Source organism: Ochotona curzoniae, unplaced genomic scaffold (assembly GCF_017591425.1).
Source record: "Ochotona curzoniae isolate NIBS_2020 unplaced genomic scaffold, NIBS_Ocur_1.0 contig_1014, whole genome shotgun sequence".
Lineage (NCBI taxonomy): Eukaryota > Metazoa > Chordata > Mammalia > Lagomorpha > Ochotonidae > Ochotona > Ochotona curzoniae.
Window position 1 is genome coordinate 50,400,501 of NW_024464920.1, and position 138,993 is coordinate 50,539,493.

A 138,993-nucleotide genomic window follows, 5' to 3' on the forward strand; every position below is an offset into this window, starting at 1 on the left:
GAGCTGATCAAAAGCCAGGAGCTAGGAGCTTCTTCCAGGTCTGCCACTTGGGTATAGCTGCTGTCCCAGGTCCCTCAACAGGGAGCTGGATCGGAAGTCCGGCAGCCAGGACTTGAACCGGACCCACAGGGGATGCTGGCACCCCAGGTGAAGGCTTAGCTTATTGCCATGGCATCAACCTTTGCTTTTTCCTTCTGGGGTGTTCATTCTGGTTTCTAGTTCAGTCATTGTCATTATATTTTGAATATCTTTTGAAATACCTTTCATCTCTCATTGCACGCTGGCTTTCTGCTTCCATCTTGAGAACACAGGGTGATCCGTGGTGTCCCGGCAGCCTCAGCACCGGTTCTGGCTGTGTTTCATGTCCTCCTAATGCTAATTAGATGCTGGGCACTGTGAACATTTACACTATTGAGCACTAGACTGTTTTTTTAAAGATTCATTCCAGTTTTACTTGGAAGAGAAACAGAGAGCCCTTCCACCTGCTGGCTCCTTCCCCAGAGGGCCGCAGTTTGTGGAGCTGGGATCCTCTTCGGAGTCACGCACGTGGGTGTAGGAGCCCAGACCCTAGGAGCCATCCTCCACCGCTTTCCCAGGCGCCTTAGCAGGGAGAGCTGGATTGGAACTGCGGGGACTTGAACTGGCGTCCGTATGGGCTGCTGATGCGGATGGAAGCTTAGACTGATGTGCCACAGCACCAGCCCCGGACAAAAGATGTTAAAGAGCCATCCTGTTGCAAGCTTCGAATGTTCTCTGAGATGCGGCAGGGGTCAAGTTGGATCCTGTCACACTCCATGGGGGCAGGTCCAGAGCAGACGTTAGGATTTCCGGGGCCACGTGCGACTGTGGCAGCCTCCCTTTGCCTTCCGGGTAAGGAGCTCTTCCTCGGGGGCTGGTGGGATCATAAGCCACGCCCCCTCGAGCCCCAGGGACTGGGTTTCAGTTGGGAAGTTCACACACGTGTGGGCGGATGGGCCTCAGACCTTGAGGCTATTGCTGGCCAGTGTCTGCATCTTCCCCTGCATGGCTGCTGCTTCCCTGGTGGCGGGCAGCCTTGTTTGTCCCACAGCCCAAGTCCACTAAGGCCGCGCTGCGTCCTGCTTCCCTTCCTCGCAGGGCAGCCTGGGTGCCCTGTCCAGCACCCCGCCCCTCTCTCAGGGCTGCTGGCCCTGTTGTCCCGCGCCTGAGAAACGCTGTGTACGCAGGGAGAGTCAGACCCTGCCCTCCCATGGTGGCCCGAAGCCAGAGCCCTGCCCTGCCAGGGCCATGCCCATCCTCCCCCAGCATCTCGGACACTGCCTTCTGTTTTCTCCATGGCCTCCCTGGACGGCGCTGGGTCAGGTCTGATCTGCCAGCACTACCTGCCACCTGATGGTGTCTCCACCTGCTTCTATACTTCCTGTGTCTCCTCTGTGTAGGTCACCGCCTCCCCTGCAGCTCCTGCTCCTTTCAGGAGCGTACTGATGGCTGTAGCAAAGCACAGACACCAGAGGAGGCAGTGTCCTGGCTGCTCCCCAGGGCTCAGTCCAGTAGCCGTCAGGACATGGTGGCTATTGTGCAACCACGGCCGCTCTTGCAAACAGCCCCTCCCCTTCCCAGCAACCACCGTGGTGCTCTCTGGCAAGGCACCGGGCACCACTGCCCTGGGCGTGGCCGCTTCCCCTGCTCACCTGGCCCTGCCTCTGCTACGGGATCTTGCAGGGCGGGGGTTCCTGGCCTCCCGCTTGGAATCCGGTCCTCCCCTGCTCACGCCCAGGCCTGTATGCTCTGCCTCAGCGTCTTCCACTCCTTCTGCTGCCCTGCCCCCTCTGCTTCCACTGCACCTGCAGCCAGGTGTCGGCCTGTGTCTGCTCTGGGCCTGCCCGGGCCCACCCTTGGGCAGCACCCACAGTGTCCTCTCCCCACGGAGCTCTTTCCAGGTTTTTCTTATTATCCAGGATGCCTCATCCTCACAGACGAGCAGTGACGGGGAAGGGCTGCGTGGGCGTGTGGAGGGAGGAGGAGGGGGTGTTCAGCACTGGGGGTGGGGCTGGGGGAGGAAGCGGCTGCAGGGGCGTGGGGGAGGGAGCCCTATCTCTCTCGCGTCCCTATCTGTGAACCCCCTCCTCACTTCATCTGACTCCCGACTGGAGCCGACCTGAGATGCAGCGGAAGCTGGAAATGGGATAATTGGAGTGGGCTGTCCTGGAAGGCTGCCAGGCCAGAGGCAGCTCCGGCAGCCTCCGCTGGGTGTGCAAACAGGCTCGCCGTGACGGGAAATGCCTCGAAGGCCGGGTACCTCCCAGTTGAGCCGCTTCCCAAAATACTCCAGGGGGCAGCTGTCTGGCGTTCTGAAAGTGGCTCTGGCTGCCTGAGCCACAGGAAGCCCCAGGCCCCACACTGGCCTCGCCGCCGCTGCTGGTATACCCAACAGATGGTGCTGAAGGGTTTTCTTTCTTTTTCCCAAGTCAGCTGGAACGCGAACAGCTTGTCTGCGGGGAAGTGGGTCCTCCCTCCCCTGCCGGCTGCCCATCAAAGCCCTCCACCCCCGCTTGCCTGCTTACTCTGCTCAGGGTCCTGGCAGACTGTGCGCCGTCTTCATGGGGGCTGGGCTGTGGGGAGCAGCGACAGCAGGTGACAGGGAGGGCCTGGAACTGATCTTGCAGGGAGCGGCCGGTGACCCGGGGTGGGTGGCAGTTGCCATTGGAGGGGGATCGTTTGGACAGCTGCACAGATGACATCACCCAGCCCACCCCTGCTGTGTTCCTGCCCGGGGGCTCAGCGCAGGGAAAGCAGAGTGTCCAGGCTGTGCCCGAGGGAGCTGGCCGCCCGGGCACAGGCCTCTGGGCACTGCAATGGAGAGGGCACACTGAGGGAGGCGCCCTCTGCCTCAGTTTCCTCCTCTGTCAAATGGAAGTGAAGAGGGCTGGAGTCCTCTCAGGCCATCGTGGAGGGGAGAGAGTCCTAAGGGGTCTTCAGGGAGCTGGATGGGAAGTGGAGCAGCTAGGATACAAGCCAGCGCCCATGTGGGATGCTGGCGCTTGCAAGGTGGGAGGATTTAGGCAATTGAGCCATTGTGCTAGCCCCTTTTAAATTCTCAAAGCGGGGCCCTTGCAGCTGGCACTGGACCTCCTGGGTTGGGCCTTAGGGCCCTTGCAGCTGGCACCTGGCAACCGCCTTAGGGTTGTTGTTATAACCCCCCAGCTAGATCTGGTCCGGGTCTATGATATGACAGGGTCACAGCAGTGTCCAGTGACCTGGTGAGCTGGCAGTGGTTTCTGGAACAAGCAGGAGGGACGTTGGGGAGCCAGAGTGGGTTTGCTGAGTTCCTTGGCACACCCGCCTCCCCGGGACAGCAGCTTGCAAGGGACTCACGGTCACGGCTGTGTTTGTATTCACTGGTCAAGAGGGAAATGTTTTGTGTCTTTTTGCTAAAGCATCAAGCTTCCCGCCGCTGCCTACCTTCACCCTCTGACTTCCCTGAGAGAAAACACGTGAGTGTGGGGCCCTGGAACTCCTGGACCTGGGGCAGTGCAACGCTGGGCACAAAATACTCGCCCTCCAGGCAGGGGCAAGACCCCTGTGTCTCTGGCAGGACAGTGCAAGTGTGGATCCTAACACACTTGGCAGAAGGTCCCCAGAGCTGCCATGTGTGTAAGAATAAAACTGCATGGGAGAGACGGTAGCACCAGGCAGGCACCCACGATGTGCTGCTGCCAGCTGGGCTGCTGGCAGATGCTTCGCCAAGTCCTGCTTGGCACTCGCGACTTGGAATCCTGTGGGAACCACGGATGGGATGAGGCCTCGCAGAGCCCCAGCCTGTGCAGCTGCGGGCCTGCCCCACCAGGGCAGCTGAGGGGGCATGCTGGCTCCCTCAGGGAGCAGAAGCTGAGAGTGGGCAGGAGGGAGGCCCCATCGGAGGGCTGCTCGGCCCGTGCCCACATTCACCAGGCACTCCTGCTGCAGGCCACGGGTCTTGGGTGAGTGGGGTGAAGCCAGTGAGCTCGGCGTGTGTTTGCAGAAGTGCAGGAGGGCCCTGACTTGCCAGGAGAGCAGGTGTGAGAGCCCCAGGGGGCAGGGGGCAGGGGGCAGGGCAAGGCCAGGGGGTGAGAGGGAGGCGGGTGGACTTGGGCTTTGTGAGCAGGTGCTTCACTGAGTATGTGGTAAAAACGGAATTGGAAGCCGAGTTTGCCTCCGGTGCATTTTTCATGAATTTTCGTTTCAGTTATTGAAGAGAGAAGGCACCCGATTGTTCACTCCCAAATGCGTGAAACGGCCCGGGTCTGGGACCTGAGACTTGGATGCAGGTTTCCCTGCATGGCTGGTGGCGATCCAGTTGCTTGAACCATCCTGCCTGCCTCCTGGGAGCTCCTTAATAGGGCGCTGGGCTGGAAGTGGAGTGCCCAGGCCTTGAACCAGGCACTAATTGCAGTATGAGTGTCCAGAGCAGTGACTGAGTTGGCCCCGCTCCCGCTCAGACTGCATATGGCCCAGCCCGCTGCTGTCTGGCATGGGGCAGGTGCTGGGCCCAGCCTTTCTTGCCTCCCACTCAGCAGCCACAAAGGCACCCACAGGGCTCTCCCATCCTTAGAAATGGTCCTGCTCCTCGGCCCGCCCTGCTGGTTCTCTCCCCTTCTGTACAGAAAAGCGCCCTGTCCTTCCCAAGCTCCCTCCCCAGTCATCTCCTGGAGATGCCTGCTGCTGGGCATCAGCAAGGAGCTCTGCCCCAGGACCCAGGGCTCGGCCGTGGACTCCTCACTGCTGCCTCCTCCTCAGCCCGTTGCAGGGTATCCTGGTCTCCTGGGCATTGGGCAGGCTGAGGTGCATGAGAGCTGGCATCTTGGGCATGGCTCTTCCTTCGGCATCCCTTGCAGCTTTACGCGCAGTGAGATGCCAACGTTGCCGCACTTGGCCTCCAGCCAGGACCTCCCACGTGAGCCCTGGTGGAGCTGCCACAGTCTCTGTAACATTCTTATCCTCCGGCTGTCAGAGGCACCTCCTCCACAGCGCCGCCTGTGGGTTCCTTTCCCTGCTGGGCGGCCGCCTGCTCTGCGCTGTTGGTGAAGGAGGCCCTCCCCCAGGCAGTGCAGCCAGCTGGGGCAGTGGGGGATGTGGCCTCCTGGGAGTTGATCTGGAAGGCCTGGCTGGCATCAACCCTGGATGACCAGGGCCCAGGGGGAGGAGCTTATGGGGACTGAGCAGTAATGGGGAGATGGCGGGCAGTCAGAGGAGCTGCTGCATGGCACAAGTGGGATCAGCCGTACCCGCTTGTCACTGCTCCGCTTTCCTCGCTGGGCCATCGTTTGTGATGGTCCCTCCGGGTGCCCCATGGAGCTCCAGTTTGTCCTCTCAGATCACCACGAGCAGCCCCAGAGCGTGGCCATCCCACAGCTCCGGCCCTTCCCAGCCGCGGGTGGGTTGGCGGCAGTGCGCAGACTTCTGTGCTTCTACTGTTGAGTTTTTCAGGAATCCGGTGAGTCAGTCGGTGGAAACGGCCAGGAAATGCTGACTACATGGGCTTGAGCGAAATGCCTCCTGTGAAAGCAGAAAGGCCATGGCACCCTGGAGGGTCCCCACTGGCTGCTTTCTCCTCTCACGCCCCCGCAGGTGCTCGGCACTGGCCAGCATCTCCTGTGAGCTGCGGCGTGACCGCTGACTGCTGGCTCTCCCCATGCTGTGGTCAGGGGTGTTCAACACTGGCCTTGGGCGAAGCACTTCCAGGGCTGTGGTACAGCGGGTTAAGTACGATGCGGGCATCTCCTGTTGGGCCATAGGTTCAAGTCCTGGCTGCTTTGCTTCCAACCCAGCTCCCTCCCAATGCTCATGGGAAAAAAGACGGCCCAAGCGCCTGAGTTCCTATGCACATGGGGAGACTCAGATGAAGCTCCTGGTTTCATGCCAGCCCAGCTCTGGCCATGGAGGTCGTTTGGGGAGTGAAGATTTCTGTCTCTCTCTATCTCCCTGTAAATTTACCTTTCAAATACATAAATCTTAAGTGCATGGAAAAATGGACCTTTTTTGCTTTTAGAATCCTTGCAAAATCTATTCCTAGTACCTATTGTCCGTGAGTCGGGGGAAGGTCCTTCCTACCACGCAGGGCCTGGGGGGTAGATCTGCTGGGACGTGAGCCTCAGACAGTCACAGGGGAAATGAGGAAACGACCGTGCGAATTCAGCCTCAATTGCCTCACCTCTTGGAGCTGCCACCAGGAGCTGGCCTGGTGAGTGGCACAGCTGTGGATCGTCTCCCCACCACACACGGTGTGAAGAGACTCCTGCCAATCCACAGAGGCCACCGCGTGTCAGTGAGCCAGTGGAGTCCCGTGTTGCCGTCTCTCCCACCCTGTACATCAGTGACAGTGACTCGGTGCACATTGCCATGCAACCACAATGGGCTGCAGCTATGAGGCTGGCGGGCATCCGCCGAGGAGACGGGTGACGTGGGGGGAAAGCAGTGTGTCATGCCTGAGTCCTGTTTGCAGGTGATGTGCCACGCAGCAGCGGGCGGTTGACAGATTTCCCAGGAAGTGCAGCTATACTGTATGTTCAACGGACATACCCAGGAGGGTATGCCAGGCCTTGTCACACAAAGGCAGGGTGGGAGTTGGCACGATGGCCAATCCCTTGTTGGGGTGTCTGGTCTGACAGCTCCCAGAACCCTCGCCGGGAGGCAACACCTAACAGCTAGGGACCCCTGAGACCTAACCTGGGAGAGCAAGCTGGGGGTCTTACCCCTGGCTTTGGCCCTGCCCAGCCCCAGCTGCTGTGGGCATTTGGGAATGAAACCAGCAGATGGAAGATCTCTCTCCACCCGTCTCCCTGGCGCTCTCAGCTTTTCAAATCAAATGAACAGAGACAAGTTAAAATTAGTTCATGGGAAAACAGAATGAAAAGGTTAACTTCGAGCACAAGTGCTGCTGAGCAGCGAGGGCCTGTGTGTCTCCTATGAGAGCTGCAGCTCTCCTCCCATGAGGCGGTGGGTGGGGACTGGCTCCAGCCGCTGGCCCCCTCCTGCCCACGTGGGAGACAGGACGGGTCCCCCGTTCCGGCCTTGGCCCCAGCCGTGCTTTTACACATGGGTGTGTGTCTAGGCATGCCTCAGCTCTCTGGGCTGGCCTCACGCACCACAGGTCAGCCTGCTGTGGAAAGGCCACGCGCTGTTTCATGTCTGACGCAGTGCTCCATCCTGGGCACGCTGGGGCAAGGGGTGTGTGTGCGTTTAATCTGAGTGGAGGATTTCAGGTGGCTTTTGGCAGAGGTGGTGACAACTCTCATTTCCGCCAGCATGGTCTGGGAGCCCCTGTTCTATGTGGCTGCTAATGACAGGCTGATGGTGGTAAAGTTAGCTCTCGTCTCAATTCGCTCCCTTGCCTGTGCACCTGTGTCTAAAGGTTTCGTTCTCTCTCTCTCTCTCTCAAGACTTATTTATTTTTATTTGAAAAGCAAGTTTAGAGAGAGAAGGAGAGACAGAGAAAAAGGAACTTTTCTATCCATTGGCTTACTCCCCAAATGGCCACAATGGCTGAGCTGATTTGAAGCCAGGAGCCAGGGGGCTTTCTTCAGGTCTCCCGTGTGGGTGCAGGGGCCCAAGCACTGGGCCATCCTTCACTGCCTGCCCAGGCTGTTAGCAGTGAGCTGGTTGGAAGTGAAGCAGCTAGGACTCAAGCTCGTGCCCACATGGGATGAAGGTGCTATAGAATCATGTCCAACAGGTTAGCTGGGATGGCAGAGGGCTGTGGGAACCTGCTGAGCAGGTGCTCCGGGAAGGAGGGCGTGCAGGGTGTCCTTGCCCCCTAGGAACCTGCTGGGCGGAGGCTCCAGTGCTGGAAGGAGGGCGTGCAGGGTGTCCTTGCCCCCTAGGAACCTGGTGGGCGGAGGCTCCAGTGCTGGGCAGATGCTCCGGGAAGGAAGGCATGCAGGGTCTCCTGATGCAGAGCGCACTTACACCTTTGAACTCTGGGCGTGTCTTCCCCGTGGGCATCGGTGCTCTGGATGATAGACTAGCCAAGGACAAAGCTCCACCCCAGATCAGAACAGCTTTGTAACGTCCCCGGAACTCTCCGCCCATATGAGAGCTGGAAATCGATAACCAAGTCTGGTGACAGGATCCTGAGTGTGAATTAGTTCATCCTGGTGACACAGCCTAAGTTTGAGCTGATGTTATTGTACCTTGGGATGGTAACTAACATTTTGCTGAAGTTGAACCTGCTGAAGTTGGAACTGTTCAATGCTTAAAAAATTGAAGCCCTGGAAATAAACTTGTCAGTTGCCCATGAGAGCAGGGTCCGCCTCCTTGAGGTCACTCCCCTCCCCAGCACTGCATGTCAGAGGCTTAGCTTGCTATGCCACAGCATCAGCCCCTAAATGTTTCCTATGATTGTGGCTCTCTGTGGGTCGCCTGTTGGGGTCCCTCTCCTTCTCTGTGGTGCTGTTTTTTTCTCTCCCGTCTGTCCTTGCGTGTTCTTTGTGGGTTAAGTAAAAGCCTGGCCGGCTTCTGGGTTCTAAAGTTTCTCATTCACATGTTGCTGGACACAATTCCAGATTTGCGTTAGAGTTTAAAATGTTTTCATCCTTTCAAAAGATGGAGAGACAGTGGCAGGGGGCAGGGGAGCAAGCTTTCCCAAATATGTGTGACAGTCAGGGCTGGGCCAGGCTGAAGCCAGAAGCCAGGCATGCCATCCGGGCCTCCCCTGTAACGTGACAGGGGCCAAAGCCAGGAGCCAACAGATAGATCAGACAGTGGCGGGTACGGGAGTCCCTGCCCTCCACCCCCTTGGTGGTCTGCCTGGCAGGTGGGCGTGGAGGAATCTGTCCCAGCTCCACCATGTTGACCCATGGGAAACTGGGGCTTGGAGGCTTGTCTTAAATCACGCAGTCTTTCAGCCCTGGGCTTCTTGTGCAATACAAGCGCTCAGAACGGCAGGCAGCATGGGACAGATTCTTCCCGGGGAGGCCCAAGTGCCTTCTGAAGCCCACATCTCCCTTGTAGGCCTCCAGGCATGAGACCTGCTCTCTCAGGCCAGAGGAGTGTGGCCTCAGGTCTGCCCGTGTCTGCTTCGGGGTCGTTCTGCCCTCCTCAGCTGCGGTTCTCAGGACTGGGTCAGGTTCATGGGCATCTGAGTCCGTCTGCTTGGTGCTTTAGCCAAGCCCCTGGCGTCTGGGATGCCTCGATCCCTTCCCACCTTCAGGTGATTCCTGCAATGTCTCGTCCATTGTTCAAGAAACAGTTCTCACCTCCTGCTCTTCTACCTTGTTTATTTGGAAAGCACACACACACACACACACACACACACACACACCTGCACCATCCATTTGCTGGTCCACGTCCCAGGTGCCTGCAGCAGCCTCCTCTTGACCAGGTGAAAGCAGCAGCACAGAACTCCATCTGGGTCCCCTATGTGGGGAACGAAGCCAAGTGCTTGAGCCGTGGTGCCACATCCCAGGTCACACGCGAGCAGGAAGCTGGTGGCGGAGGTGGAGCACCAAGGACCCAGCGCATGCACCCTGATGTGAGTCGTGGGCGCCGTAAGCAGCATCCTCACCTCTGCCACCCGACGCCCACACCACCTGATGTCCATGTCAGATGCGTTGTGAGTGAAGTGGGCTGTTGCACCAAACCCGGCAGCCTTCACGCGAGGACGTCTGTCCCGTCCTGCTGGGCGCTCACCCCAGCCCTAGGGCTTGCCCTGGCAGCACGTGTTCCCAACCAGGACTTGCCAGGCTCGGCTGGGGGCTGCCTGTCTTTGTGCCAAGCTCCAGCACAGTGTATGCCCTGGGGCTGGGTGGTGGGGTGCGCTGAGGGCAGGAACGTGCCCCCGGCATCCAGGTCCCCAGCAGCAGGCAGGTGCAGCTCACTGGTCACCTTGCACTGGAAGCTGGGGTTCAAGGCCGTTAGCAGTGACTCACTTACTCACTCAAGATTGATTTTCCTTCTTTGAAAAACAGAGTGACCAAGAGGGATGGAAAGATGTTCAGCATTCTGGTTTTCGACGCCGCAAGCAGCCCCAACAGCTGGGGCTGGGCCTGCCTGAAGCCGGAAGTTCTTGCAGGTCTGTCATGTGGGCGCAGGGGCCCAAGCACTTGAGCCATCTCTCGAACTGGTACCCCGATGGGATGCCAGTGCCACAGGCAGAGTCAGCCGTCCGGCTGCCGTCTCTTGAGGAAAACAGACGGGAGGGACATGGGGGATGTGTACATGGGGGACGGGTGCTGAGGTGAGGCCACGTGATGTGGTCTGATCCAGAGGTGTGAGTGGGGGTGTCCCTGGGGGATGCACAGCAGTAGGGCCCTGAGTAGCGTGTGTGGGTAGGGGTCCTTGACACCCATGGTAGAGTGTGTATGAATGACATGCATTTTAAAAAAATTATTTTTGTTTTGGAAAATCAGAGCTGCAGAGAGACAAGGACACACAGACTCTCCCATTTATAGTTCAATTTCCAAATGGCTGCAATGGCCGGAGCTGGACCAGGCAGAAGCCAGCAGCCAGGAGCGTCTTCCGGGTTTCCCATGCGAGGGCAGGGGCCCAGCACAGGCCACGGCAGGGATCTGGATGGGAAGTGGAGCAGCTGGGACTTGAACTGGTTGTCTGGTGTAGGCTCCCGGTTCTGTGCTTGGCTGTGTGAGCAGCCCCTGGGCTGGTATCTGACTGTCTGGCCCAGGGTTCTGAGGTGTGCTGCTGACTCGGAGTCTCCAGATGGCTCTGCCAGCTCTTGTTTCGTTTTGAACGTTGGGTGTCGTTGGGCACACACGGATTTAAGATTCATGCAGCGCATGACGTTCTGCACTCTGCTCAGTTGCAGTCAGTGTGGCTGTTAAATCGTTTGGGTTTTCGGGAGCCTCAACCTTCTGGTGACACCTAATTGTGCATCTTCAAGCTGTGTGGTGTGACAGTCCACACTGACCAGGATAACCGGACAGATCGCTGGCTTGGAACAGCCTAGTGGCTTTTAACATCCTGCCTGTGTCATGTCCTTTTGTCCTTTTTCCTCTCATGCTTCGGGCTTCATTTGCTCCTCTGGGTAAGAAGGCCTGGCCTGCTCGACTGCCCCCGACGGGAGCTTGACGTGTCCCTCTGGCTGGTCCACACAGCCGGCTGCAGGCTGCGGCTCCTGGGCCCTGGGTATGCCCCTCCGTGCTCTCGGTGGTTTGATCCCGTGCAGCCTGGAGCCCTCAGGTCAAGGCTGTGCCCTCTGCTCTGCCCACGTGTTTAACCCTCCTGTCACTTCCTGCTCCCACTGGTCCCTGAACAAGACAATTCAGTATTTCTTTTTTTAAAAAAAAACTTAGAGGACGTTGATGGACCATTCTTTCAATTTGCACTTTTCTAAAACTCTTTTTCTTCTTCTTTTTAAAAAAGGTTTTGTATAGGGCTGCCATGGTGGCATTTCTGGCTGGTTTTCTGCTGTAGTGCCGGCATCCCACAGGTGCCTGGTTGTGTCTGCTGCTCCACTTTTGACGCTGTTTGTGCCCTGAGGAAGCAGTGGAGGACCCCAGGCCCTGGGCCCCTGCACCCATGTGGGGGACTGAAAGGTGCTCCTGGCTTCGGATCAGCCTAGCTCCAGCCATTGTGGCCATCTGGGGAGTGAACTAGCGCATGGAAGATATCTCTCTCTGTGTCTTTGTAAAATACACTTTTCAAGTAAATAAATTAAAAAAAATAAGTATTTGTTTGAAGGGCTGAGTTACAAAGAGATCTTTTGCATACTGGACTATTCCTTACCCGGCTGGGTGGGGCCAAAGCCAGGAGCTTCTTCTAGGTCTCTCGTATGGGTTCATGGGCCCAAAGCCTTGGTTCCTCCTCTGCTGTTTTTCCAGGAACATCAACAGGAAATTGAACTGGAAATGGAGCATCCGGGACTTGAGCTGGTGTCCATGTGGGTGGAAGATTAGCTTGCTACTCCAGGCAGGATCTGTCTCTGTAAATCTGACTTTCCAATAGCAATAAATCTTAAAAAGAGATTTATTAATTTATTTGAAGATCAGAGTTAGAGGTCTTCCATCTGCTGTTTTACTTCCCAGATGGCTGCAAAGGCCACGGCTAGGCCTGGCAGAAGTCAGGAGCTTCTTCCGGGTCTCCCACATGGGTGCAGGGTCCCAAGGCTTTGGGCCGTCCTTGACTGCTTTCCACAAGCAGGGAGCTGGATGGGAAGTGGGACAGCCAGGACACAAACCAGCACCCATATGGTGCTTGCAAGGAGAGAATTTAACCATTGAGCCATCGCACCAGGCCCAACACACCCAGTTGCAAGAAGCACCAGGGAGCAGCCCAATTATGCAGCTCCTTCCGAGGGTCACCTGTCGCTTAGCCATGAGGGCGTCACACACAGGACACCGACACGGGAAAGACCAAGAGCAGAACACCTGGGAACTCCTCCTGCGGTCCGCCTCTAGCCGCTATCCCCTCGACCTGTGATCATGAACCCAGAACTGTGGTGTCCCATGAGGCTTGGCCAGAGTCTGCAGTGCCCTGGCCAGCCGTGGCCCCTCTGGCAGTTCCTCACGAGGGTTGGCTGTGTGGTCCCTGAGCCGGCGTGCCCTCACTGTGCTTCACCGTCCACCAGCAGGACAGCTTGGCGGCTTCAGGGCGAGGCTCCTGGGTGTCGGGCTGTGGAACGGTCACGTCCAGGGTCTCGTTCAGTTTGTGCAGGATGAATGTCCCAGAGTCGGCTGGGTGTGTGAGACGTCACGGATTCTGTGTTTGGTGACAGCAGCACTCTGGTGGCCACCCCGTCTGCAGGGTTCTCGGGTCCAGTGTGTCCGTACCCATAGTAACAGAGAGCCCTGGTGCCGGAGGCCAGCTGCAGCCGAGTTCGGAGCTCGGGAAGGGTGCGTGGAGTCGGCGATAAGACACGGACACCGTCACTCGGTGCCCCTCGCTCCAGCTCAAGGAGAAGCTGTCCTTATTTACTCAGGCACCATAGGCCTCTGCGCAGTCTTTGATTGTTCTATTTTTACTTCATGACTAAGTGGGTGTACACAGATGTTTGATTTGTTTTTTATTTCATGATCAACCAGGTGCTCTTATAGACAATTCTGTAAGTTACTATAATCAGTTTCTTTAAAGCAAGCCGTCATTCATTCTTCAGAAGTGACCACTAGGTGACAGCCAGATCTCCAAGGCCAAGGCACAGATGGTTGCCTACTAATCAGTAAAACATTCCTACTGCATTTTATTTTCACAACTTTATCTATCACTTAGTGGGAGAAATACAACAAAAGAGAAAAAAAAAATAAAGATCCAAGGCAAAAAGTTTCAAACACTAAATTCCCCTACAACTACAGGCTCTACAACCTCATAAACAGTCAAACAATAATCCAAAGTCTATATCTATGATGTTAATAAAATCTCCCCATATTTCCTCTAGTTAAGAAATTATGAAAGCAGCTAAAACAACTACATTTTCTATGCTCTAAAGAGTCGCAAGGACAGGCTAACCTTTAAGGTTGCTGTAACTATATTTTTTTGCCATAGCAGTTTCCGCTCATTCTTCCATCACTTCCATTAGTTTGTAAAATTCTTTTCAAGCCATTTCCCAGAAGGCGTGCTGCACGTCTGGGCCAGACTTCAGGGCAATGGGCAGGCACACAGTAAGGTGCCTGGAAACAGCACGGGCTTAGTTGTACTCCTGTGCGCAGTTAAAGGCCCACTCACAAGACAGATCAATAAATTAACTCCCAAGCTCATGTTGGTTCCAAAAGCCATCCCACAGGGGCAGACAAGCCTCGGCAGGTTACAGAATTCTTAGTGGGGTGCTTGAGTGTCCGTGCAACTGGGGGTGAGACTGCGTCAAGGGGCTGGATATTACATTGTCACTTTAATTGGCATTTCCGTAACGGCAAATGATATTACAGGTGGTGTTGGTGTGCTGTCTGCTTTTAACAAAAGATGTCCAAAACACTCTGGAAGCTAAAATTGTTGAAAGACATTTTTGAAAAGCTCTAACTAGATGCAAAGATGCCCCACGTCTGTGGACGGGAAGACTTCGTGTTGTGAACGCATGTGCTGAGTGTGGGTAGATAGATTCAGCAAAATTCCCAACAACATCCCTACAGGGCTCCGGCAAAAACAGACACACCGATCCTAAAATGCGGGCAGAAGCACAGGGCCCCGGAGGAACCCAAACAACCTGGAACGAAGTAGAGCAAAGCCAGGAGGACTGGCGCGTCTCGACTGCGAAACACGCTGCGGAGTTGGGCTAATCAGGATGGTGCGACAGAAGGGCAGACATGAGGCTGTGGAGCCTGAGTCTGGCCTGATGGGGGTGGAGGTGATGAAGGGAGCACATCCGGCCCGAGAGGACTGGAGGCTGGGTGGGACGAGGCGGGGTGCAGTCCTCAGGCACACAGCCCCGGTTCCACTGTGGGGCTGGCTGCTCTGGCCCTGCGCCTTCCCGTGAGGCTGCTGGCCGGGTTGGCGGGGTCAGCAGATGCCTGATGGGGGACAAACCCCACCCAAGGGGGAAGCAATGCCCTGCAGCATTGGCAGCAGGGTCCCTGCTCCAGCTGGCACCCTGTGAGCTGCTGTTTCTTTCTTTGCTCTCCCTCTTGCCCTCTGCAGTTGAGGGCGCCCTCTGTATTCTTGAACAGGCAGGCCCCTCTCTGGGGCCCTCTCTATTCTTGAATTGGAGCTCCCAGAGGGCTTCCGACCATGCCACCTCCACTCTAGGCTGAGGCTCTGGGCCCCAGCAGAGGGCCACATCTGGCACAGGCACAGCTCGAGCACAGTTCCCTGCTGGGGACACCTGGCACACCTGGCAGGATGCTCCTTTATTAAAACCCAGGGGCATCTGCATCAACCCCGGCATGCACAGACAGAAGCAGCGGGCAGCACCGCTTAAAACACACAGGTGTTTCATCGGTTAACATTGTCAGTAACAAGACTGGTTCTCGGTTTGCCTATCGGTGAGACCCACCTGCACTGGGGCGTCCTTCTAGGCTGGCCTGCAGCGGGGCCACGTACAGGCGTCTGGGGTAGGAGACCTGGCCTGCTGGGGTGGCCGAGTCCCTTGCCATGGCCATGTGCTCCCCCACCCCTACCCCTGGCTATTGCACACAGCCCAGACTGGCTGGCTGTGACACATTCCACCTGCTTGACGATGTAAGTGGGGAGGAAATAGGAAGAACCAGTGGGAAAGAGGAGGTGCAGCTGTGCCAGGCTGCCAGCTGGGCACCCGTGGTGGCCACATCTCAGATCTCAGGTGGCTTATGCCCAGGTGTCCCCAGGAGCCCGTCCTTGGGTGGACACTGTGACAGTCCTGTTTCAGTCCATCAGGGGTAAATGTATTAGGGTTCTGGCATGAAGATAAGAGCCGTGGCTGTCAAACCTGTCCGCCCCCCTCCTCAAGCCACTGGGGCTGCCGCGTTCCCAGCTGGGCCCTGGGAGTGGAAGGCATATAGCTGGTGTCTGCACGCATGGTGAGTGAGTGCGTGGGTTTTCTGGGACGACCCAACCCCTGGCTGCCCGACGACCATGCGGGAGACTCTCCAGCCCCCACAGCTGTCAGCCATGGACACAGGGATGCTGCGAGAGGAGCCAGCGAGCCTGGGCTGGTGTCTGAGTCACAGGGGAGTGTGCACGAGCAGCCCAGGAATGAGGGGGCAGTGGCCAGGCCAGCTCCCCTCCCCGCCCGCCCAGATACCACCTGGCCCTTGCCAGCTGGGTGGGCACCACTGGGAACCCCTGAGGTCAAGTCCAACCCTGGGCTTTCCCAGCAGATGAGTGTCCACCAATGAACAGATGGCTGGGGGACCTGGGAATTCACCTCTGGTTGGGGGCTGGAGGCAGCAGCCATGTGAACAGGCAGCATGAGCTGCTGGCATCTTGGCTTTGAAGCTGAAGGCTTCAAAGAGCTGAAGGCTCTTCTGCTGATTGGGTCTCCTTCCCCAGGGCTGGGGGGCCCCAGGGCTGGGGGGTGGGTCCTGTGCCAGAGAGGAAGGTGTCGGGGTGCGGGGGAGCAGGCCCCGTGGCCCCGGGGTGCGGGGGTCCTGTGCCAGAGAGGAAGGTGTTGTCACCTCACGCACAGGACCTGCCTCCCACCTGGTCCTGAGGCGTTGGAGCTGCAGGAGGGGCCACGAGTGTGCAGGGTGTGCCTGCACAGTGCTTGTGCACACGAGCACATGGGCACCTGTATGCGTGCACACACAAGCTCACTGCACACGAGTGCCTGCCCATGCAGGCACATTTACACGAATGTGCATGTGTGTGGAGGGTGTACATGTACGCATGACTGCAGTAAGGACCAGGGCAGGTGCCAGCTGGGCAGCAGGAAGCTCCCGTGTTGGTGGGAGGGTTGTGAGCCGGTGAGTATGGCTGCTCCTGGCTCTGTGCAGATTCCGAGCCGCCTGGCACTCACACCAGCCCAGGAGGGTGTGAGGGCATAAAGCTGCTTGTTAGGAACACTGTTCCCAGTGGGAAGGAGGCCTGGCACCCCCAGAGCTGGTTACACACCTGGTGCTCCGTGGAGGCACCGCCCCCTCTGCCTGTCATTGTCACAGCCTTGGTGCCAGCCAGAAGCTCCCAGGAGAAAGTGAGAGTGGGCGGCCTGCGGAGCCAGCTCCCATGCCTGCTCTTGGACCTGCTGCTGCCTGCACCTGGAACGCTGGTGGGCATGGGCACGGGTGCAGCAGAAAGGGGCAGGGTGGTCCTGCCGGGGTTCAAGGAGCCCTGCTTCTGCCAAGGGTCAGGGCCACATGCACTTGCCTTAAATTGCCCTTGAAGGGGGCAGCCACATGGACACAGCCCTGGAGCTGGCTGTGTTGGAGTAAGCATGCCGCCTGGTCCTCACCGAGACTGTCCAAGCATGGGCTCTGCTGCTAGGCCTGTGCGAGGCTTGCTGCTGGCACTGCTGGCACCAGTGGGGCACCTGGGCAGGCCCCAAGCCAGCAGAGCCTAAGCTTCTGAGCCCAAGAAATGAGAGCCTATTTGGGGGGATGGAGACGATAAAGAGCCAGGTGGGACGTACAGTACTCTACCTTCTGGAATTTTCTGTATCCCTATAGGGTGGGGCGGCACAGCTTGGGTCCTTGTACCCTTGGTGCCTGCCAAGCTCCCCCCAGCTCTCTGCAGGTGGCTTGGGCCTGGGATGTCTCATCTGGGTTCACCCCCAACCCAAGCTGCGCGAGGCACTGCGTCGAGTGACCCTCTCTGTCCTTCTGTCTCTCTCCCAGCTCGACGCTGGCCCTGGCCCCCGCCCGGTGGGGACTGGAGGACTGGTGTGCGCGCGCGTGCCGGCGGGCTGGGTCTGATGAGGCAGGAACACAGAGCCAGAGTGGATACGTGTTTATTGAGCCGGGCAGACCCGGGTGTGACTAACACTGTGGCAGGACTTGTGTCTACACTGGCAGCATGGGGACCCATGTGGTCACCTCCCGGGCGTATGCTGCTGCGTGAGTACCCCGGGGCAGCAGAGTGGGTGACCACAGCAGGTGGGCAGATGTCATGGGCACCCAGGTTCTGTGGAAGTCCCACCTCGAAGGGGACAGATTTCTAGAACCTTCTGCTCAGGGTGCCCAGCACCCTCAAATCCCTGTCCACAAGTACCCACGCATTTGTTTCTCTCTTGCCCGACGGGGAAGCTCCGTCGACCCCAAGGAGGGCCCTGGAGCGTCGTTCACTCCCTCCTCTGGCCAAAGTGGGGCCTGCACCAGGCAGGTGCTGAGTAGAGAAGAGCTCTGGGCAGTGCCAGTGGAGAGCTCAGGGGGATGGTCCCCGCCGAAAGGCATCAGAGAGAGGCTCCGGGGATGGAGCCAGGGCCCCGGGCAGGGCAGCAAGTCCTACCCGGAGTCAGGGTCTTCATCCCCCTCCCCTAGCAGGGGGCCTCTCCCTGGGTGCCTGTTCCCCACTGTACACCACTTCCCCAGGAGCTCGGCACATTGCCCCCTGCCCCCCCCGGGCACGACAGAGCTACCCCGGGGTTACTGTCATTACAGCAACAAATGCCACAGGGACCAAGCTGGCCGTGCTCGCAAGGCTCCAGCATCCCCGAAGGAGGAGAGTGCCAGCAAGACCCACCCACCCAATCAAGAGCACAGAAGGAACACGGTGAATCACACGTGCGCACGCACACGGACGGGCAGTGGACCGAGGCCTACTGGCTCGGGGCTCCGGGTGCGTCGTCTGCGACCAGCGAGCGGCCCTGTCGGGAGCCCCCAGCCCAGAAGGGACTGACTATTGCTTGCGGCTGGGGGGCTCTGCCTCCTTCCCTGCCCCCTCCCAGCTCGGGAGTCCGAGGAGGAGTCTCTGGGCCGCCAGGGGCCCCCCCGCCGTCCACCGCCACCGCCTTGGGCCTCCCTGGAGATGTCGCTCTTCCTGGAGGCTGCACCAGCTGCTGTGGGTCTCACCTCCCCCATCCAGAGGCAAAAGGATTTTCTGAGGGGAGAAGCAGAGAGAGTGTGTCACAGGGGGTCTGCCCGGTCATCCCAGGGTCTCCTCGCAGTGCCAGGCTGCGGAGACCCTGAGCTCAGCCACAGACCCTGGGGCAGCAGCTGCCATCTGGGGCAGCACGGCAGGAAGACACGGAGAGATGCCATGTGCGTGCTGTAACTGCGGGTAGTTACACAGACAACCCAACAGAGATGACAGGCTCGTCTCCCCCTAGGCTCCTGTCCCCTGGGCACTAGGTGCCACCTCTGGGGCCATGTGTCCACCCCTGCCCTTGGAATGGGGCGACAACCTAATTGGGTGTAGGATAGAGTTTATGTTTCTGATTGTCCTCGCCTTGCTGACGGGTGCCTGTGGGGACACGGAATGGCCTCCCAGCTGTCATCGTAGGGGAGACGGGCATTTTTCAGTAGAAACAAAGCATTAAGTCTCCTCTCCTGCGATAATCGTGCAGAGAACTTCCGGGTCAGCAATAGAATCTCCCCGGCGGCTGGAAGACCTACAGCCCAGCAACGAGACAGACAGCAGGGACGCCAGGAGAGCTACGCAAGCAGAGCCGAGCGCATCACGCGGGCAGAAGGCCCAGGCTGCCTGCACGATCAGCAGACATTAAAGGGTGCCTCCACTCCCACTGGAGCCATTCAGACAGCCTCGTGCAAAAGGACACGCAGGTGATTAAAAAAAAAAGTCGTGCGGGGCCAGTGCAGGACGGAACACGTTAAGCCTCTGCCTGCAGTGCCAGCATCCCACACAAGTGCCAGTTTGAGTCCCGGCAACTCCACTTCCGCTCCAGTTCCCTGTTCAGGACTTGGGAAAACACTGGAGGACAGTCCAAGTGCTTGGGCCCCTGCATCCACGTGGGAGACCCAGAAGAAGCTGCTGGCTCCGGGTCAGCTCAGTTCCAATCTTGGCAGCCGTCTGGGGAAGTAAAGCAACGCAGGGAGGCCTGTCTCTCCTCACTGTAATTCAGTCTTTCACATTAAATAACAACAACAACAAAAGTGAGCAAGTCTGTGTAAGTTCGAAGTCAGCTGACAGCAGGTTAACTGGTGGATGGAGCAAGCAGCTCCCTTTGGAGTGAACACAGCGACATTGCGCTGTGAAGGGTTAGCGCAAAGCATGAGCGTCGACCGGAAAACCTACACACCCACGGGAGAACGCGGCTGCACTGAGAAGGTGCCATGGGTTCCGGGAATACACCAGGGTCGGGAGAGCCCGTGCCCAGTTTGTGCCAGGTGGACGATGCCATGGCCCCTGGAGGGCTGTCCACACTGCTGCCTTGGTTAACCATTTCTAACACGAACTCATCCACACCGCCCACTCCCTGTGGCTCCCTGTCCCACCGTGTCTGATTCTGCCCAAAACAAGATCTTATTGGCACAAAGCTGCACATTTTCTGTGATAGATCCTTCATCACTACAGACAATAAAACACTTCTTGGAGAACCCAGTCTCGAGGCACATCCTGGTGGCTTCTGGACCGAGATGGAGGGCCTCCTTGTTTGCCAGTCTGCAAACATCACCCTGAACTTGCTGCTCTGTGTCTCAGGTCCTCCTTCAGGCTGAGCTGGTACAGCAAAAAGTATGGGCGGAAATAAACCACGAGAGACTGGTCTGGGGCTGGCAGTGTGGTGCAGTGTATTAAGCCGCCACCTGCCACGCCACCATCCCATATGGGCGCTGGTTTGTGTCCCAGCCATTTTACTTCCAATCCAGCTCCTGCTCAAGATCTGGAGAAGCAATGAAAGACGGCCCATGTGCTTGGGTCCCTGCACCGTGGGGGCGACCTGGATGGAGTTCCTGGCTCCTGGCTTTGGACGTTAGGACCACTTGGGGGAACAGCCAAAGGACACCATATGACATAGGGACAAGAGTCATCGTGGAGATTTAACCATAGCTAATGCCAAGATACCAAATAACCTCTCTATCCACCGAGCAAGATGAGCCAGCCGATCGGCAACCTGAGGACGCTGGCGGCAGTGTGCTGGAGTTCCTCGCCCCCCATCCTTCACAGACCAAGCAGGCAGACACACAAACAGGAAGCGAGAGAGCCAAGTGAGCCACGCGGATACTATGCAGTCACCTCCAAAGGCTTTCGAGAACATACAAACACAAAATGACTCCCAGGCCACCAAATCCCGTTCCAAAACATGCAAGTCATGCGGCTAACCTCGGGGGCCAATGCCCAGCCCCCCTCACCTCTGGCCTGCTCAGCAGCAATGGCTCAAGTCATCCCTCCCCCAACACCTGACACAGTCCAGCCGTCTTCGCTGGCGGTCAGCCTGTTGCCTGTGCTGCCCGGGTCTCCTGCCGGTCCCCGCCCGCCTCCCCAGCCGCCTGTCCTGCCCGCCTCCCCAGCCGCCTCTCCGCTCCTGCCGAGGACCGAACCAGCATCCCAGACTCTCCCTCCCATTTGGCCTCCTGTGCTAGAGATTGAGTGATTCAAACTTTACGTTCCCTAAGCTCAAATCCCAATCTTCTCAAACCAGCTTTTCCCGGTGCTTCCGCCACTTTCCTGCCTTCACTATGTACAATCGCTACCCAGCCAGTTGGAACCTGGGAGTCCTCTTTGGCCGACCCCCACCCCAACTCCCCACCTCACATCCCATATCCGATGTATCTGCGAACCCCGTTGGCCTCACTTTGGGGTATACCATACATCATGCCCATCCCACGAGCTCCACTGTTCCCACCACGGCCCAGGCTGGCGGACTCATGAGTGGCAGTGCAGAACGAGGCTCTGGGTGGCTTCGCACAGTGGGAGAGACCGCCAGCGCCGTGACCCAGCCCCCGGATCCCTAGCTCCAGGCTTGGGTGGCTTCGCACAGCGGGAGAGACCGCCAGTGCTGTGACCCAGCCCCCGGACCCCTTGCTCTCCTTCCTGAGGCAGGGGTGGGGAGGCTGCTGCTGGGATTTGTGGCTTCAATGTCGTCCACCTCTGAGGTCCTTGGAGACTTGAACTTGTACCTGCCTCCAGACCCCACCCAGGGCAGGCTCTGAGCTTCCCCGGGAACCCGTCCCTCCCTCTGTCCCAGAGCGTCCCCCTCAAGTCTGGGTCCTCCTGACAGCCAACCTCACCCCTTCCGGGTACCTGTTTTCTTCTGTTCTCAGGCTCACAACAGTTACTCCCGCTCCCACTTCCCTGTGGTGGACGCTTGGTCCCATCGCGGCTGTTGTTGAGTCGACACCCGCCACCACCCCCCCCGCCCCCCTGGCCGGCCACTCAGCAACTCACACCCCACCTGGAGGTGCTGTGGGCCTGCAGGTCTGAGCTCCTCAAGTGGACCCTTCCTGGATGGGCAAACTCCCTGCCCCGTGGCCCCGCTGCAGCCTAGGAGCCTTGGGCTTGCTCCGCGGATTCTTAGAATCGGCCGATGAAGATGATGTCTGCTCTGCTTCGGGGACAGCCACAGCGCAGCCATGCAGGGAGCCCGTGGACGCAGGCGGCTCTCCCTGCGGATGAAAGGTGGCATATCTTCTCTAACCAGGCTGGGGCGGGGCGGACAGCTCAAGCCAGCTGCACGCGGGTCCTACTCGGAGAGCCCCACCAGGAGCAGTGGCCCCTGCTGGGTCAGTGCCCAGTGTCTGGGATGGGCTTGGCTCCTGCAAGTTACCAAAGGGGACCTCGAGGCCCAGCAGAGCCAGGTCAGCTGGCGGTGGAGCTGGGGCCCAGCCCATGTTGCTGCCCAGGCCACATGGGCACCTTTCTCATACAGGCCGTGGGCATGGCAGGTGGGGATGGGGAGGCTGGCTGGGCACTGCCAGGTGGCCTTGGCAGTGAGAGAGTTGCTGAGGCTGGCATCCGGCAGCAGCAAGGTCCACAGCTGGCCCTGTGGGCGCAGGCAGACGTGTGTGCCTAATTGGGAAGATAAGAGAGCATGTGGCAATTTGAACCATAATGAAGCTTCCAGAAGTGTCAGCCTGGGGACAGGCTTGCTGGGGACGACACAACATGACTAATGACCTGCTGAGCCACCGCACAGCAGTTCCCAGCTCTGCACTGGACGCCAGGCGATTTCCCATCTAAGCCCCGTGGGCAGGCGCAGGTGGGCGGCTCCAGAGCAGCAGTGGGGAAGGTCCTGAGGCCAGAGAGCATTCTGCTACCCTGAGGCCCAATCACGGAAAAAACAGCTGTTGGCGGGTGAGGTGCATGGGAAGGGCAGCGCCAGGCTCCCGTGGCACCCCAGGCACAGAGCCGCCCCTCCCCCAGCCTGGCAGGGCGGAGCGGAAAAGCCCACATGTGACCCAGAGGGAAACCCCAGCCCTGCAGGTGCAGGCTGCAGGTGTCTGGTGGGAACACCCATCTCTGCAAACATTCTCAAACCTTGTGGAATGTCCAGGGCATTCCGGAAGAGGACAACTCACTCTGAAGGGAGTGGGAAATGGTGCCAGACCCTCGCCACCCTTCCTGGTGAGAGAAAGGGGACGAGGGACACTTGCTCTGTTGAAAAACAAAAATGTTTCTGTGCACTCTTTGGAGCCTCTCATGTCTGACACCCCAATTGACACCTGTGCCCACAGAGGCCGTGAGGGCCTCGGGGACAAGGGACTCGCCTGTGCAAGGAGGTCATGGAGAAGCGAGGTCACCACGGCCTGGGCCAGCACAGGAAAGGACCGGGCCAAGGGCCTCTGGAGGAACCGGGCAAGGGCGCACCGTCACCCTGGGAGGAGCCGGCACTGCTGTGTGCAGTGAGGTATTCCTGAGACCCAGAGCAGAATGCTGGAGCAAGGATTCCTGCCTTTCCCAGCACTGGGGCTGGCACACCTGTCCCTGTAGCCACAGGACACTAACAAGGCACCGGCCAGCACCAGGCCCAGGTGGTCACTGCAGGACTTGCGTGCGAACATGCAAGGGGGCTTCATCACAACCCCAAAGGGGGCACAATCCAGGGGACTGCATGGAAGCCCAGCGCGGCATCCACACAGTGGAGTACTACACACCCATTCAAAAGGAGAAGGCCCTGATCCCTGAAGAAAGCGGAGCTATGACTCCATTGTACAGCTGTGTAGAATGAGGTTCCAGGTCTCAGAGCCACAGAGCGCAGCCAGAAGCTGCCAAAGAGCCAGTCTCTGGCAGACGCTCCAATACCCAGCACAGTAAGTTGGGGGCGGCAGGTGTGTGCGTATCAGCTGGCCAGACACAACTTCCTGTCCCTGCTGACTTGTCCTAGGGGGAGGACTCAGCGAGTGGGGGCTCAGCTGGCCGAACACGGTCATTCATGGGACGTCACCCTGGGTGCACCCCATACCCGCCTTTGCCAGGGTGCCGGGCACCTTGAACCTGGAGTCACAGGCCTTCCATGTGACCTGAGGTAGCTGATGGGGACTTCATGGGTCCAAGTCTGTACTGGACTTGTCTGGTCATTTGCAGTGTGTCTTGGACAGGTCACAGGCCTGCTCTGCTCTGTTTTCCAATCTGTAAAATGGAACAGCAGGACCGATGTGCTGGGTGGGAGGAATGTCCCTCCCCAGACCAATGACAGATCGGCAACTTCTGTCTGCCCATCCCCTCGCAGACCTGGGGTCACCAGCTGTAGCCTGTGAGTGCCCCACAAAGAGGCTCACATGGTGACATCAGTGTCCCCCACCAGGAGCCCTCCTGTGCCCTGACCCTCCCTGGGATGCTTTGCTGGCAGTCTGGGGGTGTTGTCCTGCTGAGCCCCAAAGCCATGCCTGCTCTAACGCACCACAGCATCTCCCCAGCCAGTGGGCCCGGCTCCCTGGATTTGCCACATGCTCCCACTCCCTCTTCTGCTTCCCCTGCTCGCTGCCACCTCTGCCACCCCCTCCTCAAGCGCAGACCGCCCTGCGTGCCAGGCTGTGGTGGTCTGTGGAGCAAGCTCCTGGCTCTCCACCCCACTCCGCCGAGGGAACTGTTAGAAATGGGAGGTGGGGTCAAGGCTCTCTCTTCAGGAGTTCCCCCGTCCCTGAGGAGAGCAGCCCACCCCTCACCATGGCCCCACCCCACCAGCCCCTCCTGTGTCACTCACTCCTCCCTCCCGCTGCCCCTGTCACTCACTCCGCTCCCCCCCCCCCCGACCCTCCTGCTGAGGATAAACGCCCAAGATCGCTCTGCTCATGTGTCTTTGCTCACGCTGGTCCTGGGGCCTGGAGTATGTTCCCCTGACGAAGGGGCTCCTGAACCCAGGAAGCTCGCTCGTCCCCCTGCGAACCAGCTCAGCTGCCTGGAGAGGCAGGGGTGAGAGCAGGAGGCCATGAGTGTCGGGCCAAGGCCTGTCCTTCTGCCACAGGCGGGACGCGTGAGCAGGGACTGCCCGATGCAGAGCCAGAGGCTGCTACACCTTGGACGTGGGGCCGTGGGGAGCCTCAGGGAGCCGCGGGGCTCCTTCCCTCCACTGCCTTCCGGAAGGCCTTGGCATTTCAACACATTTGAAAGGTTAATTTTTAATGCCATTTTGGTAAATATTTGATGTCGGTGCTTGCATTGGAGATCCATGTCCTCCATTAAATGCCAGAGTGCTCCACACGCCGTCCGCACCCCTGGCCTCCCGCATGAATCTTTCACAGCATTTCCCACATCCGCCTGTGCTCCCAGGCAGCGTCTCGGTCACAGGGAAGGTCAGGAAGGTTCTAGATGCCTTGGCCCCTTCCCTGCGTTGCTCACGAAGCAGGGCTAGAGGGGGCACTGCCCAATGTCAAGCAGCAGAGTTGTGGTGGAGGGCATTGGGCTAGGGCTCTGCTGTGGCACTGGACCCCGGCAAGGATTCTACCAGCCACACCCCTCCTCCAGCTCAGTGCTGGCTGTGCCAGAAGGAGGCGGAGGTGAGGGAGCGAGGGAAGGAGGCCCAGGAAAGGAGAGGAGCCTTGGCTGGGTTTTCAGGGATGTGTAGGAGCTCACCCTAAGTCGGGTGTCAGCTCTCACTCCGTGAGCCCGTGTGAAATGAGGCAGGTGCCCTGCCCCCATCTCCCGTGCTGCCCTCCACCGTCCCCTCTCCTGGGCTGCTGGCCCCGGCAGCCTTGCCCCTCCAGTCTGTGCTTCTGCCCCAACTGTGTTTGCTACTCCCTGGCCTGGCCCCGTGCGGTGAACTCGCAGGCAGGGCCACCCCGCTTCCTAAAAGGGTGGGAGTGAACCCCCCACCCCAACTCCAACTCCCTGGCATCTGATACTGCCAACTGCTTGGGACGCCTTGGTGCAGGTTCCCAACCGAGACTGTCTGAGGAGCAGCCGCGGCTCCAGCGCTGGCCACCTGCTGCTCTCAGTGAGCGACCCCATCCTCTCCCACCCCCACTCTCACAGGGAAGGCACTTGCAGAGTTGACCCCAGACCCCACAGCCTTCCCAAGTCCAGCCTGGAACCCTCCATTGGTAATGCTGGTATGCAAGAGCCCCGAGACACGCGACAGACACCCCTGGTTCAGCCCGCTTGCAGCAAGACACACCTAGGCCCAGTGGCTGAGGTCACCAGCTTTGCAGGCAGAGTAGGTGGCACCCAAGGGTGCTGGTCACCTCCTTGGTGTCTGCATTCACAGCTCTCTACTGGCGAGGCCTCGGGCAGATGGTGGCTGAGCCAGTGAGTGATTCTAGGCTCTGTCTACACAGCACCTATGGAAAGTTCCAGAAAACAGAGCACAGGAAGGAACTCCCTCTAGATGCGAAGGCCCAGACGTGTAGCTAGTGACTTCCTGTCTTCTCGCCACCCTGCCTCCTTTTGAAGGGCCAAAAAGGACTGGTGGATGGAACCTTCCAGAACCACCTCCCCCTTGGCCACCACTGGCAACATTCACGGCCAACCCAGGGTTTGGTAAATGGAGCCCAGCGCTGCCACTGAGGGCAGGGGTGGGAAGCACAGCACAGCGGCCACAGCGGTTCCACTGCGCACGCAGGCACAGACATCCCAGCAGCCTCGAGGCCACGGGGCGGCCCATGTGGAGGCAGAGGGTGGCGGCCTCCGTCCGCAGCGCCTCTGCGCTGAGGGCGGCTCGTAGCCCCTTCTCTGGCCTAGGCGGATGCTTAATCCCAGGCTCCCCCGTCCCTGCGGCAGCGGTGGCACTGCCGTGCGTGCCCCACTCCCGGGGGAGGTGATGGCTGGGCGGCGATGTGCGGCAGGGACCTCGCCAGCCAGCCGTGAGTCAGAGATCGCGGTGCAGAGACAAGTCTGAGCTTAAAAAGAAATAAAACAGCGCCTTGATTGAAAGTCAATTAAAAACGTATTAAGTAAACAGAGCCCAGGCAAGGCCAGAGCCAAGGAATGGAAATTGGGAAAATGCATGTTGTTTTATGGAAATGGTTTCAATTACCAACTGTCTTGGGGGCACAGTAAAATAAACAGGCGACGCGCAAATGAGGAGACGGAATTAATTCACAAAGGCGCTGCGCGGCGGTGGCGTCCCCAACGAGCCCAGAGGCCGGGCGGGGTGAGAACCACCACGCCAGGGCTGACCTCCGGGACCCCGGGCCCTGCCACACCAGATCCCATATGGACAAAGGTTCAAGTCCCAGCTGCTCCTCTTCTCTCCCAGCTCCCTGTGGATGCGTCTGGGAAAGCAGCAGACGCGGGATGGTCCAACCGCTTGGGCCCCGCGCCCACACAGGAGACCCGGACGGAGTATGAAAAGAAACCAAGATGCCACGCAGGGGACACGCTGGCACCACCAGGTCAGCGCCGACGACAGGAAGCGGTCACCGGGATGAGCAGACTCTCCCACCCAGGGTCTCTCAGCCCTCCCCCCCCCCCGCATGCTGTAGCCCTGCTGCCAGGGAATGACTCGGTCACGCTGGGCCGTGGGCTGCTGACCGTGGGCAGCGCTCGGACGAGATCTGGGGAGATGACCCGAGCTCCGGAGGTCAGGGCAAGGTCATGGGAAGTGCACATGGTTATTAGAGAAACATGAACGCACACGCGTGGGAAGGCAGAAGAATAGATGCAGCCAAGTGCGAGGCCGTGTGCTGCTGCTTTTGTGTTTGCTCCTAAAATAACCAGCGCGGCTAATCATCCCCACAGGAGCGCTTACCAAGTGCTGCCACCTCACACGCCTCCTTCAGGACAGGGCTGCCTGTGCCCATTTCACTGGTGGCAACACTGAGGCTCAGAGCCCGTGGCTCTCCACAGAATCTGGAGCGAAACTGCCCCCAAGAAGGAACTGGGCTGCACTGCTCAGGGAGCAGCTTGCCAAGGAAGGTGACAGGTGATGAGCCCCCGGCCAGGTGGACACAACGACACACCTGGCTGCCCCAGCCCCGCCCGAACAAAACCAGGCAGTAAGCCAACCCAGACAGCACCCTCACCCAGCCCCACCCCAGTCCCCCAGAGGCCTGGGCCAGGATCCCCATCCATCCTGAGTGGGCTTATGGTTCAGACACTGAGAACACCACATCTCCCAGGCCCTAGGGGACCCCGGGTTCCACCCGCCCAGCCTGGCAGCAAGCGAGGCGCCCCAGTCCCAGGACTGCCTTGCGAAGGGCAGCAGTGTGTGCTTTGCGCCCAGCTTTTCACAGCGGAGGTATCTGATGCCACAGCCCTGCACCCAGCAAGACCAGGCCACGCCAGCCGAGCGCTGCTCCCCACGGGGCATCTCCCGTTCACCTGCTCTGCTGGGTGCCTCCCAAGTGCCATGGCTCCGACACACGTTCCCTGAGTGTTGGTCACACAGGGACAAGGAGCCTCACCCCCAAGTTCAAGCAACGAGGCAGACATTGGGGCTGCAGTGGCAGCAGCCGCGGGGAAGGAACTCGAGGCCGTGGGAGTTTAGTGGCAGCCGTCGGGGCTGCTGTGGATGGGGGGGGCACGGTCCACATGCATAGGCCCTGGCGTGGCTGAGCTCAGGCCAGCACAGCTGGAGTGACTTGGGGCTCAGCTCCCGTGCCAGCCAAGGACTGGAGGGTTTGGGTCTCGCCTAGGGAGAGGGCAGCCCTCTCCCTGCTTCCGGCCATCTCGTGTCTCCACTGAAGCCCCAAGCAGTGCTGGCTTCCCTTCCCTCCTCCGGCACCCACTGGGGCTGAGCCCATGGGGGGGTGAGGGCTTGGGGTCACTGGGGTGTTGTCCACACGGCCCTGGGAGGTGACTTGCTGGGGTACATAAGCTGCACTGCAAAGCAACTGTCCAGCCTGGGCTTGTCATGTCTCTCACCAGACGGCACCTGGCAAGGTCGGACTTGGCACCACCTGCCTGGCCCTTCTACCACCCACATCCACTCCTCTCCCCAGTCCCTGCCTGGCTGCCCCCCCCCCCGGCTGCCCCTCCCCCCCCCTGCCTGGCTGCCCCTCCCCCCCCCCCCCCCCCCCCGCCTGGCTGCCCCTTGCCTGGGCGGGGTCTGGGAGGGGCTGTGACCTGCCTTGCCTTCTCTTTGTGGACTCTCAGCTGGAGACTTGGGGCTTGAAGGCCTAGATCCAAATGCTGGCCACTGACCTGGTACTTGGCGCCTCTGTTTTTCCTCTGTAAAGTGGGAATGCAGGGTGTGCGTGCCTGACCACTGGGAATGCAACAGCGGACCATGCTGACCACGCCCTCACCGTCCACTCCAGCTGGGAGGGTGGAGGCAGGGTCGTGGATTCCAGCGGAGCCACGGCTAGCAGCCCCCTAAACTCCATCGAGGGAGCAGCCGCGAGCCTCAACTGTGGCTGAGCTCTCCCACCCTGGGGAGTCTGCAGGCTGGGCACCGGGCTGAGTGCCGTGTGCTCGCCGGGGGGACAGACGGGCTGAGAGAGAGCCAGCAAGTCATCCGAGGACACACAGCAGGTATGGCCATGGCTCCGGGCCTTTCTGTCACTGTCTCCCCACTCCTGGAGAATCAGCACCCCCTTAGAGGGGAGCGGTGAATGGACAGGAAGGGAACTGTACGGGCAAGAAGCGGAACTAGCAAATGCGGGTGGTAGACGGGAGCCTGGGGCGGGGGGCAGGTGCAGGGTGGCCAGCCCGCCTGGGGCAGTGGCTGTCCTTGGGGTGGGAGTCCCGGAGCCTCCCAGGGACTTGATGAGACGCCAAGGAAATCAGAAGCTCACTCTTCTCCCTTTTTGGTCTTCACATTTTCTGGAATTTTCCTAGGCGCTGGTTGGCCTCCTCCTGGCAGAGGCCACACCCCAACGACTTGGCCCCCAAGGCTGTGGAGCTGGGAGAAAGTGGTGCCTGTGCTTTGGTGGGGTGAGGGATTTTGGGGGGAGAAGGAGTGGCATCGGGCTGTGCTGGGATGCAGGGGCTGCCAGACAGAAGGGGTCCCCGGAGCCAGGCCCCTGGGCACCCATCCATCATAGAGGGAGGGGGTGGGGTGGTACCAGTGTAACAGCGCCCGCACTGCGGATGCCCCTTTAGCTAGTGGCCACTCTGCCCTGACTTGCAGCCCTCCGGCATGCATTATAAATGCACAGCCCCAAGCCCACCTCCTCCACTATCTGTAAACTCAGCAAGACCCCGGGGGGTTTGAACTCCCACCAATGTTCATGACACATGGACATCCCCGCCAGGTCCACCTGGACTTGTCCCCTGAGCTGTGAAAGGTTGATTCCTTTTCCCTGCCAGCTGCTGCCTCATCCTTCCTTCCCCCTTCATCCCAGTGGCCTCCCAGAGCCTTGGCCCCAGGGCAGGCTTTGAAGGGTGAATAGGAGCTCGCCAGGGTATGGCAGGAGAGGAAGATGCAGTCAGGGCAATGTGAATCAGGAAGGGATCCGGCCAGGGCAGGAGCAGTGGGTGAGGGGCATCCCGCCAGGGCAGGAGCAGTGGGCGAGGGGCATCCCGCCAGGGCAGGAGGCCTGGGGAGCGGGGAGAGTGGGAGGGAAAATGATTTGAAATAGACAAGGATCAGCTCCCATGTGGGGCCTGGGGAGCCTGGCTCAGGACCAGCGACTTCCTGGGTGGCCCTGGGCCTATGGCCCACCCTCTCTGGCTGCGTCTGCTCCTCTGAGCAGTTCTCGGCTGGAGTCCCAGGGTCCACAGAGCTCAGGGCCAGCCCCAGTTCCCAGCTCTACCCACCTGCACATCTTAGGGATGCTGAGCGGCTTTGAGGGACAGTGGGTGTGCAGGGCAGGGAGGCCCTGTGGGGGTGCAAGCTGAACAGGAGTGGGGGTGGTGGGAGAGCAGTCCCTGGTGGGCATGTGATTCCTCACTTACTCCAGGCCCACAATCCAACCCACTTTACAGATGAACAAGCTGAGGCTCTGACAGCAGATGCAGAGGTCAGGCAGCAAGGGGAAGGAGGAGGGGCGGAGCTGGGGTTCACAGCCAGGCACTGCATCTGGGCTCCCCTGCACCTGCGCAAGGGGGCCCACCCAGCACCCACCATGTGCCAGGACTTGAACCCTAGAGACATGCAGTCCTGCCACAGGTTTTAGCTCTGAGCAGCGACAGGCACCCCAGGGCCCATGACACACACGTCTGACAGGCAGGAAGTGCTGAGACAAAGCAAAGCAGGCAGTGGGCTTGAGGAGGGGTTGCCCACTGCGAGCTGAGCATGCCCCCACCCCAGCAGGGAAACCTCAGCCCTTCGTGCACTCAGGATACCCATGGCACCGTGTCGCCAGGGCATGGGACACTGCAGGCTGCACCCCAAGCCCGGGGCTCCCCGCCTGCAGCTGCTGCTCAGGGGAGTCCAGGGCAGCGGGGAGGCTGAACTGGGAAATCGGCAGGGAAGTTCCCAGGCTGAGTTCACTCGTCACTAGATAAGGCAGAAAAGGCAGCACAAGTGAGACCCCCAGAGGAGACCCCCACTGGGCTCCGGGAGAGCCTGGGCAGGGGTCTCAGAGCACGTCCGTGTGGCTGAGCAACTGTGCGCCAGCTGGCAGAGAAATCAGATTCCTGGTGACAGAGAATGATGGAGCGTGCGCCTGGGAGACACGAGGCCTGGGCTGCTGGGTTCATGCCAGCCCCCACCCTCCCGGGGCCTTCAGCTCTGCCGTGGCCTGCGCCCACCCAGCCCCTGTGCTGTGTGGCTCAGGGGCTGCCCAGTGTTCAGCCCAGCCCCCTGGCACGGCTCCCCTCCTTCCCCACCGACCCCACCTGGATGTTGCAGGACCTCCTGCCTCAGTCTCCCCTGGGCCGGCCCAGGTTCTCACAATCTCCCCAGAACTGGCGAACCTGATGTGGCCTGTCGGGAGAAGCTGGGATCACCCCGTGACAGAGGGCAGGCCTGAGGAGGGCAGACAGGCCACGGGGTGGGCTGCCACGAGCCGACAGACGGCCACGTATGAGAGCAGCGGCGGCCAGCAGAGGGGCCACGTGCCCCTGGGTGACCCGAGTGTCCCCTTGCTGTGCAGCTCGTCCCACAGGCTCACTGTAGCCAGCCCCGTGGCTGAGGGAGCCGCCCAGGCCCCGTGCTGAGTCAGAAGCAGCCCCCCGCCTGTGCAGCTCTCCTCCCTGACACAGGCCGGTGGGCCAGGCCGGTGGGCCAAGCCGCTGCCCCTGCACAGCCCGGTCCCCCGGCTCTGCGCCCCGACAGTGCGGAGCTGGTACACACCACGTGCTTGCTGGTGAAGGGAGGGAAGCAAAGTGCTTTGTGGCCAGGGAGACCCCGGAGGCCTCTGGGACGAGGAGACGCTGATGACGCAGGCCCTGGAGCCCCTGGAGCCACTCGGGGTTGGGGGACAGGTGAGTGGCCTGTGGGCTTACCCACCATCCCCTCATTGAGTGTGCAAGACCTGTCCCCGTTGCACGGCAGGTGCGGAAGCGGGCCGGGCTCGGCCCTCACGGGCTCGGCCCTCACGGGTTCTTCTGCGGCAATGCCTGTAGCTCTGATGCCAGCAGCTCGGGGGAGGGGGCAGGGTCAGTCGGACCAGGGCCCCAGAACTCAGGACACCTGACCACGGGGCAGGGCCAGCAGACACATTGCTGCCTGTAGCTCTGTGTGCTGGGGCAGCCCCTCCCCAGCCCTCCCTGGGGCCCAGCACGAGATTGCTGCCGCTCAAGTTGGCATTTGCCAAATAGAGCCCGGCAGGGCCGCGGCTTTGTCTGCCGCGTGATGGATGGGGCCAGGATTCGATCGATCAGCGCGGCCGGTTTAAGTGCATCTTAGTAACGATCTGAGTCGCTCATTACGGAGAAGGTCAGCACCTGCCAGCTACTGAAACGGCCATCAGCCGGCACGCAGGCCCTGCCGGGGACGCAGCCTCAAAGGCCCCCGCGCACCTGCTCCTGGCTAGACGAGCCCGGGAGGGGGCACCTCTCGCCCTCAGAGCTAAGAGGCAAGCAGGAAGGTGCAGGAAGCCAGGGCACGGGCAATGCCAGGGGCTGGTGGCGCAGCCCAAGCCGGGCGGCCTGAGACGCTTGCAGAAGTGGTGGTGGTGGCTGTGTCGAGCCGGCAGGCAGCCATGGCTCTGTGCCACAATTCCCCCACACCATGACCACATGCCCCGAGCCCAGGAACCCAAGGCCGTTTACTTCCTGAGTAGTCGGCCTGGGTCACCTCTAGGGCCTCTCTCTCTCTCTCTCACGTAAGGAAGCAAGTAGCACGTTCATCTTCTGCCGCTGCACTGGCACATCGACAGTCCAGATGCACTAAGTGGTTTCTTTTGACCCGCCCACTTGAAACAACTCAAAAAGCCACCCAGTTTCCCCTTTTCCCTTGGCAGCTAGGGAACTCCAAAGTCCCACGTTAATGTCCAGGACAAGGCTTCAGGCTGAAGTGCAAGGAGCTTGCGCCCACCTGTCATCCTGATTCCCCCGCCTGGGCACAAGCTGTGTGCTAGCACAGACAGCTTCAGACCCTTCCAGCCAACGGTAACTTCAGCAGCCAGAGGGCTGGCGAGCCCAAAGCGGCAGCAGTGACCGCGGGGGACGCGAGTGGGCCTGGGGAACTCCACGGCGATCACTCACCAGGCAGACGAGCCCTGGGAGGTCATCAGCGGTGGGCTGTGGGGGTCTCCCCGCGGCGTGGGCACGGCCTGGGGGGCTTGCGGCAGGGGGCCCGGAGGAGGCTGGGGCTGTGGGGCCCGGGCAGGATTCCCCCACCGCCGGGGATCCTGCTTCATCCATGGTCCGTGGATGCCCCAGCGCGCCAGGTACACCTTGCAGATGTCGTAGTTCATGGCCGAGTAATACAAGAGGTCCAGGACCAGCAGTATCAGCACGAAAAAGCCGTAGATCCACACTCCCAGCAGGGCCGTGTAGTTGCTGTGGGAGACAGAGTTGCTGTGGGAGCAGCAGGCTGACAGAGGGGGTGGCCCGGGGCACTGGAGAGGGGAGGTGACTGTGCCCCCCAGAGCCCACTGCCCCAGGCTCCGGCCCTGCGCACAGGCCACAGGCAGCTCAGTACCGACGGGAGTTCTAAGCTGGGCACCCGGGCCCCGCGTGACAGGACAGCCTGGCCTGACCCCTGCTCCCTTCTGCTCACCAGCAGCATTCCCCAGTTCCCCTCCAGGCCTTGGCCTGTGCCCGCCGGGCGGTGGTCCCTCCAGCCGTCACTGCACTGGCTCGGCCCCTCCCACCACCCACCTGCCACTCACACCCTTCCCATCCCCTTGAGCCCTGCCTGCAGGTCACAAAGTTGCTCAGAAGAATTTGAGCTTCAGCCGGCTCCCCCTGCACCTGCTCCCAGCCCACAGCCATCACACAGGCTGCACCCTCTGCCAGGAACACCATGGCTCTCTCCATGCCTAACTCCATCACTGCTATACTGCGAACTACTTCTTCCAGGAAGCCTTCCTGACACCTGCTCCTACTCCCTAGCTGGGGTGGGTCTGCCTGGGCAGCTCCAAGGGCCCTGTTGCCCCAGACCACGCCTGGTCCCTGAGGCTGGCCAGGGTCTGAGCCTAGGGGACCCACTCACTGCTGGCATCTGTGTGATGGAGTGTGGCTGAGCCAGGAAGGTGTGCTGTCCCCTCCCCAGCTGCCACCTCACTCCGGTCCACACACAGTCCCTCCCTTGGGTACAGCAGGACCCTCGAGACCTTCTCTGCAGCCAGGACAGGAGCCAGTTGCCTTTGCCCAGCTCCACTGTGTGGCCCCCGAGAGCCCCGCAGGAGAGGACGGCGAGGCCTTGTCCAGCCCCAGCTCCCAGCTCTGGATGCCTGAGGCAGGGCTCAGTCCCAGCCCTGGCCCCTCCGAGGCTGGGGCAGCAGCTGAGGGCTGTGCAGGGGAGGACTCCTGGGTTGGAGAGTCCCACAAGTCAGAAGGCGTCTATGGCCAGGGCCCAGAGCAGCGCGGAAGTGAGGAGCATACTCAGGGGATGTGGGCTCTGCACCCTCCCTGGGCAGCCGGCTAGCTCCGTGGCCCCTGTGGCCAGCAGTGAGGCAGCCAGCCCACCCATGGCCACCTGCTCAGGGATCCCAGTGTCCTTGGCCCATGCTGGCCTGCTGTCAGCTCGCCACCTGTCCCGTGTGCTCCACCCCGGAGCTGCAGGGCTTGGGGCTCTCAGCATGCCACCGTGTCCAAGCTTCCCCCAGGCCGTAGGCAGGGCCCTGCCGAGCCGGGAGCTAAGTGTTCACAGCCCTGACCTGGGAGCCCAGGCCTTGGTCCCAGGCTGTCCAACTCTGAGGGGCTCTGTCCTCCTGCTCTCTAGTAGAGCTCGGCTGAGGGGCGTCTGCCAGCTGGGACCGAACCCCGGGGTCCTCAGAGGTATTCTTCCTCCTCAGAGGGGCAGGGGAGGTGTTGGGTTGAACTGATGGCCTGGAAACACGGACAGCCCTGGTCAGTGCACGCTGACCAAGGCGTCCACGAAGCCTTCCACACGCTGCCCCTAACAACACCGTGACAGCACAGCACACACACCGCGAGGCGGGCCCTGCCTCTGGAGCTGAGCTGCGTGGGTACAGGGTCACCTGAGCTGGCCGCAGAGGCCGGCAGGCCTGCACGCATGGCGACACACACAGGATGCCTGGAGGAGGGACAAGGGGCCCGTCCCTGGGAGCAAGCAGGCCAGGACAAGATGTGACTTTGTCGTGTCCCCCATACAGCTCAGCCTGAGGTCACGAGGACCCAGTTCAGATCCCAGTGCTGAAGTCAGTGACGTCAGAGCTGGCCCCAGTGCCCTTCCTCATGCGTGCTCAGCACTGGCACAGGTTCCCCCTGCTGGCTGCACTGAGGTACCCTGGGCACCCCAGCGGTTTGGGGGCCTGGGGAGGGATGTCCCTGACTTGGGGCAGCAAGGAAGGCCTCCTGGAGGGGTGACAGCAGGGCTGGGGCGTGGCAGCATGTCTGGCAGGTGTATGGGGGCAGGGAGGGGAGGACCTGGACGGGGGGAGGGGTCAGCAGCGCCCTCCAGCTGTGGATGCTGGGCTGGTGCGGCGGGTGGGGGAGCACCCCAGACCATGCAGGCTAGGGCCGGGCACTTGTAGGGCTTGCTGCTGCACTTTGCTGCCCCTCGAGTGTCTATCTGGGAAATGCGGGCACTGTTGCCAGTGCTAACCCCCCAGCTGCTAACGTGGGTGGAAGTAGACGAGATGGGAGTGCCGGCCCCAGCTTTGCACTCCTGTGGCTGAGGGCATCCACTTCCCCTTCTGTCCCTCTCCTCCTCCTCTTCCCTTGGCCCCAGAGGCTGCTGCCATGGGAACCACCGAGGAAAAGTGATGGGCCCACAGGAGAGAATGCCAGGAAGGAAGTGCAAGCCCCAGAGCCTGGCCTGCGGCCTCTGCGGGACATCTCAGAACTGGGTTGGCCGCTGGCCTCTCCACCCCAGCAGGGGGCTTGTGTCCAGAGACCCCCCAATGCAGAGCAGGCATCCCGTTCAATAAGGAACTTTGGCTGCCTGTCAGTCGCATGCTAGCATGAGCAAGCCCAGGAGGCTGTTACAGGTTCTGCAGAAGTGTGGCTTGGCAGCAGAACCACAGCGAGCCAGGACCCACAGGGACACAGCATCGGCCCTGCATCCAAACCCAGGAGAAGCAAGAGCTTGGCCAGGTGGGAAGTGGGAAGGGCCTCCAGGCAGAGAGTGCTCCCTGGCCAGCTGGAAGTGGGCATTCCGTGTGGCAGTGGCCGGGCCAGGCTGCTTTCTGCCTCTCCACCAGGTGGCCAGAACCGCAACTCACCCCGCGGTTCCTCGGCAAATGTGCCACTGCAGTGCCCAAGGCGCCGGGTGCTCCCGCTCCCTGCCACCAGCTCGGGGCCAATCTGCAACAGGTGCCTGAGCGGGGGGACGCCAGGAGCCTCTTCAGAAAGCCGCTTCCACAGGTGACAGCTGAGATCTAGGTCACACGGGTGACGTGCAGGTCTCCTCTCAGCTGCCTTCCTGGGTGGCCAATCCCGACCCCACTGGCTCTGGCCCTGATTCAGTTCCCATCTTGTGGCTCCCCTGGCCCTGCCCAGCACCTTCCTTCTTCCTCAGAAAGTGAGGTGACTTGAGGAGGTCCTGTGAGGGTGAGGAGGGACAGAGACTTGGGCAGGCGGTGGGCGCCCTGTGTCCCATGTCACAGAGCTGAGTCTGAGCTCCGCCCCCCACCCTGCTACTGGCTCTGCACCCCAGGAGGCAGCACATGGGAGCTCGAGGGGTCTGACACAGCTTGGACCTGGCCCACCCTGGCTGCTGGGGGCTTTGGGCACTGACCCACTTCCTCTCTGCCTTTCAAAGAAATGAATTTAAAGAAATTTAAAAAAAGAAAAAGAAAAAGGAATCTCAGGCTGATGACAAACTTTTTTTAACTTTTGTCAGCTAGAGATGCTACGGGGCAGGACAAGACCTGAGGCAGAACAGAAATAGGGAAAGAGAACCAGGGACGATCACGCACGATTATCTGGGCGAACGGCAGAGGATGACCCAAGGGAGGAGGTCCCTGCCACCCACGTGGGAGGCCCGGGTGCAGTTCCAGGGTCCCGGCTCCGGCCCAGCCCAGCTCTGGCCGCTGCAGCGGGTGGAAGGTCGCTCTCTCAGCCATGCCTTCCCTGGTCTGACGTGAACGCGGAAGGCGTAGAGCATAAGACTAGACAGTGTAGCCCCGCTGCCGCTAAGGAAGCTGCCGCAGCCAGAGCCCAAGAGCGCCTCTGTGCCTCGTCACACTCCCCAGGTGACCACAGCCCCAAGTGCTACCCACAGGAGGAACAATGGGTCATGCGTCCCCCGTGCCTGAAGCCTTGCACAGACAGGGCAGTGGGTGCCAGTTCTCAGAGGGGAAGAGCAAGGCTGCCCCCTCCTCTTCTCCCGGGTGGCCGGGCACTCACTTGTGCATGAAGCCCTCGGAGCCGGCCGTGAGGTTGGCCTGCATCACCGCCTGGAATTCGGTCTCGTTGCAGCAGTACTTGAAGACCGTGTTGTTATGGTGACAGCACAGGACCAAGGTTTTGTTGTCCGAGAGCCGGGGGCAGTGGAAGCCGAAGTGGTAGCGGCCCTTGTGGTCCGTGTAGGGCTCACAGACGCGGAAGTGCGTGGACAAGACTGCAAGACAGGGTGCCGGGCTTGCCGAGGGGAACCCTATACCCCTGTATGGGGGCCCTGTCCCCCTCTCCCCTCCCCCACCCAGCCTCTGGCTTAGCGGACCCCCTCTTCCTCCTCCCCGGGGAAGCGCCCTGGCCCCAGGGCTCCTGTCACCTTGCAGGCCTCCTCAGGACCACTCAGGCCACCCACCCGCTGGCTTCAGGATGGGGGTGCTGCAGCTCAAGCCTCACGGGTCCCCTAGGGCAGCTTGGTCTGCAGCAGACACCCAAACTAGGAAACCCATGGGAACCGACCGCCCGTCTATGCTTCTGGCAGATGGGCGTGGGGAGCCCACTTTACAGGCACGGGCTGCCGAGGCCTCTGGGGACTTGCCTGAGCTGGTAAATGATGGCAGAGCGGGACTTGAAGCCAGGTCTGCCAGGGGTCAACGTTGAGGGCACCCCTCTGGGAGCAGGGCGGGGCTTAGTGGTGCGGGTGCCTCCGTTTCCACTCCCCAGGGCACAGAGCTGTCCAGGCCTCAGCCCACCCACCCAGTTCCCACCCAGGCCGGGGCCATTGCATGGTGGATGGCAATGACATGAATAGTAGTGGGAGCCCAAGCATGACTAACAATGGGATAAACCTGCGGCGGCCGCGGCAGCGGAAGGCCTCATTAGCGCCCTCCGGAACAGGCTCGCTGCAGCTCATTTGTAGAGCTGAAAGGGGCTGAGCTGGCTCAACACCTCCCTCCCTTCGGCCACAGCTCTTTCAGCGACTGCCAGTGGTGATCACGCAGCAGCCCACACAGCTCCCTGCCTGCCCAGCCGCCCGGGGGAGTCCCAGCCGGCGGGGCCGCAGGGCCCAGGCTGCTTCGGGTGGTCCCTGGGGACTCCAGCGCCCCCTCTCCGACAGATAGCAGCAGTTGGGGGAGGGCGCACACCCTTCTCATCCCTGATGTTGCTGAGAGACAGGGGACGCCCTGTGGGGGTGCAGAGGTCAAGTGCTCCCCACGCAGCTGCATCCCCTCACCCCATTTGATCTCCACAGTTTAGGGGAATACGAGGCTTTGAGCAGCAGTTCCCAGGGTGGGACCCTCCACTCATACCCTCTGGGCTCTTCTCAAGTCACAGCTGCTAGGGCTACTCTGGGTCCAGACTCACCACCAGTGGGAAGCCCTCCTAGGATGCCCTGGCCTCCAGGACCTCCTGGCCAGCTGAACGTGAGGGCAGAGGTAGGTGCCAGCACTGCCAGGGGCACTGTGGACATGTCCAGGCACAGCTTGTGGCAGCTGGGGCCTGAGTCGCAAAGCCCAGCCCAAGGGGATGACTCAGGGAGGGGAGAGACCCTCAGAGAAAGGGCGGCTGGAGGAGGTGGCCTTTAAGCTGGGCCTGGAGGTCTGGGGGGGGGGGCTCATGCGTGCAGAAGAGGGCACGTCAGGAGAGGGCAGGGGCTGTAGAGGCTGGGAAGTCCTCAGCCCACAGCCTCGGCCATGCACAGGGGACCAGGCCACCCGGCTGCTTCCCCTGACCAGACCGGAAGTGCCCTGGCCCGGGCTGCCCAGACGCCACAGCCTCTCCCTCTGACTGATGGCCCAGCAGTGGCGCTCCAAGGCGTGTCTTGGATGAGTGGCAGGTGAGGGCAGCCAGCCTCCAGGCTCCAGGACTCCCTGGCAGACAGGAGCTTGGAGGGTTGGCACATAAAGGCTGACTGTCCACCACGGGAAGTGAGGTGCCAGAGGCCACCCCCAGACAGGAAGAACCTTGCTGGCCGCTCTGAGTGACCAGACAAAACCGCCAGGCCCGACTGATGTTGTCACTGCCTGCAGGGGTGAGGAGGGACCAAGAGGCAGTGATGAACAAGATGGAGAGAGAGGGGGTGACATGGAGGCAGAGGGAGGGTACGGAACACCTGGCTGGGGGGCCAAGCTCCCCTTGCTGTCCAGGGTAATGGGGTGGAGGGGCACAGGGGTCTCCTCGGGGGGTTGGGAGCCAGCCTGGAGGGCTCACCCAATGCCCACCTCTGTATTTTGGAGCATCCTGGCCCCAGCCCCTCCTCCACTAGATGACAAGGCCTTAGGAGACAAGCAAGCAGGGCATCCCCTAGGCTCCTCGGGGCAAGAGAGCATGGTGGGGTACATAGCAGGTCCTCACTGCCCAGGGATGACGACACTGGCCGGCCCCTACAACCCTGGGTTGGATGTCTGCACCCATGCCCCCCAGGCTGCCCCTCCACACTGGGTTCTCTGAATGTTTACCTGTGGAAACCAGCAGTGAGAAGAGGACAGTGAGCACGTGGAGGGGCTGCTGGCCACAACTGGTCATCGTTTGGCTCGCATCGGTCCGTCCGGAGCCACCTGCAGGATGGGAGCAGGAGAGGCCGGCTGTGGGCTTCGTGGCGCCAGAGGGAGGTTCCGGCCGTGGAGTCCTCCCCCACCGCTCAGCTGTCACTTCCTTCTCTTTTCAAGGCAAAAGGAGACAGTTAAAGACAGACAGCTCAGGGGATGGAAACTGCCAGCAAGCAGATTCCAGGAGGCATAGAGCGTGGATGCCCGAATGCCCGCGTCTGCTGGGCTCCCAGCGGGACTCCCCGGCACAGGGCCCCCCGCTGTACCGCCAGCACAGACTTCCATTAACCCCTCTGTGAGCAGGCATGAGCACAGAGTGGCAGACTCCCTGGAGCACGAGACGGGGCTGCTTAGTGAGACAGCTGGCGGCAGCATGCACACGGCACACGGCCAGGGGGCACTGAGCCCATGGCGCTCAGGGAGTGCAGACAGGGGCCCTAGCCCACAGCTGCACCTCACCTTGGCAGCAGAAATATCCTCAAAGGGGCCCAAGTGTCCACCGAGGATGGACAGATGACCCAGACACGGCCACCCACCCACTGCCCCGATGCCAGGGTTGGCCCTGGCGACAAGATGAGCCCGCCGTGAGGGAAAGAGGCTGTGACTGCACCACCACCAGCAAGCCACGCGGCCGCACACACAAGACAGAGAGCGGGCAGGGTCGCCGGACAGCGGTCGGGGAAGAGCTGAGTTGGGTTTGGCAGGTAGGAGATGAGGTGACCTGGCAATGATGGTGACCTCCCAGCAGACACCTGAGCAGGACAGCAGGTGTCAGCTGTGTCCCTGGTGGGTGTGAAACAGGTGCAAAGGCCCTGGGGCAGCAACAGGAGGCCAGTGGGGGCGGGGCTCTCCCTGGCCCACATCCAGAAGAGCCTGCCAATGGCTTGGCTGCCCTCCAGCTCAGCACCTCAACTTTGAGGTTGGGGTGAGCAGTGGGGGAAAGTAGCTCCATGTTTGCCGGGTACCTGGATCCAGGCCAGATGAGGCTCCTGCCCTGGGGCACCTCAGAACACCACCTTACATGCAAATAGTGCAGGCAGGTCCTGCTGCCTCCGGGTGGCTTCCCTGTCCGCTATAACTGCTATCCTGCAGAAAGGGACCGTCCGACACACGTGTGAGCAAAGCCCACCCTAGCCTTGCCCACTTCAGTCCCAGGTCTGGCAGCCTTGTGGACTGCCAGGGTGGAACTCCAGGTTGTGGGAGTGGCTGGCATTGTGGAGCCTCAGCCAATGGACACAACCCCTGCCATGCTGGGGTGTGAAGGATGCAGTGCACCTGCCAAACTGGCAGCCAGAGAGACCCCAGTGCCTGCAGAGTGGGGCCAACTCCTTGCTTCCCCCGCAACCTGGTTCCAGTGCCCCCAAGCGCTTACGGTCTGGTCAGGGAGGGCACAGAAGACCCAGCTGGGACCCTCAGTGGTCTGCCTGGTGGTGGGCAGAGCCGAGGGTGCGGGACAGGCAGAGAGAGGCCACTATGACAACCCAGAGAAGTGACAAGCTTGGCACGAGGGGAGCCGCCAGCACACACAGCTCCCTGCTGGGCTTGCCAGCAGCAAGGTCACGCCCGTGGCGCCAGAAGGAAGCGTGTTTCCTGGGGAAATCTGCTTTGCCGGAGTGAGGAAAGTGGCCGCCGTGCGTGTCCAAAGCTGGAGCTCCAGGGCTCCCCGGCTGACGTCAACTTGCGGCCCTCTGGGGACAGCCCAGCCTGCTCCCACCTGCCCTGCCTCCCCGAAGGGCTGTAAGCTGCTTAATTGCTCTGTGCCAGGGCCTCCTCCTGGCCTCCCTCAGGGCCCTCCTGGGAGCCCGAGCAGAGATTAAAGCATTTGCCGGTGCTCGGAGAGGGATTTCGTTCCGGGGAGGCCAGTGCACCAGCCCTAGAAATCACGCCGTGTGGGCAGGGAGCCTGGGGGTCCCCATCCCACTGGTCCCTAGGGACCTGCTGCTGCTCCAACTTAGGCAAGCAGGGCCAGCTCAGAGGGCTGCTGGTTTGGTGAGTGAGTTACAGACCTCCACCTGTGCTGCCAGCACGGCCCTTCCCCCGCAGCTCCCACTCCCCAGGAACCAGGTGAACTGGCAGAAGCTGGGGGCCGCTGCTCACCGGGCTGGCTTTATTTGGAAGGCAGTTAGAGGAAGACCGAGGGGAGGGGAGGGGAGAAGGGAGAGATAGAGATCGTAAGATTATATCTCCCAGTTTACTCCTCAAGTGGTCACAACAGCTGGCCCTGGCACAGGCCAAAGCCAGGAGCCAGGAACTCTGTTCTGGTCTTCCATGCGATGGGCCCGCGTGCTGGGGCCATGCCCTGCTGCCTTCTCAGGTTCATGGGCAGGGAGCTAGAACATAAGTGGGACAGCTGGGACTAACTGGCACACATGTGGGACGCTGCTATTGCAAGTAGCTGCTTTACCTACTGTGCCACCACAGGCCCAGCCCCACAGCCTTCTCTATCGGGCCCTGCCCGTTGTGTTTGCTATGCCCGCTGGGTAGGCTGCCTCTACTCATAGCCCAGGCCTGGACCTGCAGATGCATCCCACTCCCGGCCCTGCAACCCCTATGGCTAATTCTGACCTATGTGTGCCTTGGGGGTCGGCTTGGGCTGCACTGTCCAGTTTTGACCTGAGACAGGTCCCTGGGGATCCCAGGCACAAGCTCTATTGTTCAGTAAACGTTTGGGGGCCTTGGGCACGAGGGTGGCAGCTCAGAGGCCAAAAGCGAAGAGCAAGTCCTTGTGGACGAGGACAGTCCATCCCGGTTCACTGGGATCAACACGCACACCCTCCCCACCTGCAGATGGCAAAGACAGATGCCAGCCCCGCCTGGCGCTGCTCAGGGCCTCCCGGCCCCCTGCCCTCTGGCACCTCCAGGGCCCCAGCAGTTGCCATCCATGCAGGATCCTCACGACATGGCCTCCAGGTGGCCAGCTTTGGAGTCACCGTTTCATTGCACAAGGCCAAAGGCATAAACCCGAGCCTGCCTGTGGGGGCCTGGACTCAAGGACTGCGAGCTCTGCTGAAGATGGCAGGCCACGGGGTCAGGTGCCACCCTGGGAGCTGCCGCAGGGGACGTGGCAGGGGTAGGGACAGAGCTTGTGCCTGGCTCCCCCAGCCCTGCTGAGCGCTGGCTCCGACTGAGGCTGGAGGCATGGTCCCAGGGGCACCTGGGGTGTCCCAAGGCAGCCCGGAGAGGCCCACCACCTCGGAGACCAACACCCAGAGAGGCCAAAGGACCACCCAGGGGTCCCCAAACTGACTCTACCACAAGCCACCAGTGACAGTCCTCCATCATATTTCTCTAACAACTGGTAAACCACCCCAAGCTGTGACTCTAGGACACTGAAGGAATGGGGCATCCACCCTCACCATGGCTGGCCAGGGGCTGGGATCACGCACCAGACCCCTGGCTCCACAGCCCTCGCTCGGCTCAGCCGGGCACTGCCACTCCGGGTTTGAGCATTATTGTTAAACACCAAATTTGGTGAGGCCGGGAAAAGAGTGAGCCGAGTATCTGAAGACAAACAGAGCCTGGGAGATGGACTGGACCCCCCAGGGAGTGGCGACATGGCCTGCTAGGCTGTCCTCTAGGGGAGCAAGGGGAGTGGGGGGCACCCTAGTGGCAGGGGTGGCCTGCAGCTCCTCCTCAGCCTGCCACCCTCTCCCCCTGGGCGTGGTCAAGTGCATCATCTATTACTGGCCATAGTCAAGGGCAGCCCGGCTTGGAGCTGCGGACACTCTGCCTGGCCGCGTCTTCTGTAAGCGCAGCTGTGTGCCGTGGGCTGAGTCAATGAGCTTCAGTCAGACTTGCTGAGCTTAGAATGGGGTCAAAAGCTTTATCTGGCTTGTAGGCAGCTGGGTGAGCGCCCCTGGCCACCGGCTGTGTCCACCTCAGCCCTGCCTGCCCAGCTGGGAGCTGGGTGCCTCGGAGTAGGCTTTCTGGCCCACCTCAGCCTCCCTGGGGGCCTAGTTACTCCCTCAGCCCCCCGCTCCAGGCCTCTGCACATCCTGCAGCTGGCAGCTGGGGGCTCAGCTGGGGTGTCCACCTCGCTGAGAGGCCTTCCTGCCCAGGTGGGTGCTGAACTCTGCCACCCACCCTCAGGTGGTCACAGTGCTTGTAGCCTGGGAGATGGGAAGCTGGTCGGCAGCCTGGCTAGTGAGAACCAGCTCATTGCCCCACCAGGCCATGGGAATAGAGACAGGTTATCTACCTGGCTTCCAGATATGGCCCCGCCATGCCACTGCCACAGCAGGTGGAGGCCTGACGCAGGGCAGGGACTGCCCTTTCCTGGGCAGCCCTTACCCACCCCACAAGTCCACATCAGCCCTACTTGTGTGGTCAGCTCAAGTAGCACCTCCTCCATGGGGGAGCCCCGTGACCCCCAGTGCACAGGGGGCAGGCAGCAGCTCTCTCCAAACATGCCTCCCCTTGAGTTCCACTGTGGCCCGAGCATAGAGCCCGACTCGGCGGGGCACGAAGAAGCTGCCCAGGCCAGCAGCCATGAGTCGGCAGGGCTAGTCTTTAGGTTACTAATGACAAAACAGAGGGAACGCTATTAGTATGAATTAGGATTTAAAGAGGACAGGGTTCTCTAGGGCTTGCCTAACAGGACCTGGGGCAGCAAGTGCCACACTGTGGGCAAGACCCACATCAAGGAGACAGAGGCCAGTGGTGTGTGTGCCCGGAGGCACACTCCTGTTGGCCATCCCTTCCTCTGCCCCCACGCCCCAGGCTGAGCTACGAGTCTCCCCACTAGTCACACGGAAAGTGGGAGTGTGAGTGAGAGCTTGAGCCTGGGCCTGCCACCGTGCCCTCCACATGGACGGACAGGCCCCCACGCAGCTGCCCCCAGCACACCTTGCCGTGTGTGAGTACACACGCACAGGCAGCACCCGCAGGGCTGAGCTCAGGACACAGGGACACGCACACGGTGCCCCGAGCTCAGGACACAGGGACACGCACACGCTGTAGATCTGGGGCAGTTTCTGATCCTGTGAACATTTGCTCTCGGGACAGCATCCACCACGGTTACGAAACGCTGAGAACAAGCTCCTCTCAGAGCCCGCGTCCTCACACTGACATCAAAGCTTGTCCTGTGACCCCTTCGCGCTGCGGGAGTGAGCCGTGGGAGGGAACTGGGGCACCTTCCTGGGCCATGTGGGCCAGGGCTGAGGCCGCCAGAGCGCATGCATGGAGGACGGACGGGGAACACCTGCACCTCATGGGGGACACGCCAGCAGCATGAGGGACAGGCCAGCACCTGGCACCCCAGCATGGTCACTGTGAACAGGAAGCCTTGGCAATGCACAGCCCTGGCCCAAGCAGGTGGAGAATCTCACAAATGGCTGAGCAAGCACAGAATCGATCACCTCCTTGTCTCAGCAGAAGCCAGTCCCAGCTCCGACAAAGGGTCCGGCCAGAGCCGCGGGGCACCAGGAAGCAGGCCGGGCCCAGCTCCGAACGGGGGCTCGAGGGTGAGGATGCAAGCTTTGCGTCTGCCCAGCCACTGATGGGGCCACTGGTGTCTCATCAGGGTCCAGCTGGGTGGCTTCACCTGGCAATGGAAACCCTGCCCTCCACCTGCTTGGGATGTCAAGGACAGAAAGGACCGGAAGCCCACAGGGTACCTGGTATACCCCGCACCTGCTCCGCAGACGGCTGTGCTCAGGGCTGATGGCTTGGGCACCAGAGAGGGTCCCGGGTGCCCCTTGGCAAGTAAACGTGTGTCGGAGCACCACACCTCCGCCAGGATCCCCGCGGCTCTCCCTCTTCCACTCAGGCCCTCGGTGAGCCCCGATCCCCTCGCTCTTGGCCTACGCATCAGCTGCTGCTTCGTTCGTTAAGCTCTCCGAGCCCTACACCCCCAGCCTGCACTCCCAGCCACGCCTGCACACAGTAGGTGCTGAATAACCGTTCACTGCTTGGGACTTGGTCAGGACCCACTGCACACACACAGCCAGGCAGCAGAAGCGGCCCTGGCCCCGGATGTTCACCCCCCGACAGTCACCACCACGGTGACCCTGGAGTGTCAGCCTCAGGTGGAGAACGGGCTGCTCCGACTTGGGGCTCTGGGGGGACAGCTCCAAGTTCTGGATCTGTATCCCAGCACCCCTCTGTCCCCAGCATGTGGATGGGGCTGTTGGGGCCAACAGGACAGGGAGGCCAGCTGTAGGAGGTGGGGCAGGAACGTTGTGACTGGGGAGACACCGGGATCCCACAGCTGCCTTTCCAGTCCCTCCCCCAGAGAAGGTTCTAGCTTAACCACTACGGGGCTCTTTTTCAGAGCCAGCTCCACCGCTCCCCGAGGTGTCTGCCAATGCTACTTCTTCCTCCCACACTGGACACAGCCCTGCTAGCCCATTTCACAGGTAGGTAATCTGAGGCCCAAGGACAGAAGGTTCTGCCCCCAGCCCTGGTGGGGCACACCAGGCTCTAGGCCAGCTGAGGGGGCTCCGTGGCAGCCAACCCAGGCCCCTGTTGCCCACCAACCTCGGCTGTCCCCTCTTCCAAAGGCTTCAGCTGCACCATGGAGACCAAACAGCCCCAGAAATCCCCAATAATAAACAGAAACAACCAGGGGGAGGTCAGGCCCAGGGTCAGGGACCTGGCCCACGGAGGGCTGGCCTGGGGATCTCGCCCACGTCCTCAGCCTCTCCCCGGCCTCCCTCAGTGTCGGGGAGCTGGCTCCCAGAGCCCCTTCCCCACTGAAGCCCTCAGCCTGAGTGGGAAGGGGTGCTGGCAGGGCCCGGGAGATGAGAGGGCATCGGTAGGTTCACGCCTCCACTCCAGGCTGAACTGTGGACTATGGACACTACAGCTGCCTTCCATGCCGGTTCCACCCCAGGGATGCCCCGCCTGCATGCTGGTGGCACAGCCGGCGTGGCCTGCACACACAGTGCTTCACTCCCATGGCAGACAGGGCCTACAGCTGACACAGCGCTTCTGCAGGGCGGGGCGCCCAGGCTTTGCTCCTGATGGGGTGAACACGCGCCGGCCTGCAGTGCCGGTCTGGAAACTTCCACAGCACTCTCCTCAACCAAGGAGGTGAGGGTGGAGCTCTGGGACTCGGACATCAGAACCGGCCCTTGCAGCACAACCCCTGCCCCCATGGCCGGCCTGCACGTGTCTCCAAGCGCTCAGCTTGGGCCCTCCGGACTGAGGAGGGCGGGGCAACTGTCTCGCAGGCCAAGACGAGAGAGGACAGCTCACCCCACGCCCCATGAGGGTCCCAGCAGACAGGTTGACACACTGGGGATGGCCCCCACGCAATCAGAGCTGGGGCCCACATTTCACCTGCTGCGGGCTGTAACGGACACAGTACCGGCCACCCCGTTGGGCAGATGGCACTCACTACCAGCCCCGTGCCAGCAGCCCGCGTCCGGTACAGGAGGGAACAGGCTACTCCAAGGCTTGTTCCCTGAGCCTTTCTCATTCCATGCCACACTGGCCTTGGCTGCCATCTCTGCTTCATGCCCACTCAGGTAATTTTGGCTGAGGCAGGGCCACTCACTCCAGCTTATTTCAGACCCAACAACCCCCAATGTGTGGATGCAGTGCCCTGGACTCCCTGCCCGTGGCCGCTGGGCCTCCAGCTCCCATGGGAGCACCTATGGCTGGCATCTCTGGCATGGCACCTTCTGGGTGGCCCAGGAGCCGGACCTTGCAGGAGGTGGCTCCTCCTGCTCCCGCCCACCCCTGGAATCCGGCCCGCCCCAGCCCTGCCTCAGAGAAGCCTCCTTTTTTGTCCCTTCAGCTCAGACCAGCCATGACGCACACGGGCAGCAGCAGCCCACGGCTCGGGACTTGGGGCTGGGAGGTTCACTCAGACCCCATGATTGGCATTCCTCCCCACACCGCAATTTACAGATAAGGAAACTGAGGCAGAGAGAACTTAAAGAACCTGTCCCCAGCTGCCCAGTCAGCTTGCGGGGAACTGGAACCGGGGGAGCCTGGGAGGACGAGGACAGAGAGGGGAGGGGTCTCCAGAGGCACTCACTGCGGTCAGGGCTCCCCGACAGAATGAACACGTGACAAGCAAACACAGCATCCCTCCACCTCTGATCTGAGACATTCCAGCAGCCAAGGACCAGCAGGGTACTGAACGCAGGGTGCCAACTCTGTTGCTGCCAGGCTGTGTGGCCCCACCTGAGCCCCGGGGCCTCTCGGAGAAGGTTCTGCCCTGGGTCACTGTTTCAAGCACACTTCCCAGGGCCAGGACATGGGCATCCGGGACACAGCCAGTGTGCACACCTGAGCTGCGCTTCCTGCAGGAGCCCCTTCCTTCCTGCTGCCAGGGGCTGGGGCCCATGTGCCTCCACCTCCTGCACAACAGCGGGTCCTCAGCCTGGGTATGCGGCACAGTGAGCACCCAGCTGGACCGAGTGCCAGGTACTAGAACACGGTGACACAGCTGTTTATGAGCGAGGACCCCAGGGCTGGCCCAAGGATGGAGAGACACGGCCTGGCCCGCCCTCAAGGCACCGTCCCCAACTTCCCAACTCTAGGGATGCCTGCTGGACTCGCGCAGTCCATGGGACCAGTCGGAAAACAGGAAGCCCTCACTGGCTCTAACTGGTTGGACTTGGTCAACTCCCCTGCCTCTGAGGGAAAGACAGCAGGAACAGGCAGTGCCATGCGCCAATAAAACTTTATTAGCACAATCAGGCAGTCCCAGCGTGCCAGCCTTGTCCTGTACAGTCCAGCAGGGTCAACATGTCTTGAGAGCCGGCCACCCATGTCTGCTGCAGCTCCTGTGTGGTCCCTGCAAATCTGAGAAGGCCAGGCCACCCCAGGAAGCCCGCAGGGCCCTGGGGCGGTGAGGGTGGGCCCAAGGGCGCCTGGGGGAGGGGTGCTGCCAAGCGACTGATGCTAACACGCTGATGCGGTGGTTAATTGGCAGCAGCTGCTGTTCCAACCAGAGACTTGTCAGCTGTGATTAAGCCGCACTGCCTTCAGGCCAATCAACTTCAAAATTATGCAAATAGAGCCGCAGCCCAGACCACAGGGACAGCGGTGCCCCCTCCCCCTTCCCCTCAGCCCCGCAGGACCCCCTGCATACTCACCCACAGGCGGACAGCATCCCCCACACACAACGGGTCAATGTGTCTCTTGCCCACACACCCCACGATTGGCACCAAAGCAACTGAGTTGGTAGTGACCCAGCGGCTACCCAGAGCCAGGCTGGACTCACATACTGCCGTCGGATGTGTCGGCTAGCCCAGCCATTAGCAGACCTCTCTTACCCATGGTGACAAAACAGACCCAGTCTTAGAGGACTCTAGTAGGGAGCCCTGGTCCGGGACCACACACCTGGAGCCCAGGCCAGGCTCAGCGCCTGGGTGAGAATCTGGCATCACAGCCAAGGGCTCTGAGCTGCAGCACCAGGAAGCGGAGGAGACCCAGCGACCTTGGGGAGACCCAGCGACCTTGGGGAGGCCCACTGTCCCCCAGACCTGGGTGGGGGTAACCTTAGCAGCCGGAGACCTACTCAGATGGTCTGCACTTGGGGAAACCTGTAGCTCCTGGATATGGGGGTCCACCAGAACTGCAGCTGCCCCAGGGCAGAGTACATACTCTGAGCCCCCAACCCAGCCACTGGCGAGGAGACCACTGCAGGGGTGTGGGCTGCGGGGCCAGCCTCTTTCTCACCGGTGTCTTCCACCTGCCAAACACAGCACCCGGCCAGGCCCACAAGAGCCCGTCTGCAGGCTTTTAAAACAATGAGCAACCTTTCTAATGGGGAGAAAAACGCTGAGTTCCACAGCCTGGCTTGACATCTGGGTAAACAGAACTACAGAGGTCTAATTAGTGCTCTGCTTCTGGGGACGGCCGGCTCCAACTTCTGGGGAGCAGAGAAGCAACATCAAAAGCGTGCACGAAACAGCTTCGTCGGCAGGAAAAGCCGGGACGGCCCACTCAGAGCGGGCTGGGTGCGGGGCCTGCAGCTCCAGCTCACAGTCCGTGGACAGTGTGGGCAGGGCCTGGGCCCCTGCACAGGAAACCAGGGGCAAGCCTGCCTAGACCCGGGTGTCCTCAGAGCCACCAGGCGTCGTGCTGGGCACACGGAGCAGTGATCCCAAGAGGGGCACAGTGGGCAGTGCGAACCTCGGACCGGGACAGAGGCCATTACTTTTGGGGTGTCAGACCTGGGACAGTACCCAGGACTCTGGCTGTCCAGCATGGGGCATGACCCTTCCCTCCTCCTGGATTCTGCTGGGAGGTTGTGCCCGGGACTGGAGCCCCTGGAGGCTGTGCACAGAACCAAGGCTCAGAGAGGTCGTGTGGGGAGGAGTCCAGGGCCACACAGCTGTTGGGAATTCCACCAAGCTGCCTTCTTGGCCTTGGGCCTTGGGGGAACAGGGGGCGGAGCTGGGAGCTGCCACTCTGAGACACCAGGCCACTTCTTGTCCCCTCAACTCCCTGGTGTCTCCAGAACTCCGTTTCCCACGGCACTGGCGGTCCCCTCTAGCGTCATCGGAGACTCCCCAAGGTCCCGCAGGGGTCACCTCGCTGGGGACAAGAGACCACATAGGAAGCTGGAGCTGCCGCTGCACGCAGGTCCTCCCCCTCGGCTCTGGCCTCACGCTGAACAGGCTTATTTTAAAACAATCAGCATTTGGCTCCAGTCGTGAAAGATGCCGTGTAGGAGTGGTGTTGGGAGGCGTGGGGCAGACTGTGCCCAGGAAAGAAAGGGGTCAGTGGCGTGGGAGGCCCCGAAATGTTTCAGCCCCAGAGATTGGGGCGGGGGGCGGGGAGCACACCGCGTCCAAAGCCACCTGCACCACCAGCGGATGGAGTGGCCACCGCAGGCTCTTCCTCCTCCGGTCCCTCCCTCCCTCCCCCCATTCTCGCTTCCCACCCACTCATCAGTCACTTGGGCAGGAGACTCAGCACGCACCTGCTGCATGCCAGTCAGTCCGACTCCAGGCCCGCCCTGCTCTGGGGACACCGCAGTGAGTGAACAGGCTAGCTTCACCCCTGGCCATCCCTGGCCAGGAGAGGAGCGGGAGGGAGGGGTGTTCTCTGTCCAGGAGGGTCCCTGCCCTCAGGGTGCCCGTCGGAGGCTGAGGGCCCTGCTGGGCACTGGCTGCCTCAGGCTGAAATCAGGGTGATGCCCCCTCTGAGCCCCGCCCCAGCTGCCCGGCCATGACTGGGGGGCGGGAGCAGGGACCGGGGGTGGGGGCAGTGAGGAGGCGAGGGCTTGGCCACAGCCTCGGACAGGCCACAAATGAACTCCGGTTCATCCTCTCCCGGGCTGTGCCGGAGGGAGAGAAAATAGCTTTCACACTATATTTTCTGATTTTTTTTTTCACTCCACTGCTTCTAAATCGATCCAGAACAGATTGTCCAATTGTTTGAATTTCAAGACAAGAAGTCTCCTAATCTTTCTCTCAGCCTGCCCAGAATTCTGCCAGGCCCCTGCCCTCCCCTGGCGACCTCAATGTCTCATGCTGGTCCCGCCTGTGTGGCCCAGGCTGCCCCACGGACCCACAGGTGTAGGCAAAGGGCTGGGGGCTTGTGCCCCAAGGCCTGTCCGCTGCTTTTCCAGAGGAACTGAGCTGGCCTGGCACCTTGGGGGCAGTAGAGCCCCCTGAGCCACAGGCATAGCCTGCTTCCTTCTGCCCATCAAGGACACAGGGGCCTGCCACAGCAGGTGTCATCTCAGGGCCTGGCCACAGCGCTGCCCTGGCCACCGTGGTGGCACATGGGACACCGTGGCTGGCCATGGACCCTGAAGAGCAGAGGCTCAAGCCTCGGCCTCTGTTCACTCTATTTACAGCATCCCAGGAAGGCCACACCAGGGCATGCCAACAGAGCGGCGCCCCCTGCCTCTAAGGTCCCTACACCCCTTTGCTCGTTTAACTGGTCAGCACAGGGGAACCACCTCCTCCGGGAAGGCCTCCTGGATGTCCAGCCCTTTCCATCAGGCAGATCTGCTTCTCGTCCTCTCCAACATCTGCACTTGAGCCTTCCCTCTGGGCAGGACCCAGAGAGCCAGGCCCAATAGGTGGCTGTGTCCACATCTCCGTGAAGGCTGGAGTCAACTGGGCAGGCAGCGGCAGCCATCTCGGGGGCTAGAGACCTTGAGGTGACATGTGCCCTGAGCAGATGGCCAGCTCCACCCACTGCTGCCCCCTTGGGGGTCCAGACCCTGCCTACCTCAACCTCCAGGCTCCCTATGACCCTGCTGCCCCCGGGATGGCCTGCTGGGAGCCCATTTTGTGGAAGAGAAAACTAGGGCAGATAGGAGCAATTTGGCTCAGCAGCAGGAGCAAACCTTCCACCCTCAGCCTCCCCCAGGAGAGAAGGCAGAAGCTGCCAGGCCCCTTGAATCCCTCAGTGCCACACGGCAGCCCCAGACCCCGCTTATAGAGGGCCCTGATGAGGACAGCCCAGGGCAGGGCAGGGCAGGGCAGAGCAGGAAGTCTCGCCATGACCTCAGGAGAGCTTCCTGTCGGCCGCAGGCCCATGCCTCCTGGAACCCCAGCAGGGCATAGACAGGCCCATGCTATGCCACCCCCTGCCCATGCTATGCCGTCCCCAGCACCTGCTAGACCAAGCCAGAGCAGGAATTCCGCCTCTGCTGCCTGTTCGCTGCAGTATGTGCCCACGACCACTCCAGCCCCACGTGAGGAGGCCACGACCAAGCTCGGCATCACCCCGGCTCCAGGGACACCAGGGAGCCTAGGCCCTGGTTCCACTGTGGGCATCCCAGTCAACATGCAGGCAGGGGTTCTCCGAGGTAAGGCTGGACCCCGAGTCCTTGGCTCCTTCTGAAAGGACCCAATGTCAGGCCCAGGCTGTTTCCCAGTGACACTCATTCATTCCATTCGCCGTCCATGCTAATGACATTCATTCATTCACTCGTCCCTCCATCCATGCACCCCTCCCTTTCTTCCTCCTCTCATTTGCGACAGATCCGTCCACAGTACACCCGTATGCGCCAGGTGCTGGGTGTAGAGCTAACCAAGAATCAGGCAGCCTCCACCCTCTGCGTGGCACTCAGAAAGGTGTGGCAGTGTGCCTGAAGCTGCCCGGGCAGTAGGTGTGCAGGCTGGCATCTGGTGTGCCGGTAGAGCTTGGGGGACACACAGTGGCATCAGTGCAGCTGCTGGGGCACTTGGCGGTGACAGTCCCTGCCTCGGGTCCTCACACGTCTACCCATCCCTGTCGTCAGCACCATCTCTTCCTAAAACAGCGACACTGGGGTGCCCAGTGATACATCGCTGGAGCTGGCTGCGGCTCAGCAGCAGAGCTGGATTGGCACCCAGATGCCAGAGCTGGCTCCTGCACCCCTGGCTCTGTGGTTGCCATGGCGCTGGCGCTCTCATGGTGTGATGCCTGCTGAGGAGACTCAGTCATTCCACACGTGCCCCCCAGGAGGCCCCTACCCTGGCGTCTGGGGTGAGCAGAGTCTGCTCCTGCCTGGGTTCTGGAAGGGGCCTGGGCACCCGCCAACCAGGGTGGTGCCAAGCGCGTCACATACTAAGCAAGCAGTTAAGGAAAACCGGCCACATTCGGTTCTCACGACAACCCACTTTGCAGGCAAGGAAACCAAGGCTCTGGAGTGTGTTACAGAATGTGTTCTAGGCTGGGGGTGGGGCCACACAGAGGGGAGAGGCTAGCACATTAGCTACACTGTCGACCTGCTCCCGGAAGCCGAAGCTGTGCAAACAAAGATGCGAGCACATCGCGGAGGGCGCATGCCGGCCGCTGCTGGACAGAGGGCTGGACACGGGCCAGGGCCTGCAGGGCGCCATGGTGATGCCGCCTGCCTGTCAGCGGGCAGAGGAGGCACCGCTGCCCCCGCCCCAGGTGTAGAGCCAGCAGCTACAGCACCTACGGCCAGTAGCACAGTGCTGCAGCTGAGGATGGGGGTGGGGTAGGGCCTGGGGGTCGCAGCAGCCCCACCTGCGGTTCTTTGTTTATTCTCTAGAATCGGCAAGGGATGGTCTTGCTTGCCTGCCCTCCCAGCCTCCCAGAGCATGCCTGACCCACAGCCCAGTCTGGCAGGGCCTCTGACCACCTTATCACCCATCTCAGGGGCTCAGCGATAACCAGAGAGGGCAGAAGGCAGGGACCTGCTGTGGGGAAGAAAAAATAACGGATACACCAGAGTTTTATAAAAGCACGTGTCAGGGGCCACTACCTTTGATGCTTGCATCCCATATGGGAGCTAATTTGAGTCCTGGCTGCTCCACTTCCAATCCAGCTCCCTGCTAAAGTGCTTGGGAAAGCAACAGAGGATGGTCCAAGTGCTTGAGTCCCTGCATCTGCATGGGAGACCTGGAAAAAGCTCCTGGCTTCCATCTGGTCCAGCCCTGACCACTGCAGCCATCTAGGGAGTGAGCCAGCAGGTGGAAGAGCTCCAAGTCTAAATTTCAAATAACTAAGTAAATCTCTTTTTTAAAAAAAGTTCAAAGCACCTGTCAAATCACGTTGAAACAAAGGAAGCTTAAGGTACAGAATCTGAAGATGCCCCAGGAATACCCTCTGCCTCCGCCTACTTAACACGCTCAGATCCTCAAGATCCCAGCAGGCACCTCTTCCAGGAAGCCCGCTGTGCCTCTCAATGCCCGACGCTCTTTTGCTCCCCTGCCCTGACTCTGCCCCTGTACTCAGGACCATAGGACACGGGACAGGGCAAGACAGGGCTCAAACCCAAGCTCGGTGCCCGGCTGGGCACCCGCCTGCAGAGGCACAGTCTGAAGGGAAGTGAAATGTGTTTTGCAAGGGGCCGTAAATCCTGCTGCCCGCACGCACACAGCTCTGCTGACACAGGCAAGCAGCCGGAGAGCTAGCAAATCATCGCGAGTCCCTAACACGCCCGGGGAGCCTCGCGGGAAACGTTCACTCTGGATTATGGAAGGATTTGCCTTTATTTTTAATTTGTGCCGATATCTCAGCAAACAGCACTTTATTTGGAGCCCCTCATGCGGCAAGGAACTGGAGTCTGGCGCGGGAGACAAACTTTGCCAGCCCGATGGCACGGCCGGCCCTCCCCACTCCACAGCGGCCAGTGGTCCCTGGGGTCTAGCTGGGCTGGAATAAGCAGCTTACACGGCCTGCAGCTGAAGAGCACGCTTTGTCTTATTTTTCAGGCAAGTGTGAGGTTTAAAAAATGTGCTTTCCCGTACACAGGGCTCTGCGGAGAACCACCAAGACTTCATTCAGTGTTAAATGGGTGTCAACTGGGAAACACACGCTTTATTTCTTCATTTCTCCACTACGGCGGCACCGCAGCCTGCAGGGGCTGCCAGAGGGGCTGCCCGGCCCTGGGGAGGGGGAACCCTCGGCTCATGCTGACGTAGGCAAGCCGGGAGGGCAGGCACCCACCAGACCAGCAGGGAACAGGTGCTGAGGCCAGCTGCACAGGGCGCACCTGGGGGCTGCTCGGCCTGCCTCCTGCCAGCCTCGCTGGGCCTCTGGGCGGTGTCTACCCAGTCTGGCCAATCCACACTGTGACCTGGAGCTTCTATGAGTCCCCTCCCACACCCTGCCCCCTGGCCTCAAGTCCCCCTCCTCACAGGAAGCAGATAAACCTCAACTCCCATCCAGCAGCGCCTCTGGGGGTTCCCTCCCATGTCCCTCACAGCACCCACCCCTTTCTGTCTGGAACTTTGGGTGGAACCTGGATCCTTCACCTCCAGTTGCTAAGAGAGAGAACCCACGGTTGGGGTGGTGGGGGTTGCAGAGAGCAGGCAATCCAGATGGCCAGAGCAGGGTGTCCCAGATGCTTGAGATGCAGCCCCTACCTGCTGCGCCAGGCCAGGGCACAGGCGGGGCTGGGGCACCACAGCCATTGCTGCAGGAGTCACTCACCCATCCAACCGCCCAGCCCAGTCATGCCAAGGCTGGGGCTGGGCCTGAGTGGGCTCGGGGTCTCCCCCTGCAGGCAGGTCCCATATGGCAGAGGGATCCCCGGAAGGAATTGAGGACTGTGGGTGCTTGGGGACTCCTCCCCCTGCCAGCTCCTGTGCGGAGTGAGACAGACCTTGCACGATGTCTCCGGGAGGTGTGGCTGGGGTGTGCCAAGCCTGTGTGGCCTCAGAATGCCACGCTCTGGGCTGGCCCCAGGAAGTGGGTGGGACAGGGTTGGCCCAGGAGAGGTCCGATCCTCTTTCTCTCTCTGTCTCTGAGCAGCAGTAGGTGCCCAGCTCCCAGACAGCCTGGGGCCTTTACTGCCAGCAGCAAACCCCTGCTGCGCAGACACAGCCTGTGTCCACAGATTGGGAGGAGCGAGTGGCCAGACTCCAAGTCCCTCTCTGACCTCCCCTCTCCCACAGTGTGACCAGTGAGGACACGGGGCTAGCACAGGGTGGTGGCTGCCCTGAGACCACGGCTAACTCCTTGGCCCAGACTGTCTCTTCCTCCACTCTCAGCCACAGCCTTCCCTCCCCGGGACTCGGGGAGCTGGCGCCTCCACTCAGTGTCCTCCCCAACCCCTCCACTGCAGCCCCACCTTCCAGCCCTCCGGCAGACAGGTGCCACGCTCAGGCATCTGCATTTGGCCTCCGCAGCATCTGCCTGGGGCACCTAGGCAGTACCTCTCCCTCCTCCGGGCCTCTCTGGACTAGATCTTCGCAGCCCAACCCCTGCCCAGCTCCATGCGTCACTCCCTCCCCACGGCCTGCCCCAGCCCCATTTCTTCATCTGCCTCGTGGGGAACTACCCAGGGCAGGCCCTCCAGCAGCAGCCGCAAGACCCAGGGTTCACTGAAGCTGGGGACTGGAGGATGAAGGACACCCATGTGACAGGTGACAAGGAGGTGCCTGAGGTGGCTCCCATGTTCTGTCCAACAACCCCCAGTGGTGCCTACCCCTCCCAGCCTGCCCAGCTGCCCTGATGAGCTCCAGGGCAGGCGACCCAGGGGTTGGGTGGACACACACACACACACACACACACACACACACACACACACACGGACCGCGTCCCTCCCTGCCGTGCCCCGGTGCTGGGGACTCTGTGTGACGCGTCCCTCCCTGCCGTGCCCCGGTGCTGGGGACTCTGTGTGACACGGACAGGCTTCAGCTCGAGCCACCAGCGCTGGACAACTTTCCAGGCATGCTTGGCTGCAGGCTCGGCCTTCCCAGAAACCTGCCTGGCAGGGTGGGCTTCCACGGCTGAGACGCTGGCTCGGAAGGACACCCCCAGCCAAGGCTCACTGCCTGCCCTGATCCCGGCCACAGGTGTGTGGTCAGAATCAGGCCAGGACAGGGACTACGGGCAGGGGATTGCCCGCTGGTGTGTCCCTACAGGGCTGACCTCCCCCCCCGACAGCCTCCCCACCACAGCCCAGTGCAGGTGCCACAAGAAGGCCGCCCACGGTCCCTCGGGCAGCACAGCCCTTCCTGCTGCAGAAAGACAGGCAGCTGCCCAGGGCCTCAGAGGCCCCCAGCACCCAGCTGGGCCTCTCCTGTCATGGCAGCGGTCCTGTCCACCCCATGGACCAGGACAGGAGGCCCCAAGTAGTCAGGAGCCTGGCTCAAGGTCACACAACCAGGGAAGGGGGGGCGGGCGAAGGCCATCCCTGGATTCCTGGCCCCTTCTGTTCCCCACAGCCAGAGCTGGGGTTCCCCAGGCCAGAGCAGTCGCAAAGCAGAGGGCTCGGAAGGCTGAGAGGCGGGGCAGCCTCGGAGAGGCGCTCACCCTCTCTCCCAGCAGATTATATAACTCCCTGCTCTCGACCCATGCCCCGGAGGGGCCAGCTGGCAGGTGACCCCGCCCCCTGCCAGCCTGGCCCCGCGAGCACAGGCAGGGGCTCCCCAGTTCTTCCTAAAGAGGCAACAGGACACTCTCCCTCCGTTTCCCTTCTGGCTGAGTTACAAATACTAATGCTAATAATGCTAATAATAATAATTAAAATAAATATAACCCAAAGGCGCTTGGGGTATCGTTACCATGGTAACCACTGGCGCTAATGAGGTTCCGAGGCCCCGGGCCGCCCAGCCCCGTGCGCGGGATCAATATTGATCCGGCCCTGGGAGGCGGAGGCGGAGGCGGCGGCGGCGGCTCCGCGCCAGCACGTGGTGGGCTGGGACCCAGGGGTACGCACTTGGAAGGGGGGCCTTTCCCATCCACCGCGCCGCCCATCTGGGACCCCCGGAATCTGCCGGGACGGCAGAGTGGCTCGGGAACCCTGTGCAGCGCGTTCAGAGCTTCAGGCTCGCTGCGCTCCTGACTAGGTCTTGGAAGCGCGTCCCCAATCGGACGCCGATTCTGGTCACCGCGTCCCAGCTGCTGCGCCCGGGACTGCTCCACGGGGGCCAGGTCCCCTGCTCTTCGGCGTCCAGCGCTCCCAAGCTTGGTGAGCCCTGGCATGCACCCCAAAGCCAGGGCAGGGCTGTCCCGCACGGTCCCTGCTCCCAGACCTCCTCTAGTCGGCTCTGGCCCCTTTCTAAAGCTCCCGGACACCCCTCCTCCCCAACAATGCACCTTACCCTCTTCTCCCAGTGCGCCCGCACCCCTTCTCCCGAGCCCTAGAACCGCAGACCCCGCCCCCTGACTCGCCGGGACCCTCCTTCGTCTCAAGCTTCCGGCCGGCCCCTTTTCCCGAGAGCTCGGACCCCGGCCCGGGGGCGCCCCTCCCCCGTGCAACACCCCCCCTCCGGCTCGCCCGGGGCGCAGCTCACCTGGTGCCCGCCGCTCTCTCGTTCGCTCCTGGTTCCTAGCTCCGCCGCCGGGAACCGGCGCCCGCGGGAGCCGCCTGCTGGGGCGCGGGGGCCGCCTACGCCCCCGCGGTGCCCTCGCCGCCGCAACAGTTGTCCCGGTTCCGGGGGCCGCCGGGACTCGGGGGGCTCCGGGGTTCCGGGGCCGGCGCCCGGAAGGGGCCCGCTCCTAGGCGCGCCGGGCGCGGCGCTGCGCTAGGGCTGCCGCCGCTCGGGCTCGTGGTCCCGCGGCCGGCCGCATGCCCCGCGTCGCCGCGGCTACTCGGCCGCCCGCGCCGCCCGGCCGGCCGCCAGCCCCGCGCCCCGCGCCGCGCCCCGCGCCCCCACGCTCCTGCTCGCCGGGCCCTGCGCTCGCCGGGCCCTGCGCTCGCCGCCGCCCGCTCCACTCTTTGCCGCTCGCCGCGCGCTCCGCGCCCTCTGCCGCCCCCTGTCCGCGCGCGCGGCGCCCCGCCGGCCTGGCCTCGCCGCGAGCCGGAGGGAGAGCGAGCGAGCGAGCGAGCGAGCGCCCCTCGCCTGCCTCCCTCCCCCTCGCTCTCTCCTTATCTCTCCCCGTCGCGGTCTCCCTCGGCTCGCGCGCTCGCTCTCGCTCCCTCCTCGTGCCTGCCGCGCTTAATTGTTTCCTGGGCGATCCCGCTCTGCCTCATCCTGTCCCCGCTGCCTCTTACTTTCTCTTTTCCTTCCTCTCATTCCCCTTTTCCCTCCTCCTGCCGCCTCTAAGGCTCGGGCCTCCCGGAGCCATGAGGCCGTGGCCCTGACCTTGCCCGGCTGCAGCCTCCGTGGGCTCCCTTGCACGCCAGCAGGGCCAGTCGTCCAGCCTGGGGGCAGCTGTCCTGGACGGACTGAGCGAGGGGAGAGCACGGACCCCGTGTGGCAGACAGGGAAACAAGCCCCCGGGCTGGGCAGGCTCCCGCTCTGGTCGGGCTCTGGCGTCCAGTGCCCTTCGGACTGGGCTTCCCTAAGACTCCTTCTGCTTGAGGTGAAGGGGGCGTGCCAGCGTGCGTGAGGATGGCAGGGTCGCGGCCTGGGTGGCAGCTGGAGCTAGGCTGAGGCCTGGCTCCTCAGCTGCAGTGTGACCCGAATAAGTGTTGGTACCTGTGAACCAGGTGCTGCCCAGTAAGAAGGAGAGGGGATGGGGCTGGTTCCTGGGAGATGAGCTGTAAGACACCTGGTTGCCTGGAGGTCGTGTGAGGCCGGACTCAATCTCCCTGCCCAGCTGACAGATCCCGAAGCCAGCCAACCTCGTTCTGCAGGTCAGCATGAGATGATGGGGGGGGGGTTGTAGGGTGGGGAGTCAGGCCGTGGTCCAGGAGGGTCAGGCCAGCAGAGGACAAGCCTGGTGTGAGGGCACGAGCCCCCTGGCTGGCAGGGTTTGCGTCTGTGCAGGGCGGGCTCTGAGGTGGCAAAGGCAGGGACTGGTATGGTCAGGCTGAGAGAACAGTAGGCAGGTGGGCAGGCACGTAGCCCCTGTCCCTAGCTGGCAAACAGCAGGCCCTGAGCTGGGAGTCAGGTTGCATGGGGTGCCTACCCTGGGGGGCGGGTAGCATCCCACCTACCAGGAGGCCCAGAGGGCCAGGAACAGGTGGTGGGAGGTGGGGCTGTGCTGGGAGGGGCCGTCAGCACCAGGAGGTGCAAGGGGGGAGGGGAGGTGGGCACAGAGGGAGGGGTCACAGCTGCCGTGAAGGGTGTGTGTGGCGTGTGAATGGTGGGGTGCGTGTGGTGTGTGTGGCGGAGCTGGGATGCGTGTGTCGGCATGCGTGGGTGGGTGGAAGAAGCAGGCATCTCCCTTTCCTGGGCACGAGCGTCTGGAGTCCCCCGCGGGTGTGCTGTGCTGTGCGGGCACATGTGTGTGTGCGGTGGTCGAACACATCTCGCGTGAGAGGCCTGCGTGGGGGCCGCATCAGCTGGCTCCCTTCCTGCTCTGAGATGGGGAGAGGCTGACAGCAGGGCTGTGAAACCCCTCCTCCAGGCCCCTGCCAGGCCATGCCAGTGGTGCACCTGCTGTGTGCTGGGCTGCCCTGTAGCGCATGCTCCCCCACCTCACATAAAACTGCTCTGTCTTCAGTTACCTCAGTCTTCCCCATCTGGAAAATGGGCACAGCCTCAAGGGGCCATGCAAAGATAAATGATGGCTCTGTCAACCCTGCTGTCTGCCACCTGGAAGTCAGCAAACTTCCAGCTCTTAAGGGATCCCCGGTACCAGGAGGCCCATGGCAGGTGGGAAATGTGAGGTTTTTAGAATCAGACGACTTAGGCTAGGCCTGAAACCACACTTTTCAATCTCTCTCTCTCTCTTGCTGTCACCGAGGCCAGAAATGCAGGACGCTGTCCCTCTTTGGAGCAGCATCACTGATCAACAGGACCGTGCCCCCTGCGGGTCCCCCCCCCCCACGTGGACCCAGGAGGATCCTTCCCTGCCACTCCCTGTCCCCGGGGGCTGCCAGACCCACCGGGGTCTTTCAAGTGCTGCTCTTGGTTCCGCAGCGCCCCCTGCCTCCCTCTCCCCCACCCGTGGATTACAGAGGGCTGACCCCGTCTCCACTGTCTGGCTGCAAAGCGGGCTGCAGAGTCCTCTCCCTTCTTGCCATATAAGGCAACGCGTACCGATTCCAAGGAGTAAGATGAACATGTCTTTGGGGATGGGGGAGCAGTGCAGTGCTTCTCCACACCTTGCCAGGCGTCGGCCGGAGCAGGGTGCGGTGCGGTCCGGGCACCGGGGTGCTGGAGGATCGGGTAAGTGGGAACATGTGAACTGGGCCCACCACGGGTCGCTGGGCTGAGGCCATCTCTGCAGAGGTGATGGCTTGGACCCTCAGGGCAGACTCCCACCCCCCACCGGCCTCTGAGCACCTGCGGTGTGCATGCCGCCCCGTCCTGGTCCCCAGCCCTGTTTACTATCTCTGCCTTTGGGAGGCCTGCTCCCCCGCAAAGCCGGCCTCGCCAGGACGGCCTGGCGCATGACTCATGAGCAGCCTTCTCAAAGGGCTGGCTGGGGAGGAAGCTAAATTTAAAGCCAGGCTTCCCGGGCAGATCACCTGCCACGGTAAAGCTGCTCCCATTTAATTAGAAGCTGGGCCACGAGGCCTGCCGCTCCAGCCGTGGCCCCCTCCTCCGAGAGGTGACTCCCCCCCTTCCGAGAGACACCTCCCCCGCCCCGGGGAGGAGGGTGTGGGGCGGCCCGCTGGCCCCCTGGCATCCCTTGGGGAGTGCTTCTTCGCTTCTCCCACATCAAGAGTTTAGGGGTCCACCCCTCTCTTCCCAGACCCAGGGCTCAGACGTAGGCTACCCCAAAGTCATCCTAGCCCACATGGCCGTTCAGCTCTTGGTGATGGTCAGCTGAGGCTGGGCAAAACCAGCTTCTCTGCCTCCACGGTGCTGCAGCCCTGGCCCGTGAGGTGGCACACTGGAGGGTGCTAAGCTCACCCACCTGCTTGGCCAGTGGGTGGGGACACTCACCAAAGCCCCGGAGACGGGGGAAGCGCCCCAGCCCCCACCCCCTCGGAGGGCCACAGCCACCCTGTACGTGTGTCGCTGGAAGGGGCCAGATAGTGGCAGCTATTCTCTACCTCCTCAAGAGCCCTGTGTCACAGCCCGGTGGCTCTGGGGGCAGGTGGCCTGGGAGGCAGGATTGCCCAGCGGCTTCCAGCTGGGAGCCGCACTGAGGCTGGGTTCCGTAGGGAGGAGACTGCAAGTTTGGCTCTGACCCTCTGGTTCACATGGCCTCGATACCTGATACCCGAGTTTGCTGTGGCCACTGGCAGCAGGCGTCCAGGAGGCCCCCCGAGGGGAGGCTGGGCTAGCTGGGGAGTGGATGTGCCCAGGGCCCCCGTGGGGAGGCGCTGAGGGCAGCTTAGCTGGGAGCCAGGGCCACCCTCCTTCATCCCAGCACTGCCCACCATCTGACTGTGGGAAGCCGGGTCCTCTCCTAGCCTCCAGCAAGGCCCGAGCCATGTGGCTGGGTCAAGATCGACCCCAGCTCCAACCTCTGGCCTATAGAGCCAGGAGAACTGAGCAGGCCGAGTCCCAGGCAGGGCACCCGGAAGCTGGACAGGCTGATGCGCTTTAAAGGTCCCCTCAGTGTGAGGTGGCTGGCGGCCAGGGCCCTGGGCCTGCCCAGACTGGAACTGAGATGCCCCAAGCCCAGCCCCCAGGAGGCAGCAGGGAGCCAGGAGGAGCGGGGCGGGGAAGCCCCCTTCACATCGTCCATGCACATCTTTACCTCCCCCCCAGGGCTGGCAGGCGGTTGACACAATCCACAGCTGGTGGCTCTCACGGAACTGGGCCTGTTCAGACAACTGGGATGAAGGCACTACAGATGGATGCACTGAGCCAAGCTCCCAGCAACAGGCCCAATTCCCGCCCAGCCCCGCAGCAGCCACCGCAGCAGGCCTTGGAGTAACAGCCACCAAGCTCCCTGGCACATGCAGAGGGCTCTGGCTCCCTGGTGCAGGGTGGAGGCAGGCTCTTCCTTCTTGGAGCTCATGAGGGCCAGGCGTGACCAGAGAGGTCAGGGCTGAAGCCCAAGGCCACACAGCAGCCCAGGAGGCAGGAGTCTGAGAGGACCCCTAGGCGCCTCCTCCTTGGAAACCTGGTCCTGGGAAGCAAGGTGGATCCCCCTACCCATTCCTGGGTCGGAGCCAGCCAGCCAGTCAGCCAGGACAGATCCCCTTCCCGTCCCAAGGCTGCGGCTGCTTGGGGCCAGCGTGTGCCTCCCCGCCTTTCTCTGCCCCTCCCAGGCGAGGCACTTGGAGTGTGTGTGTCTGTGTGCGAGTGAGTGCACACATGCCTGCACACACCCCCCAGCCACCCGAGGAGCCACTTCTGTGCAGTTTGACTCCAGAGCAGGCACAGAGAGGTGAGGTGATGTGCCACTTCTGGCTGGCTGGCCCAGGTTGTCCCTAGGCCCTGCCGTTGGCCTTGAAGCAGCAAGCTGGAAGCTTTGGAACAGAAGCCTGTCTGGCTTGATTTCCCCACCAGCTCCACGCGTGGGGCAGGCTGGGCTTTGCTGGCTCGGCTGGGGTCCACCCACGCGCTGGGAGGCCAGGGGGCTCAGCAGCTCAGGCCCCACAGCCCTCGCTGGAATTCCAAACCTCTTTGATTTCACTGCGTGACCTTTCTCAATACCATGAATTGTTTGGGTTGGCCTCGCCCAGCAACCTTCGTTATTGCAAAATCTCATGTTTCTGTGAAGCACAGAATGAACGGCCTTTGGCGGTGGTTTCCGGGGGCTGCTGGGGCTGCGGGGAAGCCGGCCAGGGGCAGGGCGGACAGAGGAGCCAAAGGGCCCCCCGACGGCTGCACCCCCGGCCCCAGCCTGCTCCCTGCTCACTTGCTGAGCAACTTCCACGTTGGGGCAGGGCCAAAGAGCGGCAGTGCGGAGACCTGCAGGATGGGCTGGGAGAGGCAGCTGGGCCAGGGACACAGCCCAGGCGGCCACCAGACAAGCCGAGGGAAAGCAAGCCGGGGGCCTCCAGCCAGATTTGCAGGGCTCTCTTGGGGAGCCCCTGCAGCCTGCCCGGAGCCCAGGCATGCTTGGATCTCACACCATCTTAGCTGTGGGCACGGAGGGTCAGTGAGGTTAAGCCCCTTGCCACGGTCGCACAGCCAGGAAGGGGTGTGCGTCCTGGCAGGTGTCAGTTGTACAAGTGCGGGACCTCTCTAGTCCAGCCTTCTCCCCAGGGATCCCAGCCAGGTGCGACACCAGCCCTCTGCTGTCTGTCCTACCCACATTTCACCACAGCATCTCTTCAAGCTAGCCTGTCAGGGAGGGCGGGCTGCCCTCTGCTGCAAAGCATTATGGGAGTATCTTGGCACCCCTGGATGTGACCCCAGACCATGGCCTGCTGTATGCACCAGAGCCACCAGTGCAAACCCCACCTGCAAGTGGGGAAACCAAGGACCAAGGTGGCCAGCCGCTTGCCCAAGGCCACCCAGCAAGGCACTGCTTCATTGCCCTCCTGGCCCGTTCCAAGGCCACAGGCGGAAGCTGACTACAGGCCTGCCTCTTAGCAGCAGATGGGTCCCAGGGCCTCGCTGTTCTCAGCTTTGAAATGGAGCCCACAGCTCCTCCCTGGCAGAGATCAGCTCCCTTGGGACCACAGCACAAAGCTGGGCACGTGGTAGGGACTGCTCTGGGCCTGCCGCTCAGCCCGAGGACCCTTGCTGCAGTGTGACCTGCTCGGCATCCCCGCCCGCCAAGGTTGGCATGGTCACTCTTGGCAGCCGTCTGTGGGGGACACCGTGTGCCCATGGATGCAGTCAAATCCAAACCTGCAGGTAGAAAAGGCGGGGCCGGAGGTGCCTGCCTGTGGTCATCACGGGATATCATCCGCATCAGCAGAGCCGAGGTCCTACAGGACACCTGGACATGCTGAGGCCAAGCATGGCAAGGCACAGAGGGCAGGAGACACAGTGGGCCAGTGAGAGTGGACAAGGAAGGATGCCGGCTGTGTGCGAGAACACCGGGGCCCTCCAGGAACAGGCTGTAGGGCTGAGGCTCGTCGGCTCTGACAGAGGCCGCTCTGAAGCCCAAGCAGGAACCAGGTGGTCGGAGCTCCACTTGGCAGCAGGGGCTTGCAGCAGTCTCCGGGTGGGCTGTCTCTGGGCACGGCCCCCGTGAGTCCCACAGCTCTCAGTGGTGCCTCCCACCTGGTCCTGTGCAGGAACCAGTCAGTACCCCGACTCTGTCCTCTGGCCCCGGGGAAGGGGATGCCTTCAGATGGAGCCAGAGATAACAAGGGATGCCCAAATTGGACAGTGCTGCCCTCCTGCCCCACGCCCTTCTGTGACCCCTGCACCCTGCAGGAGGGTGCATCTCTTGTAGGGTCTGTGGCGCCACCTGCTGCCACGGGCCCACCTACACCGCTGCATCTTCCACCTGTTCTGAAAATGCCGCCCTGCCGCCCACTCTGGCCCTCTCCCAGACTGACTGACCGGCTCTATCTCCTTGTTATCTCTAAGCACCCACTGCCCTGCCTCCTCCCGGAAGCCATCCTTGGACCCCAGTCTGGGGGCCACTTCCTCTGGGCTCCTGGGCACCTGTGTGGGTCTGTCACTGCCCAGAATTCCCTGAGGGCTGGGCCTGGCTCTGCGGTGGCTGCACCCTGGCTGGGCCCGGCCTGGGGCCGGCCTCCATGTGTGGGGTGGGGGGGCTCTAGCAGGCCTGGTTATGGGAAGCCATCCTGGGATGCCCAGCACAGGGCCTAGCCAGTGTGCCGCTGGGCATCACTGCTCCCCCCCAGGCACCGCCGGCTCCTGCCTACAGCTCTTCAAATGCAACCCCCACATCCCTCAACTCTGCCTCCCCCCTGGAAGAAGTCATTCCGATGCAATGACATGTGAAATCCCAGAGCAAACACAAAATAAGGCTTGTAGAGGGGACAGAGGAACAGCGGGTGGAACAGCAGTGGCCCTGGCACCTGATCCTGCAAGGAGGGCCCTGGGAAACCAGAGGCAGAAGTGCCTCTCCTCCAGGAAGCCGTGGCCCCACCCCTGGCTGGGTCCAGCCCTCCCTTTACTGTTGCCCTTTGACCTTCAGTCCTGAGCCTGTTTTAACAGCTGATGACTTTACCAACTGCACCACGAGGGCCCACATCAGGTACGAGTTTCAGCGTCTGCATCCCAGCTGACAGGTGGGCAAGGACAGGTGCGCAGATGTGTGAGCAGGGAGTGGCTGGCAGCTGGGTGAATGCATGAGGGGCGAGCTAGTTCACGGAGCCAGGAGGGCAAGCAGGGTTGACGGGCAGCTGGACAGGCTGACAGGAGCACGTGGCCGGACAAGGACACCACAGCGCCCCTGAGTTTCCCATCACCAAGGGGCATGGTGCTTTGCAGTTCCCGACGAGCCCATTTAACGCATTCCGTCCTCACTGGTGGCACGGGATGGGCTGGGAGGGGATGCCCAGGGTCTGGGCTGGGAACAGACAGGTGGCGGGCCTTGTGTTTTGTGGTGGAACAGGGGGAAGGGTGCTAGGCCAGACAGGGGCTGCAGGGAGCGCTGTATCAGAGGGCAAAGGGCGGGGTCAAAGGCTGGCATGAGGAGCCAGGAACAACCCCACCAGGGGCAAAGGTCATCCCAGAAGGCCTTACCCTTGCTCTTTCTGCATCTTGCCCACACCAAATCAATATAGTCAGAGGTTCTCACTGGAATACAGCCCTCCTCCCACTACCTCCCTGCCCCAGGCCTACGGTCCCCCACCCCGCCCTCTCCTGAGCCCAGGATCACTCCACTGGTGACCACAGTCGTCTGGCTGTGTGCCATTGCCTCCCTCCGTCCACTCCTCTGTAACCCCACTGTGGTCAGCGTGTGTTACCGAGGCCCTTCTTCTGTGCCGGGAACCCGTGGGGCCACAGATGCTCAGCCAGGCCCTTGGCACCTGCTGGGGAACGAGGATGCAATGGCGGAGTCCGCCCATGACCAGCGCGGGGCCTCGGAGCTCAGCGCCTGCCGCGCTGCCCACCCTGGCCCTCGGACTATTGTCCCGCCTCCGGGAGCAGCCCAGAGTGAGTCACTTCTCTCTCAGCGACAGGAGGGTGACCTTGCTGGCGCAGGAGCCTGGGCCGTGAAGAGCTAAGAATAGCTGGGGACACCAGCATCCTGCCACCCTCCCTGGCATGTGCGGGGGAGTGGAAGGACCCCATGCCCTGCCGTGCAGCCAGCTGCTGCCAGCATCTCGGGGCACACGACCGAGCCTCGCCAGCTGTGAGGAGAGATGCCGCCTTTGTGCATGCTGAGTCAGTGTTGCGGCCTTTGCCCATCTGTCCCCACTGTGTGACGTGCGGGTGCTGGTCTGCCGTGGGGGCAGGTGCACCTTCAGGGATACGGAGCACACAGTGGGTACTTGGTGTGGCTGTCGCTCCTCCTTGAGGAACAGGCTGCTGAGTGACCAGTGCTGGGAGCGCCCTGCAGGACCCAGCTGGGCAGGAGGGGAGGCCTCCAGGGGCAGGGCTGGTGCCAGCAGCATCACCATCTGGAGGAACAGCCCCAGCTGTGGCAGCTGGGAGAGAGTGACAGGGCAGGCACTGGGGAGAGAGTGGCCCATTCTTAGAGACGATCGGGGCCAGTCTGCTCCCTGCTTTCCAAGGATAGCACCAGTGACGGACGCACACACACAAGTCAGCATCTACACTGCGGGTTCCTGGGTGATCTAGAACCCAGGTTGGGAGGAACACAAGTTAGAGCTGACCCTGCTGGGCCCAGCCCCTCGGTTCTGGTGCCCCCATAAGCCAGGAGGAGGGCAGAGAAGGTCCCGAGGTGACGTCACTGCATCCCCAGGTTCCCAGGCTCTGAGCTGGGGGAGCGTGAAGAGATGGACTTGTAGCCACTACCAGTAGCGGCTCAGTGTGGCTGAGTAGTGGACTTGGTCCCTGGCCGTGGCTGTAGGGCCGTGGCTCCTGAAAGGGCTGGAGAGGACAAAGCTTGGATCTGCTGCCCAGAGCCCGGGGACAGTGGACTCATCACGATCCCAGGGTGTCCTGATGGCTGTGGATGGCTGTGGATGGCTGTGGATGGCTGTGGATGGGGAAGCTAGCCTTCCTACTCAGCCCCACCCCCCCAGGGAGGCTCCGACCACTACTGCCCATTATTCCTCCAGCGTAACAAGCCAGGGGTCACCAGTCAGTCCAAGCCACTGCTGGCCTCTGGCACAGACCCCTGCTGGGCCTGGGCTGGCCCTGGAGGAGCCTGGCCACAGCCAGCCTGGCCTCCTGGCTCGGCAGTCCTGGGTAGGGAATTGGCCTGCCTGGAGCAGACACCTGGCAGCCCAGGCTCCTAGCTCAGTGGCCCTGGGTAGGGAAGCAGCCTGCCTGCAGCGGACGCCTGGTCACATGGAGCTTGCCCGAGGCTGCTCTAGAAGTCCCATTGTCCCACCACAAGAAGCAGTCACCCCAACTCCAGCCTCTGCTCACCCCCAACTGCGGAGAGCAGGTACTCCCAGGAGGAGGGAGGCTTTGTATTCACTCATTCATGACTTTCCACGGCTGCCTCCGTGCCCCTCCCCAGGGGGCTGGGCTGTGGCCACAGTGATGCAACAGGCCATGCCCACTGTCCCAATGATGTCAGCCATCCAGGGTGGGCAGCCTGCACCGCTCAAGAGGCTTTTAAACGCGACAGAAAAGCACAGAAAACAATCTGTGCCCTGGGCCTCCAGTTCTGCACGTGTCTGCTGTGTGACCCAGAGCTGTCTGCTTGCCACTCTGAGCCTCTTGGTGTGAAATGAGAAACAGCAACACACAGATTGCCAAGGCCCAGCCATGCAGGTCTGCTGGGAGCCGTCACACGGGCCAGCCGGAGTCAGGGCCCTAGATGCCTGGGTGAGGTGGGCCAGCCACAATGCCAGTCCTGTGCTCGCCCCAGAGCCAAGAAGAGAAGCCAGCACAGCACTTTCAGCCTCCTTGTCCAGCTCTTCCAGCTGGGGAGAGAATAAAGCGCAGAGCCGTTCATCGCCCGCTGTGGCTGAGCCCTCACCATCTCTTGGCTCCCTCTGGGCAGTCTCACCTCTGCGGCCGGCCACCTGCCTGTCCTTTTGAGCTCAGAAATGGAGGGGTAAATGAGGAAGCCAGAGCCGGCCAGGGGATGCCATCACTTTCCTGGCTGGAAGGTGGACGCTCTCAGCCTCTGCCATCAAGATCAGGCACTGTCACAGGAGACTGCGGGCAGGGCCCGAGACAGCCCACCACACCGGGCCAGGCCAGGGCCGAGAGGTGTGGTCACCTCTGAGGACTACGTCACTGCAGGCAGTCACGGCCTGGGTGTCAGAGGTGAGCAGCCTGGCCAGTGCACCTGCTGTTAGCTACAGGTGGGAAAGCGGACTGGGGTCAGGCTTGAGACGGCATGTGCCTCCAGACACAGCGAGCGCAGCCATGCCTGCACAGCCACAGGGGGCAAGGGCCAGTGGCGGCAATGATGCTGGGGGTGAGGGCGGCTGAGCCAGGGCTTGGCTGGGTCAGCGGAGGACAGCAAGGGCGGGGTGTTGTGTCTGGGGATCACTGTACCAGCTCTGTAGGCGTGGACGGCAGCTCAGATGCTCCTAGCTGGAGCCCGGACGGCAAGTGGCTTTGATCTGCAGAGGGTCCGGAGAACCAAGGTCTTCCCAGAAACTTGGCAGGGGTCAGGGCAGGACACGGTGGGGCACATCCAGGGCATGGGGGTGCTGTCTAGGCCCAGATGATTCAGAAGATGCAGGGACCCCAAACTTTGGGGGATCCCAACAGAACTGAGAACCGATGTCTGGGGACAGGAGGGGAATAAAGAGACATGGAGGGAGTTCCAGGTCACATTGGCAGGGCATGGCTAAGGCCCCAAGGCTAGGTGCTGTGGCTGTGCACCCAGAAAGAACAGCAGCTACCTGGTGTACCTGAGGGTCCCGCTAGGGTGGGCTGTGGAGTATCCAGGGTGGAGAGCGCCCCAGGCAGCCGACCCCATCCAGTTTCTTGTCAACAGATTTTATGGGGTGGCCATGTGCTGTGGCCTGGAGGCACCAATTAGGACCTGGCAGAGTCCCGTGCATCTGGACTGGGCATGGGGAAACCCCGTGTTCCCTGGCAACCTGGGACATGCTGGGGAGGCTTATGCCCCACCCCTTGCTGGCACCACCAGCTCAGCCTCCTCATTTTGCACATGGCAGATAGGGCACTACGTGCTGAGCACCTGACCTACCACGTTTGGGACGCTGAGGAGGACAGCCAACTCCTGCCCAGGGCTCAGCACGGCTAGCAGCAACACCCTCAGTTGCTTTCCTGTTAGGAAAATTCTCCCTTTTCCCGTGCCACAGGACCCTGAGCCTACAGAGGAACAGAGGAAGTAGTGCACAGGGAGGTGAGAGAGGCTGCCTGTAGGTGGAGAAGCGAGCCTGGGCCAGCTCCTGGTCCCTAAGGGGGCAGGGCCAGCTAAGCAAAGGCTAGGAGATGCAGCAGGTCCCAGGACCTGGGGCTGCATGGGGCACCCAGCACATCCAGCACAGGGCATAGCCTCAGGCCACCCCGCATGCCTGACTCAGTTTCCCCTTCTGTCAGGTGGGGACTCTGATGGCAATGATGTTTCTAGAATCCCAGGGCCTGGAGGGCTGCTGCGGGTGGACCTGCCACACCATGGCGAGGCCCACCCCTCGCTCCCTGCCACCCACCCCCACCCCCTCGCATGCTGCGCTCCTGCGGTTTCTCATCCTGTTGGTCACAGCCCACCAGGGACTACCAGCGTGAGAAACACAGAGCTGGGGCCAAGGCCTGACCCGGCATCTCCAGGTGGCACAATGAGTCGCTGGAGCCAGCAGCCTGGAGCACGTGGCAGCCAGATGGCACTTCCCTCGGGAATCCACCGACTTCCGCCAGGAAGTCAGCTTCAGCTCAGGAGCAGATGTGGGAAAGTCAACTCAGCGGCCACCGTGTGTGCACAGGCAAGTCACTGTGTCCTCCAGCCGGGGTCCCCTATGGGAGGGCAGAGCTCGCCATGGCCAGCCCTGGAGCCCTCCTAGGATTCTAGAACCATCACTGCCAGTTGTCACAGCAGCCCCAGCTACTGAACCAGCCCGGCGTTGCAGATGGCGGGAGAGCAAGCAGCTGTCAGAGCCTCACAGCTGCAGCCCTCCATGCTGTGTGGGTCGACCAAAGGACGCCCTGAGCTGGCAGAAACAGTTCCCCTGTGGCATCCTCAAGGGTCCTGCTTGCTAGTACTGCTGGCGGTAGGTCAAAGCCAAGGGCAGAGCTAGCCACTGCGTGTCCAGCATCCGCTGTGCCAGGCTAGCCTGTGACCTTCTGGCCCCAGAGTGCAGGGAGACCCACCGAAAGGGCACAGATCCCCATGGGCTGAGGCTGATGAAAGCAGGGCACAGCAGGGGCAGCCAGCAGGGGCAGCACTGACCAAGGCCTCCCAGCAGGCTCAGAAGCCACTGCTGTTAGCAGCTGGGCAACCCCTCCCGTGTCCCCCGTGGCCTGCCTACTCCTATCAAACCTCAGAGGCTCACTCCGGGATGGCTGCCTCGTCAGGGCTCAAGGGCCGAGTCCCGGGATGATCCGAGCCGGCTGATCCTGGGGACAGCTCACAGCCGCTCAGCGGACGCCGAGGAAGACATGATGCAGGCACTGCGCTCATCCAAGAGCCGAGGCAGGGAGAGCTCCTTGTGGAGTTCATGCCTTCTCAGGTCAGGGGAGACACCACGTGGTCACCACCCACAAGGGACCATGGTCAACGGAACAGCAATCCATAGGGGAGCCGGCCTATACTGAGACCAGAAGTGAGGACAGAGGTCAACTCTGCATGGAGAGGGTTGTGGGGAGTGTCCTCAACTTAGGGTGACCCCGGATGTACTCAGGAGTGTTGGCAGGAAGACAAGAATTGAGTAAATTTGCTTCGTCTGGAAGGCCTTGGGAATCTGGACTCGGGGCAGGGAGAGGCAGCACCCTACACTGCTCTTCTGTCCTGTGTGGCCCGTCCTGAGACAGCTAGCTCGGCTCGCCCACTCCTGCCTCCAGCACTGGAATCCCCTCCTCCCTCCCTCACACCCCGCCGCAGACCCCTCCCAAGCCGAGCGAGGCCCGGGCTGGCCAGAGCAGAGCTGAGCTGGAGCTGCAGGGCCCCAGGGGCCAGGAAGTCTTCTTAGGGCTTCACCGGAGGGTCGGCAGGACTGGGCTGGGGTGTCCCCAGTGTCACAGGATGCCAAGACTGCTGGCAGCCCTGGCCGCACCGCGCCTGGAAACACTTAGGGGTTTGTCCTCCAGTATGCAAAGCAGATGCCGCGGTCGCTGTGCTAATGGCCTGCGGGTTTCTCATCAGGAACCCATTTCCTGTGTCTGTGTCACGACCAACTGGCTGCAGATGCCCCAAGGAGGGACTGTGGCACGCACAGAGCCACACAGGGCTACCTGGGCAGGCTGGGGGTGGGGAGTGTCCCAACACAGGCTTGGGGGGAGGGTACATCCTGCACGGGATGCTGAGCAGAAAGCATGACCCTTCCCAGTGTGTTGGCAGGTGCTCCCAGAGTACCCAGCAGCCTGAAGGCTCAGGGCAGGAGGTTCTTGGGTGTGATCATGCCGGCTGAGGGTGGGCCACTGGAGAGTAGCTGCCCAGATGTGGAGGGCGGGAAGCCGGTGACCAGCACAGGGAAGCAGCAAGAGTGACAAAGCGCCAATGCCCGGGAGCCGGAAGGCCCCTCCCCCTAAAGCTGCAGCACCTTGGAGGGGCACGGCTCTGCAGACAGACACCTTGAACCTTGAACAGCCTGTGGGGAGGGAGTGTGGGGCAAAGCCTACTCTAAGCCCCCTCCCAGTGGCTGGAGCTCGGACCTCCCCCAACCATGGCGGCAGCAGGAGGTGAGTGGGAGCTTGGCCACAGGGCCAGATGCATCTGGCACCCCCTCCCGCAGCCTTGCCCCGCTCCCTCCTAGACGCACCCTCAGCACTCTCGGACAGCTCCATGCGATGCCAGCTGGCTGCTCCTGGGAGGGCACTCATCTGCCCGGCAGGGGACGCTGGTCCCCTGGCACACAGCCCCACCAGGCAGTCTTGGAGGGGCTGGATTGCAGCCTGACGCTGGCAGGGGTGACAGGTACATCAGGAGACATTGCTCCAGAAACCCAGGGCTGTCCTCGGCCACACTGTGTGCCCAAGGTCAGGGCCTCGACCTGTGCCTTCCTGTGGACTGTCCTGGCTGCACACTCCCCACACCACCTACCGCAGCCTGGAGAGTGTGTCTGGGCTGGGAGTGAGGGCCCGGGAATGGTCCAGTGGCCTAGTTACAGCTGAATCCAGGCACGACAGCTGCCTAGGGGACAGATGGGCTGGGGGCTGGGGACAGCTCTGCTGCAGCCCAGGAGGGATGCAGGGCAGGGTGTGGGGTCCCAGTTGCCTTTAGACGCAGGAAACTCTTACTTCATCATAGCCCAGTTCAACAGATTCACATTTTCCTTTAGCCCACTTCCCGGGTACAAGTGCCCCCCTCCCCGCCCCCGCTGACTCCTTGGAGTGCCCAGCTGCTGAGGGACGTAGATGGGGACAGGCCTGGAATTGTAACGAGGATGCCCAGGAAGGGGCCTGCCCTGCTCCCGGGGTGGAGGCTGCGCATCTGCCTTCATGCTTGCCCACACACACACCGCTCCGCTGTGCCTCCCAGTGCAGCTGCTCTCTACCCCATGGGGCCAGCTTGGGCTCTCGCCTTGTCTCTGGACAGGAGTAAAGGGAGGTGGCTCCCAGCACGCAGGTATGTCAGGACACGGCAGGGCTGGGCAGCCAGGCCTGGAGGCCAAGGCCCCAGCGAGGTGGGGAAGCCGCCGAGCCGAGGCTGATGGGCCATCCATGTCTGCCGTGTGCAGGTTGCCGCTCCCAAAGCAGACATTGTCGGCAACAAACCTGAGCTCTGGATTCTCGCAGGGCTGAGATGTGAGCCTGTCAGGGCACCTGGACTGTGGGCATGCAGACCAAGCAAACCCCTATGTCTCCCTGTGGGAACCTACCTGGCGGACTGCTCAGGCCGGGGAGCGGCCGCAGACAGAAGGGAGAAGTAGGACTACGGCAGATTCACAGCTGCAAGGAAGGCTGGCATGGAGGGGCCATAGGGAGGGGCCTGAGGAAGCCCACCAGGCTCAGCTGGGGCCCCCAAGGAAGGGCACTGAGGCCCCCTGCCCCCACCTTTTGCAGCTTCACACCCCAGGGTTTCAGCCACCTGCAGCCAATGTGGTCCAAAAAAGTCCACTTGACTTTTGTTATTGTATATTGATATAATTGTTTTTAAAATATTTATTATGTATTGAAGAGGTAAAGAGAGACCAAGGAAGAGAGAGTTCTTCCATCTATCCGTTTACCCCAGACATGACTCCGACTGCCAGGGTTGGGCCAGGCCAAAGCCAAGAACTGAGAACTCCACCAGGCCTCCCTCATGAGTGCCAGAGGCCCAAGCACGTGGGCCATCTTCCTGTGCCTGCAGGTGCATCAGCAGGAGCTGGATTGGAAGAGGAGCAGCTGGGTGCAAACTGATACTCTGATAAGGGGTGCTGGCGTTGTGAATGGGGTGCAGCTGATTGATAGCTAGCCCCCCTCTTTCCAGGTTAATTGATAATAAGTGTGGAAATGGAGGTCCAGAACCCCCCCTTTCCTACCTCCTCTCGAACCCTTCCAGTGAGCTGACAGTGGCAGGGGGCGGGAATGGCTCTGGACGCTCTGCCCACCTGCCCCCCTGCCTCCTGCTGTACTGCTTTACAGCAATTAGGCACAGGGAAACTTGGGGCTACCAGCAGCTCCCTTCCTGCCTCCGGCCACTGAGGTACTGAATGTAGGGAAACTTTGTTTTGTACAGCTCTCAGCCTGATTGGCGGACGAGAGCTTAACAAGCCCTGGCTTCTATAGCAAGCTTGGCCAATAGGACTCTGGCCCTTCATTGTGTCTAGTGCGACTTCTCTCACCCTGCAACAGTGTCGCTTGTGGTGGCTTCACTTGTTGCACCACAATACCAGACTTCTGTCTTACGTTATTATTAGTTGTCATTTTTCTCTATGTCCGAGAGTGTTTGTGTCAGACCAAACAGAATGGACAGTTTCGAAGTGCAGCGATGGGCATCCACTGCACAGGTCTGCAGAAAGGCAAGACTCCTCAACGAAGTCTAGAAGCCAACTCAGAATATGGCAAAACCCTGGCTGATTCGATCACGCCTGCAGAAGCTGAAAAGGACGGTGGCACTACAGAGACGCCACATGTCTTACCAATGCTTATCACTAATTACAAAATTGCCAAGTGTGTGAGGGTAGGAACAAGGAGGGATGAATGAAGTACATGACTCAGCATGAGTGAAACACTGGACATCGCAGAACCAGACACACAGACAAGGATCTAGACCTGGAAAATGCAATAACTGAAGACAAGAACTCCATCGACGTAGCTAAGAGCCAAGCGGACCAGGCTGGGAGGAAGACCAACTGGAGAGTAAGCAGGCAGGAAAATGTCAAAACAAAAACAGGGAGGTAAAATGCCGAAAACATGATACACGCCACAGGCGATCCCATGTCCACGTAACTCACAGGGAAAAAAGTGAGCCAATCAGGCTGAGAGAAAATCTAAAATGATAATGTGTCAGAATTTTCAAAATACGACGAAAGACACCAAGTCAGGATCCAAGGAACACAGCGAGCCTTGGCACATCGCAGCACACCTGCAGGATGCCAAGTGTCAGACTCGCCGACCAGCAGGCAAGGAACCCATCAGCTGTGTACAGAGAATTCAGATGGCCTTTAGTCCGGGAACTCTGCGCTTCCCTTCCCCATGCAGTGGAAAGACAGACGTGAAGCCGGGAGCTATTGAGGAAGAAGAGCCAGGGAGAGATGTGCAAGGGAGTCTTAAGCCCCCCTTGACACGGAAGCTGACGCGGAGGCGGCTTCAGCCCTGACTGGTGGGGAATATCGGCTGATGTCCGTCCTTCGTGCAGCAGTGGCCTCATTGTGTGAGGGGCACACCACGGTTCCACCTTCCCTTCCAGGTTGTAGCCTGAGGTCAGAATGACCTACTGGGCTTGAGGCAACCTCCACACTCCTCTGATAACTAGGGCAACCATTACTGAGGATGCAGGAGGAAGGAAGTAGGTCCTGGCGAGAGTGAGAGGGCAGGATGTCTGACAGAAAGACAGGCTGGGCGTACGAGGGGCTAGCCAAGTCCCAAGCCCGAGACGCTGGTGCTTGGGGAAGGTCAGGGCCCAAACTGAACTGAGTTGGCACAGACGGGTACTGCCATCTCTGGAGGAACCACTAAAAGAATCATGAAACAATATGCAACTAGCAAACTAGCAGAAACAGGAAAATGGAATCACAAAACGTGTGTATGTGTGTGTTTAAATGTATATGTTTTCATTGGAAAGGCGATGGACAGAAACAAGGTCTTCTGTTGACTGCTTCACTACCCAGATGGTAGCAATGGCTGGGGCTGGGCTAACCCCAAGTCAGGGTCTTGCACATGGATATGCACCGCCCTCCACTATCTCCCAGGCCATTGGCAGAGAGTTGGATAAGAAGTGGAGCAGCTGGGACACAAACAGGCACCCATAGAGGATACCAGCACTGCAGGTGGAAGATTAGCTTACTAAGCCACCATACTGGCACCACACTTGTATATTTTAAATGGAATGAGACAGAGGAATAAAGAACACAACACAGGGCCCGGTGTGGTGGCCTGGGGCTAAGTCCTCGCCTTGAATATGCATGCTGGGATCCCATATGCATGCCAGTTCTGATCCCGGCAGCTCCACTTCCCATCCAGCTCCCCACTTGTGGCCTGGGAAAGCAGTTGAGGACGGCCTAAAGCCTTGGGACCCTGCACCCATGTGGGAGACCCAGAGGAGGCTCCTGGCTTCTGGCTTCGGATCGGCATAGCTCCAGCTGTTGCAGCTGCTTGGGAAGTGAATCAAAAGACGGAAGATCTTCCTCTCTTTCTCTTATCTCTGTATATCTGACTTTCCAATAAAAATAAATAAATCTTAAAAAAAACACACACACAAAACAGATGAAACAAAGTTAACCTGTCCTTCCAGTGGGAGACAAGGCCCTTGTTCTAACCCTTTCAATGGGTTCCTCAGCCCCAGCCACCTACTCCTCAGATACGACATCTTCAATAAAAGCACCGAGGAAGCTGAGAGGCAAAGCAGAGACCAGGATCCAGTTGGCTCCAGCCGGAAGGGAGAGGCTGAGTGATGACCATGGCAGGTGCACTCACCAAGAGGGACACAGGCATATTTGACCAGGAAGATAAAACACTGTTACCTTTGCCAGGATCCAAGCAGGCAGAAGGAGAAGGGAAACAGACAAAGCTGCCCCACTGTGGGCAGATCTGAGGCTTTCTCTCAGTGACCCATGGGTACCCTCAGCACCCACAAAGGCTGGACCACCAACTAGGAAACACAGCCTGACACCCTTGGAAACCAAGTGCACGCCGCCCTGCCAGCAGCGCCCACAGCACATCCAGCTCCGCGGGTTGCAGGCTGGGCACCAGCACAAGCCTCAACTCCTCCAGGGAAGTAGCGTAGTTCTGTGATCGCAGCGGAACCGGGAGGGGAATCCGTAACCAGCACAGCCAGTGGCGCCCGCGCCGTGAGCTAATGCATTCTGCAGCAATCAGGGCCTTGAGCAAGAAATCAGCGAAAATTACGAAACCGTTTGATCTGAAGGGCAATAAAAGCCAACCGCGCAATGTATCAGAGACAGCTAAAGGAATGCTGAGAAGGAAAACCACCAACTCCAAGCTCACATTTTAGAGGGGGCAGGCAGAAAAGCACTGGCCTAAATATTTGGAATCGGGGAGTTTTTCTAGCTTTTCATTATGGAAAGGTAGAGTTACAGGGACATTGGAGCCCAAGTCAGAGTCCGGGTAGCCCAGCTCTGACCAACCCAGCTGGGCACTGCTCAGTCCAACCAGGACATTCTCAAACCCTTTGGTCTGCGCCAGGTTAAAATGCTGTCAGTATGCTGTTCGCCCCGCGGAGCAAGGCCACAGCAGAACGCCACCCAAATTCCAAACATTCCCACCAACAGCAGGAGTGGAGAGGTTCCCGCTGGAGCAGAACCCCTCCCAGGATTGGACAGAGGACCCCTAAACACCAGGGACACTTGTGGCAGCCAGTGTGCTCTGGGGGTCCCTGCCCTGTCCCTTGCCTGTCCCACCCTCACTTTGCTGGATCAAGTTGCTGCTTCGCTTCTGCTTGCTTCCTGGTTTTTTCTTTGTACGCTGAGGGAAGAATCCACTGAGCTCGCCAGCAACAAGAGGGCAAGACAAAGAGACACCTTCACTCTGCTTCACTCCGCTAATGGCCACAATGGCCAGAGTGGGGTCAGTCCAAAGCCAGGAGCTTCCTCTGGGTGCCCCACCTGGCTCCAGGCTCCTGCGCACTTGGGCCGTCCTCTGCTGCTCTCCCAGGAGCGTTAGCAGAAAGCCGGCTTGGAAATGGAGCAGCCAGGACTCAAACCAGCTGCTCCTACGGTGTGCTAGTGTCACAGGTCACAACCTTAACTGTTATGCCACAATGATGGCCTAAAAATGTGTGCATTTTTAAAGCAAGATTTATTTAATTTATTTGTTTTTAAAATATTTTATTTTTATTGGAAAGTCAGATATACAGAGAGAAGGAGAGACAGAGAGGAAGATCTTCCATCCAATGATTCACTCCCCAAGTGGCCGCCAACGGCCGGTGCTGAGCCAATCTGAAGCCAGGAGCCCAGAACTTCTTCTAGGTCTCCCACACGGGTGCAGGGTCCCAAGGCTTTGGGCCGTCCTCGACTGCTTTCCCAGGCCACAAGCAGGGAGCTGGATGGGAAGTGGAGCTGCTGGGATTAGAACTGGCATGCATATGGGATCCCAGCATATTCAAGGCGAGGACTTTAGCCACTAGGCCACTGCACCGGGCCCTATTTTATTTATTTAAAACAGCAAAGTTACACAAAGAGAGGGATAAACAAGGAGAGAGACACAGGTCTTCTGTTTGCTGGTTCAGTCCCCTACACGGCCCGAACCCCTGCATCATGACGCAGGCTCTCCTCCACCTGCTTTAAGAGGCAAAAACAACCCAAACCACAAAACCAATCAGTGAACTCACAGAAGATGAAAGAACTAAAGGCAAGGGAGATATGAGGACGGAAAAGCAGCGACGGACGGAGGCCGCACGTCACCGCGCTGATGGGCTGCGTCCCTGCACAGCGGCGCTGTCACAGTCTCTGCAGTGCCGACCTGGCAAACGGCAAGCCTGTCCCCCGGCCTTCCCCATGCTGGAAACCCTGGCCGGCTTGTCCCAGGGGCGGAGCAAAGCCTACCGCTGCCAGCTGGTGCCAGTGAGGGTGGGACAGCACTGCCAGCTGGGCCCAGGAAGGGAGGCGGTCCCTGCCACAGCCCTGGCCACCCCTCGGCTCCTGACCACTTCCAGAGACACTCTTGATGGTTGTGAGAAAACGGACGGCATTACCTCTACCACGAGGCACTGGCCACTCAGCCACATGAAACTTACACATGCGTCCCCCAGCCAGAAGGGCACAGGTCACGCGCTGGGGTCTCATTCTCCCTACTGACCCATAGCGCCAGCCCCCACAAGGTGCAGCTCCCTGTACCCCATGCCCTCATCCTGGCTCCCTGAGCTTCCGGACGCTCACGGGGGGGGGGGGGTCATCCAGCTGGGCCACAGCAGCAGCAGGGACACAACCCTGTTTCCAGGTTCCACTGTGGGGTGGGGGCAGCTGAAACTGGGGGGTGTACAGGCGGCTGGCTTTGTTCCCGCCGCTGATCTCTGCCCCCAGGAGGAACACAGCCACACGTCCCAAAAGAACGGAGATCACCAGGGCTGGAGAAGTTCTGAGAGCAGCCAGCCGGGAAGCCCAGGGGCGGCCACCTCCTCTAGTGCCCGCCTCACCCAGGAAGAGCTGGGCATTCCCCAGAGTGCAAGGCCAATCCCTGCTCTGCCAGGCTCAGCTGCCAGGAGCCTCTCCAGGCACACGTTCCTGCCTTCTGCGCCTTCAGTCTTGATTGTAATGACTCCTAGTCCCCAGTGAGTGCTAATCAAATCCACTCCTCACATCTGGACAGTGGGAGGGGCCGGAGGGCACGGCTGGGAGCCCTCCCCGCCCAGGATCAGTGAGCGGATGCCCGAGGCAATAGATGGGTGCCAGTGTGGCCATGCCCACTTAGTGCCCCTGTTTCCGCTGTCACCTCTGGGACAGCTCGGCCCCTCCTGGTGTGGTCTCAGGTGAGCAAGGGCGTTGGCTTCCTGAAGGTCACATGACCTGTCATCTGGAATGGCTCCTCCCTGGAGGCTCTAGCAGCCAGCCTGGCCATGCTGGAGTCCAGGGTGCCCGCTGACACCGGCCATGCCCCCTGCATGATGACACTGGCTTCTGACCACTTCACTCTGAGCTCCGGGTGGGCCTCAAAATGCAAGTAAGATGCCTTGGGGATCCCGTGCCAACACCAGGGCCCCCAGTCCCTCCTCCCACAGCCCTTGCTCCCAGGTACCCCCACCCACGTACGGAGGCTTGGGGGTGGCCCCTCTTCCCACCGCTGGCTCAGGCACACAGGTGCAGGAAATGCTTTTTCTGGGGCCCATCCCTTCATCCTTTCTGCTGCTGGAGTTGAAGGTGGGTCTGGGCCCTGCAAGGCGGGGTGAAGAGGGACCCAAACAGGAATGAGGTCTCATGGTCTGCAGGGTCTGGGTGACACTGAGTACTTGCCCCTACCGTGGGGCAGGGCACTGAGAGCCTGCCCAGCCAGGAAATGGGCAGACAGACTGGCACCAGTCACCACTGTCCACCAGCTACCAGCCACCAGTTACTAGCCACCAGCCACTGGCCACCAGCTACCAGCCACCAGCCAGCTACCAGCCACCAGCCAACTACCAGCCACCAGCCACTGGCTACTAGCCGCAAGAAGAGGGAGATACTCGTGTGTGGGGCTGGCTGGGCCGCTGGTTGAGCCGGGGAAAGTGGTACCCTGCTAGTTATTTGGGCAGAAATGACCAAAACTACCAAAGTTACATGCCAGGACAAGCAGCCAACCTGCCCTGCTGGAAGGGAGAGATGGACAGTGGGCACCCTGGGCCCCCAGCCTCTGTCCTTCCCCTTCCCCAGGCCCACAGAAGACAGCATGTGTGCCCAGGTTGGGCGTGACAAGCTGCAGAGGATGGACTAAGGGTGGGATTTTCTTCTGGTCCCTGTGACCACACACACACACACACACACACACACATTAAGCAGAATTGCTGGCGACAATGGTTGTGGCTCCCAGATCCAACCTGCTCGGCAGCCGAGTGAAGCCAAGGACAGCAGAGGACAGGGACTCTGCACCCTGCTTCAGGGCATTCTGGGTCAAGTCCATGCTGACATATCCCGCGTCCTGCTAATGCTTGCCCTGGAGCAGCAGGCAGTGGCTCGAGGCCCTGGCCTCTCTGCCCACCTGGGAGTCCTGGGTGGAGTTCCAGGCTGTGCAGCCGCAGCTGTCAGAGCGTCTGGAGTATGAACCAGAGGATGGAAAATCTCTCCCCCACCCCCTGGCTTGGCTACACTGAAGACGGCAGAAACAACCATTAACAGCCAAGTTCCAATGTCACAGAACCTCAACTGGCAGTCCGAGTGGCTCTTGGGGGCAAAGGAGGGCACCTGTGGCCCCTGGGAGGGCAGCAGGGAGCTGGGGGAGGCGGAACCTCAGCAGCTGTCAGCGGTGGGGGAGCAGACGCCGCAGGAAACACATCCACTGGGCAGGTGTGTAGGGCAGGGCTAAGGACAGAGAAAGGCCCGCGCCTGGGGCCACTTTGTGATGACAACAGTTAGGTGGCTTTCCAGCAGCATGGGGAAGGTGGTCAGCAGCTCGGGTTAGCCAGAGGCCATGGGACCACAGAGTCCAAGAGTTCTGAAGGAGGAGTCCCAGACCAGAGCTCAGCCCCGTGCTGTGCCGTACATGAGAACAAAAGCAAATACGTTCCTCCATGGCACCTGCTGCCCCCATGCCCGCCTCTGTGCATAGCTGAACCCTCCAGACCGGTCCATGGCACCTGCTGCCCCCATGCCCGCCTCTGTGCATAGCTGAACCCTCCAGACCAGTCCATGGCACCTGCTGCCCCCATGCCCGCCTCTGTGCATAGCTGAACCCAGGCTTTCTACACACCAGAGTCCAGACATCATGGACACTCCGGTTCAAGAGCTCTTAGTCACCCAGCAGGGCCAAGGAGTGCCTCCAGGGGAGGGTTGGATAAGCAGGGGAGGAGGAGAAGGGGAATGGGCAGCAGCTGAAGGGGCCTTGGAGCCCTGGCCAGGGCACTTGGCCACCAGCTGTCCAGCCTGGCACACAGTGGGCAGGAAAATCGAGAGAGGTGCCAGCGAGGCTGGGGTGGGGGTGAGCAACCAGGACCCTGATGGGAGGATGGTTGGAGGGGACCGTGAGGGTAAAAGGGCTCTCTGGGCAGTAAGAAAGAAGACTGCTGTGGGGCGGGGTGGGAAGCAGGGGCGAGGGAGAGGGGTGGAGCCTTGCCTGGCAGCAACAGCCAGCAGCGCCTACAGGATTCCCTTACAAAGAGGCCAGCAGGATTCAGAGCCAAGGCACAGCTGCTGTAGGCAGGGGGCCTCTGAGATTTCTAAGTGCTGCAACAGGGCCAGGTGCACTTGGAACTTTCTTAATCCAAAGTGGGAGGAAGATGAGGGAAGAGAGGAGGGGCTGAGGGGCAGGGCACAAGGGGGCAGGGCGGGGCAGGCAAAGACCAGGCTGTGGGTCCAGGGCCAGCTGCCGAATTGGTGGAACAGTGCTGGGGAAAGTGCTGGGCCAGCCTGGAGCGGTGGCATGCGAGGGTCAAGCAGGGAGTGGCACACACCCCCGTGAGTGAGGCGATGCGAGTGGGTGGCCACTGAGTGCCACGGGCCATTTGTCAGCAGTGAGTCATGTCAGTCACAGGGGATGCTATAACAGACCTGCGTGCCTGCACCCACCCAGGCCCCCGGAGGCAGCACGACACACCTGCAGCTGGTGTGTGGCAAGGCTGGAATCTGATCCCAGCAGCCCCATTGCCGCTGGGCTGTCACTGCTGTCTGCTGTGGGAGAAGCCTGCCCCACGAAGGGCTGCAGCCTAACGACAGAGCAGAGGCAGATACCAAGGGGTCGAACGCGCAGGCCACAGCCCTGGGAGAGCTTTTGGGGCGGCCTGAAACCAGCGGGCCGCGTGTCCTAGCCACGACACTGGCCTGGGCCACCATGGCTCCCGGTGCTTGCCCACCTGGCTGCCTTGGCGTCACACTACATGGCTGTGTGTATTCTGTCTGTAGACACGCTCCGGTGCCTGCCCCAGCTCACAGCCTGCCTGGGCCCAGGCCAGTCACCACTCCCTGAACCTCCACAGGGGGCCTAGCCCTCTGCACCACCTGGGTCTGTCTGCGGACTAGGGCATGTGACACTCATAGGGCCCAAGATCACGTGGGCAGAAGCTTTGTTTGGCCCCGGGATCTCCCCGCATCCTGCCAGGTGGGCATGCCACTGACTGACGCCCAGCATCCTTGAGCCCAACACAGGCACCTCCAGCCCACCAGCTCTGCCCACCCACAGAGCCGGTCCTGAGCTTGGGCTGCCCTCCGCGGGCAGCACAGCAGCGCTGGCGAGGAGGCACCACCACGGCCGTAATTGCCTGCGGTCTTGTCTCATCCGGGAGCCTCTCGGCTCCAGAGACCTGAGCACGGCTAATTGGCGGGCGTGTCAGGGCTCCCGAGGAGCAGCTCAGGCCTTGCAGCGACTGATGCTGCAAGATCACAGAGCCCAGCAGTCGCTGAGCGCGCAGACACAGTCCCCCAGGCGCCTGCTGAGGGCAGAGTGGGCGGATTGAGGCTCCTAGGAGGAGCTGCAGCTCAGCTGGCCACCCTCATCCCCCACTCCTCAGTCCTGGGCAACAGGGACAAGCCAGTCTGGTGGTCCTTGGCCTGGGCCTGGCCAGGCTGTGGACACGAACCTGGAAGGTGCCAGGGAGGGTCCAGTGCAGGCCAAGCTGCAGCTGGCAAGCGCAGCATGGCACACCCACCCATGGAAGCTCCGGCCAGGGCACAGGCAGAGGCGGAGCCTGGCCATGGGAGGGGCAAAGTTCCTCTCACTCACCCCAGCCACCGCCAACACCTCCTCAAAGTCTCTCCTTGTCTGCCCACTCCCCCTCCCGCAAAGAGCCCTTCTCACCCTCTGGCCTGCTGTCTGCCTACTGCTGCACCCAGCAGTGGCCACGTCTCCGTCCAGCAACAGAAGCCTACGCAGTGCTTGCTGGCCAGACAGACCGGGGACGCCGCACCTGCTGCAGGACACCGTGCCTGTTGAGAAGGCCCCTCTGCACTGCCCAGGAGCCCCTGCCATTGCCCGCCATGAGTCCTGGCCTGTGGCAGAGGGAATAGACCAACCACCCCACCTGGGGCCACCCTCACTGGTACCTCCTGGAAGTTGGTTCAGGCCTCGTGGGCAAGGGAAGGACGGATGGGCTTCGCGGTGAGGGGATGTCTGAGTGGGGAACATACATTTACCAGAAAGACAAATGCGTTGGGAATACAGGGACTTGGGGGGGGCGGCGGCAGAGCCCGGGGCAAGGGTCGGGGGAGAGACAGGCAAGGAGATGAGGGATCCTGGCCTCTCTGTGCCCCGCCTTGCACTGCTGGAAGCCCCGAATCAATGCCTACAGCACGGGGGACCCCTCCCGTCCAGGGACTTGAGACCTCAGACGGTACAGGTGTCTTTGACCCTGTGACCCTCATTGCTAGCACCTGCCGGTGTTAGAACACCAACACATGTGGAGGGCAGCAGGTGGGCGAGACCTGAGCATCTCATTGGCTAAGATCCAGGGACTTGAGCGTCCTCGCTCCCCCAGGAGCTGCTGGCCGCTGTCCCCATGCTCTGCAGCCATGAATCCCTGAGAATGATGGTTGACAGGATGACGACAATCATGTCGGAGGTCAAGGTCAACTGCTCCACTCGGAGCTGGGGCCACAGCAGCTGCGAGGAACCTCGGCCAACAGCTCCCTTCCAAGCTGGGGACATGCCTGGCCAGTGATGGACGGCAGGGCCAGCCAGGCTGACCACAATGCTAGTTGTCCTGACTCAGGGCCTTTGCCCAAATAGCGTCCCCTTCTGGAATGTTCTGTTCTCTCTCCCCTGCAGTCCCTTCAGGCACACCCTGCCTGAGTCACCACCTCCCCAGGGAAGACTTTCCTATGCGTTCAACAGCACCCATCCCTTCTGACCCTGAACTTGATCTCATCCCATGATTCCCACTGACTTAGGGCCCATTGCTGAGTAAACCATCTTCTGTCCACGGTGGGCGAGCCTTGACCAACCTGTGCTCAGGGGCCACTCATGCTGAGGGGGACATGGGGATGACTCAGTCAGAGAGACTGAGTCCGCCTGTCCCTGTCCTGCACCCCTTCAACCATGAGACCTCGCAAGCCCTGCCCCCAGAGAGCAGCGGGGACCAACATCCAGCCCCGTGATGTGTGGGGGAAGTGTGCCAGCAGGACCCCGTGCCGAGCAGGGGCATGGGCTTGGGTACGCTGAGGCCTCGTTGGGGCAGCAAACATGGCTGAGGGCTGGAGAGGCATGTCAGAAAGCTGGTGTCCACATGCATGGGTGGGAGCCCTGTCAGCCAGGAGGGTAACCAGGCTTCCGGGGTCGGAGACCAGCCCTTTGGCTCCACCCCTCAGTAGGCTGTGCCTGTGAGCAAGGAGGTAGCCCTGCAGGATTGGCCAGGACCTAGGCCACTCCTGGGCACCTCACCACTCAGGGCTGGTGGGACGCCAGAGCCAGGGCTGGCTGTCCAGCTAAGAGCCGCTGCAGGTTGCTTGGCCAATTAAATCAGCCCTGTGGCCCGCGGTGGGCCAGGCTCCGTGCTGGCGCATCCTGGCCCCCAAGGCCACAGTCTAAAGAACCTACTGATGGACAGTGACACATGGGGTGACCCTGCTCCATCCCGCATGGGATCTCTGCTGATCCCCCAGCAGCTTCACCCCTATTGTACTGATGAGAAGAGCAGGGTCCAGTCAGGCCACCTGTGTCACCGAGTCACCTGGCCAGCATCAGAATGCCTGCCCCAAGATGACGAGCGTTATACCAAAGGAGTCACTGGGGAAGCTGCCTACCTGTGGGCAGGGCTTCACTGGGTGGCCCCCAGCAGGACGGGACAGGAGGTGAGTCCACAGCGGACGCCACGGGCAGGGTCCACAGCAGGACAGGGCAGGAGGGGCGTCCACAGTGGACGCCATGGGCACGATCCACCGCGAACTCGGTCCGAGCCGTGCGAGGCAGCCCCATCCTCCCTCATTCCATCCACACTCCTGCTGCTCTTACAGCTGCGGACCTGGCCAAACGCCCGCTAGCCCTCCTCCCCTGCCATAGTCCCCGCCATGGCCCACGCCCCTGGGCTCAGGCCAGCGCGTCAGCACCACTTCTACTCCCTGGGGGACTCCACTGCTAGGGGCGGGGAGAGGTGGCCATCAGACCCTCCTCCATGGAGCCCCTCACCTCCAGCCACTCTACCCCTGGGAGTGCTCCCAGCTTAAGGCCCCTCCGAGTGCTGAGGGTCGAGGAAACCAAGCCAGGGTCCCCTCCTTTGATGCCACAGCAATGCCCACCAAATCCTGTAGCACACATCACCCTCAGGTGTCTCCCCTCTTCCCAGAGACCCCTCCCCAACCAGTCCACCCTGCCCCCAGGAGCATCTCCCTGCCTGAGGACGTCTCGCCCCACAGCCCTGCCCCCACAGGGGGATGCCTCCTCCCACGGCCTGGCCTGGCCTCCTTGCATCAGGCCTTCTCCACCTGGAGCCTGCAAGCCCTCGGCCCGCGGCCAGCACCGAACAGAGCCCACAGGTCTCCAGTGCTGAGTACTCCCAAGCAGAGGTGGGCTGGGGGCACCCTGGGATGCACAAGCAGAGGCAAGTTCAGCAACTCTACCACGGTCCGGGAAGCAGAGGAAGGAGGCAGGAAAGGGGGGCTGTAGGACTCCCCCTGTCCCACCTCTGCCCTCTCCCTCCCCCAGCTAAGCCACCCTCTCCCCTGATGCCGGAGCCCTCCCTACCTGTGCACGAGGCTGCTGACCGTCCAGGAGGAAGGGTGGCTGCAGGCCAGGCTCTGTCTGTCCTCCTGGCAATCTGGGCCCCTCTCAGCAGCACGGAGTCCCTCGCTGGAGCCTTTCTTCTGTGAGGGTTGCTGCAGGCCTGGGCCTTGCTGGGAGGTGAGGGTCACATATTCCTGGCAGCCACCTGTCACCAGCCCACTCCGGGACCAGCTGCCTGGGAAGGGGGCGCCTGGCCTGCCAAGGCCTGCTGTCAGCCGGGGAGTGACGGCGGCAGCTTCGGCTCTCCAGGCCCTGCCAGTGGCTCTGCGAGGCGAGTGGGTTATTTTTAGAGCCGAGCCCTTCCCCAGACACCAGGATCCCAGCTGAGTTTCCTGCGGCTCCAACTAGCCCGTTCCTGGGCTGTGTGGTTGCTTATGTGGAATGTTCTGGAAGGAAGGGGAGCTCTAAAAGATGTGGTTCTGGAGTTCCCACCTGAGACATGCAGGGGGAGGCCTGGGGTCTCGAGGTGTGAACAGCCCTAGCTGGGCTGCCCACCTGAGTGTCCTCGCCTGGCAGAGGGTGGAAGCTAGCAGCTTACCTGTGTCGGGAAGGCCAGGGTCAGAGTTTGAACATCTGTGAGGGTGGGGAGGGAGGAGCCATGTTAGCCCCCAGTAGCTAGCGAGTCAGGGGGACAAGTGCTATGCCTCAAAGGTGGCCCCAAATGTCTGTGGGTTTGTGAGGCTGTTGTCCTCGGGGAGGGTGTGCCCAGCACACACAGGTGACTGGGAGAGAGTGGGTGCCAGGGAGGAAATGAGAGGTGACCAGCAGCAGGCCCAGAAGGGCCTCTGTGCCAGAAGCCCCCAAGTCGTGATGGGATGGTGAGAATGTTGTTAGTTATTTAAAACAGTTCGAGTTCTAGTTCACACAATATTATTACACGCAGCTAATTCCCACAACCTGGTTCTTTACGGTGAACCGAAAACACCAGATGCAACAAGGTATCTTAGGAGGTTAATTTCAGGGGGCAGAAACAGGACTGGGTGGTGGGAAGGCAAGAGGGAAGGGGGGAGGAGGAGGGGGCAGGCAGGAGGAAGAAGAGAGAGCCGCACCTGGGGGTCTTTCTGTCACTCAGGTGAGCCTGCAAGGTGTGGGGCGGGGATTGGGAGGGATTGAGGGCAGGCCCCGGGGATTGGTGCCTGAGACTGTCACAGGTGAATGCCAAAGAATGATTGGTAAGTGGGCGGAGCTGGGGAAGGGGCTGGGAGATTGGGGTGGGATGCTCAGGTGAAATGGCTGATTGGTGGACGGCTGGACTGGCGTGAATTTCATGAGCTGTGAGGAAGAGGAAATGGCGCCGGGTCCAGGGTCCGGTATCCTAATAACCCCTTACATTCCTCCCTTTGTTATATAAAGGAAAGGGGGCATTGTTCTCTATGGCTTCTTGGAGCTGTTTTCTCTTGGCAGTGGTTGCAGCCTGATGGGACATGGAGGGACACTTCTAGTCCAGCAAAAGAAACTGATTAATGGTTTGACTAGAAAACAATTTTTTTTTTTTTTACATTTGAGTGGATGACACCGGGATGGGGGAGGATTATGAAGAGTCCTTCTGCGAAAGTGGCTTGGGTTCTTTTTCTCTTTGCCAGGCCTTCTTGTGCTTTGGTCACTGGTTCTTCATTACTCCTGAATGGTCAACGTAGACAACGCAGCTTCACCAGGAACCAGAGACCCTGGCTGCCTACCATCCCATCTAACTGCTCACATTTCCAAACTGAGGAACAAACCCCAACTGTTCGTAGGGATAAAGGGACGGCGACCTCTCTATCTGCTTCGAGCTGAAGGGGGCGCTGTTGAGTAACCGAGCAGTCGGGGGGCACAGAGGCTCCTGGTGGACTCCAGCAGGTGGACTCCAGCAGGTGCCTGGCACTTGAAGGCTTCTCTCTGTTGAAGTCTAGATAACAAAACATAACATAACCTTTCCCAGCCTAGTAGGTCATGAGTTCAGTTAGAAACCCAGTTGGGATACTTGGGCTTTCAAGCTTAGATATAAAAGAACTGTCAGGTTTCAGCCTTTGTCAGAGGAAACATTACTTTAGTTTAAAACTGTGGACTAGATTTATGTCAGTTTAACTTAACTACTTCAAGTCCCAAATTTTAAAACAAACCCAATGAGTGCAATGGAACACATGAAACCTTTTGAATTGTATGAGATTGTTATCTGAAACAATGAAAGGATTCGTATGTGACATCAGAATATCAACCCGTCCCAGGACAGGGAACTGCACTTCTTGACTAACTTTAACAATTATTGCATTTGACGTTTGAAAATGCTATAGTAATTTTGAACCTAGCTAGGGAACAGGCAAGTGTTAGATTTTTCTAAAAAAAGTATACTTTACCAATTGTTGCAAACCTTTAAGAGTTTCAGGAAGACATACTGTTACAAGACCTGCTAGTTACACTGTAGATGGCAAAAGATGTACACTAGTTTTCATTTATAATAACCTAGCATATATAAAGATATAAAGCATATGTGAAGTATATAAGATTTTACAGAACTTTATACACTTTAAGGCAGAGGCAAGCAATCTACTAACTTACAGGCTAACAAGCCAGGTGCTGGCAATTGAAGAACACAAGAATCTTAAGTAGACGAACTGAGAGATCCCAAATAACTCGGCAAGTGAGGAAGACATAAGTCTGTCTTAGGGCAGTGAGGGCATCCTACCTCGGTGAGGGTAAAACCAGAGAGGGAGATGGCAAGCTTGCCCTGTCGGGAGCCTGGTCAATGATGCAGGCAGAGCAGTTACAGGCTAACTACCTTTTTCTCTAGAAAAGCTTCTTTTCCGAGCTTCTAGGTTAGTCCGTCATCTAAGCTAATTTGGGGCCCCTGAGAGACCCTGATGGTCACTGTAAGAACAGGAAGAAGCCAAAGCTAGCTAGGACAGAGAAGGCAGGGACACCTGCAGAGAGGAAAAAGACCAGGCCTGCTCAAGTACAGGACAGTCCAGGCTGATCTGGTGCCCTGAGGCTCGCTGGGCGGGGGCTGGAGAGCTGCAGGTAGGGCACCAGGAGGGGGAGTCAGGACAGAAGGCCAGGGACCTGGGAGACCCCTGGGCAGGAAGACCCCTGGCCCTGCCCCTTGTTCCCGGTCCAGCCAGGGGTCTTCCCCTCTGTCCTGGCACCCGAGAGGAGGAAGGAGGGGCAGGCAGTACCTCCCTGTGGCCAGCACAGGTGCCCACAGTTTGCTGGGGTGTTCCTGGGCCTGTGGAAGGAAGCATGGGCCTGCACGGACAACCTGGGCAGAGGTGCCGTGATGGTGGGCTGCAGGACAGGGGCAGAAGTGAGACCGCCCTGAAATGCCTGTCAAAACTTGGGGTGCAGGTTGGTGACGATCCTCTTCATTCCCCCCCACCTCACCCAAGAGAGAACTGGGGCCAGGAGGTCTTCCACACCCCCTTGCACGCAGGCCACTTAGGTGCCTTCAGCGGCCTGGCCACCGGGCAGGGAGCTGGGCACCCCTCACAGGCGGGGCCCTCTGTGCTGCTCTGCACTCTGCCTTGAGCCCTCTGTGACACTATCTGGACTGTCCATGTGAAGGTCATCTGCCAGGACGCATTAGCAGGAAGCTAGACCAGAAATAGGGTGACCAGGGCCGAAACCAGCACTCAAGCAGAGGCTTAACTCACTGTGCCACTCTGCCCACTCTGTCATCATTCCTGGAGATGCTGTCTCTTTAATTCTTTGAGTAAATGTCATGGCTATTTTAGAGTATTCTCCTGCTCCTCCTCCTGCTCCTCCTCCTCCTCCTTTTGTTTAATTATGCATTATTTATCTTGAAAGGCAGAGTTACAGAAAGACGGACAGACACATGCTCCCCAAACGGCCCTAACAGTCAGAGCTGGATCAGTTCAAAGCCAGGAGCTTCTTCCAGGTCTCCCACACAGGTGCGGGAACCCAAGCTCTCGGGCCATCCTCTACTGCCTTGCCAGGTGCTCTAGCAGGGAGCCGGACGGGAAGTGGAACAGCCCGGACAGGGATCGGCTCCGGTGGGGGACGCCAGCACCCCACGGCGGCTTCACTCGCTACGTCCCAGTGCTCCTGGGGCCCTTACCTTCTAAACCACAGCACCACCTCGAGTTCAAGTTTACTGGCTGTTCGTGCTCCTCGCTGGGCACATGCCACTGTTGGTGTGTAGAGATTTGCTGATTGGCTGCTGGGCATTGTGGACAACCTATTGCAGAGCCTCGACTTTTCTGTCTCCCTGAAGGATGCTGCTCGCTTCAAGGAGCAGTTAAACTGCCACTTGTTGATGTATGCAGCTTGCTACACTATCAACACGGAGTGTCCACCAGGCCCCACCCACCTGGCCGGGGTCTGTCCTGAGCGCTTTTGCTGGTGGATTTTCCCAGGGATTGGTCCAGAGGGGTGCCAGGTGAGTCCCACACTGGAGTTCCTGGCAAGGCATGGACAGGAGTCCTCCAAGCCACAACTGTGAGTTTCCTTTAGTGTTTCTGGCTTGCTCCTGGCTTCGGATCGGCTCAGCTCGGGCCATTGCGGCCACTTGGGGAGTGAACCGGGAGATGGAAGACCTTTCTCTCTGTCTCTCCTTCTCTCTGTACATCTACCTTTCCAATAAAAATGAGTAACTCTTTAAAGAGTCTATGGGCCTTTTGATCACACTTATGGAAAACCTCCTGCATTGTCTGTCCACTCGAGACCATGACCTGTGCTGGCTGAGTGTCTGTGAGTGTCCTCTGAGACATCTGCAGGGTATCGAGGTCACCTGGCCCCAGAACACATCTCCCCACCGCCCCAACCCCTTCTCGCTGAGGAGCGAGGCATGGTTGTGGCTGGACCAACTTCCTCCTGTTGCCCAGCAACCTGTCAGACACACCTGGGCAGCTGGAAAATTGTTTCCTGATGGAGTAAAATTTCTCATTTATCTTGAAAGAAAAGGCAGACGGGAGCCCCTGTACCACCTGCTGCATGCCTGCATGCCACCTTCATCACTTTCATCCTCACGCCTCCTCCGCATCCTTGCCCCCTCCAGGCAGTGCGCCCAGGTCAGGAGGAGCGCGGGGGCGGGGGGGGGGCGGAGCAGGAGGCGAGGCAGAGGCTGGGAAAGCTCTGTCCAGCGCTGGGGGTATCCCATTGGGCAGTGGGGGTGCAGCAGCTCGGTAGGCATTAAGCACCTGCAGCCCCATGGGATGCAGCCTGGAGAAGGGCTTTGAGGGGCTCCCCTGCAGGAAGAGGAAGGCAGTGGAAGCCCTGACCCCAGTGGGGTGGGCAGTGTCCAGCGCACCCAGTACCTCATAGTGGGCCGTCCTGGCACTGGGGTCTCTGGGGTTCAAGGAGTGTCCCAACCCCCTACCTTGCATGCTGTTGCCCCCTTCCTGGGGTGAGCGGGCCCCAGGAGACAGCCGGTTCGTGGCTGCCAGAGGTGTTTCTTCTTGCAGGCTTAATGAACTGTTTGTAAATTCTCAATCGAGAGTGACGGCTTCCTTCCGGCCCACAGCCCTGCTGGTAATTGATGTCTGCTTTCCGGGGCTCCCGGAGGCAGGCAGCATCTCAGAGCTCTCACTTGCTCTGAAGTCAGACCCTAGTCTGAGGTTTGGGGTCTGGGACACCCCCTCAAGGACCTGGGAGGGAGAGTCCTCCCATTTGGCCTTTAGGCCCTGTGCCAAGACCCCTTTGGGCATGGTGGTCTGTGCCCTGGGGAGCCTAGCCCTGGCCAGTGCAACCCCGGAAAGCATGCCTGCTGTGCTGTGCATGTGATCTGGGCATCCTTCCAGGGTCTGTGTGCTTTCAAGAGCCAGAGGGGGTGGCCCTAATCCAATCACCGTGTCACCAGGTGGGGTCCGTGGGGTGATGAGGGTTAGCTACAAACACTGGGGACAGCCCTCACACTGTGCCCTCGCGGCTTCCCTAGGGGACACACACATGCCCCATCTCTGCCCAGTGATGCCCCATGGTGCCCTGGGACCCAGCCAGCAAGATCAGACCGGAGCCTTGGGCCTGCCAAAGTGTGAGCGAAGCAGACCCTATCAACAAAGCCTTCCTTGGGGACTTCATTAGAGTGACAGGAGGCTGCAGAGCACAGGTGCAGCCCTCAGGCCAGGCCCAGCTGAGCACTGTGTCTGCTTGCTGGCCATCACTACAAGGACAGAAAGCAGGAACTCACTGCTCGGCCCCTGTCACTCTCAAGCGCAGAGGCGCGTCTCCCGGGTGCTGTTCTCCACAATGTTCTGCAGAGCTAGACACTTCAGGTAGCTAGCTGCAGGACCCTTGTCTGGAAGGAGGGGTGGGCAGAGCATGGCACTGAGGGCCAGGAGTGGGGTGGGGCAGGGGGCAGTAAGTGCTGATCAGGGCTGGGCTCTGAAGCACACTGCCCCTGGACTCAGAGCCTCCTGTGCCAGGCCGGGATGATGGTGATGATGATGGTGGTGATGAAGGTGATGGTGAGAGTGATGAAGGGGATGGTGGTGATGATGAAGGGCGTCGGGGCAGATCGCTGGTCCTCACTGCCTTGCAGTGCAGGGTTCTCCCACCCTGTTCACAGACGCTGAGCTCCGACATGCCGTTTCTGTTCCAGCGCTTGCAGGAAGTGCACAGCCTCTGCTGCCTCCTAGGGCGGGTCCAGTGACACCCCTGGCCATTGAGCGTCACGCGCGCCCACTCTTAGGGCTCCTGGATCTGTTCTGCACCCACCCAGGCCCAGCCTGGCCCTGCCAGCTCCCTGCGGGGAGTTGGTCACCGGCAGTGCCAGTCTCTGTGCAGGAGGCAGGAAAGCAAGTTTAGATGAGAAACTGCTTTTCCTCTCTTGGGGACTCACACGGTGTGGGGGCAGGGCAGTTATGTGTGACTTGAATGCTTCTCCTCCCAGCTTTAGCTCCCCACCCCCCGGCACCTCCAACCCCACGAGGAGAGGGTCTCCCTTCCTGAGTTGGGTGCTGAGTGCCCCTGGCTCCCGTGAGCATCATCAGAAAAAATGAAGGCAAATCATTGCTCCTCTCAGGGACCCAGAGGTGGGGGCTGCATCTTCCGTCAGGTTCCAGAGGGTGTGGGTAGGGGGAGGCTCAATGTGGGTGCGCTGCTAGTGGTCTTGCTTGCTCTGGGACCCTTCTGTGCTGTGAATGGCAGCTCCTGCAGGCCCGCCGCCTCCTGGGGCGGCTACCCAGAAAGGACATGTGAAAGAAGTCATCCAGCGTCAGCTTGAGAACTGCAGGCACCACAGAGGCCATCTCCAAGGACAACGGTCCTTATTCGGAAACCGTAGGCCCAACAGTGAATGCGCCATGGCCAGCCAGAGTCCAGGGGTGTGATCCAGTACCCCCAGGACTACAGATGGGTGGTGTGTTCCAGCAAGAACCATGTGGGCACATCTGCCTTGCAGGAGTGAGGGGCCGAACTGCCAACCTGGCAGAGCCCAGCCCAGCTGAGGACTCCCTGGGTCTCCCACTGAGTGCTCAGCGGGCTGCGGTCAGCAGCGTAGCCCATCTTCGCATTGCCTGCTCTTGCCCGGGCCTTCCGACCCCAGCACCCAACCCAGGCCAGGGAGCTGTGGCTCAGGTTCCAGGCCAGCTGTCTGTTCCCCCAGCCCTTCTCCTGCCCCACCCGGTCTCTGCTCCCTGTCCACCCCATCCCTGGCCCAGATCAGCGTATATAGGAGCAAGGACATTGCCACCTGCTCCTGCTCTGTGGCCTGTCACTTGCTGTTAGTGAGCCCCAAGATGAAAGAGCCGCCTGCCACCTGCCCCCCACTGCCCGCCATCCCCTGAGAGCCAGCTCCTGCCCCTCCTGTACCTGGGCCTCCGGTTTTCCTGGCTGGGTGGCTGCCCCCCACACCAACGGGGATGTCCCTGCCACACTTCAGCAATTCTGCCAAGGGTCTGAGCGGTCAGACTAAAGCATGAGATTTATTCACAGGCAGCGCTTGCTGGTACCCAAGTTCCAGTGACTTGGCTGTTGATGGGCTGCGGGGCGGCTGCGCTGTCACAGGCTCGTGTCAGCGAGGCACGCGCCTGTGGCTGTTCTTGGAGATGAGATTTGAGGAAATGTAATTCCAGAGCCAACACAGGGAAATCAAGATCGTGTCACCGGGAGGCCGGTGCGGAAGCTGGCTGAGTCCCTCCGCAGTGTCGTGTCGTGACTACAGCCTCTTCCAGGCTTGCCTACCAAGAGAAGGCAGCTCTGAGGCAGGGCCCAGGGGTGAGGGATTAGAAAGGAGGCAGGACCACGCCTCCCTGAAGCCCTCAGGCCTGCCTTGCCCCACGTCCTGGTCATGCTCTGGGCTGCTGAGCCTCCTCCTGTGACCACACAGCTCCCTCCACCTGGGGAGCAGGTGCCCCCTGCCTCTGGGACCAGGTACAACCATCCCTTCTCCCTTCCAACCCAGTTCCAAGGTTACCCACGAGCAGAGGCTGCCCTGAGGGCCTGCCACACGCAAGGACTCTCTCCCTCCCCAGGGTTCTGGGGTGAGACACTGGTTACACACCAGCGCAGGAGCAGCTGTAGGGTCCTGTCCGTGCCTGAAGCCCTGGCCGTGAGCTCCTGCCATTCCTCGGCCGCCTCTCCCTCCATGCGCAAGGCAAGCGCAAGGCAGATGCGTGCTCAGCTTTTGCTTTTGAAGCCTCACTGTGTGTCAGCTTCCATAAGAATACAGTCTGTGGGGCCCAGCACAATGGTTCAGTGGCTAAATCCTCCCTCTTGCCCCTGCCAGGATCCCATATAGGAGTTGGTTCATGTCTTAGTTGCTCCACTTCCCATCCAGCACCCTACCTGTGGCCTGGGAAAGCAGTGGAGGATGGCCCAAAGCCTTAGGACTCTGCATCTACCTGGGAGACCCGGAAGAGGCTCCTGGCTTTGGTTCTGCTCAGCTCCGGCTATTGTGGCCATTTGGGGAGTGAACCAACAGATGGGGGATCTTTCTCTCTGTCTCTCCTCTCTGTAAATCTGCCTTTCTGATAATTGAAATAAATGAAGAAAGAAAGAGAGAAAGAAGAAGGAAGTCTGCAGTGTCAGGAGGCAGACCTGAACATGCCCTCCCTACTGGGCTCCTGTACCCGTGTGTCTGTAGACACACATATGTTTGCACCTACATGCACACACACACATATGGACACACACTCACAGAAGAGACAGAGGCTACCCCGAGCCTGTAGGTGCCACGGGAAAAGCCCCAGCCTGACGAGGGTGACCCAAGCGGGAAGACCCAGCTGTGGGCTGGGAGGGGCTTTCCTGTGGTTTGTGCGACCTTGAACCAGTGACCTCCTGCACTTTGGATTCCCTGGCTGTGGCCCCAGGCGCATTGCTAAACGGGATCCCGGGGCCAGTTGTGTTCCTGATGCCAGCTTGGGCCAAGTGCCCCGACAGGAAGCATAGAGAGGCCGAGGGGACCAGAAGTCAGCAGGTGCCACAGCCTAGGGTTCCTTTGCCTTGTGGGTGCCAGCTGCATAGGAAGACACCTCTTGTGCCTGGGAGGTCTCTGGGGCAGGCTACCTGCCACCCAGCAGTCTCATCCACAACCTGCCAGCCTCTCCCCCAGCTGGCTGCTGCTGCTTTGTGTCTGACCCAGCAGCCAGCTGGGCAGGTGCCCCCATATTTGGCCCTAGGAGAGGCTGGAATGAGCAACCCCCTCCAGCCACAAGATGGTACCTGCCCACACACATGTCCAAGGAAGCCAGGCACACAGATTGCCAGGACACACCACGGTGAGTGGCCACCTGCTCTGCCCAGGGGGCACACACAGACTGAACTGAGGACCCAGGCCTGTGATGCCAAGGGCCTCGGCTCCCTGGCCCTGCTGCGGCCTTCACATGCAGCGGTCGCCCCGGAAACAACCCTGAGGCCATGGCCGCTCGGGGCACAGGCTGAGGGTTTCCAGGTGCCCCGGCCGCAGGGTGCAGCTGGGGTGCATTGGGCCAGGTTGCCCAGCCCCTGGTCATTAGTTCCCCTCCCTGCGAAGGAGTGAAACAAGGCGAGTCCCTGCTCCCCGGGCTCATAGTAACGAGCAAGCTGGTGCCACACGACGGTGCTGCTCAACACTTGAGGAAATGGAATGAAAAGGTGTGTTTATTTTACTGCCAAAGATTTGGAAATTCGTGCATATGGGGAATCTTGAGAACAGCTATGAAAAACGCATATGAATTAAAAAATGGATTTTCATCTCTTTTGCACCAAAATAGGCTTACCTTCGGATCCCTCTTCCGCCCCCTTACGCATACATTCCTGGAGCCTGACACACCACGGCACGCTGCGGCTGCTACAACTACGGTTCGTGTGCTCAGACAGATTGTGACGGCCACTCACACTCACCTGAGACCAGCCTCGCAGGAGGCGAACACGCCTCACCTGTGAGCTCGGCCCTGCTATGGGAAAGTCACCCCAACTGTGCCCACAGCCAGGCCTGCCACAAGGCCGGGAGATGAGGCAAGCTTCTTTTAAAAATATATATTTATTTTTATTTTGAAAGGCAGATGTCTGAGAGAGAAGGAGAGACAGAGAGAAAGATCTTCTGTCCGCTGGTTCACTCTCCAAGCGGCCATAATGGCCGGAGCTGAGCCGATCCCAAGCCAGGAGCTTCTTCCGGGTCTCCCATACGGGTGCAGGGTCCCAAGGCTTTGGGCGTCCTCGACTGCTTTCCCGGGCCACAGGCAGGAAGCTGGATGGGGAATGAGCAACTAAGACTCAAACCGATGCTGGAGCTTACAGGTGGAGGATTACCTTGTTGAGACTCCATGTTGGCCCCCAAACCAGGCCTATTTTTCCTGGCCATGTCTGTGCACCCCTCTGGCGGAGGACTGAAGCATCTTTCTCACAAACACAGCCCCTTTGGGGACATTAAGATGAGGGCTGGAAGTCGGGGGGCCTGTGCCAGTGAGAACAAGGTTGGATGCACAGAGCAGGGTCAGGTCTGCGGCCACCCCAAGAGCTGGGTTATGGCAGCAGGAAGACGAATCCTGAACAAAGAGGCAAGAGATGGAACTGGAGACAAGAGGCACAGGCCTGGAAACAGCAGAGCGCCCAGAAACGAAGGTGACAGCTTGTCAGGCATCCACCCTGGGCTGTCAGGGAGTGGGCACGGGCACAGGGCTGGGATGCCCGTCTCCTGTGTCAGGGAGTGGGCACGGGGACAGGACTGGGATGCCTGTCTCCTGTGTCAGGGAGTGGGCACGGGCACAGGGCTGGGATGCCCGTCTCCTGTGTCAGGGAGTGGGCACGGGGACAGGGCTGGGATGCCCGTCTCCTATGTCAGGGAGTGGGCATGGGGACCAGCACTGTAACACAGCCCGATGCCCAGGGGCTTCCCCCAGGTAGCCTTGCTTTGTCTTATGGGAAAATCCAAGACTCGTGGGCATAGCCCTTTCCACCCAACACTGTCACCTGTGTCTAACTCCCGCTGTGTTCCCTCTGTCCCCTCTGCTGGGACTTGGACTCCTCCTGGGCACAGAATGGCTGGTAACAACACGACACTGCCTGGGTTCTCCTGGCAGGGACAAGCAGACAAAAGTCCGTGAAAAGAGGATGGTAGCTACGGCTGGTCCTGTCGCAAAGCACCTGGCACCACCCCGAGGGGTCTGCCCGCCCCGACCTTCTCCAGAGCCACACACGTGGGCTTGGTCTTCCTTGCAAGGGCAGAGAGGTGAGTCGTCCCCACCGAGAGCCTGCAGCATCTCCCCACTCCAGGTTGAGCACGGGTGTCTGTGATGTCCCTGGCAGGCACCAGGAGCACTCAGGTGCCAGCACCAGGCCCTCCCTCATGTGTTTGCTTTTCGCAGGCTTCTGCAGTTTCTGCCAGCAGAGCTGTGCAGAGACGGGGCACCGTCATTATGTGCGTCACATTCCCGAACGTCCCTTCTATATTCCACTGGCACCAAGGACCTTGACCCCCCTCGCCGTCCTCGCCGTGCAGGTGCAAATGCTTTGCTTTAAATTCGTGCAGGCCTCACTCCTGCCAAGTTCCAATCTGGGCACCTGGAGCCCCAAAGACAGTGAGGTGGGCCCAGTGACCCCTGAGCCAATTACCATATTATGCTAATCCCTTCATTTACATGTTACCTGCATAATGGTTAGGATATTTTTAAATCCACAGGAGGGATGAATGCCAGGCCCAAGTCCTCCTCCGACTTTCAGGCTTCTGAGTTGAGTTTTGCTTGGTAGAGAAAGGGGCTGTTCTGAGCCAGCAAAGGCGGGGCCATCCCTGCGCCACTCAGGGCCAGCATGGGGCGTAGAGTGGACAGTCAGCTACACACCCTTCTCTCTCTCAGCTGACCCCAGGAGCCCAGAGAGAGGACCCGGGTTCTGCTTCCCCAGAGTCCGTGCCCTTGGAACAACCAAGGGCATTCAAACTGTGGCCATCTCCAGTGGTGGCAAAGGACCAGTGTCCCACTCTGCATGGCTGGGAATTTACCTGCACACATAAGCCAAGACAGGTGACGGGGTGGGGGCACTGCTCCCTTGGCTGAGGACAAGAGCTGGGGAAGGCACCCAGGAACTCAGTGGCCAACGCTGAAGTGGCAGTGCCAGGGCCACAGCCACGTTGACCTGCGGCAGTGAGCTGTGCTCACCGGAGTGGCCCTGTTTTTACTAAACCGTGGCTAGGTTAGTCCCCAGCCTGCAAGAGATCAACGTAGAATTGTCCCATTTTGCGATGGCTCGGAAACCACACCCGTTCATCTGAAACCGGATCAGAAACTTTGAGTTTACCCCGGGCTAGTGCTCTGTGACCCAGGCTGGCAGCCTAGAGACTGCTGCTGAGCTGAGCTGTGGGGTGGAGCAAACGCGCTGCTCACTAAGTTGTTTTCCGCCTAAAAAGGGCTTCTTGCCGCCAGGCTAGGAGCACCTGCATATCCAGTCACCGCGTGCTCACACACACACACATACACACACACACACACACACACACACACGGCCCCGCCAGCTTTGCAGCTCTGCACCCCGACCTGTTTTCCACTCGGTCCTCCAATGCACCAAGCAGGGGACCCGCTGCAGGATATTTGCCAGCTGTCCTCTGCCCAGGACATCCTCCTGGGTGAAATCTACATGCCCGATGCCCAGGGCTGTCCCATCCCCCTGACCATCTCAGACTTCCATCCTGACACATCGCCTTGGTCTTGCTCTTCGTGGAGGGCCTGCCACATGCTGCCACCCCCTCCCCCGTTCCCATGGATACAAGACCCTGGAGGCAAGAATGTTGCTTTCGTCTCTGCAGCACTCCAGCCCCAGGAATCAGAGCAGGGACTGGCCCCGGCTAAGTGCTCAGAGCTATTCCATTTGAACTGCACTGAGATCATTAGGCGAAGAAAAGAACAGTAGTTTTCAACAAATAGCACTGAGACCCCTGGACATTCCCTTCCCCCACCCAGCCCAGTCCTGGCCCCAGCCTTACATCACACAGCTGCCTGGGGGAACTCATGAAGAAGTTAGGCATGAAGTTTAAAAAGTTTTTGCACCGAAATAAGCTTGTCTTCTGAATCCCTTTTTCCCATAAACTTGAAGTCCCCTCATCCACACAAATTAATTTGCAATGGATCAAAGGCATAAATACAGAAGCGAGGCCTTTGAAGAGAGTCTGAGAGTACATCTCAGGGAGCTTTGATTCAGCCATGATTTTTCAGATATGACAATGAAAGTACAGGCGACTACAGAAAGAAAAACAGCCAACACGAACTTCTCTCCCGTGAGAATCATTTGTATTTCAAAGGACACCCTGCGGAGCGTGAACAACAGACTGGGAAACCAGTGGAGATGCTGTGGGGATCGGCGGGAATCCTGAATCCCCATCCCACCGCGCCTGGCCAGCACACACACACTGCCCAGGACAACGGAAGCACACCCCAGCCAGTGTCGGCCAGCACCCACAAGGACAAGCCGGGAAGGGCCCTGTGCGGTTAACGCGTGACCCTGCACCTGCTCCTTGGAGAAGAGGTGGTGCTGAAGACGTGGGCACTTTCTCTGCCTTCCATTCAAATGGAACTTGGCAGCTTCTCTTCTCAGCGCTGTGTCCAGTGTTGTAAATGACCATCCACACCACGGCAGTGGCTCCACTGGCTGGCCAGTCCTCCCGCATGCTGCTATGTGCACTGGACTGTGCTGGGTGCTGTTGATGAGTGTGTTGGTAAGGGGCAGTGTGTGTGTGTGCTGGCCACGCAGTGTGGCCCTTCTGGCAGACTGGATGCTGAGCTGCTCACTACCGTCCGGTTACACTCAACGCTGATCTGGGGATTCCTTGGTCTTTCTTGACCACTCTCCCCTCCTCTCCTGTGAGAGAATTCCCTCTTTGATTTTTTTTTTTTTTACAAGGCAGGAGAATTTTCAAGTAATCAGTATGAATTCCTTCTAGGATGGGCAGAATTCAAGAAGGAAGCCATCCTGAGCTAGGTTTTTGTTTGTGGGAATTATTTGTGTTTTTAAATTATTATCAGGTGCCAACACGCCAGCATAGATTTATTTGAAAGGCAAAGTTACAGAGACAGATCATCCGTCTGCTGGTTCATTCCCCAGGTGGTCCAGTGGCTAGGGCAGGCAGAGGCCAAAGCCAGGAGCCAGGAGCTTCGGCAAGGTCTCCCGTGTGGGTGGAAGAATCCAGGGACTGGGGCCCTCTCCTGCTGCCTTCCCAGACACATGAACAGGGAGACAGATCGGAAGCACAGTACCCGGGACACCAACTGGCGCCCGTATGGGATGCTGGCGCTGTGGATAGCAGTGTTACCCACTACACCATGGTGCCCTCCCCAGAATGTGTCCGTTTCCACAGGGATGAAATTTTTATAGTGTTCCCATGCGTCTTTCAAGTTGGCTTCTGAGCAAATTACCGCTGACTTCAGCGCAGTCCTTAGCCTCCCGCCGCCCCCAAAGGTTTAGCTGCAGACTACACATAGACCGCCACGCCCTCCAGGACAATGTCCAGTCTGTGTCCTCACTGGACATCCCCACGTCTGCCTTCATCTGATTGCCTTTGCGCCTGGCTAGACCCAGCCCTGCATGAAGTCCCAGTGGGAGGACAGCGTTTTGCCTTGTGGGTGGTTTAAAAGAAAAAGTCTTAGAGGCCGGAAGCAGTGGCCCATCTGGCTAATCTTCTACCTCCAAGTGCCAGGATCCCATATGGGCACCAGTTTGTGTCCTGGCTGCTCCACTTCTCATCCAGCTCCCCAGTTCTGGCCCGGAAAAGCAGTAGAGGATGACCCCAAAGTCTTGGGATCCTGTACCCGTGTGGGAGACCTGGGAGAAGCTCCTGGCTCCTGTCCAGCGATCAGCTTAGCCATTGTAGCCATATGGAGAGTGAACCAGCAGATGGAAGATCTTTCTCTGTGTTTCTCCTTCTCTTTGTAAATCTGCCTTTACAATAAAAACACAAAATAAATAAATATAAAGGAAAGCTCTCTCCTGGCAGTAAATGGGCGTCTTTTTCTTTTCTTTTCTTTTCTTTTTGTTTAGTTTATTGGGCGTCTTCTATAGACCATGCTGTGACCACCTTTTCCTGATTAAGGAATTCTCTTGGAATTCCTTGTTTTCTAAGAGCTTCCTTTGTCCTCCCATGCATGGATTCTGAACTTTCCAAGTGTTTTAATTTTTTCACTTTTAATTGCTCATGTTGCAAATAGCTGGCCATGTTAGACCTGCTTGGTAGTTCAGCAGCTTTTTTTTTTTTTTTTTTGCATTTACGTCTGTGTGAGAGTTTGTCATTTTTCTTTCCCATGTGATTTTTCTGGTAACAAGTTAAACTGGCCGCGCAGAGTTTGGTCACCATTGCTGTTTGTCTTCCGGAGGAGCCTGCAAGGTCTGGAGTGAGATGGCAGGACGCCCCGGCCCTGAGCCATGAGGCTTTCGCGGCAGGAAGGGCTTGCTGGCTGAATCACAGATCATTCCGAGTTCCCCTTTCTTCTTGTGCCAGTTTTGACTTCGTATATTTTTCTAGAACTGTATTCATTTGGGGTCAAATCTCACATTACGGGACTGCCACTTTTTGATAGTTTATGCCCCACAGCTGCCCGAACAGTTGATCACCAACTCCCCAGCCTCTCACTATGTGGGTCTTTACTGGCCATCCTTCACCCCTAATTTGATTCTTGTGCCTTTCCCTCCAAAGCCTGTTTTCCCAGACTTTCCTGGCATTTCTGGGCTTGTGGAGAGGAAGAAGGGAAGGATAAGGTCTGGGAGGACCACAACAGGTGCAGGGGGCGGAGCTGCCTCTGCCCCGCCCACCCCTCGCCAGGCACTGCAGGTCCTGCATCCCAGGTCCCCTGCATCCCAGGAAGGCATGTTCTTGGTATCCTGGCAGTCTCAGATTTCCTGTCTTCTCCCCCTGAGTGAATGTGGGACTTTATCAAGTGGACCAAGGGGGCTGGGTGGGGGACCGCAGGGTGAAGCCCCAGCCCTTCTCAGTGGCCGTCCTGGGCTGTGGTCACGGTGTACCGGGCTGGGGCAGGGCCAGGAGGCAGCCCTGCAGCTCAGCACCCGTACTGCAGCAGGCACCCTGACCTTGCTGAACAGAGCGCAGCTGGGAGCCAAGGGCACTTGATTTTAAGCCCTTGATACTTGCCACTGACCTACACTGTCCCTGAAAGCCACCGGGCTGTCCTTCAAGGGGAGGCCAGCAGGGGGCGGCACGTCTGTCCTGCAGCGTTTTCAAAGCATTCATTTCCAGTTGCGTTGTTTTTTCACACTTGGGTTGGGCGTGCCATTCTTTTCTTCACTTGTCCTTATTATCCCCCCCCCTTTTTTTATTCCCTTTGGTTTTGTTTCTAATGTTTTTAGATGTATTCTTTAAGATGAATACTTAGCTCTTTAATGTTCAGCCCTGATTATTCTGCAGAGTAAATATCCGTGCTATGACTTATCTCTGGGCTCTGCTGAATGCCTCCCATATGCTTTATATTTTCAGTCAAGTAACCATATTTCCTAACTTGTGTCATGATTTTTTTCCCTGACCTGTGAGTTACTTAGATGGGTATTTACGCATTCATAGCCTCGAAGTGACAGACTCAGTGGCTGGTGCCATTCCACCTGCGGCATCCCACAAGGGGCTGATGTCCCGGCTGCTCCACTTTCTATCCAGCTCCTTGCTTACAGTCTGGGAAAGCAGCAGAGGACGGGTAAAGTCCTCACGCCTCTCCACCAACGTGGGAGACCTAGGGGAGGCTCCTGGCTCCTGGCTTTGGACCAGCTCAGCTCAGGCAATTGCGGCCATTTGGGGAGTGAACCAGAGGATGGAAGACTCTCTCTCTCTCTCTCTCTCTCTCTCTCTCTCTCTCTCTCTCTCTCTCTCTCTCTCTCGGGGTCCTAGCACCACTCACTCCCCCTCCCCCAGCATACACACAGACGTAAAAGGATTTCCACCAACTCATCCAAGAGCCTGTGGATCCTGAAGCCCCTCCCTCCCACCCCAAGAGCAGGTGCTGGCCTCACCTCTAGGGCGCATGCCCCTGCAGGCCTGGGGAGGTGGCAGCTGTGGTCCCCGGCAGCAGGAGGACAGTGCCTGCAGGCAATGAGAGGACAGACAGAATGGGGTGTGACTGGGCAAAGTCGCTCTGAGCGAGCACGGTCTCATGTGCTACTACTACAGGAGGCTTGAAGGCAGTGGTCACGTCCTCCTGTTATTTCCCTGTTTTGTGTGAGTGGGCTGTCTTGTTCTGAAATCATTATATTTCCAAGTAAGAGGCCAGGAGCAGATACTGGCATGTTGGAGCTGTTTCTGGAAGTAGGTGGAAGATTCTAGCTTCATGTTACGGTTTGTTTGAGAGTCTGTTTTGTTAATTTTCTACCAGGAACATGTGCTGGCATATAAATAGAACAAATCAATAGACATAAAAAGTCAGGTTCGGGAGGAATCAGAAGTGGGTTATAAATAGCCAATCTGAAAAGGGACAATGGAGACGGAGAGCCTGCCGACACAGCCGGGCGGGAGCACGCAGCCGGCCAGCAGTGGGAGCCGGCGGCCAGAGGCTCTTCTCACTTCCTTTCTTCCTTGTCTGTGTTAGGGAACACTGCGTGACCTGCTGTGACCTGCGGGGCAGTCATCCTCCCCGACATGAGCAGGAAATGACCAAGCGTGAGCTCAGAGTGGTGACAGCCCCTGGGGGCGGTGGAGTGGGCCTGTGGCTGGGCCAGACAACCTGCGTCACCTGGGGCAGCATGTGGGGGAGGGGCTGCCTTCCCGCAGGCAAGGGGAGATGGAGGCTGACCTCTGAAGGGGGCGCCAGTGACCTTTAGGGCAACTAGGAGCCACACCTCCTCCCAAGCCCATCCCACCGCACCCCCTGTGTTTTCTTGGCTTCCTGAACAGGATAAGCAACACGTGGGTTCCCAGACCCCTAGATGCCAGGAGCTCCCTCCCCAGCCCTAAGCAGGCCACCAGCCCCACCAGCCCCAAGATCCAGCCCGGGAGAGGCTCTGCGAAAGTGAGCGGGCAGGAGGCTCCTGGCTAAGCCCTAGCTGTTCAGGAAGTAAGCCCATGGATGGAAATTCTTTTCTCTCTCTCCCTCTGTTGCCCTGCCTTTCAAATAGATGAAAGGAATAAAGAAAATCATTTCAGATGTGAGCAGGAGTGGCAGGAAGCAAGCCAGCAGGTGCACCCGAGCAGCGGGCGGGCGGCAGACTCCGCAGGCCAGAGAGTCTGCGGTGTGTCCAGGCCCACTCCCTCCCTCGGGGCTGCTGCCGCACAGGGGGCGCCGAGGATGGCCGGCTAGCTGAGGCTGTGATTCCTGGCAGTATCAGAGTGAGTGGCCCTGAGGCTTCTTCTGGGGAATCTGGGTGGGAAGGAGGGGGCATGAGTGGGCTGCTTCCAAGAGCTTGTTGCACCGCTGTCCCTTCCTGTCCTCCCCCGTGCCCTGTCACACACCTGGGCTGACACATCTAACAAAAGCAAGCCAGGCAGTTTTGGTAAGGTCACGGGGAGAGGACAGATGCGACACTTCTCTTTTGCATACATTAGCAACAACCTTACGCAGCAAAAAATCTTGTGAAAATGCCGTGTACCACAGCAGTCAGAAACATTAAACCCTCAGGAAGACAGTTATAAAACATGCGCTGCTGGTACCTTAAAAACTGCACAACTACAGTGGTTGGGGAAAAAGCGAAGACATCCTAAACAAAATGAAATAAAATGAGAGCGAGAGAGGCCTCTCATTCATGCAAGACTCAATATTATTTAAATGTCAGCTCTCCCTAAATTAAAGTCGAGATACAGTGCCTTCCCAATCAGAGCCCAGCAGGCGTTCGCTGCGGCAGTTGATGGAGTGATTCTAAAAGGTTCGAGGAAGTACAAAGCCTGAAAATAGCGCCGCACCCTAGGTCTCTGCGAGATCGCAGTGCTGCTCGCCGAGCGTCTGAATGCGGCTATTGTGCCAAGGAACCCTTTCATTTCACTTGATTGTCATAAATGCAGGTTTCAGGATGCTCGGGCTGACCCGCTGCGCTGCACAGCGCGGATGGGGGAATAGCTGGGGTCACCTTGACAAAGGAGGACCACAGTGGCACCGGGAACGCTCCCTGCACCCGCAGTGCCTCCCAGCAGGCAGGAGGGGCCGGCGTGGGCTCCGACGTCCGCCCACCGTCTCGGCGTCTGGCTGCAGGATGTGCCGCTCTGGTGGGGTCCTGGGGGAAGCATGAAGCCCCGAGTGGCTGCAAAGGCATCGGACAAGGCCAACGATCAAACACAAAACAGCTTCTTGGAGTTCCTTCGTGACTGGGGGATTGGTGAAGGCTTTCTGACCGGGGAGTGTTGCGGGGTGCGAGCGAGATCACACCAGACATGTCTAAGGTTTATTAGGGAGTCTTTATTAACCAAGCTTGGTGATAGCAGGGCCCACTAGAAATAGCAAAGCACAGGTCCATATGGTGATCCAGTCAGTCGAAACCCCAAGAGGAACAAATGATCATTACCCTGAAGTCCACCCGTTAAACTGAAGACCTGTGTGCCAGCTTCCCCAGCAATGTAAGTTATCCTAAGAGACATGCAGCGAATAACCTGGGCACACTCACAAAGCTGCAGACATTCGCCTTTCCCTGGCTTCTCTGCCCACACTCCACTGCTGCCAGGCCTCACCTCTCCTGGCACTCCCGACAGCACACGCATTAGAAATACAAAGCATCTTAGCATTGCTGTCTTCACTGTCTTCACTGTCCCGCCCAAGCAGGGAACGGAGGGTGAGGAATACAGACACACAGGGCCATGCTCAGGGGACACCTGTCCTCAGAGGTGCTGGGGAGGCCAAGAGTCGGAGTGCCAGAGCCACGGAAGCACGGGACCAAGAGAGCGAGCCCCTCCTTATCACGGGCCTTTACGGGGGCTTGTGAGGGGAGTGGTTACACAGCAGTGCTGTCCTGCCCCCTCGGGTTCCAGGTGATGACAGGTGAGCGTCACAGGTGGCAGGAGGGACCACCTAGGTGGTGGGGAGTGACTCTGAACAAGCTGCTCACCTCGCCACACGGGCACTTGAAGTGTGCGAAGGGTGGGGTAGCCCCGGTTTCGGCAGGAGCCTGGGTTCTGTTGCTTTTGGTACAGCTCCCTGTCAGGGCCCTTGCTCTGTCCACAGCAACAGGCCCACGGACCAGTGGAGCTGGAGACAGGAATGGTAACTTGTACTCCTGGCTCTTGTCCAAGGTCAAGGGGCTCTGGCTGGTGGGATGCCAAGGCGACCCAGGATATACCCCGGCGAGAGACAGCTGGTGTGAGCACAGACCATGCCGCTACTTGGGAAAACAATTTGGGTTTGTTTTTTTAAATAAAATCAGACCCCTTTCCTGTGCTGTGGGACTCCCTGATACTTAGCCGGCAGAAATGCAGACGTCCCAGGAGGCTTCCCAGTGCTCGTGAAGACACGTGTTATTGAGAAAAGGCAGAAATCAGAAGGATGGGAATCCTTGCTAGTGTAACAATCCCATGAGCGGGCCTGGCATGGTAGCCTAGTGGCTAAAGACCTCACCTTGCATGCCCAGGATCCCATATGGGTACCGGTTCATATCCCTGCTGCCCCACTTCTGATCCAGCCCCCTACTTGTGACCTGGGAAAGCAGTGAAGCATGGCCCAAAGCCTTGGGACTCTATACCCGTGGGGGACCTGGAGGAAGCTCCTGGCTTTGGATTAGCTCAGCTCTGGTCACTGCAGCCACTAGGAGAGTGAACCGGCGGATGGAAGATCTTTCTCTCTTCTTTCCTTCTCTCTGTAAATATGACTTTCTAGTAAGAATAAATAAATCTTTTTAAAGATAGAGAATACCACACTCTAATGGGGCAGTGCCGTGGCAAAGCAGCTTAAGCCTCTGCTTACAGGGTCAGCATCCACACACACTCCAATCCTGACAGCTCCACTTTCAATCCAGCTCCCTGCTAATGGTCCGGGAAGGCAGGGGAGGAGGGCCCGAGTCCTTGGGCTCTTGCACACACGTGGGAGACCCAGAAGGAGCCCCTAGTTCCTGGCTCAGCACTGGCCGAGTTCTGGCCACTGCGGCCATTTGGGGAGTGAACCAGCAGATGAGTCTCTCCATAACGCTGCCTCTCAAATAAAAATAAATAAATCTTTTAAAATGAAGATGAAGAGGATGAGGACAACGCATAGATTTCAAATTGTTTGCATCGACATATCTTTTATTAAGATCCCTTTTAATTCCAGTTTCCCAACAACCTTAGGAGAGATTTTATAGGAAATTTCTAGGCATCGCTTCCAACAACATTTTAACAATATGGTAAAATGGGTGAGGTATGAAGTCAGGATATAAAGTTGCACATATATAATTCCCCAAACAGAAAAGCAAATTATTATGTCTAAGACGCTATTGATTCTGAGACTGAAGACAGATTAGTATTATTTCAATAGGAACCTCTCCTCTGCGGTCACATCGGGCTGAGTGGTGACAGGTGACCGTCTGTCCGTGTAGTACAGCAGGTGCCCTGGGCCAGCCCGGCCCCCGGCACGAGGAGCTGGGGGTTCTCCTTCTGCCTGATGCCCTCCTTGGAGGCACCACCTGCACCTCTTCCTCCCCAGCATCATGGCAGTCAGTGCGGGGCACCCCAGGCGCCAGTCGGAGCCTCAGCATGGCCCCATCTCAGCCTCTTTCCTCAGGGATTGGTTCTGCCAACCCTGCCCATCAGTGTCTGCCCCTGCATCACCCCCAGAGGTGATGGGCCACAGTCCAGCTCACTCGATACGCCTCCTCTGTCCTCAACCCCCAGTGCCTTCAGCCTGAGTGCTGAGGGATGGTGCCCAGCTCCTGCGTGGGTGCTGGCCAATGGCGCCCGGCTCCTGTGTGGGTGCTGGCCGATGGTGCCTGGCTCCCATGTGACTGCTGGCCGATAGCGCCTGGCTCCCGTGCCAGGCTTTGGCAGGGAGCACACGTGACATTGTCCACAGACTGACACACAGGCTGGGCTGAGCGGCTAGCCCCTGGGCCCAGCTAGCAGGGCCACTTCGAGGATTTGAACTTGCTCACTGAGCTCCGCCCACCTGCCTCACAGCCATACGCAGTCACCTTTCCGTGTGACGGCAGCTCTCCAGGCCCATGCGAGCCAAATGAAAATGAGCAGCACACACACGCGCATACTTACACACACGGAATCATACACACTCATACACACACACGCGTGGGACATAGGCCTTAGAACATCTGAAAATACTGAAATCACTGCAAGCCAGACTGGAAAGTCTGAAAGGAAGGTGGCACACGGTAGCCAAGTGCTGCCTGTCTAGGACTGGACCCTGTCTGAGCTCTGGCCTGGGTTTGGGACCAGGAGCCGCCTGGGGACAGCACGGGGATGAGCAAGGGACGGCCAGGCTCCAGACCCGCGTGGAGGAAGCTTCCTTGGGGACGGGCAGCCGCCTGCAAAGGGCTTTGACAATGACGAGATGATTGCGGGCGTGGGCAGGGGGCTGTCTGCGAAGCCATGGGAATACAGGTCCCATTCTGTTCCTGACCCCGTGGCCCCGGCCCACCGCACGTGCCCCCTTCTCAGGACTGGGGTCTTAGCTCCTTCCCCGCTCACATCCCCTGTTCCAGGACACGGCCACCCCGCCCCCAGCTTCTCACTAACCGGACTGTTTGCCACCCTCGGTTCCCCCTCAGAGCACCTGCTCACAGCTAACCTGGCTGCTTGCCACCCTGGCTTTTCTGATGAACCTGTTTATCACTGAGTTACTTGAATTATAATAGAATTACATATCCTAATAGATACTATTAATAACACGGATTAGGCAGAGAATAAACATCACTCGCACTTCAATTCATGCACACACTTACACGTGTGCACGCTCGCCATCTAGTCTTACAAATTGGCGCCAATTTGTATCAACTTCAGAATTAAAGTTATCCTAGGATTTTTATTAGAAATTGATAAATTCTGTAAATTTCCACAAAAACACCTTATGTATTTGAACGGCAGAGTTACAAAGAAAGGGAGAGATAGAGAGATCCTCTATCCTCTGGTTCTCTCCCCAAATACCTAGAGCTGGGCCAGTCCAACGCCAGGAGCCAGGAACTTCCTCGGGGTCTCCCACGTGGATATAGGGTCCACGGACTTGGTCCATTTTCTGTTGATTTCCCAGGTGCCTGAGCAGGGAGCTGGCTGGGAAGCAGAGCAGCCGGGACTTGAATCAGCAGGATTGTGGTTTGCAGGCAGCACTTGGCTGCCTGACAAAGTGCCCCCTAATTCTGTCAACTTCTTTGGTACAAGCTGACATATCTGCTGTCCTCAGTCACCCATCCTGAGGACCGGGAACTGGCTCTGTGCACTCCCGCCTGGTGTCACCTTTTCATGGTAGCAAATGGCTCTAGCTTACGTGTGTCACCTCCAGCATTCAGCCACGGCTACTGCGACAGCACCAGGGCCGTCAGACTGTGCAAGGGGCATGCCCGTCGTCCTGCCCATCGTGCCATCTTGAGAAGCCTGCGCACCGAGACCCCAGCCTTGTAATCCCATCTTCTGCCAACCTTCTTGCGCGCCCTCACAGGAACAGGCGAGCAGGTGCCGAGGACTCCTTCCTGCCAAGACCTCGTCACAGCGTCCCACAGCCTGGCCCCCAGGGCAGGGCTCTGCCACTGTGTGCCCACCTGCTGGTGCGAGCATGCCTCTCCCCGCCCCACACCTGCTCCCGGGCATTGGGGAAGACTTCTGAATTAATTTGTTCGAGATCGTCTGGTGAGAACAGCTTAGGAAATCTGGAAGGAGGGAGCCCGACCAGGTATGAATACAAATGACAAAGCCCTAATCCATCCTACATAGTGAGACGCTGAGCAAAGCCAAAGTGTGGGAGGAAGAGCTGTGAGCAGAGCCGGCCGTCACCGACAGGTGTCTGTGGGAGACGGGGACGCAGGCGTGGAGCGAGAGGAAGGATTTACCAGCGCCAGGCATTTGTTTAAATCTTGTCACATACTCTGCCAAAATAATCCCCGAAATGACTCGCCTTTCTAAGGGAGAGTGGGAGCTGGAATTTGAAGCAGGGAGCAACAAGGCAGAGGACCAGAGAAGCTCCTGGTTCTGGTCCCATCCTAGGCCAGGGTGGGGCGTGGCACGGAGCTGGTGAGCGCCGTGTCCCTTTGCCCCAGGGGTGTATGGTGGTCCTCCCCCCGGCCCAGCCCCGAGGTGAGAGGTGGTCTCCAGCAAACAAAGAGGAGACACTAGTGTTGTTTTCTACAGAGCCAAAGAAATATGCAAAATAATAACAAAACAATGCCACCTTTTTGATTCTTTGTTTCGGAAAATCTTGTTTTCCTAAGAATATGTAGTTGGGGTTGACATGTTTGTTTCCATCTTCAGAATATTTTTTATTTACAATACAGTGACTAGGGAGAGCAAGACCAGCATAAGGAAAAAGCTTTTTGGGGTCTCAACAGGGCAAGGGGATCCCCAGACCACAAGCTGCCAGATCGTTCCTGGATCGTAAACATCACAGCCAGGGCCACCCTACAAATCCGCCCAGCCCCAGCCCCTCGGCTGCTAAACCGCATGCCAGGCACTGACAGGTGCATCTGATGGCAGCCCGTGTTGTGCAAGGGGTAAGGGCTCACCCCTGAAGGCCATGAGTTGTGGCCACACACACGAAGGAGAGACCTGGGGGTCGGCGGCAGCAGACATGACACAGCACAGGTTAACAGCTTTAATGTGGAACAAACTCCTACAAATGTTCTCAGGTCCCAGTGGGCAGAGTCGGGAATGGGGACAATCCACCAGAGGGGAAACAGCTGCGGGGTAAGAGGCAGCTCGACTGCTAAAAATCAAGGAAACGCAAGGTACAACACGAGGCTCTGTGCTCCGGATCAAAGCGGCAGAATACCCCGCCAGGTAACACCCCTTCCGGGGTGGGCGAGACGGCCACGCCCTACCTGAGGGTGAACAGGCTGCACCAAGGCAAAGCTGTGGGGGCTCAGCCTCGCTCTGGGACGCCGCCCCAGGTGGGGGGCAGAGATAGGGGCACAGGCTGAAGCGTGTCCCCTTGTGCAGCGGTGGGCACTCGGCAGCAGCACCATCCATCCATGCCAGGGGAGTGGGGTCATCTGAGTTAAGCCCATCAGGACGCCAGGCACAGGTCCCGGGAGTTCTGGGTGCACACAGCACACTATGCCAACAACAGAACTCAGAGACGAGGCACAAGGGACCACAATACAGGCTGCTCTGCTCCCGCCTGCTCTCCACAACCTCCAGCTTCCCCAGCACGCAGGCTTAGGCACTGGGACCGTCCCACCTAGTGCTGTGGCAGTGAGGAGCTGGGAGGGCGTCATCCCCCAACCACTGTCTCCACACCATCCATGCTCACGGCCAGCATCCCCATCACTCAGGTCCGAGGTATGACCCACGCACACTCACGGTGGAGCGCCCCACCCCACTCTTGCCCCTCACACAGGGACTCCTCCAGCTGACCACATCCTCCCCCAGGAGTCCCGTCTTGGACCAATGCTTCCCACGCAGCCGTGAACTTGGCTCCAGGCAGGAGGAGGGGTCCTGTTCCTCAGGCTGCCCCCAGCCTGTGTCTAGCTTCCTGGCTTCTCTTGCACTCACAGTCCCAGCTGCTAGGGAACCCCGGCTGGGAAGAGTACAGGGTGCTGTCCCGAGCACACAGCAATGAGGCTGCTCTCCACGGCTCCTCTCCAGCTGCACGCCAACCTGAGGCTTGTGCTCTGCACCCTCAGAGTTCCCCAGAAATGCCTCTGGGAGGTGTGCACCCCAAGGCCACAGTCTTGCTCCCACACTATGTCCGCAGGCCCTGCCCTGACTGCCCCTGGAGGCAGCTACCAGACAGTGCCACGCACACTGGGTCAGTGCCATGGAACCTGCATACATCACACACCACTGCCACCTGTCCCCCTCATAGAGTGGTACCTGTTCCCTTAGGGCCACAGCTCCAAAGCAAGCACCGGTCCTTGGCCTTCTCTGCCTTGACCTCACCTCGACTGCCCGGGACACAGCCGTTTCCTTGGGCTCAGGGCTGTTGGGTCCCTCATTGGAGCCCAGAGAGCCCCCCTTGACCCTCTCTCATCTGCTCCAGGGTCTAAAGCTGCCGGGAGCAATCAAGAAGGTCACGGACAACCAGCAAGTACTCTTGTCGACAGCCCGTGGAGGTGAAGGGGCACTAGAGGACAGAACACACAGCCTGGACACAGCCACGGGCAGGGCAGGGTGGCCAACCCCACCCAAACGGCCGGGGCATGGGGCCCTGGTGTGTAGCAGCACTGCCAGAACAGCACCTACTGACTAGCTTGGCACAGACTCCTTTGGGTGCAGCCAGCTTGGCAGCACAGCTGCCCATTCCCAGGCTAGGACCCTCCCCTGGTAGGACTATGTCCCAGGGAGAGCAGGTGCCACTGCGCCCTTTCAGCCCTGGGCACCTCTCCCGGGCCAGTCCACGTCTTCCCGGCAAAGCTGCTGGAGATGGAAGAGAACTGAATGCCATGGTTGCACCCCTGAGAGCCCTGCTTCGTGAGCACCATGGTCCCACCTGAACGGCCACGGCCAGAGTCCAGCGGGACCTGAAGCCCGTCTCCAGGCAGCTGTTCAGGAGGGCAACGGGCTGAGAGGTGATGACCAGCAGGTAGCAGGGCCCACGAGCACCGGCAGTCACCGTGTGACCTTGGCTTGGCTTTGCAAGGTGGCATTGTCCCGGCATCACCGAAACTCTCCAGGATCAGGAGGGGGTCCCAGGAGCCAGCCTCTGGGACCACCCTTTCCACAGGCACATCTTTGGTGGGTGTAGAGAGGGGAGATGCCTCCAGAGTCAGGCCAGGCCTGCCCAGTCCCCTCCCAGGCCCAGGGGTCACCTGCACAAGGCTCATTTGGCATTGAGACACAGCAGGCGCAGCAGGAGTCGGGCTTGGCCCTGTCTCAGTCTCTAGTCTCGGGAAGCAATCCCTTGGCCGTCTCCAGAGTGAGGGCGCATTCGGCTGTCCACTCCAGGAGGTACAGCACAGTCCCTCGGAACCGGTCCCGTACCATCACTCCATCAGGACCGGGCAGGCTGCAGTTCCGTGCTGTCAAAAAAGCACCAAGACCCCGGCTACGGCAGACAGACACCTCCTTCCCCCACCTGCTTCAAGTGTTTCCTTAGACAAAGGCTGGGCACCATGGCTCAGGCAGGGCAGGCAGGGGGTGTCCCTGGAGACCCAGAGGCAGTGTGGGTGCTGGGTCCCAGGGAAAGGCTGCGTAGAACCTGAACGGAGAAGGAAGCAGGCTTCAAGTGGAGCAAGGCTCACCACCCAGGCCGCCTGCGGTGCTCCCTGCCCGCCACAGAGCAGCCAGCCAAGGGCATGGCCAATGCCTGCCATGGGCCCACAGGAGCTGTTCGGCCAAGGCTGGTGTGTGAAGCGGCTGCCTGGGGCTGACCGCGACTCCCAAGAGCTCAGTGACCTAAGCACACAGATGCCAGTTTCCCAGACTCCTGGCACTAGCAGATGCCAATGTGGGAGCCAGGCGTGAGTGGAGGGGCTTCCGGGGAAGGGCTCCTTTCCACTGGCAAATTGGTCCCTCCCTGTGGCAGCCATGCAGGAAGTGGACTGGAAATGCACCTGCAGAATGAGGCCCCTCCACGCAGAGAAATGCCACAACTACACTCTTGGCAAGGGTGGTTCCTGGGCCACTGATGGCAGGGCTGGGACCCACTCCAGCAACACCCAAGATGCAGCTGCTGTCTAGGGTTCAGGCTGGAAGATGCCCAGGGAGCAGAACCCAACCTTACTGTTGCCACGTGTGCCCAGAAATGGTGGCAGGTGGGGTGGAGTCAAGGCAGACAGGGTGCAAGCGACACGGGGGGAGGGGGAGGCATGCGCTTGGAGTAGGTGCCAGCGAGCACCTGGCTGCAGAAAGCAGAGCGAGGTGGGAGCTCCGGTGGATCCGGGCAGGAGAGGCGGCAGGGGATGGCTTCACACACGGGCGTCACTGGTGATCAGACAGTTCTACACTGCCAACAGTGGGCGCTAGGCACGGGCGGCTGCGATGCGACCGGCGTGGTGGTGGCAGCAGATGCTTAAAGGTTCCGTGCCCGCGAGGGCAGCGCTGGCGCTGGGCTGGCCCCGGTGGAGGCTGGGTGCACAGGGCAGGGACCCGTGCCTGTGGCGGCCAGCTGGCGGCACAGCAGCTGCCGCTCCCGCACCGCGCGGTTGGAGGCCGAGGTCTTGCGGTTCTGCGCGCGCCGCGCGTGGCGCAGCGGCGACTTGTAGGTTCTGCGCAGCTCGGCCAGGAAGCCTTGGTAGTCGTTTCGCAGAGGGCTGTCGGGCTGCATGTGAGGGATGGCCCACTTCTCGGCCTCCCCCGTCAGCCTGGACACCAGGAAGGCCACGCGCTCTGCCTCGCCGGGAAAGCGGGAGGCCTGGAAGATCATGAACCTGTCCATCTGCATCAGGAAGCCGGCCAGCTGGCCGGGGTCCCCGGAGAAGGGCTCGGGCAGCGAGGTGGGCGGCGTGGTCATGGGCCTCGAGCCGCTGGAGGTGATGGCTGAGATGGGCGGCGTGACCTGCAGCGCGCCGGGGATGCGCGCCCGCGTGCGCAGCAGGGTCAGCTCGGCCATCACGCTCTCCAGCATGTTGGTGAGGTTGGCCTTCTCGGCGCGCAGCGTGGACGCCTCGCGCCTTAGCGCGGAGTTGGTGAGGCGCAGTGAGGTCAGGGTGTCGATCACGTCGTCCACCGGGGCGCTGGCGGCTGCGGCGGCGGGGCTTTCGGCCTTGGAGGTTTGAGGCTGCACCATGCTGGCCCGGGCCGGGGCCGAGGGCTCGGCGCGCGGGGAGGCCTCGCCGGGGAGCAGGACTGGAGCGCCCCACAAGGAGGCCGGGGTCGACTCCAAGCCCAGACCCCCAGGGCAGGTGCCGCTGCTTCCCGCGTCTCTCACAAGGCTTCGGCAGCTTCGGGACCCTGAAGGATGGGGGAGAATGGTGTTTGGGGGGTTTTTGTTTTTTCAGGTTTCCGGTAGGAGGAGGGGGTGGAGGGGCAGCGCGTGGGCGGCTTGGCGCGCTCGGAGCCCCGGCACCCCCTCTCTCCGCCCAGGGGGGAGAACCAAGGGGGCCGTGCACCTGCCCGGCGGGGGCGGCGGGCGGGCGTACCTGAGCTCTCCGCGGCCTCCTCCGCGCCTCCGTCTGTCCGCCGCGCAGGCCGCGACCAAGATGGCCTGCTCGCGACAAGGTGGCCGACTAGTCCACCGCGGCGGCCGGCCCAGCAGCGCTTCCCCGTCCGCGCGGCCCGGGCGGCGGCGATGGCGATGGCGGCTTGGCGCTCTCCGGCAGGTGCGGGGCCCGAAGCGGGGCGGGTCACGGCGCGGCCTTTGTGCGGGCGGGGCGGGCGCAGGGGCGGCCGGCGCAGGGGCGGCCGAGGCGGGCTGGCCCTGCCGAGGCCCCGCGGGTTGCCATGGAGACCGCCCGCTCCCGAGCGCGCGGCGCGGCCGAGGCCCGGCCCCGGAGGTGACGTGCAGCAGCCGCACCTCCCCTGCCTGGCCGCGGCCTGGCCACCTGCCTTCGCCGATCAGCTAGGACGGTGGGTGCTGCTGTTGGGTGGTCTCCTCTCTGAGTCCCCCCGAGGCTGCCTGCTAGGCTCTTCTAGTACGAGTTGTCACTTGTTTTTTGTTTTTTTTTTTTTTGCTTGAGATTGACTTTTCTGAAATACAAATCTCCTATGGCGGATCTAGATTCCTTGTGGCACGTTTTGATAAGTCAGAGAAGCGTTAAGATAGAACCCCACAGCTGCTGCTAGCAAGGACAAGCGGGGATTCTCCCGTGGCTCTGTCCCGTCATTGGCATTCCTCACTGAACAGCGTGCCTGCGAGTTTCCCCACCGGGATCCCATATGGTCACTGGTTCTAATCCCAGCAGCTCCACTTCCCATCCAGCTCCCTGCCTGTGTCCTGGGAAAGCAGTCGAGGACGGTCCAAAGCCCTGGGACCCTTCACCTGTGTGGGAGACCTGGAAGAGGCTCCTGGTTCTGTCTCTCCTCCTCTCTGTGTACCTGACTTTGCAATAAAAACAATAAATAAATCTTTAAAACCAGTAAACAGAATAGTGTTCAAGCAGGGCGAAGCCCCTATAGCCACCCCCACTCCTGAGCAAGGCTGTGAGGCTCCCCTCTGCCCTGTGCTGGGGGCAGGATGGGGGGCTGGGCTGGGGTGCGGTGACCAACAACAGCTGCTGCTCTGTTGCTAGGAACCTGGAGGTGACCGGTCAGAGGGTGGCTCTGGCCTGAGAGCAGGCAGTGGCAACTCTGCCGTCACAGCCCGCTGCTGCCGCGTGCCCTTCCTCAAGGGATGTCCTCCAGCCCGGCCCCCCGCACCTGTCAGTGTAGCAGGAACCATCTTGGCTCAGGCCTCGTCCCTGCTGGCAGATTCGGCCAGTGTAGACCAACAATCCACTCTCGGTTTATCACTGGCTCAGATGGTTGAGGAAGAGGAGGCAGAGGGGCCGGTTCTCAGCTGGGTAACACCGGAGGAGTGGGGCCGAGACGGTGTGTGGTCACGCACCTCTGCAGCCCATTCCTTGGGATCATCATCAGAGAACAGGGCCCCATGCCGGCCACCCCAACAGTCAGGTCCCAAGTTCTTGTACAAGGTGTCCAAGGGTGCGAGGGCACTGTGCCCCGTTGCCTGTAACAGGCCAAGGATTTCACTGTGGGGCCACTTACCCCTCTGAGCCCAACCCCGAGCCTTCTGCACACCGATCAGACAGATGTGAACACCCCAGGGACATCTCACTGGCGAGCGTCAGTGCTGTGACCATGCCCCATCGTGGCACTGAGCCTTTGCATCCCCCAGGCCAGGCAGCCGCGGCTTGTCCCCAGCTTGTCCCCAGCATCCCCAGGTTCCGCGTTGGCCCTGGGACATCTCCCTCTAGGCAGAGCTGAAGAAGCTCTGGCACCTTGACTGCACTGGATGTCGCCCAGGGCTCAGTCTTCCAACCCAGCCTGTGATCAGAGCTGCTGCCAGCCCACAGCGCAGCCTGACGCGGCATCCTACTCCCACCCCCACAATGCTGCATGCTCCGGCCCCGCCCACTGCACATGCCCAGGCCTTGGCCGGTGCCCATCAGCAGACTGCCCGTGGCTTTTGGCTTGCATGGTGTCTGTCCTGGGCCGCCATGCGCACCTACCACCGAGGTTGGGCAAGTTTAAGAGAGCTGTCAGTGGAGGGGGATGACCCCTGAGTCTGGGTTCTTCAGGTGAAAAGGAAGGACACCTCCTGAGCGGATGATTCGCCCCTGGGCAGAGCCGGGGCGATGGGGCTCAGCAGTCTGGCCACTTCGGGGCCAACACTCTGCCCCGTCCTCAGAGAGCACGGGATTCTCGCAACATCGTGGGCGTGTGTGCCAGGTTTGATTGACTGCCCTGTGGTCGCGAGAGCCAAGGCTGTCCTTCCAGGGGCAGAGGGGCCACCACGCGAGACAGTTCCACACCCCATATGGAAAACCTCTGCATCTGAACTCACCAAGTCCTGATGGGAGAATGGAAAGGTACGCCAGGTCACAGTCGGAAGACTGGATGTCTGTAAGGTAATGATGTGTTGATTGAACATCATCCCAATCAAAGCCTCAACACGCCGGAAGACGGGAAGCAGCTTGGAGGACGGGAGCAGCGTGGGGACCAAGACTCAGGGGGCAGGAAAGCCAGGAACACCTGGGGGCAACAGCAGCTCACGCACATGTGCTGGCTTCTCCAAGTGGATCCTCGCACGGTGTCACTGTCCGTCAGTCATGCCTCAGCAGGACTGTTCCCTGAGCATTTTCATCTCAGCCGTCATTTGAAGTGAACCAATGGATCCTAAAATAGATAGGGACGTTGCAAATAAACCTTGAGGAGTCACAATAAAACCTTGGAAACTTAAAATGAAATTATTGCACTCTTATTTTAAGACTTGCTACTGTTGCACTCCAAATGCAGAAGAGCCCCACACCCTGATAAGATGGAAAGGCCTTTATGCCCGGCAGTGGAGAGTGGGCCCCTGCCCCAGAGACCTCTGCCCTGCAAGTTCAGAGTAACAGGTAATACTGCTTCTTGGCCTTTTGGCTAGGATCCAGCATAGAGTACAGCAGGTGTTTATAAAGGCAAGAACCACAGACCAGGAGTGGTCCTGGGGCTGAGCAATCTGGAACTGCCTCCAAGAAGGAAAGGGATTCTACTGAAGTAGGTGAAATTCCGTTTTCTCCGGGTCCCTGCCAGGGGCTCGAGAGTTCTTGCAAAGCTGGACTCAGTTTTCTCAGCCAGGCTGCAGTCTCACAGGTGGGGGTGGCGGGGGGACAGGGACCTCACCCAAGATGGAGCCCAGCTCCCATGGAGTCCCTCGTGCCAAGCCTGCTAATTCACTGCAATGATATGACCATTAATACATGATGCTAATAGCATGAAATAGATAATAGATCATCAAATAGAATAGGCCAGAGGAAGTCATAAAGTTATGACAAGCAATGACAATAGACCATTGAGCGGAACTCGGCCCCGACGTGAGCCCACGTTTACACGTTGAACCTTCTCCTAGGCGACTGCAGCTCCAGACACAGAGGTCTTTCAGGATAAATGCGGAAAAAGTGCAGGAACAGGAATCAGCGAGTTAGAGAACTGGATAATAGAGAAATGAATGAAAGCAAAACATGCTCTTCAAGTAAATTAGGAAAATGAAGCTGGGCGGCTCCCCTGGAGCGCAGGGCTGGGCGGCTCCCCTGGAGTGCAGGGCTGAGCGGCTCCCCCGTTCTGCCCTGGACTGCAGGTCTCAGCACACGTGTGAGGCCACGGGCAGCACAGAGCCTGGGGTGACTACCTGGGCAAGCACTTACCCGCTTGGTAAATTGTAATGTCTACACTGAGTACAGTTACAAACCATCACAATACACGTGACAAAGTGCTCATTTCTGGAATTTTCCACTTCATATCTTCAGATTGCAGCTGGCCATGGTCACTAAACCATAAACAGGGTACCTGTAGGGCTGGCACAGGGCACAGCCAATGAGAACCTGGCACAGATTAGGCCTCCTGGATCAGAGAGCCAATTCAGACCCCAGGTGCTCTGTTTCCAATCCAGCTGCCTGCCGCTACGCCCGGGGAAGTCGGCGGAAGACACCTGCATGGATTTGTGGGATCATAATTCGGGCCTCTCCAGCCCTGGCTGTTGTAGCCATCTGAAGAGTGGACCAGTGGATGGAAGATCTGTGTGTGTGTGTGTGTGTGTGTGTGTGTGTGTGTGTGTGTGTGTGTCTGTGCCTTTCAAATTCAGGGAAAAAAAAAATCTTCCCTAACAGACCGCGGCATGCCTTCACCTTCAGCCAGGGAGGAGCCCTGTTGTCTGGAGGCCGGACAGGAGGAGGACAACGCCTTGATCAGACAAACCTCGGGCTGGGGTCAGCCGGTGTCCTGGTCCCAGATCAGATGGGTGCATCCTGGGAAGACAAGGGTACCGAGCTAACAGGGATGGAGGTAAACGTTCCCCAGCAGGGGTGCAGGAATTCCGGCTCCCCCGAGCTTCACCAGCTGTCAGCTCACCACTCAGACTGTGTGAAAGCACTGTGCAGTCACAGGAACGTCTAGAACAGACCCAGCAAAGGCACAGCGAGAACCAGCAGGACAGCAGTGGTCCCGGCTGGGTGGAGGAGGGTGGGTGCTGCGAGGGCCTTGGGAGGCCAGGAGGCTCCGCAGAGCACACATTTGTCCAAATGCACGGAGCAGGGAGTGTGTCCCAGGGAGCGGCAAACGCCGAGGACATTTGTTTAAAACCGCCGATCAGCAGCCCTGAGCCTTGAGTAGGGTCGCTTCCTAGGGCCCAGAGCACCACACGCTCAGCAAAACAGATGGTGTGACAGGAACAGGAGGGCCTCGGCGAGGGTGGGGAGCGGGGGACCCTGGGATACTGTGTTCCGATGTGTCCCAGAGCCTCGGTGGGTGGGACTGGGACCCTGGGCGGCTGTGTTCCTGAGGGAGGCAGAGTTGGCTGAGGACCAGAAAGACCCCAGAAGCAAAGCAAACCAGCCATACCTCCACAGCCCTGGCCAGCCCCTGCCAGCCCCCACAGCCCTGGCCAGCCCCTGCCAGCCCCCACAGCCCTGGCCAGCCCCTGCCAGCCCCGACAGCCCTGGCCAGCCCCTGCCAGCCCCCACAGCCCTGGCCAGCCCCTGCCAGCCCCCACAGCCCTCGCCAGCCCCTGCCAGCCCCCACAGCCCTCGCCAGCCCCTGCCAGCCCCGACAGCCCTGGCCAGCCCCTGCCAGCCCCCACAGCCCTGGCCAGCCCCTGCCAGCCCCCACAGCCCTCGCCAGCCCCTGCCAGCCCCCACAGCCCTGGCCAGCCCCTGCCAGCCCCCACAGCCCTGGCCAGCCCCTGCCAGCCCCCACAGCCCTGGCCAGCCCCTGCCAGCCCCCACAGCCCTGGCCAGCCCCTGCCAGCCCCCACAGCCCTGGCCAGCCCCTGCCAGCCCCCACAGCCCTGGCCAGCCCCTGCCAGCCCCCACAGCCCTGGCCAGCCCCTGCCAGCCCCCACAGCCCTGGCCAGCCCCTGCCAGCCCCCACAGCCCTGGCCAGCCCCTGCCAGCCCCCACAGCCCTGGCCAGCCCCTGCCAGCCCCCACAGCCCTGGCCAGCCCCTGCCAGCCCCCACAGCCCTCGCCAGCCCCTGCCAGCCCCCACAGCCCTGGCCAGCCCCTGCCAGCCCCCACAGCCCTCGCCAGCCCCTGCCAGCCCCGACAGCCCTGACCAGCCCCTGCCAGCCCCCACAGCCCTGGCCAGCCCCTGCCAGCCCCCAACCTTCCTCCAGGTCCCCCCAGCACCCCACAGCCCTGGCCAGCCCCTGCCAGCCCCCACAGCCCTCGCCAGCCCCTGCCAGCCCCCAACCTTCCTCCAGGTCCCCCCAGCACCCCAAAGTCCTGACCAGCCCCTGCCAGCCCCAGACTCCTCTTTCTCACCAGCTCCCCCAAACCCTCGCCAGCCCCTGCTATCCTCCCAGCTTTCCCCGAGGCCCCCAGCATCCCAAGCCCTAGCCAGCCCCTGGCAACCTCGCACACTCCCCCAGTCCTGGCCATTCCCTGCCAGCTCCCCAGGCTCCCCTCCCCCACCAGCCCCCTAAGCCCTGGCCAGACCCTGCCAGACCCCCAACCTCCCCCTATGCCCCCCCAGCCCTGGCCAGCCCTGGCCACCAGCCTCAGGTCTCAAACCCTGCCTGCAGGTGCAGTGTGTGCCGGGGTCAAAGCTGCGGCTTCCAGGAACATGTGAAGCCCCTCTCCCATCCTCCTCTACCTGGCTCTTCTGCATTTGGGGGTGCAGCGCCCCAGTGCCCTCTGTAGTCGTCCTGTCTGCTCTTGGCCACCTGGGTGGGGCCCTGGGCTCCCTGTATCTCCTGCCAGAATCATGGCTCTGTTGTCCCCAAGGCGGGTTCCGGGAAGGCCATGTTTGTCACCAACACGCTGTGTGGGGTCCCTGGGGGCTCTAAGTGGGAAACAAGGGCACATGGGTGTGTGCTGCGAGCTGAGGCAGCCCCGCAGGTGGGGCAGGACAGAGCTGTTGTCCTGAGCCGGCCGAGTCGCTGTCCTGCCTGCCTGAGCTGGCACAGATCCCCTGAGACGGCCCCGCGTGCTCGGGAACTCTGAGCGTTCGATGAGTGGGTGACTGCCTCTTTTGTGCCAAGTTATCTTTAGACAAGAGCATTTATCAAGTTTAATTAACGTGTCAGGGACGCCAGCTTGAGCGATGCTGTAGAACGCAGCCCCAAGCATAACGAATTGTTCTGCCACACAACTGGCTCTGAACAGGAGCTAGACCTCCGGCCGCACCACGGCCGCCAGGAAAACCAAGATGTCCCGCCTTGAACCAGATCAGAGAGGCGGGAACCCGCAAGGGGGTGGAAGCCGAGCTGAGCACAGGGAGGAGTGGGGCACCTGGGCACCTCGGCACCTCGTAGGGGGACCCTGTCAGGTGGATACCACCTGCCTCTCCCATTCCACAGTAGGGGATGCTGAGGTTTGGGGAGGTGCTGGCACTTGTCTGGGCCACTCAGCTCTGTGTGTGTCCAGGGGCTAAGATCCATCTGCCCGTCGTCCCTCGGGTCTCCCGGGCCAGGTCAGCCAGTTGGTCGGCAAACACCAGTGCACGCCTAGACACCAAGCGTCCCGCTGTGCAGCACACAGGAAAGACCAGGCTGACCCAGTTCTCTGGAGATGAGGCTGCAGGTGCTTTGGGTGGACAGGCCAGGAAACAAGAGCCACACGAGACGTGAGTCCACTCGTGGTAGGAGAGGCAGGGAAAGCCCTACAAAGCGGCTGGCATCCAAGAGAACATTCAAGCAGGTAGGACCCAGTGTACAAGGGGGCAGCAGGCAAGGGGGCGGGGGGGAGTCCAGGGCCCGAGAGCAGCTGAGCATGCATATATACCCACATCAGCCCTGGGAAGAAGGGACCACCAAGGGACCAGCCTGGGGGGCTGCTGAGCTCCCCTCCGTCCCTCTGGGACCTGGAACAGCAGCCCACTGCCCACTTCCTTTGCCATCAGGCTGCCCTGATAAATCCCCACAGCTGGGCACAGAGATGGAGATAGCCAGGACACAGCATGTCCAGCAGAGGACAGCCTAGTGCTTGGGTCCCTACACCCGCATGGGAGACCTGGATGAAGCCCCTGGCTCCTGGCTTCACCCTGGCCTAGCCCCAGGCCTTGTGGCCACTTGGGAAATGAATCAGCAGGTGGAAGATATCTCTCTCTCCCTCCCTCCTCTCTCTCTGTAACTGTGTCTTTCAAATGTATACATGTATACATCTTTTTAAATATGTGTATTTAGTTGAAAGGCAGAGAGAGAGAGCTTTCATATGTCCTGGTATACTGCCCAGATAACCAAAACAAAAGCCAGGAGCCTGCAGCTCCCTCCTAGTCTCCATGTCCATGGCCGGTCCCAAGCACTTAGGCCATCCTTGGCTGCTTTCCCAGGTCATTAGCAGGGAGACGGACCGGAAGCAGAGCAGCCAGGTTCGAACTGCTCATCACAGGCGGAGGCTAACCCCAGGCTTACACTTTTTCAGTGTCCCCTCATTTGTCCCAGTGCTGAGCGTGAAGCCAGGCGACTCCCGAGGGTCAGAGGCAATGCCCTTGGTGCCTCAGTCCGTGTCCTCGTCGGGCTGCAGAGTCAAATGTTTCCTATGCCCGCCCGAGACCGCAGGGTGACCTGGGGGAGGGCCACTCGGGGGCTCTGGTCCCCTGGGCTTCCTGCAGCACAGCCCGGGCCGTCCTCAGGAGCAGGGTGAGCATGTGGGGCGTCGGGGCAGCAGACGGATTTGCAAAGGGAAGAAAGGGAAGTGGCAAGGAAGGAGGAGGGAAAAGGAACTTGGAAGCAAACGTGCCAGCTTGTGAACAGGAGCAGCAGGCACCTGTGTCTCCCGTGGTCTTTCCCAGTTCTCTCCTTATGTCCCTGCAGCCTCCTCTCTCCCCCCACCCCTTTCTCTGTCTCACACATACACACACAATGAAAGTCTCCCATTTGGGCCCACTGTGCCTTGAGCCAGCTTCAGTTGCCCCGTGGCCACCATGAATACCTGGCACGGCCCCGGGAGACCTCCAGAGCAAGTTTCCGTCTACAGGCCACCGATGGACCTGGGACATGCGTCCTGCCAGCACTGGCTCTGTCCCGTGTACTGGTGACCCAGCCTCACGGCAAGTCAGCTCAGAATGGTCGAGTTGTCTGAGGCCAACGGAGGTCAGAGGGACCACGTCGCAGCTCGGGGCTCCCAGGATGCATCCGGAGGGCTGTGGCTCTGGTCCAAAAGTTGGCATGTTTTGGTTGCAGGAAGGCCATGGGGTGGACTTCCACAGCTGTCCCCTCGCTAGCCTGAGGCTGACAGGGAAGAAGAAAGGAGCAGACCTGGCCTCAAGCTCCTGGGAACGCTGCCCTGCCCCACCCGGCTGGCCGCTTGGCACCAAGCCTGCCTGGCGATGGTCACACTCCCCGAGGCCTGGCCTGGAGGACAGCAGCCTGCTGAGGGGGAGGAGGGGCTCAAAACCACCCAGACCGTCTGGGTTGAGAAATTGCAGGGGAAATTCAGGACTTCCAGTGGTGGTGAGAGATGGTGCCCGGGAGCATCAGGGACTAGGAAGAGCTGGGAGCCACGTGGGCCAGCCAGGGGAGACACGGGCAGGAATGACGGGGGGAGCTGGCACCTGAGCCAAACAACAGTGGCAAAAGACAGGTGCCGGAGGCTCACCCAACAGAGCCTGACAGCGGCAGTGAATAAAGGCACAATGCACCCTGGTTTGCAGTCCAGTGCCATCCCCAATCCAGCCTGGGAGGCGGCGTTGAGGCTTACCTGAAGACTTGGGCCCACTGCCACCCTTGTAGGAGGCCTAGAAGGAGGACCTAGATCTAGACCAAGCCCAGGCTGCTGCTGGCGTTAGAGAGGGAACCAGCGATGGCCAGAACTAGAAGGGACATTTCACTCACTCCTCACTCTCACTGCCTTTCAAACAAATGAACATTTCTTAAAAAATTTAAACACACACATGCCAAGGGAAGAACTGGGGACAGCCAATTCTCAGTGCCACGTACCCCAATACTACAGATGGAAAGACTGGGGTTTCCCTGGAGTACATCTGGCTGTCCAGGCTGAGCCTTCATTCCAGGGCAGGTGGGCAGGAAGTGTGGAGACCTCAGGAGCTGCCCACCTGCACACAGCCCGGGGCGGTTCCACCATGCCACCTGCACAGGACCAGGACACCCTAGGTCTTCTGTGCCCGCCTGCTGCCCACCAGATTCTGGGAACCAGAAGGTCCAAACCAACCTCTTCAATGCCTGGCCAGTCCTGCCTATGGGCACCACAGTGGCAGCAAGTGTCTCTCTAGGAGTCATCACCCCCTCCAGTGCCTGGCAGCACCCCCCCAGCCTGGCCCTCCATCCTAGCCAGAATCCAGTTCTCCCTCCCAGGACAGCGGACCTCGAAGCTATGACGCTAAACTTCGGAAAGTGGCTTCACCAACAGCCAGGTAGGGCGCAGGTGTGGGAGAGAGCCCCTGCTTCCCCATTCTGTAATGCCAGCTGCACCTGGTAGCAGGCAGCCCCTGCCACAGCGGTGATGGCGGCAGGTCTGGGTACACGGAGGAGTTCAACAGGGCTGCAGCCAGGCAGCAAGGAGGCAGCAGGCAGGGGAGGGGCAGCAAGGCCTCTCGCATGGCCAGGAGACCTGAGCGGGCAGGCAATCCGGGTCCTTGCGCTCCTCACACCCCCAGCTTGATGTCCACCCACAACGAGTAGTTCCTATCCTCTATTCTCCAGCGGAATCTGAGACCAGAGGCTTGACCAGGTCGGGGAGAGCCTGTCCCCATCCCACCGGCCCCTGGGCCTGCCCCTGCCCTGCCACCCAGGTCCACCTGGTTCCAGTCCTGGAGGTTGGAGCCCTGGGGCTGAAGCCACAGCGAGGGCAGAGCCTGCTCCTTGGCGTCTGCCTTGCCCACCTCTTGGCCTCCCTGACTCCAGCCTAGTCCCCCCACCTCCTCCCTCACTGGGTCCTTTGGGAAGGTCTCCATGCTGCCCGACCCCATCTCAAACCCCCTGTTGGCAGGACACAGAGAGAGGGACACCAGGGTGGGAGAGGCGGTGGGGAGATGCCAGGCACAGCCGTGTCCTTGGGGCTGACTCTGAGGATGCTGTGACCCTACCTGTTGTAGCCAGGGCCAGCTTTCAGCTTGCTGGACTGGGTGGGACCACAGCAACCATTTCTCCTAGGTTGGGGAGCTCCAGAGGCCCAGCTTGGAGGGGTGGATCAGCACTCCTTGCTCCCTGGCCCGAAGTGCGATGGCATCAATAAGGGGTCCTCTGGTATTGTCGGCAGGCTCTGTTGGCTCAGAGGCGTGGAAGGTGCGCGGGGGCGGGGCGGGGGGAGCCGTCTAATGAATAACACGTGGGGCTCAGCTATCAAGTGGAGGCTCCATTCCAGCCCCACCCCAGCCAGCCAGGGACCCTATTGGGAGGAGGGGGACCTGCCTGCCTCCCTTGGCCTACACCAGGAAACAGAACCCACCCCCCAGCTTCAGACTAAGCCCCCTGCCAGGGTCCAGAGCAGGAGCTGGGCTGTGACCCAGCCATAGCCCAGACCTTGGCCCCGACCTTGACCATTTCACTGCCACCCAGGAGACACCTGGCTCCCAGCGTCCTGTCACTGAGCTTTCAACCCTGGCGACGAGGAGGAAATAATTTGCCAATCAAATATTCATGGACCTGTCAAGCCGAAAATAGGCCGCAAAGGAAGAAGGGCAATTTCTGTCCAGCACAGACGCTGAAGGGATGATGTGAAGCCACTGGCCCTGGGGTCCCTCCCCGGCCCTGCCAAAGCCCCAAGCCCCCTCCCTGCAGCTGGCTGCAGCAGGAATGACCATGGGACCCCGGCTCAGCTGCCCGTGCTGCGGTCTGCATCGCAACACCACCATTTTGCACCCCATCCCCTCCTATCCTGTTCTGCCCCTGTCCTGGCATGGGCTCGCTGTCACAGTGGACAGAAGTCCTGGTGCCCCAGTCCACCCTCAGCCACCTCACAAGGTCAAAGTGCCCACATGCACAGGGCACTGCCCAGCAGGCCCCGGCCCCTGGGGTGACCCCTGGGTCCTCCCAGAGGGAGGCATGGCCACATCCTCCAGCTGGTGCTTCCAAGTCCGTGAGTGTTGGACGCGGAAGGTTGGAGCACTAACAGGAGGCTAGCATGATGGACAGACAGACTTGAGAGGAGGTCACCCGCACAGAGCGGGAGGGATGTGGCCACCCTGACAGGAAATGGACACAGCCTGCTGAAGGGGGAGGGGCCACAGTGGGGCTGACACCAGCCGGACCCTCCCCCGCAACGGCATCTGAATCCGAGCCTGACGCTGAAGCAGAGGTGGGGGATCTATCTGGAGCAGCTTGAGGTGGAGACTGGATTCCACCTGGGGTCCGGAGCAGGTGCTGGCTTTGATTGGCTCAGCTCTGGCTGTTGTGTCCACTTGGGGAGTGAGCCAGCGGATGGAAGATCTTTCTAACTCTCCTTCTTTTCATAAATCTGCCTTTCCAATAAAAATAAAATAATAAAAAAAGAAAGGAAGGAAGGAAGAAAAATAAAGGAAAGAAAGAAAGAAAGGAAAGGAAAGGAAAGGAAAGGAAAGGAAAGAAAAAAGAAAAGAAAGAAGAACCCTGAAGAACCAAGAGAGAAGGCATGACCAGTCTGGTCTGAGCTGATCGGTGCCCACCCAGGCCCAAACCTCCCAGATATGACCCACATCAGCCCAGACCTGACCCCATTTACCCAGGCCTAACTCCCACCTGCCCAGGCCTGATCTATGCCTGCCCTGGCTTACTAATGGGCATGGCTGGCATGGGCCTGAAAGTGGGGCCCATCCCGTACTGCCCCATACTGCCCAGCACTTAGCCTGTGGCTGCTGGAGAAACATCATAATTCCCCTGAAGCCCCTGCATGAACCACTGTGCAAGCCCAGGAACTGCACTGTGATGCCCATTTCACAGACGAGCAGACTGAGCCTGGAGTCTTCCAGCCACACACTTGGAGGCCCAGGATGCTGAGACACTCCACAGCAGTAACAGCCACAGTAGGTCGACCCCGCTGACCCCTCGATGCCACTTTGCTGTGGGCCGTGTGCCTTCACCATCTGACCCAAGCCCTAGCCCCATGCCTAGACAAAGCTCTGGCTGTGTCCAGCCCCACAGCAATAGGCCTGAGGGAGCATGATGGCACCAACAGCTGCCACCGCAGTGGCGGGGGTAGAGGGTCACCTGGTGATGACCCACCCCCTCTCTGCCCTGCCCACCTCTTCCCCTGGAGGCCAAAGAGAGCAGGTCCCCAGAGCAGGATAGACTGTGTCAGGCTCTGCCCAGTGAGGCCCAAGGACACGAGGCTGTGGCAGGACTGCTCCCAGCCAGAAAGGTCTGCTTCGGTCCCAGGGACCTCTCTGCAGAGACCCAGGAAAGAGAAAGGCACACCCCACACTCAGTTCACCCTGTGACAGCCCACATCAGACAAGCAAGCTGGCAGTGTGTAAAGGGGAGTCCTGGAGAGTGACTGTCACCTGGAACCCAGCACAGTCCCCCACGCCCTGTGTCTGCCAGGCCACGCCCTGTGTCTGCCAGGCCTCGCCCTGTGTCTGCCAGGCCACGCCCTGTGTCTGCCAGGCCTCGCCCTGTGTCTGCCAGGCCACGCCCTGTGTCTGCCAGGCCTCGCCCTGTGTCTGCCAGGCCTCGCCCTGTGTCTGCCAGGCCACGCCCTGTGTCTGCCAGGCCTCGCCCTGTGTCTGCCAGGCCTCGCCCTGTGTCTGCCAGGCCTCGCCCTGTGTCTGCCAGGCCACGCCCTGTGTCTGCCAGGCCTCGCCCTGTGTCTGCCAGGCCTCGCCCTGTGTCTGCCAGGCCACGCCCTGTGTCTGCCAGGCCACGCCTCCTCAGCTCCTCAGCTTCACAGGGCGTGCCTGGTGCTTCTCTGCCCTCGGTCATTGCGAGCACCCTGCGCCCAGCTGGGGCCAGCAGGGACCTCTTTCCCAGGTGGTCTCTGGGCTCCTGGGGTGAGTGGGGAGCTGGACAGGGACCTCCCTGTTGGCAGGCACCGAGTCCCCTCACCTGCCCAGACTCAATTTCCCCACCTGGAGGACAAGCCAGTCATACCAACAATTCTCGCAGGACGTGGCGGCCTGGATGAGTCACCACACACTGAAAAATGCCAGGTGCTGGGCAGATGTGGGGGCTCGTGCCTGGATTGGGCGGTTGCCATGGCGACGGGTGCTCCGTGTTTAGCGGGTAAACACGCACAGCCCACTGGAGCAGCTGTTCCCAAGTCAGCCCACGTCTTGGAGACAGACAGGCCCTGGTACCCCTTATTCCCACATCAGCACCACACTGCAGTGGGTCCTGCAGCCCCTGTGGGGAGGGGGCTCTGGGGACAGAGGGGGCTCCTGAGCACACCACACCCCCATCTGTCCTCCCCCAAATCCTCCAGGGCCCAGAGAGGACCCAGCACAGGCCCTGTGCGTGGGGCCTCCAGCCATGCAGGGTACACAGGAGGGGCCCCTGACAGCAGGGTGGGGTCAGCTGCCATAGACGGGGGGTGGGAGGACGGGACAAGGAGGAGGAGGAACAGGAAGGGGTAGTTGAGGATCTGAACCATCAGCTCTCACCTCCCCAGGAAAACCCAGGGGGGACTTCTCCACACACAGGAGCAGGGAACCCTCAGGACCTGCTAACCCTAGGCCCTGATCTCAGCAAGGGTGCAGCTGCCCTGGGCAGGAGGTGGGGTGCTCTCCCCTGCCCGGGAGGGAGCCACAGGGAGAGCAGGGCATGAAGGGCCCTGCAGGTCCCGCCGGGAGCCTCTGCAGAGCCTGCGGGCCTGGGTGGCCTCGACAGGCTGGCCCTGAGCGCCAGGTGCCAGAAACTGGAGACAGGTGGAATGGGCAGCCAGGTAAGGCTGCACTGGTGGTGGGAGGGGGTGTGGAGAAGACGGCTCCCCTGGATTGAGCTGGCGCTGGGCCAAGGATGCTGAGGGCAGCCTGGACAAATCCCTGGTGCCCATCCCACATGAGTGAGCCCTGGGCTACAGGCCCTGGCACAGGCCTGTGCTCAGCAGCCCAACAGTGAGGGGCATCTTGGATGCTTGCAAGCGATCAGACCTCAGGCCAGGCAAAAGAGCAGAAAGAGGGGGGACTGCCGACCCAGGGGCTCAGGCCTGCCCTGTCCCCAGCTGCCAGCCCAGGTGGCCAGTGAGGCCCTGCAGAAAACCCACAAGAAAAAGGAGGTGAATGTATTTTGGTGCAAATGTTTTCATCTGTGCTTGCTTTACCATGGTGTACACTCCGCACGCAGCTTCCCAAGACCCACGGTGTGCACATCTTTTACTTTTATTTATTTTCCCTGGAAAAGCAGTTTGAAAGAGAGAAGGTGAGACAGAGAGAAAGGCCTTCTCTCTGCTGGATCACTCCCCAAATAGCCACAACAGACGGAGCTGAGCCGATCTAAAAACAGCAGCCATATATAAGCTTTCTCCTGGTCTCCCGCATGGGAACAGTGGCCCAAGCACCTGGGCCATCCTGCACTGCTCTCCAAGCCATAAGCAGGGAGCAGGATGGGAAGTAAAGCTAGCCCATACAGAACTGCCAGCGCTGCAGGTGGGAGATGAGCCAGCTAAACCCTGGTGGCCACTCCATGCAGGACTTCTCTAATCCACTGACCACTTAGTGTATCCTTGGCACCCAGACGTGGGGATGAGGCAGGCTGCAGGCTGTGGCCTCACAGAGCTGGTCATGCGTGGGCTGCCTAAGTCAGAATCCACATGCAAGACTGGACTCAGTCAGGGTCTGGCCAGCCACGGTGCCCGATTTTGCACTGGGGGTAGACATGGAGTCCCCTAGACTGGTCCATGAGAGGCCAGACTGGTGCAGGGAAGCCGGGCTGCAGGAGTGCAGGCTAACATCCCTCGCCAATCCCGGGGAGCCAGCTGCAGGGACAGAGCACGCAGCCACGTGTACCATGTCCATTTGCCAAGCAGTCACGCTGCGCTCTCTGAAGCAGACACTTAAGTAAGGTTCAAAGCCAACCTTTCCTTATTAAAAAAAAAAAAAAAAAAAAAAACCACTCTGGTCGGGCCAGAGCACCCAAGGGTCCTGGGCTTCCTGCCTGCACTGGTCCAGGGGGTCTTTCCTAGAGCGTGCAAGGCTTGGTCCCGTATTCTGCACCCCGCACCCCACCTGAGCCCTGCCACCCCAGGCCTCCCTGGGCTGTGCCTGGCCCCCAGGTCACTGATCCTCACTGGGCCACATGCAACCGGTCACTCCCAGCAGTCACACCCGACACAGCCTCCTCTAGGCGGGTCTCTAATGACCATGCTCGGTGAGGGCTCCCATACCGCACACTTTTCTGTTTCCTAGCAACCTAGTAAGCGGAGTCCACGGCCAAGGTGTGGGTGTGGTGGTCCCTGCAGCCCCCAGCCACTGGCACAGCCGCCTGAGAACTCCCCAACCATGCGAGATCCGCTCCCGGAACACGGCTCTCCCTGCTCGAGCCCCGTCCGCACCCCTGTGCTCCGTGGCAGTGGGACCTGGGGAGGGCAGCTGCTTGCTGCCCGCCTGGCCTGTGGGAGCCAGTGAGTAGCCGTGACCTGGGCCTAGGGACTCACACCTAGATGAGACACCCAAAACAGCCACGCTGGTCTCCTGGTTCTGCTGGCCGCTGGTGACAGAGAGAATCGCCACAGTGGGCACACAGTAGGGCAGCCCTCCCCCCCAGGACTCACTTTTTTGGCAACAGCCAGCTCTCAGGAACTGGCCAGGGTCCTGCTTGGGTAGCATGGATTCCTTGCAGGGACAGTGCCCCCAACACCCCATCCCTACCCCGACGGGGCTTGCCGCCTCTGAAGAGCGCTCTGCTGCCCACCGCACCCCCAGCCACAGCACCGTCACAGGCCTGCTTCCCGAGCCCAATATGTTTTAGGGTGCGAGTCTCGTTGCTGCACAGATGGCCTGCGCCCACAGGGTCGGCCAAGGTCATCGCACCCAGCCCTGCCTGCCCCCAGTGCCTTTGGGAGGGAAGCCCTGTGACTGTCACCATTGGGTGAGAGGTTTGCAGAGGCAGGGAGGGGACCACGGTCAGGCCAAGGTTGCACATCGTGAGGGGTGGATGTGGGGCTGGGGGGGCTGGGAGCACCCCTCCCCCACTGGGGAGTAGAAAAAGCTAAATTCTCATGGAGCAGCAGGGCGCTTCTGGGCCTCATTACCATGATGCAAATTAATATTTATTATGCAAGTATTCATCTTTGTAATTGCTGGCATTTCAAAGGGAGCCTAGAGGTTTTAATTAGGACATTGGGCATGTCATTAAAACGGGGGTGTCAGGAGAGGTGCCCCTAGCTGGCCCAGGCCTCTGCTTGGCACCAGCGCTGGCTCCCCTCTCCCGGATGTTTGCCCAGGGACCTGGCCCTTTTCCTAATACTGACTTCTCAGAATCTTCTGGGCATTTTTATGAAGCCAGAAATGCAAGACTTGGAGCCGAGCATCCTATGGAAGGATGGAGCTACACAGCATCCCCCACTCTGTCCCCTGCTCATGCTCTGGGTCACTCAGCCACGACCCTACATAAGCCTTGCCCCCCACCTGGCCACATGCTACCTAGTCCTTTAGGGCCCCAGGACACCCAGGTGACAGGATTGTCAGGGGCCACCAGGATGGCCAGAACCTGAGGCAATTCCCCACTGCTGCCAGGGCAGCAGCCTGCCACTCCCCCACCAGCCCACCACAGTCTGCACAGCGTCCAGAGAGAGCGGAGGCCGTAAAGCCGAGGCAGGGGGCCTGGACAGTACTGGGAGGCCTGAGCAGGAGTGGGGGAGGGGGCAAGGCAGACACGACACTTGGGTGCACAGCGTGGGTAGCCATGTGCCCTCTGGTGGGGCATGGCTGTGACACTGGCTTGGTTTTGGAGGCGCCAGGGCTGAGAGGTGGCTGTGGGTCCCAGAGGTGGCTGTGGCTCAGAGATGTCAGAGCCGTGGCGGTCTGGGCCAACCAACCCTGCAAGAGGCGCCCGACCACTGACAGCCAAAGCCGAGAGCAGGTGGAGAAGCAGAGGTCAGAGGTCAAAGGGGGGGGCCCAGGAGGCCAGCCAGGCACAGCCGGACTTGTCTCCCCACAAACTCTGACATCTCCGTGCCAACACTTGACGGGTTCAGGAGAGACACTTGCTCTAACCTTGGCATCCAAAGGTTGGGGAGGCAGGGGCAGGTCAGAGGGTGGCTTGTGGAAGTTCAGGTTCTGTCGTGGCCCACCACAGGGTCGTCCCTTCACACCTGCCACGCACAGTGCCCACGGACACCAGGGGCCAGGTCGGGACAGGGCCGAGCAGCAGCCGGCCTGTTCTAGAGTGACGCAGACCTTGTCTCCCCCAAGGAACTGCAGCTCTGACATGCTTCAGATGAAGGAAAACACACGCACAGGCTAACCCACAGTGGCGCGGGGCTGCGGCACGTCCCATGGCGGGGCCAGGGAAGAGAGGGGCTGGCAGGTCCAAAGCCCCCGGAGCAGTCCAGGGAACCCAGGAGCCATGACCTGAAGGCCTCACCTCCCCCCACCAGAGGGTCTGGCTGCAGGACCCCCATTTCGCCCGCTCACCCACCCGTGCACGGTAGCCAGAGCGAGGTTGTGGGCTTGGCTGGGTTCCTGAAGGCAATTTCCTTCCAGGAGCCCCAGCAGGCAGCCACAGCCTCCTGCTGAGCTGCCCAGACAACCTGGTCCCTACCCAGACAGGATTCATATGCATGTATGATAATCAGCAGAGCCCAGCAATTTGCATGAACCAAGGCTGGCAGGAGAGGTACATTAGACCCCCCAGGTGGCCAGCAGGTGGCCAGCAGGTGGCCAGCCCTCTGGCTGTCAGACGCTGGATCCTGCTGACTTGCCTACAGACCTCCACACTCCCCACAGACATAGCCCATTCCTCTGGTCACACCTGGGTCCCAGCTCCACCCTTTGTGGGGCCTGGGCAGAGGCTGGCCAGGCCTGGGGTCCCCCCACCCTGTCCCCCATGTCTCCTTGGGGTTCTGGCAGAGCTCCCAGCACCCGGCCCGGATTCCAAGCATCTCAACAGCTCCACCAGCGGCCTCCACACTGGGCAGATCCCTGGGGCACGAGGCTGGCTCCGCGCTCCAAACACTTGGCAACAACCACGACTCAACAGTTAACCCAGGCACATCTACGTGCTCAGCAGCTGGGGTCTTCCCCCCACCCTGTCCCCACGTGCCAGTGACCACAGGTCCACGTGGAACAGTATCTGGCGTGGGAGGACCCATGGCTCACCGGGTAGAAGCCAGGTCAGTGGCATGCGGGGTGCTAGGACAGCAAAGGGACCCTAAATGACACAGGGCTGACTCGGATGCAGCCTGGGCTGCTGACCAGGTGTGTGGTCAGCACTGGCTGGCTCATGGGGCAAGCAGCCCTGCACCACCTTCCTAACTGCTCTGAAAGTCTTTCACGAATACCGTGGATTCCCAGACACCTAACAAGGCCTTCGCAAAGGGCTTAGGAGTGTCGGCTACACTCAAGGCTTTCCTTACCCACAGGCCTGCTGCCCTGACGCCCCCAGGAGCAGCGAGAATCCAGCAGCTGCCTCTGAAACAGCCGACAACGGTGCTAGGGACCTGGCCCTGTCCTGACGGTGAGTGCCCACCTCCAGCACCGTGGGAGCCACACAGCCACAGTTCAACCTCCCAGGAAGAAGGTCCTTATCTCACAGCCCCAGGCAGAAGGACCCTGGCCAGCCGAAGCCGCTGCCAGGACCTCCTGCAACCGCCCCACGTGGCTGTCCCCGGCGCCCGCGGTCTCCATGGTGACCGTCTGCAATGCCCGCATCCCTTCTCTGCACACGCCCACGCACTCCCAGGAAAACGCGGGTCCTTATCACACCTTGGCACTCGGAGAAGAACGGCCAGAAACGGACAGACACAATGTCTTTTGAGCGCCTTTGATTCGCCATTGCTGGCATCTGCAGGTGACAGCTGTAGGTCTAGGGCCATCTCCTCCCCTGGTGGTGGGGGGGTTCCCCAGGGACCCAGACCCCGCTCCCTCTCCCCCACTGGGGCTCAATGCCAGTCAAGCCACTGAGCACCTGCTTGTCACAGACCGCCTTGTCTGGGCACCCCAGGAAGTTGGGCAGCCTTCCCGGCCTCTCCACAGGAATACCACCAGCTGCTGGTCCCCCGCCGTGACCCCCCAACCCCTGTCGAGCGTCGTCTCTGCTCTGCAGGGCGGGAGGCTGGCTCACAGCTGGGGGAGTCGCCGTCGCCGCCGGATAATAATTAAAGCAGCCATTATAAATGCAGCAATAACAGTGGCTGCAAAAACAACAATAATTTTGATAATCACAACCATGACACAAGTAATCACAGCCGCACCAACAGCCATCCACACACATTGCGTGTACTCACAACATGTATGCACACGTCCACACGAGCACACATGTAAACACGTGTGTGCCCCATACATGTGAACACACATGTTCATGAACACACGGTATAGCAGGTCCGCGTGGCACAGGGACCGCCTGGGGCACGACTCCGGGGTCCAGCTGCCAGCTTTGTTGCAAATGGGCCGTCCCCTGGCAGCAGCCTGGGGTCTGACACCCGGGGGGGTACGACCAATGACCCTGGCCTCCTAGCTCTCCCTCTGCGCCCCGGGTGAGGAGCAGGGCTCTGCGCCCCTGGCCAGGGTCCGCAGCAGGAGGCTGGGAATTCTGAGTCTCCATAAGTTCTTAGTGAGCACCAGCCCTGGAGTGCTGCTGAGCCCGCACTGGCTGTGGAGTGACGCTGCCTGTATGTGGCTGCACAGCTGGGGTCATGCCCTCCACCTCCAGGCTTCTGACATAGGGCCCCCCCCAGTCCCCTCTGCCCACTGCATGTCCAAAGTGGAGCATGGATCCCTACAGGAGGGTGACCAGTCACTTTCCAGGGACGATGCTGGACACTGGCCATCACTGAGCCACAAAAGGTCCAACGCAGGCCCAGGAGGCAGGGCCATGCCCTGTCCCCAGCACCAAGCCCAGGCAGTGCCGGCCACACTTGGGAAGGGACCCTGGATGCCCGGCTCTGTGCCGACAGCCATTTGGCATGGGCAATGCTTCCCCTACTTTTCTCTGACACCAGCGAGGACAGCTGTGGGGTCCACCTCGAGCCCCCACTGCCCCAACCACTAGCCACTGGGGAACACACCCCAGCACCACTGCAGGGCAACCACCTGCCCTTCCAGGCCAAGAAATGGACAGGGAAGTTCTGAGATGGGCAGGAGGGAGGATGGAAGGAAGGGAGGTTCAGCCACACCCCACCCTCACCCCCACAGCCCAGGCTGGGCCACACCCACCCTCACCCCCACAGCCCAGGCATGGCAGGGAACTAAGAATGGAGCTAATGCTACCCCTTAGCCAGGCTGGCATGAGCTTGTGCCACACGTCCAGCACGACCGCTGGACATGGCCTAGACCTCAGCAGCGTCACGGATGGTAGGGGCTCCAAGTCCCACACCTGCACTGGCTGGGCTGGGAGGTGCTGTGTGCTGCCTAGGGGGATGGACAGGGTGCCCAGACTCCCAGGCTCAGCCTGCCAGGGTGATTCCCCATGTCCCCTGGTATCACACAGCTCTGTGGCCCATGCTTCTAGCTGTGCACATCCTGTTTGTGTGGTTGCTAGGAAGTTTCCATGGCGACTAACAGGGGCTGAGGGAAGTCGGGCAGCTTCACCTGTCATGGGTCAAAACAGGGCGCCTGGGACCCCTCACGCCCCGCCCTCCCCACACACCCCAGGACCTGAGGATGGGGGGGCTGGGGAAATGGAGTAGAACTGGGTCTGGGGCAAACAGGAAGTGGGGGGCCAGTGCAGCGCCCCCAGGTGGCACCGGAGTGAGCCTCAGCCACACTAGCCCCTTCACCATAGGCAGGGTGGCAGCGCCTACAGGTGGCACAGCCTGAGCCAAGCAGAACTGCCTGGTTTGTCCCTGGCTGCCGGGCTGGCCCACGAAACTCTGACCCTGATTGCCCGCCCCCCAGCCCCGTGCCTGACCCCTCCCTCTGACAGGCGAGGAGACTCAGGCCCAGAGAGAGCAAGTATCCTTCCTGGGTCACACAGCACAGCGAGCACCTGGGGGTGCCGGCGCAGGGGCAGGGCTGACACACCTGGTCCTGAGACCCAAGGGGCTGCAGGGCTGATGGGGAGCTGTGTAAATGCCCAGGAAAGGGGGCGTGAATCACTAGTGGGAGTCAGCAGGGGGCAGCCACGTGGGAGCAGCCTGAGAGCTGAGCCCCAGGGAGGACAGATGGCTCCCTGCCAGCCCCATGGCTCCTTCTGTGGCCCAGAGCCCTGGTTCTTCCTCGAGCGGGGCACGGGGCAGAGGGGGCTCACCCTGCCTCACTGAGGTCCAGAGAGGTCAAAGGGCAGGTGGGGTGATGCCCCTGCTCCCAGGGTGGCACTGGCCCTGGCTCTGTGCCTCCTGGCCTGAGCTCACCCACACCCACCCTGTGACTGCCCTCACACTAACAGCCCAGCTTGGAGCAAAGTGGGTAGAAGCAAGACCGGAGCGGGCCCTGGGGACACCTGCTGCCCCTCTCTGCCGCCCAACACAGGTGGGAGAAGAAGAGGATGTAGGAGTGCCCAGGAGAAGCTGGCTGCCCAGCGGTCAGGGCCCAGCCCCTCGCCATCACCTCCTCCGCCCGGGTCTACAGGTTGGGGAGGGGGGCCGCCTGAGGATTCTACTGCCTCCGGGGAGGTAACCGTTGCTATGGTGACCACCGTTACCTGGCAACCACTCTACACGGTCCCAGCACCTGCTGCCTGCCTGAGCGGACTCTGGGGATGGGCGCGTGTCCAGAAAGCCCACCTGTGGGGAGGCGCATGGAGGGAGAACGAGGCAGGCGGGCTGTGGCAGCGGGTGGGCAGACACGAGCCTCTCACTCGGAGCTTTCGTTTTTATCAAAACTGGGAAGCAGAGAATTGGTTTAGGGGATAAAACACGTACAGATCACTTACTTTGTGACAG

General features: G+C 60.3%; 3 protein-coding genes across 4 annotated transcripts; 1 reads left to right on the forward strand and 2 right to left on the reverse strand.

Moving 5' to 3' along the window:
* Nucleotides 1-17,241: 17,241 nt before the first annotated feature.
* SHISAL1 (shisa like 1) lies at nt 17,242-58,628 on the reverse strand. Of its 2 annotated transcripts, none has more exons than XM_040991537.1 (5): nt 58,547-58,628; nt 39,837-39,935; nt 37,390-37,603; nt 33,115-33,411; nt 17,242-18,345 (listed from the first exon to the last, which is right to left on the reverse strand). In XM_040991537.1, coding segments are annotated over exons 2-5 (579 nt in total). In that variant the 5' UTR covers nt 39,904-39,935; nt 58,547-58,628; the 3' UTR covers nt 17,242-18,344. The 2 variants fall into 2 exon arrangements, with proteins under 2 accessions (XP_040847471.1, XP_040847479.1); XM_040991545.1 differs by lacking the exon at nt 58,547-58,628 and adding an exon at nt 50,812-50,890.
* On the forward strand, nt 57,835-80,940 carry LOC121161733 (basic proline-rich protein-like). The gene is made up of 8 exons (XM_040988340.1): nt 57,835-57,943; nt 58,368-58,492; nt 58,586-59,064; nt 66,117-66,176; nt 66,882-67,081; nt 79,235-79,365; nt 80,245-80,270; nt 80,835-80,940. Exons 1-8 carry the CDS (start codon nt 57,835-57,837, stop codon nt 80,938-80,940), a joined length of 1,236 nt encoding a protein of 411 aa, XP_040844274.1.
* A 32,408-nt stretch (nt 80,941-113,348) lies between these two features.
* RTL6 (retrotransposon Gag like 6) lies at nt 113,349-116,363 on the reverse strand. Its single transcript, XM_040991548.1, has one exon. It carries the CDS (start codon nt 116,236-116,238, stop codon nt 115,522-115,524), a length of 717 nt encoding a protein of 238 aa, XP_040847482.1. The 5' UTR covers nt 116,239-116,363; the 3' UTR covers nt 113,349-115,521.
* Between the last annotated feature and the right edge of the window lie 22,630 nt (nt 116,364-138,993).

Excerpts from the sequence above, each read along its gene's own strand:
- SHISAL1 (XM_040991537.1), bottom strand. The coding sequence starts at position 39,903 with ATGACCAGTTGTGGCCAGCAGCCCCTCCACGTGCTCACTGTCCTCTTC. Across the intron at positions 37,604-39,836 it reads CTCACTGCTGGTTTCCACAG|TCTTGTCCACGCACTTCCGC; the intron begins GTAAACATTCAG and ends CCTGTCTTGCAG. Across the intron at positions 33,412-37,389 it reads TCCGAGGGCTTCATGCACAA|CAACTACACGGCCCTGCTGG; the intron begins GTGAGTGCCCGG and ends TGTCTCCCACAG.
- LOC121161733 (XM_040988340.1), top strand. The coding sequence starts at position 57,835 with ATGAGGTTCCGAGGCCCCGGGCCGCCCAGCCCCGTGCGCGGGATCAAT. Across the intron at positions 67,082-79,234 it reads GCCTCCGGGAGCAGCCCAGA|CGGCGCTGTCACAGTCTCTG; the intron begins GTGAGTCACTTC and ends GTCCCTGCACAG. Across the intron at positions 80,271-80,834 it reads CCCTCCTGGTGTGGTCTCAG|CTACCAGCCACCAGTTACTA; the intron begins GTGAGCAAGGGC and ends ACTGTCCACCAG.
- RTL6 (XM_040991548.1), bottom strand. The coding sequence starts at position 116,238 with ATGGTGCAGCCTCAAACCTCCAAGGCCGAAAGCCCCGCCGCCGCAGCC.